Below are 142,587 nucleotides of genomic sequence, written 5' to 3' on the forward strand. Positions count from 1 at the left end.
ACACTAGCTGAACAGGATATAGACAATCCCCATGCAGCCTCCCCTCTACAGAAAACACGTCCAGGCTTGGGGAGAAGCCCTTGAGAACTGCTTTGCAGCAGCCTCCATTGTCCCATACACTTATGCTAAAGGAGTTTCAGGTACTGAGAATACAACATTTGCAGACCCGAGCCTTTAGTTATTTTTCCACATGGTTCAGGAATCCATTCTGCACGCCACCCTTGAGACTCCCATCCATCACCCTCGTACCTCCCAATCCTCTGCCTGTACCCACCCACGTCTGAAAAGAGCTGAAACAAGAGGAATCTTGTTCCCTGTAAAATTCTTTTGAGTTCCAGTTTTATAGTGTAGGGATTCCCAGAGACCTCCAATCATGCACAACATCCACAAATCAGAGAAGAAAAATTAAAGCCAAACAAGAATATATACCTGCAAAAGAGCTTTTGGCTTGCTACGTTGCTCAAGCATGCAGTATCTGAAAAGAAGGGAAATCCACCTACACTTGCCTCATGGGAACATGGCAAAGCTCTGGAAGAGGGTTCTTAACCTTGTGGCCTCCAATCCAATCATGACTGGATTTCCATGCCAAATGAAAATGAATCCAGAAGGCCAATGAATCTGGACTACATGCCTTTATCTTATTGGAAGCAAATCTTGATGCACAATCTTGTTTCCATAATGGAGAAAAGCCTTTTTAGATGTTTTTGTCTTGCAAGCATGGACATCTGATCCCTTATGGGAAAGCGAAAACAAGACTAGGTTTCAGAGGGCATTTAAAATGTCCCCAGCTGAAGGAGATGAGGAAGATCCTAGCAGGAGCATTCTTTCCACAGAACACTGCAACCCCTCTCTTCCCAAAAGACAGCAGCTACTACACATCAGTGGGTAGGTCCTGTCCATGGCAGAGGGGTTGGACTTGATGGTCCCTTTCAACCATTCTGTGATTCTGTGGTATCTGCACTAAAAACATTCTTGAACAAGTCTTTACAGTTTCAGCAAACATACTCTTTCTCAGAATCACAGCCTGACTAAACTTTTCCAACAATATCTGCACTGGAAAAATACAGCACATATTTCTTTTCTTTTGTGCAGACCAACACTGACAATCATAGAGATTCTCTTCATTTCCGAGGAAAAAATAACACTTTGGTCTGCCTATGCTGGGGAAAATGTCAGTGCAAGGATGTAAATAGACCCTGATGTTGCAAGCGCAGATCTCCCATGTCCATTTGTTAACATGGTAACCCTCACGCCTTATCCCAGTCATTCCACGGAGCTGGCTGCGCTGCCCAGGGAGCACGGTGTCCCCAGGCTCCAGGACATTCTCTGAGACACAGAGACACTGACCTGGCACAGAAGTGCAGCTCTTCTGCTCATGCACAGGTTCACTACTACTCAGCCTGGGAAAAGCCCATGGTACAAAAGAGGCTCCCAACACTGACTTTACAGCTTGCAACCGTATTTGAGACTGTGCTTTAATGACTGTAGGCTGTCCTACACATACATTTAGTTCTAATAGGCACCATTTTACTCACATTTTCCCTGTTTATTTTTCCTTTCCCTGAGCCATGGCATAGAAATCTTTCCCTGTCAGATTGCTACAGGGGAGGAAAATCAAAGACGAAAGTATTACTTATTTACATTTTTCTAGCTGTAAGCTGCTGATAATCTCTGTATTGGAATTAATTTTTTTTCTTTCCTTTCTTTTCTTTTTCTCTTTTAGAAAAAGTCAAACAGCTTGTTTAAAAGATATGCCAGAGTTGTCTGAACAAGGAACACTGGAAAATCCACCTGGGAAAAATTAGAAGGAAGAGCTTAGACTTTGCCAACGTTGCTCTGCTTTTTATAGCATTTAGAGGCAGGTTATCTGAGTTTGCTTCTCCTTTTAGGCAATTATCAATACAACAGTTAAGGCAAACTAAGCTGAATTTAGGTATTTTGGCTTTCCAGCGAGATCAGAACTCACACTAACTTCATTTGGGCAAGGAGTAAGTTCTTATTTTGTGTATTTCTCATACGATTTCCCTGAAGAACAAAACACACTGTGAGCTTTTTTTTGAAGACAACGAAGAAGAAGCTAGCAGGTACCCAAATCCAGGGAGGTCTCTTTCCTATCACTGTCTCAGAAAAAAAGTGTGGTTTGGACTAAGGAGTACCATAAGCTGCAACAATCCTGGACTTACAGCTTGTTTAGCAATTCTGTACCTCAGTCCACTCCGCTGGCAGTCTGCCATGAAGCTTCTTACCTGTGTTGTGTAAACAAAAGACATCAGGCTTTTCTGGACCTTTTTCCAAGCCTTTCCCTCCCTGCCACACACAGTGGTGCACAGGCCTGTGCTGTTGCACACAGCCTTGCCTCACCACAACACCTCCTACCTCTGTCAAGCAGAGAGATGACTTTCCTTCTCCAGTTCTCCAGGGCTACATTGAACATTTTTCATTGCTGCACACAGTACAGCAGACACAGGCTCTGCCTAGGTGTGAAGTACTCTTCTGTATCTCACATTGAAAATAGGGATAAATATCCCTTCCAACAGCTATGCTTCACTCTTAAACAAGTCTCCCCTCTTGCAATTACAGGATAAGACTTGTCAGTATCTTTAGCTGCCATGGAGTTTGATCACTGAGTGCATACACGATTTGTGCATGTTAATTTTATTAATTTCATGCATATATCAAGTTACTCGTGTCCTTCTGCCCAGTTTCCAGGGTTTACTTCAAAGGAGCCTGTGGAAGGGAACAGTGAGGGAAACAACAGGGCATAAATAACAAAGACCAAATCAAGTAAGAGCATACTAAAAATTCCAAGGAAAACACTAAGGAAGAAAATGGGGAATAATGTCCTTCTTGGTACCCCAGTGGGTCTTTTTCTTTTCAGACAGACATATCACAATCAGCTTAAGCCAATTCAAGTTGCATCTGCAACCAGTTTTCCACATGACCATCTACACATTTCACCAGCCCTCAGTGATGCCTGCCTCACCAAGAGAAGCAATATGAAGAGTTCACCTCACTGAAACCTTTATTTAGGTAGGGGACTGGGTTAGTTTTCAATGGGGCCAGTTCCTGAGCAGCCAAATGAGTGTTAGTGCTGGTGCTTTTTAGGCAGTAGAAGTACAGAGCTGGTGGTGGTGGAAGAGAGGAGGCAGGACAGCTCCTTTGAGCAGCTTAGACTCATCATGAAGATGCCATTTCAAAGTGCTTTTCCCAGTTTCTCCAACCTGATATAAAGAAGGCCAGCTGTTGAGAACAGCACTCTCTCTCCCTCTGCTCACAGCTCTTCCATCTTCACCTTTATAGCAGGGTAAAAGTCCCTGGCTTGGTGTGGGCCAGCTGTGCATCAGCACTTGCCCAAGGGCTGTGGGAGGTGAGCATGGTCAGAGCAGAGCTCCCCTTCCTTCAAAGCAGCTCACCACTGGATCAGCTCAGAAGCATGGCTAAACTTGTTCTCTGCAGCAAGCCTGTCCTGAAAAGTGATGTTACCATTTTTTAAGGGGAAAAAGCAAGTGGATGACTTGTCAGCAGCTCTCCAAAAGAGGATGATGATTTAGAGGCACAGAAACTGAAAGAAGCAGATAAACTTCTCTGTCCCAGAGCCTGAGGTAATGGAATTGAAGAGAACCCAGAGGGCTTGTAAAGAAAGCTTCAGATTTATATAAAAGAAAAGCTCATGAAAGAGTATAACTAATCAGGTATGAGCAATCATGGCAGAAGGAACAAGAGAGAATTTTCTTCCAGTAGAAGATTTTAAATTAGGGTCACTTCTGGTTAAGCCTTATTTCATGTTTAGCACAGTAATTTCAACAAGTTCCTGCTGAAGACAAAGGCTTGGAGGAAAGATGGGAATCTTCTATCTCCACTACTTCAAGAATACCCAAAATTTTCTGTAGTGCAGCTTTGCTTCATAATGTGTTTGTGGCATCAAACAGCAGAGCTCAGTTTCTTAGTAACTGCAGATCAGGGATACTGAGCTCACCTTTCCTTCTTATTTACAGCCTCACAAACACAATTTGGGCTCTGACTGTTTGGCTGGACTCTCTCCAACTCATCCCTCCTCACCAGGATAAAGGGACTGCAGGCCAAATTTCGCTCACAGAGCACCTGTGCCTCCCATATGCTTGAATAGGTGTATCTATACAATAACAGCTTTTCTGGGAAATGTACAGGAGGTTCCAGGTCTCTCTCTCTGGTATTGGATACACACAGGCAGCAGGCCTGTTATGTAAGAAAGGACCAGATTACACAAACAATTTTCCACTTTCAAAGAGATTCAAACTGCCTTTCCAGTTCAGCTCAGGCTGCTCACTCGGGTGGCAAGTGTGAACTGGAAGATCTGCTCTCTCTAGTCAGACTCCTAGCAATTAGCTCTTTTGGACTGTGGAGAGGTATGGAAAATAGCCTTTTTCTTTCTTTCAGGAAAAGGCTGAAGTTTTATTGTTCACAGAATGTTAAGTCATTTATGAAAAAAAAATACAGAATTTAGTAAGCTGGAAGGTTTTTACAGAGAGTGGTGTTCAAACCAGTCTGCATTCACAGAGAATGAGGCTCTCTACAGGTTTCTAAGACAGCAGGTTATGGTACTATAAAGTAGGGTATAATTCTTTATCCCAATTCCACAGAGGCAAGAAGAATCTACAGATTTTCTCTTCTCTTCTGTTGGACTCTACAGAATTTTCTATATGGTCAATTTTTTTCACACTTTTCCTTACGTAGATAACTCCCTGTCACTGCTTTCCATGGAGATAAGGTCTATCTTTTAGACATCAATCAGACATCTTAGTAAATGTACCACACGTCCATCTTAAAGAAAAAGAAGCCCTGGACAAGTTGACCCACTTGTCCCAGTCCTGTAAACAACACAAAGGGATGATCAGAAGCTACTCTGAAAGTTACTGTAAACATCCAGATTGGTCCTGGAGAGGCACATGGGAACAAAATGGTTTGGAGAAAGAAACAAACAAGCCACCCAAATCTCCCACAAAGGTACACACCCAATCATTTTTGTTTCCCTAAAGACCTTTTAAAAGAGAAATAGCTTTAAACTTACTCATTTATTCATCTGCTGAAGTGCTCTTGGCACTTGCCATATCTGCCTTTTCTGGCTAGTGTGATTTCCTAGGCCCTGCTCCACAGCTGGACCCAAGCCAGTTCAGGACAATGAGCTTCCAATGGCCCTGCAAGAACTATAGGAGATCATTTTTATCAAGCCTTGCTGCCCAGGGAGGTTAGTACCTGAATGTGTAAACATCTTTGAAGAGATATTGAAAGCTCATCACTCAGGAGAAGAGTGACCTACCTCCTTAGAAATACAGAAGCAAGACCAAGGAAACACATAAAAAAAGATGGGTCACAAAAACTTTTCTCTCTTACCTACACCAATTTACCAGTGTAACTTAAACATCCCAGAGGTCTTTCCTTTAGAGGTGCAGTGGAGAGGGAAGACAGATCTGCTTGAAGTGGACTTGGCTGGAAAGACCTGGGCATTGAAAAAGGAGTCCCTCTTTTTGCAGCTGCCTGTGTCAGTGGGAAAAAGCTGATCGGGGTAAAGTTCTTCCTGAGAGTCCCATTCCTACTTTTCACAATTCCTGGACATCATTTACTTTGCTTGCCAGGAGCTGTCTAAACTCTGAGACTTGATGATATTCCTCCAGTGACATTTTGTTCGCCTTAGACATTCTTCCCTGAAAATATGCAGGAACTGAACCTGAAGCAGGAAAGAAGCATGTATCACTCTCCTGTCATCCAAAAAACACACCAAGCCTGAAGAGGAGGCAAAGAAGAGAAAAATGTATCATGAATTAAACAGAGCAAATATGAGTCAGAGTAAGTGAGAAAAGAGTTGCTCCTGGAACAGTATGGCAGTGTCCAGGCAAATTCCTTTCTATAGCTCATTGGATCCAGCATCTGATCTACACCCATGCTCTGCTGATGCTTCCTTGCAAGAGGTCTTGCAATTAAAACTCAGCACTTGGGTAATCTCTGCTGGATCTGTTCAGTCCTCCAGCAAAACCAATAACCTTATACAATTTTTGCTTTTGTTGTCCCTGTTTATTTTCTGGTGAGAGCTGAAAGTGAAACAATTTCCTTTCAAAACCTCTCCCTCCCAAAAGGAGGTCTGTGAAAAAATGGCGAGGAATTGCAAGAGACCAAATTCCCCCTAATCAGAGAATCATGTTTTTTTTAAAACAAAAAATATATACCCCGTACAAATACGGGAAACTCCTGAAATCAGCTTTCTCCACACCTAAAAAAGAGATGGGAAGGAAAAACAATCAGACCAAGTATTGAGCATTATTTACACTGCTTGGGGGTAGGAAAACAAAAGAAGAAAACATAGGCAGGAAGAAGAAGAAGACAAATAGGAGGAGAAAATTTCCTCTCACGCCTTTTCATCCAGCTATATTTGGCACTGCAGGAGTGGCAGAAATGGGAGAGATGCAGTATTTCTGTTAAGTCATGACTGGAGTACAGGCCTTTCCCATTACTAACTGCTTTGTTATGAACACTTATCCAGAATATAAAAAGGTTAAAAAAAAGTGCAAAAACTGAAAACTCTAATGTAAACTAGGTATCTGTGATCTCATAGCTGTATGCACTGTCCCTGGACCTGCTGCCTACTCTCTGGGTCTCCCCATTCTGCTGGCAAGGAAAAGACAGAAGGACACAGCAGCAGCACCAAAATGGGCATGTCCTCAAGCCCCCTGCAAGAGTCAGCTTTTTATGACTGTCTCCGTAGCTGAAAATGTCCTTTCCACTGGCTTCCAGTGCCCACTGCCAAAAGGACACACCGCTCTTGCCAGCTCCTGGGAAGGCAGAAATGTCAAAGAGAGAAACAAACAAATGGAAGAGACCGAAGCATGAATATCTGAGAGCAGGGTTAGGTTTGTATCTGCACCCATTTCTCCATGCCACAGCAGAGCTGTGCCCACAGAGCCACTCTGGCAGCACAGCCCAGGCTCTGGGAGCACAGCTTGTACCCATCAACTCTACAGCTTGTACCAAGGTGCTACTGAGGATCTGGTTGCACAGCACATCCTTCATGGCCTGATCCTCTGCATCAGCCACAATCCCAATGCTAGTGCAATCTAGATCTGCAAAGCCACAGCTTCATTTAAAACCAGTTTATATTCATATATTCTATGACATAGAAGGGGGCCGTGTCCACAGAGCAACGTCCATTCTGCCAAGATGAATTCTAGCCACAAAGCTGCTCCCTACACCAAGCCTGTCTCATCAGCCACATCCCCAGTACCAGAAGAGTTTGTATCCACAGCCAAGACTTTGTATTAAAAAGACTTAGAAATTATTTACCAATCCAGATCTCTCCAAGCACATCACATGTTGCCCAGAGCAATGAAAATCCAAAATATGTATCCACGGGGGAGGGGAATAAAAGGTTTTTATGTGTCAATCACTTTGAGATTTTCCTCGTTTAAAAAAATAATTAAATGTCAGGAATGGAAGGTGTGTCTGCTTGGAAATATGGGGAGCTGGAGAGAAGAATCCCTGTCATTGCATTCCTTGCCACCCCTCTCTTTGTTCAGCAATGATGAGTACTTCACAGAAAGCATCAGTTGTTTGTTTCTCCTTCTTCCTCATCAAAGGACTGCACCCCAGAGGAGGTGACATCTGAGACTTTGCGGCTCAGTGCAGCATGTTCCACCTCCTCTCGAGGAGACAAAGATTCCAGGTCCCGGCACACTGCATCATCCTCCTCTGGAGAGGGCTTCTTGTTTAGGAGAGGAGCCTTCTCCAGCCTTGGGTTCCCTTCATCCTCAATGTGGTCCTCCATGTACGTGCTGGACTCAGCTCCACCCCCGCCCTGAGCAGTCTGCAGGGGCCACACGTGGACCAGCCCCGTGCTCTGGATGAAGTTCTGCTCCTGCCGCTGTTGCTGCAGCTGCTGCTGCTGCTGGAGAAAGCTGCTCTGAAGCAAAATGCTTTCCTGAAGGTTTGTCTGGGACTCATCAAAATTCTGGCCTAGGTAGGAGCCAGTGGCTGGGGAGGCGATGAGGGACTGGTCACTGGCCTCCCAGGCGTCGGAGGAGCCCAAGCAGTACATGCCCTGCGAGACGTAGGAGTGAGGCCAGCTGTCATACTGCGTCTGGGCCATGTGCTCTGCAAGCAAAGGAGGCAAACAACACACAGTTAGACACTCTCCCTAGGCCAGGCTGGCTCATCCTGGTAGCCCGTGTGCCCGAGCACGGCACAGGCAGGGTGAATCCACCTTTAGAGGCAAGGAGGGCAAAGAGAAAACACAGTTCTGGGCAGTTGGCAGGAGACCTCAATACCCACAACTGACTGTAGGAGCTGGCAGCTTTCCACAGTTGTGCTCCAAAAAGGCAAAAGAAACTGGGCTCTGGAAACTCTCTGCTAAGATTAGATTCCTTGGACAGCTCCACAAACAGGGGTGACTCTAGCAGATCTGACTGGGGCTACAGAATAAAACAGAGTAGAGCAAAAGAGAGCAACCAGAGCAGGAAGGGGGTGTCTTAAGATTAGCAAGAAGCACTAGAGCTCACCTTGGCTCTCCATCAGCTCCTGATAGTTCTCAGAGTAGTTGCCTGCTGGGTTGTCCTGATTTGAGTTTACACTCATATCCTCACCATCCATGGAGGACCAGGCCATGAGAGTCGCTTCAGAAATAGCGAATTGCTCCATCACCCCTGTGCCAAAGGAGACAGGGAAGGGAAGCAAAGATGCATTAAAGTCTCCACTTCTCGCCATCATCCCTTACCCCATCTTTTGGTCACACTGTCCCACTCTGGTCCTATCTCAGCAACACACATCACCCACAACTGGCCCTCACCCTCTCCACCTTGCATTCCACTGGCAATATCCCAACCACCAAAGTCTCTGTCTACTTCAGCCTCTCCCGTGTGCTTTTCTCAAGCATTCCGCATTTTGGAATCTCTCAGGGGCTCCCCTCTGGGGGCACCCCGCCCGCCCCACGGCAGGTGCCAGGAGGCAGGTGGGGCTACCTGCGAGGAAGCGGGCCTCCTTCTCGCCGTCGCTGAGGTCCGAGTAGGCGTCGGCGTCCTTGCGCGCGCTCTCGTGCGTGTGCTGCTGCTGCTGGCTGTGCGCCTTGCCCCAGCCCTGCCACTCGATCATGTGCGCCACGCGGCCCTGCCCCATGGCTGTCGGCTTCGTCACATGGTCCTTCATGCTGCGGGATATCCCTAAGGGGCCAGACATTGGGAAACAAGGCAGGGCTATTACACAGCTCCGCTTTCCGACGGGGTTTTTACTTCTCCCAGAAGTGGAGCTTCTCCCCTCCTGTCCTGACAGGATGCGTGACTAGGGCTGGGTGTCTCCCACCTCTCACTGCATCACTCTCCAGGAGAGTTTTTCCATCTTCCCCAGGACAAACTCTCAGAAGGGGGAAAAAGGGGAACCCCAAATATGAAAGACCATTTCCTTCCTTGCCTAGAATCCATTTAGGATAGAGCTGGGCATGAAGGATGAAGCCTGGAAGTGAACAAACTAAGAAACAAAAAAGAGGGTTAAACCCAAGACTGAGGGGAAGCAATTGAAGATGTCTGAGCAGGGGTGCACAGTGAGAAGCCAACAGGAGTAAGACAAATCTGTTCTTTAAAAGGGCAACAACTGTGAGATTGCTGCATTTAGAACCATGGTGTTGGAGACTCCTCTAAGGCCATGAAAAGGCGAAAGCCAGAAAGGAGCAGTTGTGAGAGTGACAGAGAGATATGGGAAGAGGCACAAAGGCCTGTGGAGAGAAGCTGCCAAGTATAAAGTCAAATTTTGAGGACCTCACCAGAGAAAGATGATTTAGCCAAAGCCCCAATCCCATAAGCATTGGAGTTGCGTTTCAGCTTGGGAAGGATGGAGGTCGTATCTTCCATGGAGAGCTGAAAAGAGAGAGAATATGAAGAAATGATACACAGGAAGGAGAAAAGGAAGGGAACTGAAATGAGAAAACAGTAGGTAGTTGGAAGATGAGGAGCAGAAGCAAGCAGTAAGAACGAAAGAAGGAAAGGAAAATGAGAGGCTATTTAACCAGGACTGGATATTGCACAGCACTGGGACTGACTGAGGCAAGGCCAGAGGGAGAGGCAGAAAGAGGCTGTGAGAAGCCTCCTGTTGGCAGCTGCCAGCCCTCCACAGACACGCTGCACCATTCCCAACTCTTTGTTAGAGATGCAAGACATGGCTGTTGCACAATTCAGGGATCTTGCAGTGGGGAGCTGTCAGTATAATAGGCAAGCCACAGTAACGTATCATATACGCATAATACTACCAATTTTTTGGTACTTTGGGTTTTTTTCTTCTTATATAGTCTTAATAAAACGATCATGACTACAGCAGTGATGGGTCCTGTTTCAAGCACCTACATCTGTAAAGAAATTTGGTCTACAGCTCTACAGCTCTGCTTAATTTTCTTGACTGCCTTTTCTGTGTTTATCCTCAGTCCCTGAATAACAAGGACAGGGCACTGTTGGGACAGGCAGCCGTCACAAACATCATCACAAAAATAATCTCTCAAGATGAATTCATCAGGCTTCTTCAGAGATGCCAGGCATTGCATATGAGGCTTAACTTTCACAAGGGCTAAATAAACATTGCTTCTGCTCTTCATTTCAACCTCTCTGAAAATCAAGGCCAGAATCTTTCAAACACAAGGATACTCAGAAGTAGTGACTATGACACTGAAAATTTGAAATCCTGACAGAAAACAAGCACTTGGACCTCACAAAAAGTGAATGGAGCAGTAACTGGGCAGTGAAATAACTGGAGGCAAAGGAAGGCATTGTAAAGATCTCACACTGTGTATAACACCAGTCAGTTGCCAAAATATGAGAGGTGAGATTTTCTGGAAACTGAGTGTAAATGCAGCAGCTAAGGCATCTTGTAACTGTGGAGGCAGGAACGTGCTGTGTGTGTAACGTGAGCTGAAGAAATCAGAAAGCAGAGGAAGAACAGCAAAAAGTGAGAGCACAGCCTTTGTTCCATGAAGCATTTCCTTTGGTGATGAAGCTTGCTGGAGAAAGTCCATCTATGCCCCCACTGGTCATTCCTGCCCGGGTGCTCCTGCTCAGTATCCACCACTTCTTCCAGGAGAGCCTGGGGGCTGTGCTGTGAGCTGCCTCATGGAACCCATCAAAAAAAGAAAGTAAATTGCAGAGGGCTCCCACTACTGCAAGGCTGAAGAGCTGTGACATGAAGGCAGGAATGAATGGGAAGGGAAGGGAAGGAAATTCATGAAACAGCTTTGGTATCAAAGAAGATCTATGGAATTACACTGGCTAAGAGCTGCCTCATGAAAGAGCTCCATGGATTCTCTATGGGTTGAAAAATGGGAAACTGCAAGTAAGGAAACTGTCTTCTGCTTTCTTTAAGGAAACACGACCTTGTGTACTTTGCTTTCAGCTAGACATAGGTGCAGTGAGGAAAAAAATAAAAGACAAACTTCTTCTAGACAGTTGCTGTGCACCATTATTTTCCAACATAGTTTGCTCCTGTAATTGATTCTAGGCAAAAGACCTCAAGACCATAAGTGCCCCAATGAAAGAGGTGAGAATTAAAAATTATATTCAGTGTCCCACATGCTTCCAAATCACAGGAAAGAAGAAAGCTACAGGTATTTTAAAAGTTTTGAAAGAATCTAGAATTTGAAAACACTTATACGACTCAAAATGGAGCTGCTAATCCTGGCCTTCCAAGCATATAGAACTATAAAGTTAATTTATGCAAAAATATTTTGTAAGTACCCTTTAAAAAAGTCCAGTAGAACAAATATGCATTATTCCTTTTTCAGGATGCTGTTTCTGCATTAGTGAAAAAGAAATATTTTTTTTCATGGCACAGTATTAAGAGCAAAAGGAACATGTGTAATTAAAATGTTTGTTTCTCATCTGCTTTTTAACTGAAGTTAACTGGTACTCTCCATCTACCCTAGGAGACATAAAGAATTCTGTTACTTCCGCGTGCAACTGAAAATGCAGGAGACATTTCTCCCAAACTTCTCCCTGAAGAAGGTCCAATGATGCTCTAATCTAGGACTACTATTTTTTAAAATATGCTGGACGGACACCTTTCTTATGTAGCAGTGCCCAGAAATCTCAAAAACAGAACATATGAAATGGCACACATTTGTCCCCAAAAGGATGAAAGCTATTCAACAGCCACCCACAGATCAAAATATCTGCCAGACAGCAAAGGACTCAGAAGCAAACAAAAATCTACCACCTCGGAGACAACCACCAGAACTTCAGCAGCATGAAGGACTTTCAGCCATGTTCTCATTCTGGCCTCCACTGTATCCAATGTCAGACAAACCCTGGTCTTCCTATGACTAGAAATTTGGAAAGTGACTCAGTGCATACTCACGTTGATACCATCCCAGGAGAAATCTGTCCGTGTTTGCTAAAGAAAGCGAAGAAAGGCACCACGTCAGTGAAACAAGCAACTTGCAAGCAGCCAAGCAACTCCAGAAGTATGCCACAATCAACAGGCACTACTTTATCTGCTGTGTTCTAAAAACTTGTGTCTTTCAAGATGGTTTCACTCCCTGCTGGTGAATATGGTGCCTGTAAGGGTCATGGTGTTGGAAGGTGAAATAGTGAACAGGGTGACAGAGTAGGAAAGAGCAAAGCACCTTTTCTCAAGACTCTCCTCATAAGTGTGGGTTGCACCACTTTGAGGTTAACACAAGGAGGAGCTACACCACCTATGTATTTTGAGTGTCCTACGGCGAGCTATTCAATTCTGCTGAAATTATTTTCTTCTGCAGTGTTTTGGTTTGTCCATTCTGACTCGCTCGCCCCTGCGAGCCAGAATAATTTCCCACATCAGCCATCACAGCACCAACTCAGAGTGTGCTTCCTTCAGCTGGGAGGACTCATCTCAACGTCCTGGGTTTGGGGATGGAGACTACTCAGGAAAATTTAGATGACTCATGTTACACCTATGGTAGCCATTCATATAAATCAAAATGTTCACTGATGTGGTTTACGCTCGTTGACTTTTAGATCTGATTTGATTTGACTGAATTCTCCATACAAGATTGGGCCAAACAATTTCCTGCCAGGACTCCATGAAACTCTTAAGCGTCTTGAAGGTGCTTCCAAGCCAGCAAGGTACACAAACAAAATAAAAATATGATATATATGTGCATCTATTAACATTTTTCAAGGTTTTGCAAACTGTATATTATTTGTTAAGCTTATTTGTGAACATTATTTGTGATTCTTCAAATATTATGCATTTAATATAGATTTTATCTTTCTATTAATCATCATTGCATACTCTGAACCTTACAAAGCTGAAAATTCAGGTATCCAAGAATGCAGAAACTGCAGTAGTTCAATGAACCAGCCCTTAAAATACTGCATGGTAAGTCGATTGTCTGTGAGTTATTAGTGAATGCATCTCTAAAATTCAAAGTGCAGACAAATGTGTTTCTTCAAAAGATTTCATGGCTGTGCTGCAGAAGCTGGGACGGACACAGTGCTGGACATTCCAATGTGAATCCCTTATTCAAGGAATGCAGACCTACAGGCTTGTCAAAACTGTCACTGTTTTTCTCATGTTGTGTTCCACTCCCATCATGACTGGTTAAAAAGCAGTTTCATTCGCAAATTCTTACTCACTATGGATCTTGTGAAGGGAGTGACTCAATTCTGTTCAGAGCAAGCCACCCTGCCCAGGTATGGTCCTCAGGAGCTCCCTGGCATTCCAGCCCTCCCACAGATGATGCCTCAGTGATGCACAACACCCATTTCTGAACCCAGAATTCAAACTTTCTCATCCCCTTGGCTCATCAGCTCTGGGCCAGGCACTCACCTCAGTGGAAGGTCGATGGAAGCTGCTGCCATGCAGTGAACTCGTGCTGTCCATATTGATTTGGTCCACATCTTTCAGTCCCTTCCAGTCTACTGCAATCACCTCGTTTCCTGTGGGAACACATCTGGTCAGGCTTCTGAATGCCTCTACAATTTGTTCTACCAGTCTTAAGCCAAATCAGCTAAACAAGCAGGAGAATCATTGAGTTTAAGGCCACAACAGACTTAAATCAGACATTCCATTTGTGCTCAGACCACCCATACCTCATCAACTATTACATTTCTCACAGCTTTCTCCATATGAAGACAAGTCACTTGTGTTTTTCTCAAGCATGATGTATGCTTGGCTAAAGTGCAGATTCATCCAGTCATGATGTGTGACTGGGAAAGAATCAATTCCTAAGACATCCCCTTTCAATATTGAACCATCATCCCTGAAAAAGGCATTTCACCCTTATGGCTTGAATTGGTTGCACATCAGCTTAGAGCTGCTGAAGCCTTTGCTTTGCCACCCTCAGCAAGAAAAAAGACCTTTGTAATACCTGCCATTACACTTCAAATTTTAAATATCAATAATACAAAACACACATGATAAAATTTTATCAAGATTTAAAAATTAAATATTAAATGTAAAAAGTGAAACTAAATGCTAAGAAGCATATGTAAGTAGTCAGCCAGCTAACCAGACTGCTCTGTACAGTCAGCAATTTCCTCTGTCTTCAGCCTGCGTGCCATCCTCAAATTCTGCTTGAAGTTATTTGCTCCCATGTCACGGAGGAACCATTGTACTGTCCTTAAACCTGAGCCTCCTATACTCTGTCAAGAAATGTAGCTGTCAAAATGATCATCTATTCCTGGGATCAATTCAGCAAGGTCTAATCTGGTTGGATTGAATGTGAATGGTTCCACTTTCCTGATCTTTTTTTTTTTTTTTACTCTTTATAGCAAATTTCTTCTCCACAGATATATGCAAAGCCCCTTGCTCATTCTAGCAGCTCTGGCACATTTTATAGAGTGCTCATCACTGCACTTCCCCAGTACAAATCCTCTGACAGGTGAGAGATGCTGCAATCCACCCCACACAGGCCTGCAGGGGCCATGGAGGCACTTCAGGGTGGGAAACCTGAGGCATTCATCACCAAGAATTCAAAATGCAAAAAACCCCCAGATTTTGTCCCCTAAAAAGGCTAAACATGGCAATATGAAAAACATCAGAAAGACAACGCTGTTTGCATATGGTGGTGTCCACCACACCTTCACATGTCAAATTTCTGCTGTGCAGGAAGGTCCATTTCTGAGAGGACTAAGGGATATTTTTTCCTTCACATCCAAAGGATGTTTCTGTTCATCAGAACCAAGTGCTTTAATAGCATCCCCCATATGTTCCTAATTAGGCTGAGTAAAGCTGCTGCTCTCCGAGTTGCAGCTCCTTGCAACTCGGGGAACTCAAAAAAAAGAAAAAGGATTCCTGTACTGCATGTTACAAAGGTGAGCACAGAGGTCAGACACAGCCAGACCTCTGGAGAAGGCAGGACATGGCTATGACAAGGATGACAAACACCACCCTTCAGGGCTGTGATCCTCTTAACTGGCTCTCCTGACAAGCACATCCATGTACTGGGCCTCACTGAGCTCTTGCTGACTGCACTGCCACAGACCGGACTGGCAACCTTGAGTCCAGCAAGGCAAGAGAGGGAGATCTGGGGATTTCTGAACTCAAGCAAGAGGAGCAAGGCTTAATGGGCCACTTGTGAGTTGCCTGTTGCCATCATGACCAGGAACTTCTTATATTTGGGGTCCAAGTAAACTGCTAGGGCTAGAAGTCTCTCTTATAGCAAAGGGAAGTCCCAGGCAGAGCTGTGAAAGCCCAGCTGACAGACCCAGGCACCATCAGCTGTGAGGTCTGGCTTAGAATGGAATACATCTGCCCTCAGTCCCCCTGAACAGGGCAGGGGTAGAGGAAGAAGGAGGGAGCACTGCCAGGAAGAGCAAATCTGGAGAGGAAGGATGGAGGGGTGGACTGTGATCAGCGTGGACTGAGGGTCCAACAGGGGTCAGTGGGAGGATGAAACTGGTGCAAAGAGCAGAGCAGGAGCCTGCCCCTGCACACTGGGATCCAGCTGCCTGTTCCTGTCTGTGCTCCTGCTCTCCACCTGCAACCTTGCACACTAGAAGGGGAGAGCTGGGGCATTCCTGCCACAGAGCTGAACAAGACAGGGATGCTGGAGAGGCAGGAGAGATGTGACCTCTCCCCAGCAGCTGTACAGAACCCTTCAGTGCAGATAACAGTGTCACACCTGCTCTATCTCTGTTTACCCCAGGTCTCTTTCCTGCACTGTCAACTCTTCGTGAGCACAGTGCTGTGGCCCTTCTGTGAGCCTGGAGCCACCCTGGCACACACTGCAAGCAGGCTGCAGCTCCATTCTGGGCACACACTGCAAAGACACCTCCGCCCCAGCCAAAGGAAGAGGAGCCTCTTGCTCAGCACATGTCACTTGACAGCCCCAAAGTTCCACAAATGACACTCAGCCTTTGCTCTCAATGCTGCAAGCCCACTGATGGTCTTCTTGAAGTGTTAGAATGTGGAAAATATTCACAGAACCACTCAATGATTTGTGTTGGAAGGGACCTTAAAAATCATCTAGTTTCACCCAGCTGACACAGACAAGGATACCTTTCACTAGATCAGGTTGCTCAGAGCCACATCCAACCTGACCTTGAACACTCCCAGGGATGGGACACCCATGGCTTCTCTGGGCAGCCTGTGCCAGTGTCTCACCACCCTCAGAGAAAAGAACTTCTTATTATCGAATTTAAACCAACCCTCTCCCATTCTGAAGCCACTTCCCCAGCACCATCCCTCTGTGCCCTTGTAAAGTGTCCCTCTCCAGCTCTCAGGCCCCCTTTAGGTCACAGAAGGTGCTATAAGGTCTCCCAGGAGCTTTGTCTTGTCCAGTATTAATACTATTCTGGCAGATGGTAGCATCAAATGGTTGAAGAACATCAAACAATTATTTGTCTCAAAGTCCAAACCTGTTCTGTAATAGTAGAGCTGAAGACCTACAGAATTTATTTACTACTGCTTCTCTCCAGTTGAAACAGCTCATCAACCCAGTTCAGGGAAAAAGAATGAGTAATATGTGATTCTGCATGCTCTACAGAGACTGAATAATTTTTGAAAATAAATTCTTGGTCTAAACAGTTTCACAGGTACTAAGAGAGAAATATATTGAGAGAAAATAACTCTTTAACATCTGCTAAATGGTTTTAAATGCAGTCATATCTGCTGAAAAGCTACAGCATCACACACTGGTTGAAAAGAAATTGTCTAACTGATGTTGGGCCTGGGGCAACATTACTCTCTCTTATTGAAAGTTGGATAAAGGTTAGTGGATTTTTTTTCTCTCCTGCTAGAAATAGCAAGAGCAACATTAACTCATGTTAGATCAAGACATGAAAAAACAAGTTCTGCTCTGGCAAATGGAAGGAAAGAAACATGGAAAATCAGAAAAAAAAAGTATGGAGAGTGAAGTGGGAAAACAGAAACTGAAAAAGCAGTACTTTGTAAATTAGTATTCTTTTTATCCAGTCTCTTTTCAACCTCTTCCTCCTTGCAATTAGTAGAGAGTTCTTTTCTTTTGTAATGGTATGTTTCTTCTCCAGTATAATTTCTCTTATCCATCTCCCATTCCAGTTTCTGCTAATCATCATGACTATTCCATTTGTAATTCCATGATCAATATCCTCTTACAGAATAGTATTTGCTCTTCTCCATATAGAGCTGATAAGAACTTAAAAATTAGTGGATCATAAAGCTAATTTTAAAGTGGAATTTTTACAACCATGCTATCATTCTCATTCAGATGTTCTGAAATGAGGTGATGAAAGTTGAAAGATAACTGAGTTTCTGACCTTGTCATTGTTTCTGTATAGAGAGGATATAGAGGGGATTCATTTTCATTGAACTTGTAAAAGTTGTCTTCATTTTATTTAAAAATTTGTTATTTGGTTTGTGGTTTTCTCACATCACAGATTTCATCCTTGTTTTGGAAGATTCAGTAGATGGCCGAAGAAAAAGTAGGAAGCTGATTACATGAAGCAGAGAGGGAAAATGAAAGCTGTCGAAATACATTAAGCCACATTATTTCAGATCATGGCTGCTTTGTATTTTTTAACACAAATTAGATAAAAACAAAGTCTGCAAAAACACTCATAAGAAAAAGATGTCTCCATCACAACTGGCATAACCTTCCAACTCAAGTCATTTAAGGCTTTGGGGGAAAATATCATCCCTCTTTCTCTTACAGTACTGTTAAGGTAAAAAATCAAGATTTATGTTTAAGTCAAGCCTTTCTAAATAATAAAGATGAAAAACATTTAAAGAGGAAAAAAATGTGAGGGAAAGAAAATATCTTTTTCCCCACTTCTTGCTTTATTTTAGGTTTTTTGAGCACCATAACTTTGGACTCTCAGGAACTAGGGAATTTGTGTAGTAAGCATTCCCAAGAAAAGTGAACATTTGATGAATGCACTGGAAAAATACAAAAATCATCTGGATGACAGCACCTCACCTTGCTGATCTATTACTACTACATTTTTACTATTTCTGTAGTTCATTTTGCCACATACCCTAATTTACCATGAAGACGCTGAATTTCTCAGTTGGTCATATTTTCAGTTTCTGTGCATTCTATGACCATGAGAAATTCACCTTGTTTTGAATTACTCAAAACTTAATCTAAACAAGCCCATTCTCCTTGGGTTTCCTCTTGACATTTTCTGAATTGCTGTTTCCACTGTGCATTAATTGATTCTATATTTGGTACCTGTGCCTGCATTTTGTTCATTTACCAAGGTCCATGTTTAAATCAGGCTTCTGCATCTATGACTTTAATCTGCATCTACAGCCTTTAATAATCTATTGTGCTGTAACTTCTGTGATGGATGTTAAACATCATCTCCAATTTGTCTTCTCTATTTTGTGCCACACCAAATAGATGAACAGAGTTTGAGAGTCTTGAATTTTGTTTTTCCCTTCCGAACATCATGCTGGTGAAGATCTACGCCATAAACCAAATAAGTATTTGTGTTATTTACTTTCTGATGTGTCACGCCAATTAACACAAGAAACAATTTAATTAAGCGATGACTTTCCAGCACTGCTATTATCCCCTGTTAGCACACTTTCTTCTGTTTCTCAAATGTTACTTTCCAGCAGAGAGCAGAAACCTTGTCATTTGATACTGGTAGCTAGTGTTAATGTTGGTAAAGATGAATATTTAGAGTAAATGGTTCAATTATTCCTTTCCATTCCTTTTTTTTTCCCCCGAACAACTAAGAAAACAACAAATGTAATTGCAGTAATTATGATCAGCCTTTAAATTGTTCTTTCCCTGATACCAATTTTCATGATACTCGTGGGAGTGTGTATCTTTGTCAAACACAACATCATCGTGTCTTGTCAAATGTGGTTGAAATTAAAGCAGTTGAAACTGCTGGGAAGGACTGACAGATGGGTGGCTAGAATAACCATAGAAACCTTCTCCCTCCCTACCTGCTTTACACAGAGACAATCAAAGGGTCATCAAGGAAAGGAATAAATCTCTGTCACCGGAGCTGTCCCTGAGGTGAACCTCTGAAGGAAGCACTCAAATTCTCTCAGGTAAAGCTGAGAAATCCATCAACCCAAGTTATTCACCTAACTCTGTAGGAATTCTAGCTTGTACTGCATAGGGAAGCATAAAAATTAGTTATCTGCTGCTGGCACCTACCAACAGGGTCAGTTGTGGAAGAGAAATGGAAAAAAACCTGTTTAGGTGGAGGAGACAGCTGAACAGTTTGGTGCTCATCAAAGCAGAGAAATGTCTTGGTGTCCACAAAACAGATGTCTTTCAAATTTCTGATAAAAAATGGAAACACCTACAGCTCTGACCTGTCTCTAAGATTAGGAATCAGATGGGCAGCTCTCAGGATCTTTGTTTTGAATTTGGATCATTTGAGTACTTTTCCAGACCATTCTACAGCTTCCTGCAGGCAGATCCCTTTTCAGAGCTGTTTAGGAGACAGAATTAATGAACTAAGCCCTAACACCTACATTTTTCTTTTTGGCTGGAAGCACTGTCAAACCAATACTAAAGGCTAGTGCATACCTTTAAGTAAAAGATGAGCAGAGAGCCTAATGCTAGACACAAGGAGCTCTGCTCTGAGAAGCCATCATGCCATGCGGGCTAGGGAGGAACTCCAAAATGAAACACAATTGGAAACACATCCAATTAACACAAACTCCAAAAACACCAAACCTCAGAGCACCGTCTCATTTGCAGAACAAGTGTCAGCCAGCAGGAACAGCAGCGATGGGTTTATCCTCATTCTTCACTGCTTCTCTGAAGTGCAGGGAATGTGTCCCCAGGGCCCTCACTCAGCACAGTAAGTATGAAAACGTCGATATGAACCAAGGTAGCAGCCCCTTCTGCCTGGCCTGCAGCCAGCCTCACAGAAGTAATATGCAGCAGGCAATCACATTCGTTGCTCTCCATAGGTGTTTAAATTTTAATCCCCCTGTAGCCAGCACGTCACGTGGGCGCTGTCCTGGAGCACAGGAATACAATTAGATGTGCCATCTTTGTGCTGTTAGTTTCATCCTCAGCAGTGGGAAGAAGAACCACCCCCAGTGCTCCTCAAGAGTCAACCAGCAGATCACAACACACCTTTCCCACCTCAGGGATGCTCCTGGTCCCTCTTCGTGGGATGGACAAAACCAGAGCCTGCTCCAAACACCAGCACATGAGGGCAGGGGCAGCCTGTGAGCTTCAGATCCACCCTCCTCACCTGCCCTGCCTCAGCTGTGGGTGTCACCCTGGCAGCCCCAGGCTTTACAGCCAGGTGGCTGCACCCTTCTCCACCACAGCCATCACACACCTGGTCACAGTCCCCACAGAGCATCTGGTTTGGGGACAGCAGCAGTGGTCAGAGCCAGACAGGAAGCACTGAGGCTGCTGACTCCCTGCCACCACTCTCCCCCAAAAGCAAAGTGTATACCTCAGCCTTTTTCTCTTTTTTTTTCCACTATATTTTCCTCCATATCCAATAAAGGATGAAAATTCTCCTTAGCCCTCCTTTGGCTGCTTATGCATTTGCAGAAACCTTTTTATTGCCTTTTATGGCAGCAGTCAGACTAAATCCTGGTTGCTCTTTGACCTTTCTAATTTTCTCTCTGCACAACCTCACAACACCCTTGCAGTCTTCCTGAATGATCTGCCTCTTCTTCCAAAGGTGAAACACTCTCCTTATTTCCTGAGTTTCAGACTAAGCTCTGGTCTTTTTCCCCACCAGCTCATCTTTCAGCACATGGGGGATGGCCTGCTTCTGCACCTTTATGATATCCTCTTACAGAATGTCCAGCCTTCCTGGACCCCTCTGCCAAACAGTCTCCTAAAGAAGTTAAAGTCTGACCTTATTAGGTCCAAGGTGGCAGTTCTGCTGACCCCCTCCTTACTGCTCTGAGCATCAAAAAGTCTCTCATTTTGTGATGGCTATGCCCAAGACAGCCTCCAACCACCACATCACCCACAAGTTCTTCCCTGTTCACAAACAACAGGTCCAGCAGGTGCCTTCCCAAGTTGGCACACTCACCAGCTGTGTCAGGAAATTCTTACACACTCTCCAGGAAAACTCCTGGTCTGATTCCTCTCTGCTGTATTGTATTTCCAGCAGATATCTGGTAAGAGAAACTGTTCCCAATCCTAGAAAGCCACCAGCAGGGCTTCAGGTGTCCTCTCCAGAGAGAGCTCCACAGCTCCCGAAGCACCTGGGGGAAATGACCACGAGCTGCTGGCACTGAGAGTGCAGGGGCTGAGCTCACCAGGCAGAGCTGCAGGCACTGAGTGCCCAGCCCTGCACCTGCTCAGGTGAGGCCACATCTCACCATCACAAACACCACCACACCGACCCCTAACCCCACTCCATGATTTCCCCTGCTGTCCCTGAGGGCATCCACACCTACACAGGGGGTACCTACTGTTCCAGAGGCCCCTCTGATCTCCACATCAAGGGAACAGTCATCACTCCGTGCCAGGTATGCACATCATTTGTTCAACCTCCCCCTCAAACCCAAACACTGGGTTAACAACCCCTTAGACCCATGAAAAGTGGTTGTAGGACCACTCATTGTCACAAAAGAATGAAGGACCCCGGTGGCCAGTTTCTACTTTCAGCTAATTCAATGGCTCATTGGGAACATCATTTGGGAAAATCCTTCATCAAGCAGAAGGTTCAAGTTTCTTCAGAGGACTCCCCAAGTCAGGCCTTTTCTGCAGTCAGAGGGAAAACCGGCACACCACACATGCCAATGTTCTGTCTCCTCCAAAACTCATTATTTTGATTCTGGCCACTAAATTATGGGTCCTCTTTATCAACTATCCTGTTTCTCACCAAGCTGGCTATGTCCAGCTCCAGGAGGAGGAAATCCCAAGATCCCAGCAACTAACAGTGCTATTTCTATTCCAGTGCTCTGGGCAAGGCACGACTAGGCAGCACCTACCAGTTCCTGGATATCATGGAAATACAGGGGTGCTCTGCTCATTGTTCCCCCTTGGTTCCCTGTTTTCCAGGTTTTAGCCTGTTAGTCTGTTCTCTTTTCTTATTGCTTTCTTCTTCCCAGCCCTCACTCCTCAGTGATTGGGTTACTTTCCTCTCTGGCTCCTTTTCTTCATTCCCTTCTTTTTTTGGGAAGTGGTGGGAAAGGAGGTATTTAGTATTTGTTTGGGATGGGTATCAGCTTGTCCTTAAAGCGGGAGTGGATGTGTAAGAAAGACAGGGAACGATTCAAACAGGGGAAACAGCAGCGATATTTTCAGAGAATATCTGTCCTAACCTGTCACAATTTACACCTCAAGTAGCTCCCAAGACAGACTCGTCTCTGTATTTAGTCATCTTTAAAGGATTCATCTGTTCACTTCTAAAATCAAAACAAAGGCCTTTTAGTACCCATACCATCCTATGTCAAGTACTTCCACAATTTAATTCTGTGTTACATGAAGAAGTGCTGACTTTTATTTGCTTTAAACTTGCCACTTATTAGTTTTGTCCGATGTTTAGGCTCTGTTTTAAAATCAGTAATTAAATAGTCTTCCCTCATCATTTTCTCCATGCTGCTCCTATCCCAGAGAAAATTCATTATTTTTTAGATTATCTGTCATATCCTTAACCGTCTCATTTCCATACTTGAGAAATCCCTATTTAAATGGCTCCTTTCATATTAGCCACACAATACCTTCAATTGTCTTTCCTATCCTTTTCTGAATCTTTTCCAGTCTTTGATTATGGCCTTTCTGAAATGGGAACAGACCATTAAGGTCAATGCATTATAAAATTTCAAAACAAGGGAACCATATGGATAGATGCATAGCATAATGTAATTTCTCATTTTATTCTCTTATTCTTTTCCTAATTTGATTGGCATTTTTAGTGGCACTAAGCATTAAGCCACACATTATAACCACAAGATCTCGTTCCTGCATGGCAACAGTAAACTCAGAACCTCCATCATTGCAAATGTAACTCTAGAATTGCTTTGCCTGTGTGCATCGTTTTACATTTATCCACATCAAATTTCACCCATCATTTATGTCATTTGATATTGTGAAATCAAATGACCTAGTAATTTGATATTGTGAAATCCTTTCCCAAATCATTCCATGCAGTTTTCTGTCTGCTCCTCCAAATGATTGATTACTTTATTACCATAGTTTGTTACCTCATTATATAGCCCTTCCCCTTTTTAATGTCATTTACAGATATGCACGTATCTGAAAAAATATTCATATCATTTATGGATATGCACAAATCTGAAAAAAAAATCCCTGTGAAAAATGGACATTTCCCGCTAATCCTTGTTTCCTATCTTTACCCAGACACTTAAGAAAATTCTCTGATTCAACAGCAGATTTATGTCTTTTAACAGCCTGGGGTGAGTGACCTTTACAAATGTGCTTTGCAAATCCAAGTGGACTACTGCCACTGGACCTCCTCTGTCAATATTGCTTGTTGACCCCTTCTAAGACTTATAAATTGTGATATCAACTAACAACTGTAGGGTTAACTCTTTCTCAGTACATCTTATCTCTCCATGCTTACACTAATTCTGTTCTTCAGAGTAATGTTTATTAGCTTGCCTCCTAGGCATATCTTGTTTACTAGCTTGCAGTTCTCCAGGTCTCAAAATCATTTCAAAAACTGGCATGACATCATCTACTTTCCAATTGTCTTGCACCAAAGCAACTGGAAAGCTTTTCAGATAACAATCTGCAGTTCAGACCCTCCAGCCTCAAACTTCTCCAGAAGTCTCACATGAACATCACCTGACCACTTTTTTGTCTACCTGCTCTACAGCCTCACTGAGGCTTTGATCTGAAGCTGATGTGATGCATCTCAAACAAGAAAAGGCTTCACAGGATAAAATTCCACAACTTCTTCCACAATGAACAGACACAAAATTGTTGGGGTTTTGAGGCTGGGGGCGGAGGGCAGTGATGTTCTGCTATGGTCTTAATCTCTCTGAGTCACCTGAAGCCTCTTTAGTAGTAACACCACACACTAAGTCCTCCTAATCATTGCAAAAGGCAAGTTATTTGCCTTTTACAGCCTCTTTGAATAGCTCCTGAAGTAAACATTTAATCTGCAGCCTGCCGAGCTTCCTGCCTCCACAGCCTCTTTGATCCTCCTCTGCCTGTCACAGCTTTCTGTCACCATCCTGGCCAGTGAGCATAAATGGCCAGCAGTATAAACCCTAAAACTCTTTCCCATGTGGAATGTCAATCCCTATGCTCACCATTAGGGTCACCAAACTGTTTTCTCCAGCGCATATTAGAAATTTTGAACTGAAACTTTCCCCATGAGCCACGCCTGATCAGCATCTGCAAATACAACCCCATTCGTTTCAGGATATAAAAATTATATTTCATTTAAAAGTCTGGTATACTCCTGGACCTGGGAATGTGTAGCTTAAACTCATGGAGAAACACACTGATCATCTAGTCTGACCTCCTTAAAATAAGAGAGGCTAAATGTACTCCCTTTGTTAATTATACTTTCTGTTGCTGTGCTTGAACGAGGGCATTTTTAAAAATCTTGATTTTATTGTGTTCATGTGACAGAGGGCTCAGTACAACTCTCAGTAAATTATGCCAATAGTTCAGTATTTTTACTGTTTGATTTTTGCCTCATTTCCAATCTGAATGTATCTGCCATCCTTCTCTCACATCTTAACAGCTTTCTACTAGGTTGAAGAGTCAGATGACTTCGAGGTCGTTTTTTTCTTCAATCAAACACTTAAAGACTGTCATCAAGTCACTTCTGTAAGTTTTTATTCACGGTTCTGTTTATTTTCTTGTCATACTTCAGTTTTGCAGTATTTCTCAAAGTGATAATAATAGAATTAGACAAAGTAGATGAAAAATAATTTTTTCACAAGTGCCAAATGCAGAGAAAATATGCTTTTCTCTCCTCCTATTCAATATTCAAGATCAAAGAAGCACATCAGCTTCCTTGGCTGCAGCATCTCAGTAGCAGCTGTTGACCTACTGATTACCAGTTCCAATATCTATAAGCTTATTTAGTGTGACTGCTCACAAAATAGATTTCTGGTCCTGTAAATAGCATTCACACTCTGCCATTAGATATTTAGATTAACTCATATTTGGTTAGATTGAAACACACACTGTCTGTCAGTACTTAAAATGAATCAAACTGTTCCCTATCAGTGATTTATCCCATCCATTTGTTACTTTCATTTTTAGCAGTTCTTCTAGTCATTGCAAATACTATCAAGTTTATCAGTATTTTAGATCTCCCTCAGGATTTTGAGCATTATGTAAAAATCTCACGGTACTTGGCAAAATTAGAGCCACAGGTTTTTCAACAATGACTCTTGTTACTATTTTGCTATCTATTGAATTTAGATGCACTTAGAATGTACTGTACTCATATATTAACTAACTAAGAATCATGTGGTTCTAAGCTGATTGCTAGCTTATTAGAGGTTGTATCTTTTAACAATCTTATATTTTACCTCCATCACCATGACTGTAGGTAAAGTACTCCTATCAGAGAAGTACTTGGCTGCAGGGAGTCCCATAAAGTCATGAAATTAAGTTAGCTTGACAGGCTCTGTTTTGTATAAGCCCATTCTCACTGATATATTTGCCTTCTAATATTTTATTGGAAATTTTAACTAATCGATAAAATTAAATAGATAGGTCATCTCACAAAACCTTTAAAGTTGTGCTAACATCCCAGCTTTTCACTTGAGACCTTCTTCACTATTTTAAGACCTTATAAAATAAAGCTTTGACTTTTTATCAAAGTGCTTAAAAACTCATGAGTGTGAATTATCTTCAATTGGTTAAGTATCAGTCTAAAATCCCAGCTGTTTGCTGTTGGAGAACACAACCTTATTAAATGACCTGAAAACTACTTTTTCTATGTCCCCCCAAGAAAGTAGGCCTAAAACACTTACTGATTAGTTCACTACTTCTGCTTCAATACACATCAGTCTATAGAATTAAGACTCCCAGCTTTATCATGCCGATGAATTCATTACTTGCATTTTTCCATCAGCTCCTTGGTAATTTCTCTCATAATTCTTGCAATATTACTGTCCATAGGAGTTCACAAAGTGAGTATGCTCTTCCTCAGTTCTGTTCCTCAAATCACATCTGTTGCATTGTACACACACGGAGGTCTTACATCAATCAGCAACATGCCAAAGACTGTTTTCTGTTACTAATGACTGTTTCTGACACACGCTTACCTTGCACGTGTATTTTTTAGGACTGTTTCCTTATAAAGCCAGGCTTATGCAATCATGCTCTTTGCCAGCCTCTCCCCACCACAACTTTGAAACCACCCACCTGTATTTCAGAAGCCCTGACGAGAGAGGGAGGTCTCAGAGATCACCTGTGCATACAGCCTTCAGGACAACCGGCTGCTAGGGCTGGGAGATGCTCTCTGCTCAGAATCTTACTGGGACAAACAAGTTCTCATCCCTGAGCCCTCTACTTCAGCTTCTAAAAGTGATCAGATTGAGAACTGCTTGAAAGAGGAAAAGCCAGATTGGGAAGAAATACAAGCAGTGAAGTGAGACCAACCACAAAGCAGTCTGGTCTGGAAGGTGTCCCTTTGTCCCTCTGTTCTGTTTGTCTCTATCCCAGGTAAGGGAGGAACAAGATACCCAGATGCCCCTTTTCATGTATTCCCACTCTTTTACTCACATGACCTACAGTTTCTACACGGAGCTCTGTGCTCCTTCCCCTTCCACCTCTGTGCATGCAACTAAATGAAATTATTCCTACTTCCATGACTCAGTTTCCGTCTGCATTACCATCTCCTTTCTGAAGCTTCTCCTCTCTTTATTCCTTTTCACTGACTCACTCAGATGTTGAAGGTGAAGGAGGTGAGAACTGGACACCTTGACACACACTTGCTATGTGTGAGGTGTGCATGTGGAATAGATGTCTCACTTTTTCACACTCCAAGTGTGTAGACCACACTTGCCATTCCAGATCTCACGTCACACACCTACAGATCTGTGGGGGGGAATAAGTAAGGAGAAAAATGCAGGGGATGTTCACTGCTCGCTCCAGCTGCTTTACCCCTCTCCTGTCAGCCTCCCACTCTGCTCCCACTCTGCTGAATCTAAAGTGGCTGGATTAGGAGTGGGTGCTCTTTGGCTCCATCTCTCCTGCTGCGGGCGCTATGAGCCACTCATTTACACCTAGCAGGGATCATCCAGCGGGAAAGCAACAGACAAAGTACATACTCCTGCCTCTGACAGGACCTGACCATTGCCAGGGAAGGGGAGCCCAGCAAGCCAGGTACCTGGCTTTGGCAGGTCACACCTGACCCAGAGCCTGAACAATTCATTAACAATGGAGAGCTCTGCCTTCTCCAGCCTGATGCTCCGCGCACCAGCCCAGCTGTCACTTGGGCTGCTCCTTGCAAAACTGCCACACCAACAACACTCAGAGAGGCAGGGCTGCAGCTGGCAGCTGGGGCTGTCATGGGGAGGAATGTGACACATGGCACTCCTAAGAGTTAAGGAAAGTGGTGATGGGGGCAACATGTAGGAGTGTACTGATGGCATGTGGAAGACCTGGGGACCTCTGGCAGAGCAAGACTGAGGCAGTGAGTCCAACCTGACTCAGAGAGGCAACCACTCCAGGGTTTAGACCATAAGCATAGGAACACAGGATGACTGGGTTGGAAGGTGCCTCCTGAGGTGAAAGCTCCAGTTCAAAGAGAGTCAGCTATGAGGTTAGACCAGATTACTCACAGCGTTATCCAGTCTGGTCCTGAAAACCTCAAAGAACGGATACTGAACAATCTCTCCGGGAAACCCGTTACAGCGCTTGACACTTCTCACAGTCAAAAAGTTTTCCCTGACCCTCAGCGTGAGTAACTCTAGTTTCTCTTCTCCCACACCCCAAAAGCACTATTAGTTTGTAATGTCTTGGAATATTTTCCCACCATTTTACATCACATTCACAAAACAGGTTTGCTGCAGGCTTCTGTGCAAAGACGTGAGAGAAATCAGAGAAATCACTGGAAAAAAAAGAGACAGCAATCTTGAGCTTAACATGCTTGAGCTTTCTATTAATTTAAATCCATTCAAGGACCTAAGAGAAACCCTGCCACGCTAATCAGAACAGCCAGTGTTAGGAGATGTCTAAGCTGTAGTCAAAGGTACACTTGAAATGCATTCAGACACCCATGCAGACCTGAAACCCTAAACTTGGCTCAGTTACTGACAACAACCAAGCTAATCTTTGGCATTTAGCTGGTTGGCACTCAAATATCCACAAGTTCCTAGGTGGATTTTACAGCCTTAACTGTTGAGCAACCTCAGTGAAAATTCTCCTCTACATCCCAGAAACTGAGACCCAGCTATGATGAGAGTTGCTAGGCAGCTCCCTAGGAACTACGATGGGGTATCCCCAATACACAGACACAACCTGCAGCCATTCCCAGAGGAAGAAGCCACCTCCAGTTCTCATTGAGTAATTGCTATATGCCATGTTACACAAAGCACATGTATGACTTTGAGGTGAGACTGTGGGGAAGGTGACTGGATATCAGGTTAGCCTTTTAAGATCACTTTTCAGCTTTTTCCATACCTTAGGAAATCATAATGTGATCACTGCCATTCTGGTGTCCTCTGTAAAATTTAAATATACTCTATGACTCCATTTCAAATTATCACATATGGAGCTGCTCTGTTATGACCCACTCAATTACTTTTCCCCAGGGAGAAATAACCAGAAAACTCATATTTAGGAAAGAAAATGTAAAGTTGCACATCACTAAACATGTGCAAACTATGACATCTAACTAGATCATAGTAAAACATCCCTGCGGGAGATGAAGAAATCATGTGGCTTGCTTAAAATTGGAATGGAAAAAGGCCCGGAGCAAGCTCGGGGCACAATCCTGCACTGGCCCTTGTGTGGTGAATAAACCAAATGTGACTGATTATGAGCTTTCTATCACTAATTAAAACCTCTTGAATTCTGAGTTCAAAATCTGCTTCATGTAAATTTCAAGGTAAAACAAATACAAGCATAGCACTCCCTTCTCTGGGACCTACCTGGTCTTGGGAAGCCAATACAGAGGCTGTATACTGAACTAATTCTGCAAAAATCGAACCAGATAGACTTGGAAGAGAGAACACAAAGCTCTGCTCACGCTAGGATGTTAGTTTCCAACCACATCCTAGAGCTCAGACCTAGTACTTCAAAGCATTGATTTCCAGCTCGAAGAAAACATGTCTGAAGAATCCTCTCAATAACTCCAGGAAGGCTGGAGTCAAAAATCTAGGCTGCCAAGTAAGAATCGTTCTAAACAAAATTCCTTAGGAGGAGTAGTCCAACTAAAATTCAAGGATCCCACCTTCACTAAATCCAGCCTCTAGGACTGACAGGAGAATTAGCCCCTTCTAAAGCACAGCAGTGTAAAAGTTTCACACAAAGCAGGCATCAGACAGTATTACTACATTCATATCTGACTCCCACAGAGACCAGAATCATAGCTGTGCAATCCCCCTTAGCACACGCCTTCATAACACCAGGGCAAGAAAAGCTCCTCAGTTAACTGTATAAATAGGTCCCTAAAGTCCACTGAGCTAGCACCATCAAGAATGAACGTGTATCACACTAACCAAAAATTGCTATCATATGAGAAGTCAAACATCTGTACCATTAAGGTCTGTATTGGAGGACTGCAATTTGCAAAGTGACTTTTCAGCTATCATTATCCCATCGACACAGCATAGATGCTATTTTCTGTTTCCATCTATGCCCACACAACTGTATGACACTTATAAATATATATACAAACACATATATATAACCTCATATGAGCATGATACTTGCAACAGCTCAGCTATACCAGGGGTTATTTGTCACATAAAAACGCTGCCATGCACAGGAGCAAACACCTGTAGTTTGTACAACAGCTTAACCACATTTTGCAGTGGAGAGTGGATGTTAGCAAATGCATGTTTGTTCTTTATTTCAACAGCACTGTGGGAAGAGAGACCAAGAATTAACGCTGCCTGTTCAGACAGACATCGATAAAAGGCGTACCAGTAAATTACCCAGCTAACAGAATAATAATGTCCTCGGCAATGTGGGTGTGTGGAGGGTAGGGGCAAGGCAGGAGATGGAGGCAACACATGTCCTGATATGCTATAGAGACACCGATCCAGGTGAGCTTGAAGAATCTCAAGGGAAATATTGCAGTGATCTTTGCCATGTAGACACGTAAGAGATTTCGGTAGGTCATAAGGACATTTGAGACTGCTGAGAGACATAGGCTAGGTACAGGAATTAATTCCCAAAGTAGAAACTGGATTCTGTAGTTTAAAGTTTGCTGCTGCAGAAGTAGATGGTTCCCTGCAAGTGCTCACAAAGGGCTTTCCCACTGAGACGAGAAGTGTCACAGCATCAGGCTTTGACATAGCCCCTCAGATTTACTCTGGGGTGACACAGTCCCTCCATCTGGGGCGGTGGTGCAATTCTCATGTCCTCAGAGGTCTCCTTTTCCCACAGATGCCCGCGTGCTCTTGGGAGAGACAGAGCGGACGGCTTGGGCGAGCGAGATGTACTGCCAAATGAACTCTGGTTTGCTCTCAGAGATTCTTTTGGCATATTGAATTATATATCCCCATGTAACTGATAGAGCTGTACCTGTGGTTTGCACAGAAAACAAAAATCCTGAAGGCAAGAAAGTGTGCCCAGAATGCTGTGTTTACCTGTAGATACCCCTGCTTAAAGATCAAGGGACCTCTTGGTATCTGCATGTGTGTAGGAGGGGAGAGATGGGTCACACAGCCTGAAGGCTTGGGATCCTTTGGTTAAAAATGTGCATGGCGTGGCCCAGCGGAAGGATGCGGTCCCTCCCCGTGTCCCCTCGCAATAGCACCGCGAGAGGGAAGGGATTCAGCTTTCTTTGCTCTTCTCCATTGAAGTCTACGCAGGGGCAAGGGGGAGACAAGCAGACGTGCCGATCATGCAACGTTATGTATCCTCGGATAACAATAAACCCTTACCGAGCAAAGGAGCCAGCCGCCGGCCGCCTGATCCCGCTTCGGGAGGCACGGCACGGCACGGCACGGCACGGCACGCCCCGCACCCACCCCCTTCTCCGGAGGCGCCGCACTGACCCACATGTTCGGCGACCTTTCGTCACGGGTGACACGGGCAGGCGACCCCCGGCCCCGGGCACGTCCCGCCGCCCCGCTGCCAGCACCTAGGCCAGCGGCTCCGCGCAGCCCCGCCACGCCACGGGAGACCGCGGTGGGGAAGGGTCGCACGCAGCTAATGGCGCTGCACGGGCGGCAGAGAGGGGGCTGCGAGGGGCGACCTGCTGGGGGCTGCCGTGCGGGTACCCGGGCGGGGGCCGCGGCTGCCCGGGCATCCTCTGGCGCCGTCCCCGCCAACGCCTTACCCACGGTGCGGGATCCGATGCAGCCCATCACTCCGGCGGGGCTCCGGGGAGAGGCGGCAGCCTCAGCAGCGAGTAGGCGGAGAAGGCGGGGAGCGGCGGAGGTCGGAAAGGAGCCGGTCCCTTCAGCGGGAAACGCCGGGGTGGCCCAGCGGGGACCGGCGCGGGGTCATGGTCAGGTAGGAGCGCGGGGTGCCCCCGCCGGGGCGAGGCGGGCGGGCGGGCGCGGAGCCCGCGGGGCAGGCTGGCATCTGCCCCCGCCGCGCCTCCGCGCTCTGCGCCGCGCCCCGCGAGGCTCCCCGTGCGCTGCCGCGTCCCCGCCGGTGCCGCCGCCGAGCCCCCGCTGCCCGCCCGCCCCCCGCTCCCGGCTCCCCGACGGGGGGCGGGCTGAGATTGGGTAAACAGCTCGGCCCGGCAGCGCCGCGCCGATTGGCTGCCGCCCTCCGCGGCCCGGGGAGGGGAGGCAGCGCCGGCCGGGCCGGGCCGCCCCTCTGCCCGCGGGGAGCGCGGGACGGGCCGGCGGCGGGGCGGAGGCGAGGGAGCCCGGCGGGCGGGCGGGCAGGACGGGACGGGACAGGTGCGGGCGGCGCGGGATGCGCACGGAGCGGGGGGCGGCGCGGGGCCCCTCCCGCCCGCCGGGGGAGCGGGGCGGGCACAGGTGAGCGGCGGGCGGTGCCGCAGGCCGGGAGCGGAGGGGGGAGCGGGCAGCGGGCTTGTCCCTGTAAGAGTAAAGCAAGTGGGGACGGGGGGAGGTGGGTGAGCAGCTGGCGTGTCCCCATAAGAAGAAGCAGTAGCAGCGAGGGGCTGGGGATGGATGGTTGCATGGATGAATGGTTGCATGGATGGAGGCGGGGCGGGCGCGGTTTCCCGGTAACTACACTTGCGGACCCGACTCAGTTACCGGCAGCCCCCCAGCGGCCGCGCCGCGCCTCCCCCGGGGCGCTCCCGCGCGGCTGAGCCGGCCCGGCGCCGTGCCGGTGTCGGTGCCGCCGCAGCCCGGCCCGCAGGCACTGCGGGAGCTGCCGAGGGGCAGGCGGCCCGCGGAGCCGCCCCAGCCGCCATCCGGCGGGAGGACGGCCGTTCCCCGCGGTCCGGTCTGCCCCCGGAGCCGGCCGCGGGGCTCGGGCGTGCGGCGCCGCCCGGCCTCTGCCCCTGGCCCCGCACGACCGCGAAGGAAGCGAGCCCAGCTGTGAGGATGCTCGCTGAGGCCTTTCCCAGGTCCTCCCCGCTAACACGGCAGTGAGGAGGGATCTCTGCAGATGGAGAAGGTGTGGTTAGGTCAGTTCCCTTCACAGCCCAAATTCTTCTCACCTGATGGCACCATCAACAGGCAGTGTCCTCCTGGCCCGCTTCCCCAGCACCACGGACTCTCTCCAGTCTGGTCCGTCCACCTTCACACTCTGAAATGCTCACTATTTCTCCCTGGTCCTTTGCGTCTCCTTCGCCCAAAAAGCCTCTCTGATCTCACCAGCATCCTTCCACCCATCTCTAGTAATGGCAAGTTGAATTTTGCTGATCCCATATGATCCATTTTGATCTCATCCTCGTGCTTGGAGAATTCAGTTTTTGTCAGCATTGCTGAGAAGTCACTCAAGACAGCTGATCATTCTTCGTTAACAGCAGTTCCAAAGAATAGGTAAGTTCATTCATTTTTCGATTCACACCTTACAGTTAGCCTAAGGAAGGAAAAAAATAAGGAAAAAAAGGGCTTCAGACAGAACATATTTTGCCTGACCCTCTGAAACAATAAGCAGGAAGTCTACTCAGATAAAGTCAATTTACAAAACAAAATCTACGCAGGAAAGATAAAGGCAGAGAAAAAACCCAAATCACCATCTGAATATAGGCAGCTATTTTATCTTTTTCCTTCTTCATGATATTGAAGGTATTACTATGTATGGTGAACATGACGCTGCTGAAGTGTAAGAGATCAGAGTCCCCTCCTCTCTGGTGCCCGAGGCCAGTCTGCTCTGCTGCTACAATGCTTATCACTGGGTACAATGCATTAGATCCCTGGTGAGGCTGAAGTTTTTCCACAGTTAGAGTTCTTTCCCTATTTCACTCCTTCCACCTCCCCCATATATTTCCAAACCTATCAGTTTTCATCTCATTTTTCTGAATGACTTACTAAAGATACTTTTCCTGACATGTCTACACTCTTCTAGCCTGGGTTGTAAAAGCACTGGGAAACAATGGGCCTGGCAGTATGTTAACTAGAGGTGTTTCACCATCTCTAAAAAGCAGATCTAAAAATGCGAAGAAAAGGGAAGCAAAAGCAGATTGCAATGGGAAGAATGGTATATTAAGATAAAAGTCCTGTTTTGGGTAAATGTTTTTTAAGCTGGTGGCTGCCCAGCCAGCTGCTGTCACCCACAGTCTCCTGTGGACTGATCGATCAGGACAGCTGTCCTCAGCAGTTTCACCAAACCCCACCAAACAGCATTTGCACCTCACCCTGGCCTGAGAAGATGTATTACTGACACAGCTGTGGGCAATTTCTTTTCCTCTGTTCAGAGAGTCTAGTTTCATTTTAATCCCCTTCTCCCTCTCACCCACCCACCAAATCTAAATCTGTTCCTCTGTGAACCCTTTTTGTGCACTGAGTGAACTCTGCTGTGGTTTCCTTTTCAGTGAAGATTTCAGACAAGTCACATTGACTCTTCTTTCTTTATTCCCCCTGAGCTTGTCTATCGCTTTATCTCAAGCTCAAAGTCATATCCCAAGTCCTAGAAAATGCACATTTGGCTTTCCTTTCATTAAGCTACAGTATCATCTACATCAACCTGCTCTGACTTCTGCCCCAGGGTGTGATTCCACAGGCAGGTGAGCAAGTCCTAGCACTTACCCTGCCTGAAAAGCTGCTTTCCAGTTCTTCATGGGTTTGTCTGCTGCTGCTTTAGTGAGGTGGTAGTTTACACAGAATCTGGCAAGTACCCATGCTGCTGCCAGACATGCACAGCAGAAAAAAAAAAGAACTGGAAAGAAGGATTATACCCAAGTGTCCATTCATTCACTCCACAGAACTATTGGTGTGTCTTGTGGCTGTCTCACATGTCCTGAATGCCACCAGCTCCCTCATTTTTTTAATTTGAAATCAATATCACTTAGCTGCTGGAAGCAATACCTGTCTTGGCACCTAGAGCTATGCTTCATCTCTCATTTCTAATATAGTCAGCTTAATGAAAGGATAAACTCTTCACCATCTTTTGGTTCTTAATCACACCTTTATTTATCATGTTTACATAACATTATGTGTTATTTATATTTGCATAAATCTCCATATTAAAAGTCAATTTCATTCTCATTAGAAGTTGAGAAGATTTCGTTAAGACTCAGCTTTCACCCAGTTGTTCAGCTCTTCTGTGCAGTGGGTTCTATGCAATAGGGAATTCATCATCAGTGAACAGTTTCTAGTTTATATCAAGACAATAACAGACTTTTTAAAATCAGTAAAAATGTTTATCATATAGCACCAAAAGAAAAGTAGGTATTTTACATTTTGAAGAAATACATGGTTTAATAAGAATGTGATTTCATAAGAATTATCTCGTAGGAGGGAAGTGACAAGACTGAATCTCTGAACAAGGGACTGAAACAGAACATAAATCTAACTGTGCCCCACAGTTTTTGTCCTTGCACTTTCATGAGCAACAGCATTCCCACTGCTGCTTCAAGGAACTGGAGGTAAATGACAGAACATAAACAGTTTTGTTTTCTTTGAAATACACTTTCTGACAGGCTGTGGATATTTTCTCTGAGCATTGTGGGTTGGTTCTTAAACAATGAGGCTGCAATTTTGTGTAGGAAATTGTGTACAAAATTTTTTTGATAAGTGCTGATTTAAATGCTGGTCTGAAAGATCTTCACAAATCTAAGTTTTTGTACAGGTTTGGGAGAGGAAATATTTAAATATCTAGAGAGAAACATGGATAGATCTTTTTACAAAGCTGGGTACCTCAGAAGAAAGGAGGAGTAGGAAACAGCCCCTTGAAACTTCCTAATTTATTTTTATGATAGATGAAATTATGTGCCCCTCTGTTTATTGCAGATCTGAAAATCTCCCCTTCCACAGCCGCTGTTGTGAAGGGCTGTGCTGGCAAAAGGGAAGGAATGTTTGACCTGTTGTGTTCTGTAGGTCACTGCCATTAGCAACTTCTGTTTGCAAAACAGAGCTTCAGTGCTGCCCAAACTAGGTCAAGGATGCTGCTGGAGGAAGTGCCACATAAAGATCCCTTGACTTCCTTCTTCCTCTGTTCCTGCAGTTTTGCAACAAATTCAACAGAGAAATTGAGAAACCATAAGCAATAAGCATGTGCTCCTAGGGGAGGGACCACCTATTTCTGGGGTTGTATGCCAAGGTGAATTGGGAACAGACAAGGATCCATGCCTCTCTTCCCTCATGCCCTGCACACAGAGTGGTCACTGTAAGTCTGGGCAGGGATGGGTGGGGAGGAAAACACAATTCCAGAAAATCTAAAAATAGTCGCCTTGTGACTGATAGTCACTAGCCTGATAGAGGGGCTGATAACAGCACAGAGCAAAGCAGTTTTAGAACTAGTCTAGTTCTTAACAACTTGTTCTAAACTACCCTGAGGCTTCCATCATGTCCCTGAAGACCAGCTTATGCTGTAAATTAACTGTTTGTTTGTGTTTTAAGAGACAGCTGTTCACATTTTCTATAAGCCATTGATGAATCTATTAAATCTGTTCTACCAGATGTTCCCTATATCTCTATATAAATATAAAGATCTTATAAATTATAAATACTGGAACAGCATGTTCCAAAGAAACACTGCTTATAAAATACAAAGCTATTGTCACTGTCTTACCTGCTGAGTAAATATATTCTTTTCATCAATTAATTATCACGGATGCAGATTATATCACAGTAGGTAATGTGCCCCTGTTATCTTCCTTAGCTACCACTAAAACCAGCTAAAATGAAAAGAAAAAACAATATATATCTTGCCAACTAATGTCCCACTTTCAAGTAAACATCACCAAGCACCAAATAATGCAAAATGTCTTCCTTTTGCCTATTCCTCAGAGGTATCACTGGCAACCATGTCTATCATCCCATGAAAAGACTCTGGAGAATGAATGTCCACCTTCTCCTTCTCTGATCCTTTTTAAAATCCTTATGTAATACCTTGTGACCAGTTACCATCACAGAAGACATGGAGAAACTTCCTACATGCTTCTTGCACGATGTGTCTTCAGCTGTGGAAAATATGCAGAGGCCTGTGAAGTTCATGAGTAGGAGATGTTTACAAAAATAGAATCTGTATCAGATCCATAGAGGCAGGAATCGTCCTGCAGGGGCTGTTGCTCCAGTGTGCTTCAGCGCTGGCCTCCTGCCACTGGCAGTTTGGATTCCCCAGTAAAAGCTACTTCTGGCAGAGATCTCAGTAATTGCTTCATGGAGGTAATGTAGTAGATGCCATAAGAGTTAATTCTACATCAAGCTGTATTAGCTACTGATAGGATTTTCGTGTGGACCGAAAAGGAAATGAGATAGCAAAATGACTCATGCAGTTCTTCTTTCTTCAGAGCTCCTTTGCTGCAGAAGACAAACAGAAAGGTTTTTTTTATGAGGTTTTAAAGAAGGAAAAAAAGCAGTGCCAATGTAGTTCAGATCCTGAAAGTGGTGCAACTTACCTCACGTAAGTGAAAGGCTGGGTCCTTTCAAGCTGGGAAAATATTTGAGGCTGTGTGAATCAACTGAAGGGATAACAGGTGGAGAGAGGTAGGTTGTGTTTGCATTACATATTGTGATAAAAGCTCATGCTTACCTACACTCACACCCCAGCAAGTTTGATCTTGTTCTTCCTGCACCCAGAGGCCATAACAAACTTTAGGGGAGCATATTAGTTCAGTGCTGAGATAGAACTAATCAGTCCACACCCTCAATAGTGCATTTATCAAAAACTCCTCCTGGGTATTTTATCCCATATGGCTGAAGAGATGTAATGATGAGCACCATTATTTTCTCCTCTTTCACCATAAAATATTTTCTCCTCTTCTCTTCATGGTGAATTCTCAAATTAGCCCATGCTGCCACAGTAGAGACACATGCCTGGGACATCCTGGCGTCCTCTATTGGAAACTGAACATTTGGCAGAGCATTCCAAATTAAGGACAATCTTACCCAGAGGAATGAAATACTTAGATGTTCGTAAGATACCTTAGAAACACATTTATTTCAACACAAGGTGAAATTAAAAAAAAAAAAATTCTGAAACAAATTAGAATTTCTGCAGTGGGGAGATCTTCCCAGCACATAAAGCCCTGGCAAGGAGTGGGCCACCTGTGACTTAACAACAGACAGGACTCACATGCGTGCTTTGCTGAAAAGATCCTGCTGTGTGACCTTGCTTAGTTTGGCAGTATTTCATTAAAATGCAATCAGCTTTCTGTATAACACCTGGATTTGAAGTATTGCTACAGAAATAAATTTTCAATACTCAAGTGTTTACAATTCTTTTCTCACCTTACATTGATATTTGCCTTCCATTTGTTTTTCTTAAGAATTTGTAGCTTCATGGTTTTTCAGAACAACAGTCCTGGCTTGCAGGTTTTTAGGAAGTATAATATTCTCTCAGCATCTTCATCCCTTTTTGGTTTTTATGCAGAGTCATGCAGAAGTGTCATGCTGAGTTCTAGATATATTAAGAACTCATTTTTGTACAGTTCCCATTTCAAGGCTTTATGGAAGACATAGGACAGGAACTTACCATCTGGAGCTGTGGTGGTGCAGCTTGCTCTGGTAGCATCTCCCCCACGCCTTCGTAGCACAGTGACCTAGTGCATGTGACCATGCATCACCTGCCACTCCAGCAGGAGACCCAGCACTCTCTGGAACTGCAGCTCAGCACCAAAGAACTAGCAAGTCTAGGCTGCCTCATCTGTCACAAACTTCACCCACTCAGCAACCCCCTCCTGGCAAGTGTCTTTCATAAATCCATTCTGCATCCTCCCGTGTCCTTACTTTGTGTCTGAGCCAGCTAAATGCCTGCTCACACAGAGTGAGACCAGGTAGGCTGGGCCAGGCTCTGAAATTCCAGTTTCTTCTGCCATGGCCTGGGGCTTTTCCAGCAGCAAGGGAAATGGGGAGATATTGAGTTCAGATAAGGGACTCTTTCCCACTCCCTGGCTGCCAGGAAGGGCTCAGCAGATGCCAGTGAGTGAGGAGAAGAAAAGAAAGAAACTTCCAGGAGTGTAAAAAAGGAATTTGCTGAACCTCTGACAGTGACGCTGAGACTGTGAAGGCTCCTCATCATCAGGTAGGTAGTGACAAGAGGGGAGGTCTGAGGAGGTTTCTTTGGAAGGTCAAAAAGGCTACTTGATATGCATTCAGAAAAGAGACACCCCCAATGACATAAATGTGAGATGTCTATTAGGGTGAGAATATCTTTGGTGCAGTCTGAGTCTTATTTTGCCTTTTTTAAACATTTACTTCATCCTCTACTGAATGTCTCATTTCCCAGCAGTGAAGCTCCTTCTCCTAAATGTCAGTTGAATCTATACTAGTGGTGTTGCTCAAACTGCATTTTTAAAAATAATCTGCAAGCAGTTAATGTGCTTTTTAAATTCCCAGCCTTATGTAAAAAGGCACAATATTTTTAGCCTTACAAAATATCAGTTGTCATCTCCTCACTCTCTCCCTTTGATATATTGGAGATGGGGGCCTAGAAGCTCAGCAAAACTGTGGATACTAACTGCTTTAAAAATAAGGTGGGGAGTTTCTTTCTGCAATGTGGTTTTGTAATTTTACAGATCTTAATAAAAACATACAAAAATACCCCAAACTGTAAAAGCAAGCCTGAACAAAGAAAAGTTCTTATTTTAAAAGCTACTGATTCTGTCCTCTCTGCCAAATTTTCATGTCTGGAATAATGACAGTATTATGTATCCTGAAGCAAAATACTGACTTAAAACTGTTCACTCATGCACTGGCAGAATGGCCCTCCTATTTTAAAAAAATCTCCAGAAATTACTCTCTAGCACAGAGCACACAGCTGTTGTGAGTAGGCTCTGGCAAATCAACATTGACTCAAACTATTTTTGGAATCAAGTCAGGCCTGCTGCTTTTTCTGGAAGATGTGAATACATCTACCTGCTCTGCTCTGCTGTGCTGCAGTCCATAAGGAATATGGTGGCATCCAGGATGCTTCCCTCTGTGCTTATTTGGAGGTGACCTTTCCATTCCCATCTGTTTACAAGTCTTCTGAGGTCTGATGTTTTTACCTGCTGGCAAGCACCTTGATAAGCACATTGGGACCTTGCTGCTCTCTGTGTTCTCCTCTGAAATTTGAGGAACAGGCTCTCAGAAGGGGCTGCCTCACTGCTTTTTCTTCTTACTGTCTTGTAACACTTGACATCCTGATGGCGCTGCTGGCAAGGAGGCATCACCTATCAGAAGCAGCTCAGGAAAGAGCACCCCATCCTCAGACTTGCTGGGATCATAGCTGATTCTTGAAAGAAATCCACCAATGCAATTCAAGAGATGGCTACTAGAAAATCTTGAAATGATAATGTTTGTTGTTGTGCCACATGGTCTGTGCAGGTGCTATGTCTCGCTACATGGCTAAGGCCAAGCCTCTTAGCTTTTATCTGCTCTCACTGAAGGCTGCTTATCCTTTCTATCTCCCCAAAATTCATCTTAATCTGCAATAAGTAAGATAACATTTATAATTTTTTATATTTACCACTTCTTCCTCAGTTTACTGTCAGCTGGGAGAAAGAGTTGAAATGATTGTAGATGAGGAGAGTTCTGTTCTCATGGTCCCTGGAGTCACATAAATAATTGCTATGTTTAGGAGAGTGGAATTCTTCAGGCACCAACTATGTAACTTGAAATTCCATTCCTTGCTTGGAGGTGCAGGGGATTTGGAGAACAACAATTTCTGAGTCAAAAGCAAACACAAGTGGAGACTCTTGGACTCTGGTATAATGTGCTAAGACAGCAAAGCAGGATGCAGCATACTGTAGGCTTCTCATCAGTGTAGACTGAAAGACAAAATGAATTCTGAGTCTAACGAGGGAGTCATTCCAGCCTCAAAACCAAGCCAGGGGCCTGAGAATATGCAACATTAACGAGTAAAAAAGTCTACAATTTAGTGTCCCTCTAATCTTGCCCGCAAGCTAAGGTCATTAGGTTGAATTTAGGCTTTTGGCACCAAAGGGCTGATATCTGTCTGCAGTGATATCATCTAAGAATTTAGAGGCAATGAACAGTATCAACCAGATTTTTATCATATTCTTCACAGATGAACTGTACCCTCTACCTTTCCCAGTCTCCTTCCTCAAGAAGACTGGCAGTGTGTAGTCTAGCCCCTTCAGAAGGAATGCCTCCTCCTGAAACTTCAGAACGAGACAGTATCCCATATGTGCATTTAAATTTGGACTTCTCTGCAGATTTCCTCTTTCTTGGATCAGGAGAAAATAGGAGCTGTTTTACTGCATTGGAGAAATGCAGGCTGTCCAATGTGTCCAGAGCAAGTGACAAGTGGAACTAAGGCAGCTCCTTCCCTTTCAGGGTGTTATATCTGAAGTTGCAGTGCCTGTCTGTACATTGACTGGAAGTAATATGTGGCTCTTGCACTGCTTCAAATTTGACACACTCTTACACAAATACACAATATTTTCTCATTTACTTCCAAACAAAATATAGCCCTCCTTTTACCAGATCTCTCTTTTTTTAATATTCTTAAAGATAGAGGCTTGATGACCACCTTGGGAGGACAGAGTTTTTGGAAAGCATGGCCACAAAGGCTAAATAAACAGGAAGCAAAAGGATTAGTGCTGGTGGGACTCAGTAATTCTTCTCATGGCATTGAACACTATGTACCAAGGTGTTGGAAAGAAAGCTGTTGGTGGGAAGCCCAGGAAAAGCAACACTGAAATAGCTTTGTAAACATCCCGTTCATTTCCTCTGGCAGCAGCAAGTCTAACACTGTCTCTGAAACCATCAGTCATTGCAGAAAATGTTTGATAGGGCTCTCCTCATAACCCGAGCCTGTTTTCATTAGCACCTTGGTGAGATTCTGCTGGCTTAGTTTCCAGGCTTCTTTCAGTACTTGCTGCTCCCAACTTTTAGCCAGCACTGTCACAAACATTACCTGGGACTCAAGAATCCCAAGGAAAAAGTATATTTGCAGATGAAGCCTAACTGCAATGACCTTCATGTAAATTGCATCTAAATGCAATACCTAAAGTGGCTTGTAGGGAAACGGAAGTCTTTTGGGTAACGCTGAAGGTTCCAAATGACTTTTTTTAATGAGCTATGAAAGCAAAGGGTCAGGTTTGCCCAGTAATATTATCATATCATATAATGTAATATTATTATATCATCATATTGTAATATTATTATATCATATTATATCAATATTGTAATATTATTATATTATCATGTTGACCTTCATCAAGGCAGCTGAAGAATGCCTTCATTGAAGGAAATGCACCTCCAGCAGAGTACAGAGTGCAGATGGTCAATGACTCAGTAATTCAAGATGAAATGTATTTTGGTCCTCCTTTTTGTGGACTTCTCCTGCCTTTTGAGCAATAGCTGTGGCTGCTGATTTCTCAATATCACTTGGATTAGCTACTGTCCACTGGCACTGCTACTACCCTCTCCTCACTGGCTTTCATACCATGCTCGATCACTTTGCTGCAAAGACTTTCAGAAGGAACTTAGCACAGATCTTTAGAAAGGCCTCTTACGGTTTATATTTTCAACCTACTGAAAATCATACTCTGCTTGAAAAAAAACAGCTCTCTCCCATAAGCTGTCACTTGTCACAGACTCCTAGCTGCCACTGGAAGGACTATAACTCTACTGCAAGGCTCTGCTGATTTTCCTGAAAACCCCATGAAACAGTCAAAGATTTTTGCCTGGTCATCCTTCTATTCATACTGTCAGTAAATTAACTAGCAAAGGCACTAGTAGCCACGTGCACTAAACCTGGGAACTGCAAGAAATTTCATATAGCCCCACACTTTTCTTTTGAATAACTGTAAGGCAAGGGCTTGAGGGGCTACACCTCTTAAAGCTGTACTCAAATGGTGTTTTACTGTGCAGCTCATGGATAACATTTGGCTTTTTAAATTTTTATTTTTTTTTTTGCAAGCAGACTGTTGGACCATATGCCTCTATTGTCTGTTTGGTTGGTCTGTTGCTTTGCTCAAGGGCCTTGGTTCCGTGATCATCTACACTGTGTACATACTAGATTTTGCCAGGACTGCAGTCTGGAGTGAAATAATTACTTGGTTTTATGAGAGGCTGGTTTGCTGCAGGATCCACACCCTGTAGATACTGCAGGCAGGGACTATATCAAGCTTCATTCTTCCTCACCAGAGCGATCTGCTTGTGTCTTCCTAATGTGCTCTCAGGTCCAGCATGCCCTGGCCAATGCATGGCACATCTTTGTGGGCACACTTCAAAGCACAGAGTTAGCAGTCTTCAGAGCCTGTCCCTGCTTATTTGGCTCAGTTCTTATGCAAAAAAATAGTAGCACTGGGACAGACTGGAGTGACCAGGATCTTGTCCCAGGTTAATGTTACTGGGACTGTAGCTTGGCATCTCTCTCCCTCCAGTACCAAGCAGCTGCATCAGGTGCTGCCCTGGAAAGCCACAACAGAACTATTGCACCATATGCGAGGAGGCTCAGTATGAGATCAAGAGAGCTGAGCACCTGCTTTTGTGTCTCAGCTATGTCACAGGGAGGATGGGGTGAAGAACCCTTTTCCTAGGAAACAGCACCCTTCCCCTGACACAGACACACTCTGGCATTACTCCTGGGAATTTCTTTCTAAATCCACCAGGTTGCAACATCCAGGAGTACCTGCATCTAATGAAACTCGTTTGTAGGAAGGAGCATGGGTTGTTTGTGCCATGCTTACAGCTCTACATAAGTGAAGAAAGGAGACTTCTACCATGGGAGCGTGGTACTTGGGTGGAAAGAGGCTTGCAGCACACACAGGAACTCTTTAATTAGCAGGCTGACAGATGTGTTTCTTTGACAGTTCTGACAAGCAGCAATATTTGCCACAGAACAGCCAAATACGTCACTGCTTGTCTTGCTGGTGGCAAGGGCTGGGGCATACAGCTGAGGAAATGGCAAGGGTGCCTTGGAATGTGGAAATGGCAGCTTTCCGAGCAGAATGGGTTCTGGCGGCCATCCACACTCAGCCACACACATGGGCATGCCCCAGGAGCCATCTCACAGCTCCCCAGAGTTGCAGAACAGGTCATGCAGCACCTGAGGGAAGAGATATCCACTGGGACAACCTGCTTGCATCTCTTTCTTTGGGCACAGAGCCCAGCAGCAGAGAGCAGGAGGTGTGGGAGGGCTGTGTGAGGGGAAGGAAGCCTGCTAGTGAGCCAGCCCCAGGAGCCACGGAATTGCAGGCCACTGCCTGCTGAGAAGCAGCAGGAAATTTTGGTGGAAGGAGATAAGGAAACAGCAGTGGTAACTCATCTGGGAGCTGCCCCAGAGCCCCTGTCATGGCTCTGTCTAGGAAAGACCTGCCAGTTTTGCTGGAAATTGAGCTTGTTCCCTGGACAGGCAGACATCACCCCAGTCCCCTGTTCTCCTGGCTGCTCTGATGGCCAGTCATATCCTGGCATGACCAAGGTCATACCACAGGGATACTTTGCTTCCTTTTATGTGTATATGGCTGATTTGCCCCACTAAAGAAGTGTTTCATGACACAGCAAGTGTTTGAGGGTTTTTTTTCTGTTTACAGCTTTTGGCCTATTCTGGTGTTTCAGTCAGGACAATCTAACTGTATGTGTGGGTGGGATGCCTTTTGAAGTGTGTACATGTACATGTGCACCATGCAACACCTTCATAGTGGGATTTGAGCACCGGCAGTGGCCCTTCTGAGAGATCACGGAGGCTCTCTGTGGCTGCTGAGCAGCTCCCCTTCTTGGGGACTCACACTTCTGATGTGTGCTTTGCACAGCAGACCCGGTTCTGAAGAGAACCAGCAGAGAGACACTCCAGCTGTATGTCCTGGCTCACTGGTCAGCTAGGGACATCTCCAGACCTCATGACCTTTGCAAACAGTGTTCCTGAGTGTGTGCCAGTTGCACAGAGCAGGGAGATGACGAGGCTTGTGAGGACTGCTGTCTCACGAGGCTCTGGTGTCCCCAGCACAGCTCTCTGTGTGTGCCACCCAGCTGTCAACACGCAGCCCACAGCGGCACTGGGGCATTCCAACTTGAAACTGCTGTTTGGTCAGAAAAAAGACAGCTCTGCACACATCATGGCCTCCACAAGGGGTGTGAGCAGCAGCCTGGCAGGGGACAATCGGGGGCAGACATTGTCTTTCACACAGAGAACACCCTGCTCAAGCGAGGAGCACACCAGGAGAGGCTGTGCTGTGGAAGCACAGCAGATCCCAGGAGACCTCCTGCCAGGGTGAATTACAGAGAATCACAGAATTGTTCAGCTCAGAAGAGAACTCTAAGATGACCCAGCTGTAACATCTGTTGGCCCATGTGGATGCAGGCAGTTTGCTGCAGGTGGCCCTGCCCTGGACAGTGCAGGCCCAACTACTTGGCCTGGAGACCAAAGCAGATCCATTATATATTCCCAACCCTTCCAGTTGGCCCAGACATAGCATTTAATACAGCATGGGGAAAGCTGATTAAGTAGCAATTTAACATTAATCAATAAAACGTGGTTAGACTAAACAGAAGTTATGTGATTAAAGAAGCATCAGAGATTCAACACAGACATGAGTCAGAACTTTTTGTTGCTTGGGAAGAGCATGGGCTCCTGCGTGGCGTCACTAACTGCTAACTAACTCATGCTGAGATAAAATGGCACTAATTGATCTGTTGATATGGATGGAAATTATACAGATGCAGACATTTTGCATTTTTAACAGAAGTAAAGCACTCTGTCCAGATTCCAGATTGCTTTCCTCTGACCTTGAACACGTATTTAACACAGATTCCCATCTGCAGCTACCTAAGCCATACCTGGCTATCAAAAAAGATTTTCTGCCCAATAAGTTTAATTCCCCAGTAGTGTTCTTGCAAATAATTCTTCATTTTCTATTCAAGGACTTTTTTTTTTTCTTTTTTCTTTTTTATTTTCATTTTATAGGCACCTAACCAGTGCTAGCACATACCTCATCCCAGTGCAGTACATGAATTTGCCACACCACTCCTTTGTGGTCTTATTCTTTATTTACTCATTGTGTTACAGGACTGAATTGCCAGCAAAGATTCTCTGTAGCTGTCTCTATTAAAACTTAGTCTTCCTGAGATGGCTGAACTCTCAGCATTTCTAAGCTTTGATTTGATGGCCAGTAGCAGGACTTGCTTCCTGTCACTTGCCTCAAAAGAAGCACCCAGCTAGAACTGTGTGTCCTAAATCCCTCCAACACCTGCTTTGTAGTGGGCTGTCACTTCACTCACGGTGACAGTAGCATTCACACCACAATAAACTCCAAAAGACCAGATCACTTTTATTCACGGCATGGAAGAGCCGAAGTGACTTATGCAGAGGACAGCTGCTAATTCCAGAAATAACATGGTCTGGCACAAGCCAAGTATACCTGCTGATCCATCTCTGTACCCAGGTAGCTAAATGCCTCTTCAGGACTAAGATTTTGCTTCAGCTAATGAGTGTCAGTACAACTTTGTGTCTCTCAAGGCTCTAATTTTCATTTGCAGCAGAAAAATGCCTACTTTTTCAAGCCAATAATTGCATGAAGGAAGACTGCTAGCATAAGGAGATTGTTATTTTCTTTCTGGAGGGATCAGAACTAACAGGGAAGTCAGTTAATTTTCATTTCCAATTACAAAAGCATAAACTTTAAATTCACTATGTGGCAAGCACAAAATCAGTTTCCTCGTGTATTCTATGTATTCTGATTTGAGAATTCTAGCTTTCACACATGCAACCTGGAAAACATGTGTTTTGCATTTGTTTCCTGTAGTGAGGAATTCATACAAAATGTCTAAGAGGGCAGCTTTTCTTTTTCTTATTCCCACTTTCCTTGATCTGCCTTCATGAGCTTTTAACATCAACACACTGGTAAGAAAATGCAAGCATCTGGATTTATGGGGACGTGACCAGAAAGTATGAAAGCATAGATTTTTTTTTTTTTTCATATTCACTCAGCACTTTTTTAATCTCAGTCTGAGACATTCTTTGTTTTCTCTGAAGTCAGAGCTAGCCCAGGGAACAGTGGCAGAGTTCTCTGACGTCAGGCTCATTGTGTAGGGTGTGCTGTGATGTTCCAGAATTTGGTTCGCAATTACGCAGTGAATTCTTTTTAGCTCTGCACTGACATCTTTACCTGAACAAGAGGGAAGGTTGTCTGCAGTAGAAAAGTGACAGTGCTGGAAGACCCATCACAGAGATACATTCTTTATCCTACATAATTACTTTGTGCATTAATCATGGGAGATAAAAGAACTGATGCCATGCCTACAAAAGCAGCAGTAAACAGGATTATTTAGCAGCCACAGAAGACCTATATTTCTCTAGGAAATTCAGAGCTATAGATCAGTGGTTCAGTGGTTGCAGCTGTGTAAGGAGTGAGATGCTCAGTGCTGGGCGCTGCTATGGGTGGCATTTTCAAATGGTATGTAACACTGAAAATGCCTCAGAGAGACTTCCCAATTGTATCACCTGGTTAAATAAAAGATACGACCTCTTTGTACAAACTTTATGCGTAAAATTAAAGATTTGTTTACTCTGGATTTAAACCTTGGACGAATCTCTTTCCATAGCTCTCTAATGTGAGAGTTCTGCAGCAGTGCAGACTGGGAGTGTCACTGGTGTGGTTTGTGGCTTACTCCCTCAACCTGCAAGTAAATTAGCAGTACTGAAAGGTACCTGTGTTGATAGATAAGTCTTGGGAGCAGACAAGCCCCAAGTCCCCTGAGCATTACCAAATACAGTAATTCTCCAGGGAACTTGCAACAGTAGGTGTATTGACCCCGAAAGTAAGGCCAGATTCCAAAGTCAATTGCAATGATTGCACAAAGCACAGGAAATATCTTTATTGGTGTTCCTCCTTCGTGAGAGGCTCTGAAGCAGGGAGAAGCAGCAAAGGCTGGGGTTGAAAGTTACGTTCTGTTGGGCTGGGTCAGGCTGTCCCTGTTCTACAGCGGGTTGAGCCCCCAGCGAGCACTGGGATAAAAATAAAAGCGATGTGCCGCGCTGGCAATCCAACAAAGCAATTCATGTGCATAGTGTTTGATATAAACCAGCTAATAGTGTTTGCCTTGCAGCCAGTACGAGGAGAACAAGTCGCTTTTCTGCACGGTGGAGTCATCTGATGTTTGCTTTAATTTCTGGCAGATCGGGGCAGCGTGAGTCAGATGCTCTCACAGCTGGCTCGGGCGGGGAGGAGGCCAGCAGGGACCCTGACTCACCAGAGCCGCCGCATTCCTTCCCAAAATCCAGCTCAGCGACTGGAAGTGAAATCGCGGCCCAGGGGCAGCTCCAAGGTTAGGCGAGGCGGGAGGAGCGGGGCTCTCCTTGCGGGGGGCAGGCAGCGGGCCCGGGCCGGGGTGGGCGCCGGGGCAAACCCCGACAGACGGGTCTGGCCGGCGGCTGCCGGCGGGCACAGCGCTCGCCCTCTCCCCGCCGGCGGCAGGGCCCAGGGCCGCTGCCCCGGCAAGCCCCGGCCCCCGTTACCTCATTGCCACATTCCCCAGCGAGTGAGCTCAGCTGTGCCGCGGCCTCGCGCCTTTTATGGTCAAACAACTTTGCCTGGGCGAGGCTTTTTTCGCGAGTTGGGAGGAAGCGCCGGGGCTTGGCAGCTCCTCCGCCTCTCGCTGCTGCTGCTCCCGGCGGGCGGGCCGGGGCAGCCGAGCAGCCCGGCCCCGACAGCCGCAGCTACTGCCACTGCCGGGGCGGCACTTCCCGCTCCCCCTGAGGTGAGTCCCTTCGCTCGGCTTGGCACAAAGCCTTTGCCCTCTCCCCTGGTGTGGCGCGGAGGGTGCGGGTTTCCTGCTGCTCCCTCCCGCACGGCTCTGCGCCTCGGACACAGCCCTTCGCTCCTGGTGCTGGCTCGGGGTGGGGCGGTGGTGCTTGGCCCTCCACAAAAAAAATCAGGTTCGTGTGTATGTGTGCGTGTGTGTGTGTATGTATGTATGTATGTGTGTGTGGTGACTTTTCTTCCCTGCCGGTGGAATGGAGGTGGACTCGGCGCTCCCGCACAGCCCCAGCAGCGGGGGGGAAGGAGGGGGTGCTGCTGCCGGGCTCTGCTCGGGACAAGCTCTCTTTTGTGTGAGCTTGGATGACCGAGACACCTCGCGAGCCTTTTTCCAGATGTGCTCGAGAGAGGAATCTGGGGCCCTTTGTGCATGAAATTTGCCTAATTTATGAGTTTCTGGCTCCCTGGGAGTAGCCTGAGAAAGAGTTTGCAAAGTCGTGGAACTTTCTAACGTTTTAAATATGTTTGCATAGCTTTTTGGAATTTTCCTTCCCGGTTTTTCTTCCCTCCCTTGCATAGGGAGGAGGCAAGCCCAGCATCTGTGAGAGAAGTTAGTAGCTCCGAATAACCCCCTCCCCCAGCCCGGTTGCTCCGAGGCTTTACCTTGCAGCTTGCATAGCTGATAGACTTTGCTCTCTTTGAAGCTTTGTAACTTCGGGGCAGGCTGGGAGAACTCTCCGGATGAAAAGCAGCATAACTCGTGAATCCGTTTAATCTGTTCTTAATATTCTTGTTTGTTTGTGGGGATTTTTTGTTTTGGTGGGGGCTTTTTGTTTTGGGGTTTTTTTCTCCCCTCTGACTCCCCTCAGTTGGGAGGAAGTTGGCCGATGGAGAAGTGCAGATGTGATGTGTGCAGCTGTAGGGGCTTCCAGCGTGGCTGCAGCCAAACTGCTCTTACCAACAGAAGTGAAAAATGTCACTTGACTGTCTGCTTCTTCAGGTTCCTCCTGCTTTTGCTACCCCAGGAAAGGAGCAGAGCTGTTGAGAGTGGTGTCATGGCATCAAAGTGAAAGCTGTCTAGACGTATAACAGGTGGCAGACCCACCATGAGTCCTGGGAATTGACCCTCTTGCTTAAGGAGGTGTCCCTTGGTTCTCCTACTTCTTCCTGCTGTCAGAAAGAAAAGGTGTATGAGTCAACTTAGGTATCCTGACTTTGGCCTTTGGGGGCATCTTTCTTCATAGCTCCACTTGAGTCATCCTAAATGCTGTTAGAGCAGGTAGAAAAATCTCTCCCCTCCGGGTAAATGTGAGGATGAGAAAGATTTGAGATTACTTCTGTTGGCGTGACACTCCCTCTCCCACAGCTCTCCCACACTGCGCCACAGGACCTGTGTGAGCTGTGTGTTTCTGGTAAGGCTTAGATGGCATTGGCAGCACCCCAGGGCTGGAGGGGGTGACTCTCTGCAAGGCCAAGCTTTCTCAGCCGGGTTGGTCTGTGTGGGTGGACTGATAGCCAGCAGTGAGGATGAGCAGGGGCAGCTGCTGGGTGGAGACAGCCCTGAGCAGCAAGTGCCCTAAGTGCGACGCAGCGTACCGGGAAATGGGCTGCTTTGGGTTCAGGGACATGGCAGCTGCTGGTTGCAAAGCCAGTGGGTTGTTTTGTGAAGCAGCCACTGTCCTCAGACTGTGTTGACTAACCCCGTGATGAGAAGTGACATTGTCACTGTAGTGTTCTGCTCATAATCCTGTCTAATCTGGTAGAGCTACTGCCAAGTGGTTCATTACACCCTAGTGAAATAATGGAGTAGGAGGCAAAAGTCTCTAAAGAAAGGCTGGAGGTGTTTTTAACAGCTTCTGAACTGCAGAATGGAAGGGAGTTGGTCAATCCCTTCTGACTGGCAAGTCTGATGACCCCTAAAAGTTTGGAGGAATGAGGACAGACCTTGCTAATTACTCTTCTGCCTTGGCCCTTTCCAATTCTGAATCCAGGGGGAATGCTCAGCACAGCTTTTTGGCTCCTGCTTATTGTTGGGGCCTCATTCTCCTTTCGAAACTCCCAGAAGAGTTGTCCAAGTATGCATCTTATCAGCACCGCACAAAGGGAAGGAAAGGTTCAGCAGCATGGACTTTGTTTGTCTGTGTTGCCACACGCTTGTGACCTGGGGAGGCTGGGACAGGTTGCTGCTGTATTGTGCCACACTGCACCGAGCCGTGGGAGCGCTTAGGACGGGGCAGGCAGTTCTTAGCAGCAGCCAGGGGTTATCGGGGCCGGGCGGATGTTTGTGGCACCAGGGCTGTCTGTGGCAGCAGCTGTTATTGTCCGAGGCAGAGGCCGGCAGCGCGGAGGGGCGCTGATTCGGACATGCCAACGCGGAAAGCTGGCACGGAGCCCCTGTGCTGACGGCAGCCCTATTGTGCTGGGGTGTTAGGAGGGCTGTGGGCATGCCAGGCTTTACAACAAAGCGTCTGGCTCCGTGGGGGCTTCTAGCACGGGTGAGCTTGCTGGCCTGGATCGCGGGACCGGGGCAGCCCTAGGGATGCGCCTGTCTTCGGACAGCCCCGTTCCCCTCACAGCCGGCCCGGCCGGGCACCCTGCCCTCGCTGGGTCCGGGGCTCGGCCCCGCGGGCGGGGGGCGGCGGCATCCGGGGAGCGCTTCCTGGCGGGGGCGGGGCGAGCGGGCGGCGGAGCCCGGCCGGGGCGGGAGGAGACACAGGCTGGCATCGCCCAGCTCCGGAGAGCCTCTCCCGCCCGGCCGTGCGGCTCCGGCGGCATGGAGGGGCCTGGAGGTAAAGGTGCGGGGTGCCGGGGGAGAGGGGCATTGCTGCCGCTGCCACAGGCTGAGCTCGAGAGGAGCCGGCTGGCGTTATCGGGTAAAGGGGGACAGGAAAGGCTGATTCCTCTTCTGGGGGCATCCTTTGGGGTGCGGGGGATCACCCTCCTTCGGGTCACCACAGGTGCAGGGCTGCAGTGCAGTGGAAATCTGGGTTTTCTCTGTTGCAAGAACCCATTTGTGGTTAATGCCATCCTGAGTTGAAATGGTGAAGTGTGATGGCTCATTCGAGCTGTCTGCAGTTTCTGTTCTTCCTTTTTCCTGTGCTGGTCTTGTAAGTGCGCTGCTCAGGCACCTCAGCCTCTGGCCTGAGTTAAATTCCTCTATCCCTTTGTTTCACGTACTCTTCTCGATTAATTTCCACTCTGGCCCAAGGATGATTTCATGTAGGTTTCCTCCCTCTTTTCTCCTGCCAGGTGCAGAGAAGATGGCCTCCCCAGGTGCCCCAGGGACCCGCATGACGTCCACAGTCAGCATCAACATTTCTACGCCTTCCTTCTACAACCCACAGAAGAAGTTTGCACCTGTGGTTGCCCCTAAGCCCAAGGTGAACCCCTTCAAGGCTGGAGGTGCATCAGAGTCGTCGCCGCCTCCACCTCCTGGTCCTGGTGCCCAGCGTGCTCAGATAGGGAAGGTGGGGGAGATTCCATTGCCACCCGTGTCCATGCTGGCAGAAGGTAGGTCAAGGCTGGCATGGCAGATGTGTATATGCATTTCTGACTTCTCAGGGTGGGAGGTTTGTAGGGCTGGGCTGAATATGAGAACAGAGGCCATAACTGCTGTAAGGGATGGATATTCTTGCTGTGGAGGCTAGGAGGTTCCATAAGGAGACAAATGGATTGGAAAGAGGTCTCAAAGTACATAGTGTCTCCATTAGGAAAGGAGGGGGCAGGCTGTCCTGCACTGCACTGGTGCTGGAGGAGGGATGCAGTGGATTTTTCACAGTATTCCCTGGGTGCACAGTTGTGTAATTGCAGTCAGTTTTTGGCCAGCGTGTCTGAGAGCAAGTATGTTGCAGAGAAGTTGACCCTGATAGTGATGAATCACTCTGTTCTCCTTGTTGTTGATTGGTCCCAGCTCTTAACTTAACCAATAAGTTGGTTATCTCTGACTGTCCTTCTTGTGGACTCTGCAATTGTCACCTTGGATGCTGGAAAAGAGAGGGAGAAATAATTGCGTGAAAAAATAGTGGCAGGGATGATAAACAGGAAGCGAGACTCAGAGTTTAGTTTGTATGGCTTGTACAGTTGGTACTTTTTCCTAGTGGTTTGGGTTGGGTTTTCCTGTGTAGAGGGACTTCTTGTTTCACTGTGGTTTTCTTACTTCTTTCTTTCTTTTTTTGTGTGGCCTTTTTTTGTTTCCTGCAGTGGTACAGTGGGGTTTTTTTGTTCCTTGTTTTGTTGCTTGGTTGGTTTTGTGTCCTTTTAGATGCAGTTTAGAGGCTGGTGGTGTTACTCTGTAGTTTGAACGTTTGATCAACATGGGGCCACTAGAAATTTCTGTAGGGACTGTTTGCTAATGCTTGATACTGTCTATTTCCCCAAGGCTCTGTCAAGTAAAGGGTGTGCCTCAGTCAGGATACACATGTTCAGAGAATGCTAGCTGCTGGTTTAAATTTCTTTTCTTTCACTGTTTAGCAGGGACTTGCAACACTGATATTTTCCAGGTTAGTGTGCTAAGTTGGTGGGCAGCTGACCTGATGGTAGGAAGACTGGTCCTGTGCTTGCAGGAGAAGAGTGATTAAGCCATTTTTCCCATTTCTGAAGTCACAAGGACATGCTGATGCTTCTGCCTCCTAAAATTGTAACAGCAAGGTGTATTTCTTGTATGTTCTTGGCTGGAATTTTCTGTCTGTGGAAACCAAGGTCCCGTTTTAGGACTTATCATTTTCTGCTGTAGTTGTCTGGATTAGGGATGTGTCTGTCAGAAGGTCTCAAACTGACACAAATACTGCCTGAAGTAGATGGATGGATGTTAAAATTTACTTTTCAATATACAGTATGAGTGGAGTGTTAGGTGTTACTTGCTCTGCTTCTCCTGTTGTTAAAGTGGGCATTATGGAGTAACTGGACAGAAAATGTAGCAGAAGAACCATTTGTCATAACCTGCTGTGTCATCATTCGGTAAGGACTGCCAGCAAGACAGCTGAAGTACAGATGAGCCACCAAAACTCAGTCATGAGAGAAATGCATCTGATTTGGTCCTTCTCTGGTGCATATCTTCAGTCCTTCTGTGCCTTTCTTACACATTCCCCAAACAAATGTAGTATGATACAGAGCTGTAGCAGTTGGACTGTCTTAAATGATAGGATGGCTGAGTTAGTATTGCTGTAGGAATATTTAGTATTGATTACTCTGTAAATCTGGTGTAACAACTTCATGGGGAACTTTCTTATCCTGTGAATAATTCATAAAACAGGCTTTTAGTGCATCTGGAACAATGTGACAGCAGATCAGGGTTTTGTTTCTTATGGTTTCGATAAACCAAAAGGCAAGCACGTACAAGCTTGATCCCAAACTGTAATTTCAAAGAAAAAAACCCAACATAGTATTACTCCCTCCCCCAGCAGAATTTCTGCAGCACAAGAAGGCTTGCTTGGAGGAGGTGTTGCATACCAGGGCAGTTTATGCATTCCACAGGCTAATAAGATTTTGCCTTTCGTTTTCTAAAAGCGCAGTATCGTCTCCCTTAGGTTACAGATGAGAAGTCCTTATAAAGCCTGTTGACAACAGCTGGATATAAAGATGAGACTATTTGGTTACTGCTGGTAAAAGCTGCACTTGGAGTAGCTGCAGTGAAAAGTTTGGTCTTTCACCCTACTGCTCATTGGGGCTAGCTGGGAAGAGAGGTGGGTGTCTGGAAGAAGGCATGTGGAAGTTCCACCTCCTCATCTTCAATGTTCTTTGCTGTGTGGTTGATAAGAGGATGCTTTCTTCCCTACATGGTGAAGGGAAGAGGATTCATGTTTATTTGTCCGTGTTGTAGTAGAAAATGGTTGGTTTTGCCTGTTACGCATCTTTGGCAAATAGGAATAGGTAGAAGCAGTGGGCTTTTTTAGAAAACTGAGGTGCTCTGGTGCCTTTCAGCCTGCTTAAAAGGGTTTTGGAAAATTTCTCGTGTCATAATGTTTGTTGAGTGTGAAGACATACTAGCTTCAAAAATCAAAGCTGGTTTTACCCCCCAGAAAAACAAAGGAATTTCAAAGATTGTTCATACACATAAGGCGTAGTTGGCCCAGCTTGCTTTTTTTCCCCCCACTTGTTTCTTGTAGTGCTTACTATGCTGCTGGGAGATGCCAGCTTATTTTTGTGTGAAAACAAAGTAAGGGTGTCCTGGGTTGTCCACTGGCATTCCATGTTTGCTACCCTGTGTTCAGTAACCTGAGCCAGTTACTGGCAAGAGAAGGGTGTGCTGAGGACCAAGGAGCGAGACAAGGAGCAAATGAGACAAATGAGGAAGGAATGAGACAAAGAGCATAGCAAGATATGTTTCCCAAATATACAACAACTCTGCCCAGTGACTAGTAACAGCAGCTACTGAGGACAGATTAAATGATTATGAAAATCATTTTTACCTTTGGACAAGGTGAAAAACAGCCAGTGGAGTTCAGCTGTCCTTGATGGGTGCCATGATCCCATTGGTACAGGGGAACCAATGTGCACTCCCTGCCCAGAAGGCTGATGGAGTCCTGAGCTGCATCGAAAAGGGTGTGACCAGCAGATGGGAGAGGGATTCTGCCTCTCTGCTCCACTCTTGTGAGACCCCACCTGGAATGCTGCTTCTGGCCCTGGGGTCCTCAGCCCAAGAAAGACGTGGACTTGTTGGAGAGAATACAGAGGAGACCACAAAGCTGATCCAAGGATGGGAGCGCCTCTTTTAGGAAGGTAGCCTGAGAGAGCTGAGGTTTGTCAGCCTACAGAAGAGAAAGCTCTGGGGAGAACATATTGTGTCCTTCTACTATCTTAGGGACAGGTGAGGGGAGATGAAGATTTTATGTGCACAGATAGTAAAACGACAGGAGTTTTAAACTGAAAGAGGGCTGGTTTAGATTAGATGTCAGGAAGAAATTCTTTACTCAGAGGGTGGTGAGGCACTGGAGCAGGTTGCCCAGAGAGGTGGATGCTCCATTTCTGGAAGTGTTCAAGCTCACACTGAATGGGTGAGCATCCTGATCTAGTGAGTGGTGTCCTTGCTCATAGGAGTCAGGCCAGAACTAGATATTCTTTAAGGTCTCTTCCATCCCAAGCCATTCTGTGATTCTATGGTCCTGCTTGCTGCAATACCTTCAGGAACCCTCCTGTCTAGGAGTAAGATGATCTGAAGTCGCTTTTATTCTCATTCTTCCTCACAGACCTGCCACTGCCACCTCCTCCTCCACCTGGAGAGGATGCAAGCTTCTCCTCAAACTGTGCATTTCCACCACCCCCACCACCCTTTGAAGAGCCTTTTCCACCAGCCCCAGATGAAGCTTTTCCTTCTCCTCCTTCTCCACCTCCTCCTCCTCCACCAATGTTTGATGAAGGACCTCTGAGCAAGGTTCCTGCCCCACAGGTGAGTGAGGTCCAAGGAAGTGTGGTGTGTGTGTGTGATGCTCTGTGAGGTGAGACAGCTTCTCGCTACTGTCTGAGCTCAGCAGCAGGAAGCCCTGAGAACCTGGGAAAGCAGGAAATGCTACCAGCCACTGGATCAGCACAGGTTAGGGTCAGCTGGCTGGGCCACAGCTCTGAGGGGAAGGACCTGGGGTTCCCTGTGGACAGAGAGTTGAATGCAAGCCAGCAATGCTCCCTTGTGGCAGTGAAGGCCAGCCACACGCTGGGCTGCACCTGGGAGAGAAGGACAAGGATGGTGAATACTCCTCCCTTCTGTGCTGGTGGGGCTGCATCTTGGAGGACTGCATCCGGTCGGGCTCTTCCGTGTATTAACCCCTCTGGAATACTGATTGAGATGCAATCCAGTGAAAGGTCACAGCAGCCTTTGGGGTTGGAGCAGAAGAGGCTGCCAAGGCAGAGGTCTGGCTGGAGTCTGCAATACCTAAAGGAGGGCTGGAGAGAAGACAGATTCTTCTTACTCAAGCACAACAAGGGACAATGGACAGAAGTGGCAAGGGAAGTTCCCCTTGGACAGAAGAAAACAGTGTTCCACTCCAAGGGTGGCTCATTGCTGGCACATGTGCTAGAAAGACTGGGGAACCTGCATCATTGACAGTGCTGTGAAATCATCTGTGTGAGGCCTTGAGCAGCCTGGTGTTGCTTTGGAATTAGCCTTGCTGTGAGCAGAGTGTTGGGCTACAGATGTCCGGATGTCTTTTCCCACCTAAATCTGAGAGCTTCCTTGGGCTGTGCATTTTCCCACTGTTGGTAGACCTTTGAGACTGTGTCCTCTTCGTCCTCGCCAGCTTTTTATCCATTCAAAGCAAGGAGCAGATCTGTACCAAAGTCCAAAGTATCAAAATATGCTATTGGAAAGAAATAATACACCCATTTCTGTGGCTGGTCCTGTAACATGCTCTGCTCCCTTTTTCCTCACGGATGGCTGTGTAGGTACGTGGCAAGATGAGCAGCGTTGATCTTGAGATTGAATCACTGTCTGTAATGTTGGATGACATGGAGAAGAATGACCCCTTCAAATCCCGGGTGAGCTGTCCAGAGTGTTGCAGGTAGAAGAGGAGGTGCCTGGTTTGCTGAGCAGAGGTAGTGAGAAAGATGCTACTGAAGATTAAAATATGTGGATAAACCATAGCATGGAGGTGTTGGTGAAGGACTGGAAAATGTGGATCTTGCAACTTGTCAGTATTGCTAAACATGTCAGTGTGGAAACCCCTCACGTTCTGGGCCTGGGATAGCTGCTGGCTGATTCACTGCTATAGATGGCATATTTTCTCTTCCACCTTGCTGATACCTGCCTGTTTTCTCTCTGCTGCTTCTCTTTACAGATAACTCCGGGATCCACAGGTTCTCTGGAGAAACCATTGGCCCCAAAAGCCCCTGTGGAAATACCATCTGCACCCAAAGATGCTCCTCCTTCCTTTCCTTCCAAATTCACGCCAAAGCCAAGTGGAAGCTCACCTTTCAAGCCCCCTGGGGTGGATTTGAACCCCACCCCAACCCCATGGGCAGCCCCACAGCAACGCAAGGAGCCCCAGGCACCAGTCCCTCCACCCTCTTCTCTCCCTTCTGCTCAGCCTGCCCCTAAATTCACCCCATCTTCTGTTGCTGGCTCTCCTAAGTCTGTGTCCAAATCAGGTGACAATGTTCCAATGGCTCCCTCAAATTCTACAAGATACCCTACCTCCCTTCAGACTCAGTTCACAGCCCCTTCACCTTCAGGCCCCTCCTCTCGACCACAGCCCCCCAATTTCACCTATGCCCAGCAGAGGGAAAAACCCCAAGTGCAGGAGAAGCCACGCCCAACAGAACAGCCTGCTGCTGCAAGAGACACGGTGAGGGAAAGAGCCCTGGGACTGGTGTCTTTGGGCAGGCACACTGGGAGTGAAACTGGGAGGATGAGGGTGGATCTGCCCAGGCTGTGGGAGGCTGTTACCCCTCTGAAGGAGAGATGTAACTATGGAGGTTGTAGTGCAGAGGGGTAGGACATGTGAAGGTGGGAAGAATCAAGCACATTGGATGGCAGATTGTTCCTAGAGATGAACAGGGAGGACCTGTACAGGCTGGGGAAATAGGTTAATTAGGGACAAGGTGGGAGGGAGTCTGTCTTTTGGGATTTAATGTTTCCTCTTCCTGCAGCATAGACCCACAGGTTCCAGTGCAGACCCACCTAGGGGGAATTCCTGTCTGACAATGAAGGAGGTAGAAGAGCTGGAGAAGTTGACCCAGAGACTAATGAAGGATATGGAGCATCCACCCCCAGCAGAGGCTGCAACTTCTGGTGTGTGCTTTGAATGGACAGCAGTAGGATCAAGACTGTGATGGGTTTTCATCTCTCCTGATCCCTTTCCTCTTCCATTGACAGAGCTCTGTGGCTTCTGCCGGAAGCCCCTGTCACGAACCCAGCCAGCTGTGAGGGCCCTGGACCGCCTCTTCCACGTGGAATGCTTCACCTGCTTCAAGTGTGAGAAGCAGCTGCAGGGGCAGCAGTTCTACAATGTGGATGAGAAGCCCTTCTGCGAGGACTGCTATGCTGTGAGTCACTGGGGTGAAAGCTGCTGGAGGGAACTGAGCTCACTATGGTTGTTCTGTCTTGCTTTCCCTTCCTCCTTCCATCTTTGCTTTCTGTGGTGTCGCCTCACAGGGGTGGCAGATTGGATTCATGTGTCTTACTTGTTTTCTTTGGGCTCAGAGCACCTTGGAGAAGTGCAGTGTCTGCAAGCAGACCATCACAGACCGGATGCTGAAGGCCACTGGAAACTCATACCATCCCCAGTGCTTTACCTGCGTGATGTGCCATACCCCCCTGGAGGGGACCTCTTTCATTGTGGACCAGTCCAACCAGCCTCACTGTGTGGATGACTACCACAGGTATGGAGAGAGCATGTGCATGTTGTGTATGAGAGAGGGCAGATTCCCTCACACCTGCTTCTCTTTGCTGCAGCGTGGGGGTGGGTTGCCCATGTCATCTGTCAGACATGAAGTTAAAAATGAGTCAGCAAAGTATGAAGATGTCTTTCCACCTAAACATTTATTATTCCTCTGCTGCTAATGCCGCTGAACTGCACTGAGAATCCTCCCTTGAATGTCACCATGGTGGTCATGGTCTCCTCCATGGTTCTGTGTTGCAGGAAGTATGCTCCACGCTGCTCAGTCTGTAGTGAACCTATCATGCCAGAGCCTGGAAAGGATGAGACAGTGCGTGTTGTTGCACTGGAGAAAAATTTCCACATGAAATGTTACAAGTGTGAGGTAAGCCTGGTGGCCCCATTCCTCCCATGTTTCCTGTGCCCATCACCAGCAACTGGACACCTTTGTTGTCTAGGCTGACCCAACACTGAAGTTGTTTTGAAGGAATCTGGAATGTTTTTGAAGCATGTTCAGAAAAAGATTAGACATTCACAGGAATGAATACAGGGACTGTGCAGGGTTGTTGCATTCCCTAACACCCCAATACATCAGCTGTTTTATCGGGGGGGAACCTGCTGGGATTGCTCTCCCCTCAAAACAGCATCTTCCATTAGCACCACCAGGGACAGAGCAGTGGGCTGCGAGCGATCCTGACCCTGTGGGGGCATTTCTTATGTCCTTGAATGCCTTCACCCTGTTCTTGGCTGTCACTGAGCTTCCTCTTCTTTACCTGTTTAGGACTGTGGGAAGCCCTTGTCCATTGAGGCAGACGAGAATGGGTGCTTTCCTCTGGATGGGCACGTGCTGTGTATCAAGTGTCACACCGTCCGTGCCAAAACAGCGCGCTGAGGAGCTCGGAGGGGGCATTCCCTCGAGACCCCCGCACTCAGTACTCCTCCCCTCCCTGCAATTGTCCTACCCCTCTGCCTGACAAGGCAGACTGCTACCAATGGAGACTGTACCAGCACAGTTTTTCACTCATGTAGGATTCACTGCTCCTAGACTTCACTCTGCACACCCACCAAGAAAGGACCTCTTCTGCCACCGCTTCCTGGCCACAGCGTATCCCAGGCTGGGGGCTGTCATCAAGGTGAGTGCACAATCGCTGTTCCCTCAAGACTCTGGAGGAGAAAGATCAGCCCTCCACCACCTCCTGGTGGAAGAAGCAAGAAGGGCCTGGTGGCAGGTGCTGGGAAGGGCTGAGAGCATTCTTCAGTTCCATGGAGCCAAGAACGATGATTTGACTTGAGAAGGTGGAAGCCTGCATCTTGGCACCACTTCTGTCTTTCATTTTATATCTTGTGACACCTCATTATCAGGATGTCTTCCTCTGCCTGCTCCCTCACCTGGGTTAGAGTGTGGAGGCATAAAGTAGTGGGAATCTGTTACTGTTGCTGGAAAAAGCTAACCTGCTATAGCTTTTTTGTCTCTAATGGATTTTACTGGGTAACTGTCTTGTCTTTTTTTCCCTTAGCCAGATTAAACTGGCAGTGTTTGAAATACTACTCTGTTTCTGAGTTTGGAAGCTTTTTAAAAAAAAAAATCTTCTTCCCCTTCCCAAAATGAATTGTTTCCCAGTGTGGTTTCTGGACAGCCAGGCTGGGAACCAGAGTAGCAAAGCAGTCCAAAGAATGCATGTTTACAAATAGAGGCCGTCAGAAGGACGGGCAGCACATGGTGAGGAGGCGTCTCAGTGCGTGGATGAGGATTCAGCAGACTGAGGAATGTCTTCTGTTCCAGTAGGGTTTCTTTCACTGCTGTCAGTGAAAGCCGCAGTGTAATTTGTAATTGCAATGTACTGTCTGGCTCTGAGCGTTACTGCACCGAGCCCCATTTCCTGAACTAGAAACTGTCTCAAACTGAACAAACATTTTGAATAACAGCACTGTCCAACCACTGTTTGCGTTCAATAAAATGTGTGGGTTTTTTCCATTAACCTGTGTCTGCTGTGTTTGTTCAGCCACCCATGGGAGTTTGCTGTCTTTGGCAGTAGAACTGCCATTGCACAGCTTTTTTATACATTGCCAAATGTATATAAGGCTATTCCACCCAGCCTCCCAGAGAGCAGGAGTCTGAACGTGGCCTTTCTCTCTCCACCTCTTGGTCTCCTTTCCAGACTTCTATTTTCTGTACCTGAAGAGTAGCTCTTGTTTAAAACAGTGCAAGACTGCAGTTCAGTACAGCAATATTGTAGTCTGCTTTACATATCACTCAGAGATGGGTATTCCAGTGAGATGGAAGTGGATTGTAATAAAAGTGCACTTTGTTTGCTTTGTCCCTAACTATTGCCCCTCAGAAAGTGTTTGTGGTTTATGGTTCTAAGCATGGTATTGTGATGGTCCCTGCAGATGAAACTTCTCTTTGTGGTAAGCACCAATGTTTCTACACTTCAGAGACCTGAAACCTACTCTTGATCTCTTGCCAGTTTGGGGAAGATCTTTAATGACTCCTTGTAAATTGATCCAGTAAATGTCTTGATGTTTTCTGTAGAATGAGTAGAGAATAAATCATCCATTTATTTTTCTTACTGTAGTTGTTGCTAGTTTGTAGGCATTTCTGTGAGAGGCTGTTTCTAGACCATGTTATCAAAAGTTTGTGCCCACAAACACCAAGGAGTGCAGGGAAGAACAGTGCTGGGATAGAGAAGCAGTAATTCTGCTCCTCCCAGAACTATCAGAGCACCATAGCCTTGGTGTCCGGGTAGGAGACCTATCCAGTGGAGTCAATAGGATGGGATTACCTTGTGGGTTAAAGGGAAGTTTCCCCTCTGAGGGGCATGGGTTGTGTAGGGGGGAGATCAAAGGCAGGAAACAGGAGTGATCAAGGATGGGAAGTGCCATGGGGAAAAACTGACAGGAAGAAGGCACAGGGGGAGGTGGCTGCACGTACACAGTACACTTGTCTGGCCATGCCCTGTGTGTCATCAGTGCAATCTGTCCTGCCTTCATAGTAGCATTTTTGTTGTACTCTGTATGGGATCTGTTCAGTGCAAGTGGATCTGAATGCCAACAACTGGACAGACCTGAGTGCATGTATCCTGTGTGGGTGTGTATGTCCTTGTGTTGCTGCCAGCCAAGTCAGAGTAGCTAGTGTGTAAGGTAAGAGATTTGAGAGCCAGGACGTGGTATGGCTGTGGGTCTGGCTAAATGCTGTGAAGACGTGTGGGAGTGAGCTGCTCAAGCTCTTGGGAGCCACTCGTGGGTCTGGAGACCAGCTGAAAGAGAATTTGCACCTGAGTGTGAGGACACTGGGAGACCAGGGAGTCCTGGAGCCAGCTGCTGGGTAGAGCCAATGCCTAAGGCTAACTCCTGGAGGGCTCGGTGTGTGTGTGTGTGCATGTCTGCATGGGCTGCAGGCCTTGAGGATTTGCTTATCCTGGTGCTAGCAACTGAGGAGAGCAGCTCAGGCTCCAGGGCTTGGATCCAGCTGCAGGATGGTTGGTCTTGGGCACTAGAGGGATCCATTGTGTACTTGTATGTGTTTCCCTCTAACAGGTTCATCCTGATCAGCCAGAGCTGGGAAGAGGATTAGGCTGTGCTGTGCTTGCATGTCTGCTATGTTCTCTGCCTCCGGCCAGTCATGCACGGTGTGTGTGTTTATAGACGTGCACCCATTATAGACTTGGGGATTTTCTGTGCATGACTGCCTATTGGGAATACATGCTCAGGCTTGCTACTGGCTGTACCCTGAGGACATGGAACTGAACAGCCTTTTCACTACCAGGCCAGCTGATTCAGCAGCTTCTAACACTTGAAGTTGGAAGGGACCTCCCTGCCTAGAGCAGGGTCAACCACAGCAGGTTGCTTTTTAATACCTTAAAGGACGAGATCTGGATAATCTGTTCCAGTGTTAACAACTCTCACAGTAAGTTTTTCTCACCTTCAAACAGAATGTACTGCATTTTGGTGTGTTCTCACAGCTGCTTCTTTTGCTGGATACCACTCAGGAGTGTCTGGCTCCTTTTTTACTCCCATCAGGTATTTATACACAATGATAAAAGCACCCAAACATTCTTCTTTTGAGGCTGAACAGCTTCCAGCTCTCTCAGCCTCTCCCTGTTTGTCAGATGCTCTAATCCCTTCAAAACCACAGTAGCTTTTCACTGGACTAGCTCCATTAAGTTTATATCCTTTTTTGTACTGGGAACCCCAAAATTGGACACATCACTTCAGGTGTCTGACCAATGCTTAAATGAAGAGGAATAATTGCCTCCTTCCAGTTACTGGTGATGCATTAGTTGAAATGCAGCCCAGGTGCTGTTGTCTTTTTTTGCTAAAGGGCTCAGGTGCAACTTGCTGTTCACAATAACCAGCGAGTCCTTTCTTCCAAAGTTGCCTTCCAGTCCCCAGCTTGTACTGGCGCCCGTGACTATTTCTCCCCAGTCGTGAGGCTCTGCCTTTCCCTTGGTTCAACTTCCTGAATCTCCTCTCTTCCTCTCTTCTCATTTCTCCCCTCTGTTAAGGTGCCTCTGTGTGGCAGCACAGGTACCTGATGGATCAACCACTCCCACTTCCCTATCACCTGCAGTGACAAGCCAAAGTTTACATGTGCGTGACACAAGCTCATAATCTTGTGTCAGCCTCATCAGGGCTTATCTGCTAGCCTGGGTATCTGCCAGGTAGCAACTTTACTGACTACCTGTACTTGATGTTAAAGACATCTATTGCTAAGACTGATACTAAAAACTAGAGCTGAGTAAAAACTAATACTAAAAACTACTAAAAACTCAGAGCTTTGCTTTTCAGCTCTCTCTCTTGCTATAGTTACAGTGACTTGAGTAGCCATGGTCTGTGTTGAATGGAAACCAGCTTTCTTGCATCAGGTTGCAGTTCTTTGGATCTCTGCTTCCTAGCCCTCCTGTCACCTATGGTTAAGCAAGGCCTTCCCAGAAGCAGCACTGTTAATTTATAGCCTTAAGAATTTAGAGCACTATACAGTTATGGAAACACTGTTATCTCTAGCAAGTCACATTGCTGAATGTGTAGCACTCACCTTCACCAACCTAGACTTGAAAAAGAAATCTTGAGGTAGCTACTCTTCCCGAGTGGGAGAAAGAAAAATTCTCACTGATGTTCCTGAGATTTTCTCCTGGACAGTCTAATCTGCAGGAGAAAGAAGTACTACTCACATGTATTTCATCAAGCACAGCAGTAGTTGCTAATATTTATGATTTAGGAATAATCACAGGATCTGTAAAACAATGGACTCAGAAAGATATGCCTGCAAATGGGTTGAAAAACAAATCTGAAGTGATCAGCTGCAAAGGTATCCTTTAATCCTAATGCAATTGCACTTCCATGTTACATCTGCAGTTAAATGGACAAAGACCATTGGCTCAAACAACTAAACATGTATGTAAGGACCCTGCTGGGACTCATGATATGTATGCTAAAGGTCTCAATCACATTTGAAATAAGCCAAAGAATTCCAACACACCCTGCTCTGCCACAGGTTTATTTACAAAATATTATTTACAGACTATAACTGTCTTGAGATCTGATAAATAATAACATTTCCTCCACAGAGAAGGAGTAAGACAGACCACCTACACATTTTTCTGTTACAAATACCCTATTCCAGCCAAACAAGACTAGTGTCTCTTTCAAAAAGGGGCAGAGAAAAATGGAAATGTATAGGGTTTTCTGTCCACGGCATAAGAAAAGGTATTAAGCAGATTGGAGAGATGTAAATGTCCCCACTGAAGTGTGCGTGTGCAAAACAGCAACATGCTGAGGTGATGTGATCACACAAGTTACTGCGGGGTGTGCTTCTACTCCCAGTTTCTCCTCCAAAGAAAAAAGTACACCACAGGATGGTGTTCAGGCAAGAACAACTGCATTAAAAAAATATATGCCTTACCAGCAGCCTTGTGAAGACTGAATAGTTTGTTCCTGATGCAAAATAAGAAAGACAGAAAGGTGCTGAAGTGAGAAGGAATGTATGCCAAGGAGTGCATGAGCCCTGTTTCTACCTGTCTGTATTCTTGTGCCTGCTCCCTGAATGTCCCAGTCTATCTTGAGCCCTCATCTCCAATTTAAAACATTATCCACCACCCTCCACCCACTTTGTATTCCATGTGATGTACTGAGGGTCTGAAACTCCAGTATGAGGACTACAGGGCCCACTTAGTCCTGCACAAAGTGGACTGCAGAAAACAGAATATTTTCTAAGACCAGTGCTCTGAAACATACTGATGGCTGCTGTAGAGCTAAAGCAAGGGGGAACAGAAATGAGAGCAGGTGGTGTTGCCTCACGAGCTTTTTCAGTTCTGGCTGTTTTGCTTTGCTTGTCCAGTCACTCATTTGGAAGCAATTGCCATAGGAATGATTCCAAGTGATATCTGGTAAGGATGGGCATTTTTCAAGCTTAAGAATGCAACGACTGATCACTCCTTAAAGCCTTGGATGCTGCACAAGATCCTCTTCTGGTGGCCTGGAAGTGACACTCCCATCTGTTTCAAGTCCCTGAAGGAAATGGGAAAAGAAAGGAAAAAATGAATAGCTATTCTTGTTCCTTAGGGACAAGGGTGGGGGTAAGGGCAGAAACAGTTACCAAGCATTAGTTCAGACAGCTTCCTTTTCCTCAGTGCCTCCTAGTGCACCTACCTTTTCTCTAGAGGGAAGAAACTTCTAGATATTCCTGCCCTCCCCTGACTATCTCTGCCCACCCAGTCAACTGACCTCTTCTACCTCATGGCTAGGCCTGTGCTCCCAGTAAATCAGGACTTGTGACAGGGGCCATGTCTCAACCATTCAGCAGGTCTGTGCCTGCTCATTTGTTTCATGCAACTGTCCTGGTTGGAGATGGCTGAACATCCCTGACAAAATAACACAGCTGTGTTCTGAGTCCTTCTGAGGAGCCCAGAAAAGACTTGCTGTATGACACAACAGCGCCTGGCTGATGGAGTGAGGGGGTATTACTAGTCTATATGGAGTTTGTGGCAAGGAAGTTAACCTACAAAGTCCTGTGAGAGTGGGGAGATGATCAAGTTAGACATCTGTTTGTGTCTCACATGAGTTCAGAGCAGCTGAAGACCCCTGAAGAGCCTCAAGCATGGACATAGATAATTGGGGAATTTGTCTCATAGTTTGTGCTGCTCCCAGTTCTGTGTTGATTCTTCCCTTTTAGGTCAAGAAGCCAGTCCACTCCCATTTAACTGCATGGAGAAGGAAGGAGAGAAGCCTTCCAAGTAAATATGAGTGCCTGTTGAGATCGCACAGGGATGAGCACAGCAACTTGTACGCAGCCTGAGGTGCTCTGTGGGAGCCTGGCGTGCACTTACTCAGCAGTGAGCTCCAGAATGGACTCCATGGTGTCCAGGCCAGCAGTGCGGAAGTTGGAGATGTAGCGCTTCATGCGAATGGATTCCAGCCACTCGGGGATGGACCGATAGGGGATCCCATCAGATCCACTGCAGCTGGGGAGACGGAGCGTTACCCTAGGGACACAGAAACCCTTCGTTAGCCAGGCAACCACCTGAAATGGACAGCACTAGGAGACAGTAACCAAAGGGGGAGCAAGCACCCTCCTGCCAGGGCTGAGCCAGTTAATCTGCTCTCTGCGCAGTGAGGCTCTGCCCTCTGTCACCAGGAGACAAAGATGACCACTATCTGCTAAACACAGAGCACTCAAGGTGCATCTTTCCAGTCTGCATGGCCCTCACTGCCTCTCCTCCTGCTGGGGACAGGGAGGTGAAGTGTCCCAGTTAACCCCTCCTCCTCTGGTGACAGCCTCCTTACCTGGGATCAAAGTCTGCAACAGGCCGGAGCAGCTGGGGACTTGAGATGAAATGTTGCAGCTGTGCCCGGATTTCCTGGAAATGAGGCCGCCTCATCCGATCGTGTGACCAGCAACTCTTCATGAGTTCATAGAGGATAGATGGGCAATCCACAGGCGGGGGGAGCCGGTACCCATCCTCTAAGCTTTTCATCACCTGCACAGAGGACACAGAGAAATCTGGCCAAGAGCAGAGAGTGCAGAAGAGGAGCCAGAGGAAGAGGAGCCAGAGACCTCTGGGAGCAGCCATTCCCCACTTCACAATGCGCAGCCAGGGAGGGTTTGGTGTAGATTACACACATATGACACAGGGTTTGGGCAGCACGGCACAGGTTCAAAACACTTAAGGGATGCCAAAAATTTAAGTGGCATATACATGTGTTTTCAGTCCTTTACTAGTTGAGCTCCCATTTGCTTCTCAGGACATGTTCATGAGAAGTGAGGAAAAGTGAGGACCAAATGATCCTGGCACAGTGAGAGAAGGGGAACCAGGCTCTGAGGAATAATTTAAACAGCATGTGCTGAGCCTAGAATAAGACCAGATATAATGCACCAGAGCCAGAAGAAGGAGAAAACAAAAGCAATAGAAAGTATCCCCAGATCCAAATGCCATGGCTGATTTAAACTCTCTTTAATCTAGCTTCTTGCTGTTGTTGACACCTCAATACTTATTGCCCTTGACTTGGTTGCACTGATTTTAAGCAGGGAGGGAAACACAGTAGTTATGTGTTCAAAAGAAAGTCAAGACTGCAGGCTGAGGTAGATCTACAAGAGTTTTTCCCACATGCCTCATTTATCTTTTAAATCAGCTCTTGAACTCAATGTCTTTTACCTCTTGATTGGTCATGTGCCCATATGGCTTGTCACCAAATGACAGCACCTCCCACATGACGATTCCAAAGCTCCAGACATCACTGGCTGAGGTGAAAATGCGATGAGCAATGGCCTCTGGGGCTGTCCATCGGATAGGAATCTTACCACCCTGTAAAACAGCAGAAACATAGTGTATCCAGCATATATCACTGTGTTGTATTTCTCCAGTGTTTTCATGCAAGGACCTTACAAAGTGGTTCAGAGATTGAGCCCACTTCATTTGAAGTGACATGTAACCACCCCAGGGAAATTTCTCAAAAGGAGAGAAATATTCTTGGAAAGTATATGAGTTTAAGCCCTCTGTTCAGTTGAACGCTACACAAAACCTCTGCTGTGGGAGTAAGAGCCTGACACCAGTCACAGCCCTGCTTTGAAGGACACCATGCATTAGAATTACTGGAACTTTCATTGAAAGAGACATGGAGATGACTCTAGTCCAAAACTCTGATCACAGTGAGGCTATCTTCAAAGCTAGATTTAGTAACTGAGCCAAAGAGATCAGACCTCTTATTTTGCTTCTGAACCATCCACACCATGACTTGCAATTTTACTACAGATTTTCCTCAGAGCCTACAGTTTATTTACAAGGCTGAAAGACTGGGTTTGCATTACCTTGGTTTCATAGGTTCCCTCTGCATCATTCTCCAAAATTCGGGAGAGACCGAAGTCAGACACCTTGCACTGGAGACTGCGTGTTACCAGGATGTTGCGAGCAGCCAGATCCCGGTGCACGTAATTGTGTTCTGAAAGGTAGGTCATGCCAGAGGCTATTCCCTGCAGCATGCTCACAAGCTGCACAGGGCTAAATTTTTCCTCATTCTCCTGCATGGAAGAAGAAGAAGTGAGAGAAGTGACATTGATCCGCTTGGTTTCTAGTCTCTGACCTTATCAACATACAAAAGTGGGCAGTGGTGAACAAGCAAAAAGGCAATGCTGCAGCCCAAAGGCCCCAACAGGTTCTCACTAAGGGACTGGTGATGGTCTCCAGTCATCATTAAGCAGTCGTATTTCAATTACCAAGGACGCCACTCTTGGTAATTGGACGTCACTGAACAAACTGGATGGCATTAAGCTTCTGCTGCTGACAGTGGAATTGTCAGTAAGCAGAAAGGAAGTGGATGTCAGGATCTTCTAGTTTTATTTTAGGGCCCTAAATCCAGGTCAAGTGCAAGTTCTGGCAGTACACAAGCCTATTAGAGATTGGACTTTCTCACCCGGAGGAAGGTATCCAGTGCTCCATTTTCCATATATTCAGTGATGATCATCATCGGCCTCCCTTGAGGAAGACAAGAAGGTTTCAGCCTTTTTCTAATTCTCCTACTCATGCCTTTCAATGCTATCCATATTCCCCAAAACAGAGAATGATGTCCAACCCCAGTTAACACCCCCACTCCATTGCCACAGCTGGCTGTCCTTCTCCTTACACATCTCCCAATGATCTTGTACTCCTCCTTGTATTGCATGTATGACCCTGCAGCATCCCTCCCTATCCAGACTTCTCATCTACTCACTGGCCCTGAAAGACCTCTCCTAACACTGCCGCAGGACTCTGTTGGAAATCCATACCTCTCCTCCTTTCCTCATTCTCTGACATGACAATGCCTGTCTTCTCCCAGAACAGCCTCTCTGACAGCAAATTCTCTAAGGCCTGAGAAATGTGCCAGTTTCTGCTCTCATCCCAGGACTCTCTCCCACACACTCTTACTTACTTTTGGTGACAACTCCCTCCAGGCGCACAATGTTCGGGTGATTGAACTGCCCCATAATCGTCGCCTCACGCAGAAAGTTCCACCACTGTGAGTCTGAGTATGTTGACTTCAGAGTCTTGATGGCAACCACAATACGTTCTTTCCCTGGGAGTCGCAGGGACCCACGATAGACCTCCCCAAACTCCCCTGAAGACAACCAGAGGTAAAATGTCACAGATGAACTCAAAGATAGGCAGCAAAACAACAGTGTGGGGAAACTGAAAGACAGGGAGAGCAGTAACTCACCCTCTCCAATCACATTCTCCATAGTGACGCAAGAGACATCCAGTTCCTTCGTGAATTCCAGCACGCCTCTGCTGGGGTCATCATATGGTTGCAGGTCTACATAGGGTTTCAACCAGACCTTCTCTGTGGTAAAGGAAAACAAACAAGCAAATTAATCTGTCACCTCTTTGGACAACCTTTTTAAAGCACAACTACAAAGGCAGAAGTGAATCTATGGACTTCTGACAATGGCAGTAAAAAAATTTACCAAACCAAGGCTGAAGATCAGAACTGTTGTAGGAAGAGGCACATTACATCAGAAAAGCCATGCCAGTGTCTGGTTTCAAACTAATGTTTCTTTTCATTCCTTCCAACACATTCCCCCGGTTTTATTACCCCTTTGAACCTCACCTCTCTCAAAGCCCGAAGTACTGTATTCCGGCCGTGCGTGTCTCCGACGAGCCCTCCTGGAACATCAAAAACAGTCGTGAAAATAAAATGGTCAGCAGATAGCAAAGGGAAAAGCAAGACTTCCAAGGTGTCTGCCCTAGCTGATTAGGAACAGAGTTCAGGGTAGCACAGAGCAAAGTGGGACCAGACACTGCACCTACTTGGAACAGTACAGCTGCCAATAAAACGTGATGCTTCATTAAGAAATAGAGCTTTGTTTTCATGAAGGGAGTTTTATGCTGAGTTACAGATAAATTTCTGATTATATCATGTTTTCTGTACACTTTCAGTAGTATATCTGATCTTCTTAAAACCAAGCAACAGCAGCCTTATGGACATTGAGGAGGAAAGTAGAATTCTGTATATGGGTAAAGGACCCCAACAGTAATGATATATGGAAAATGGTTTGAAATTACTGGATACATGGATTATCACTCAACTGGTCAGCAGCTATAGAAATGATTGTACCATAACAATGTTTTTATTCCTCTGTCATGATAACAATATGATACTGCTGGATTATAACAAAACTGAGAAATCACAACATACTCCTCTGTTCCCAACAGCAAACATTATCTTACAATATCAATCCCTCCAATCCTGCTAATCTAAATTATTTACTGAGACCCTTTCCATCTTGCTGCAGCATGCTGGTGTTTTTCTTCTCTAACCAACCTCTACCTATACAATATCCTGTGAGAAATCCAGGCCTCCCTTTCTCAAGCTCCCATAGCTCATCTATTCCTACATCTGTACCTTTTTCAATACCAAAATTCAATACTTACTTTCGCCGAAACATGAGAAATCCCGCAATTAGACCAATAAATAGGAGAACTCCAAAGATAATAGAGACTATGACTCCACCAGACAGAGCTCCAGTGTCTGCAGAAAAGAAAGAGAGAGGCCATATCACTTAAAAGACCACTATGTATTAGTCTGGAACATACCACCCAGCTTCTACCAGCTAATGGCATTAGGCAAGTTACAGCCCCTTGTCTTCCAGGCAGCAGAGCCACCAGACAGGAGTCCTATCACACTGTTATTCATGTGCATGGAGCACCTTCTGGTGGTTATCTGGTTCACTCTTATCTACAATCTTGGTCTTCCAGTTGAGTGATTTATTCATATATCTGATTTCTTACTTAAATTCCTTGACACTTTCAAAAGTGAAGAACAGATGTTCCTTCCCCATCCCCACTCCTCTCCAACAATCCTTTCAGATCAGGCCCTTCTTCCAGCTCAGTAGCTGATTTAAACTATGGCAAAGCAAAGACATGATTTTCCCCAACAGTCTAAAGTGACTCTCCTCTTGTTTATGAAATTAATTATACGCTCCCCTCCCATCAATATCTGGGGCTGGTTCCTTGCCTAACTACCCTAACAAAAGCCCCTCACTGCTTAGGACTCCTGAAACAAGTACTGACTTACAAACTTGCAGTCTATCATATTCCTATGTTCTCAAAACTGAGCATCAGGTGGTTTCATTCTGTGATTGGATAGCTTTGGGAGAGTGTTCACATAACACAGGCTGTCACCTTCCATTTAGGTTCTCAAGCTAAAGCTAGGCATTTCCACAAAGTACATTTGAAATCACCAGAGAAAATGCTATATTACCTCTGCTGGTCTTTTTAATACTTATTTCTCATAATTAAAAAAAACCTCAACAAAATTAAAAACTTAAAATGCATTGATGGAGAAGCAATGAGAATCTACATATTTTTAATATTTTCCCAAAAGAGATTTAGGAAAACATCCAGAAGAAAGAAAATTCTCAAATAATTTTTAAATAAATTAGAAAATTTTATAGCAAGGAACAAATGATACACAGACTTGTGTGGGGAAGTGTTTCCTAACATCTAGTCAAATGGCCAGCATCCATAAAGCCTAATTAACACTAGTTATTCTTCCTCTGACTCATCCCACTAAAATTATTAAAAATCATCAGCATACTTAAGCAGAAATCAAGAGACAGAGCTAATGTCCTTGTTTTGTTAAAATCAAGAAGCTAAGATTTGGAAGGTGAAATAGTAGCCTTATTAATAAAATGGAGAAGCATTTAGATGCACAGGACTTCTGCAGGAATTTAAGGCATCTAAATTATCAAATTCAGATTTAAATACAAAATTGCCACTTCTTGCAAATCCTGCTACACTAATATTCCTAGACTATAATAGCTAAAAAATGCTCCCAGTATCATTAAACAAGAACTCTCATCAAATGAAACCTTGCTGGCACTTCTTTTTAATCCTTTTCATATTCAAAATACCTTTGTCTTGACATGATAAGGTGATCAATTTTCATTTGAAATAAAGCATAATATTGATGAAAGTATTTTCTAACTTATTCTGTCTTAATCAAAACAATTTTGCATGATAATTTCCAGCTTTTTCACAGGGCCTGTGTAGTATATTATTTAATTGGTTAAACATCATTTTTGTTATCATCATTTGTCACTGTGACTTCATGAAGATTTTACCAAAAGCCCCTGGTGCCAAAAAGGGTCCAACCTTTACATTCCAGTAATGATATCCCAACTCCTTATCAGCTTTTACACTGTTAATTTAACTATTTAGTTACATTAAGGTATGTCTTAGCTTTCTTCCTTGTGTCCTTATTTTATTATAATAAAATTAGTCTTTCAAAGGCAGTGCTTCACTACACATATTTCTAAAGCTATCCATAGGGTCAGTAGGAGTCTGTGGAATGAAGAGAGAGCAAATTCCATTACAGAAAACTTTAGATTAAGGGGAAGCTTCTGGGTGACCCAGGGAAAGAGGTAATTGGGTGACAGGCCTATATAAGATGTTCTTTGACACAGGAGAGAGGTCTTCTTGTGGCCCTGACAGCTTGGCCTTCTACACATTGTACTTTGGTGAAGAAATTTTTTCAGTGGCACATGCCATCTCTTTGAGCAGAGCTATATTCAGGAGCTGGACTACATACAGTGGAACTGAAAGCTGGAAAAAATAGTGCTGAGGTCCTCTGAGTTCTCATTCTCACTAGTAACTGGCACACAAAAGGAGGCATATGGTAATTATTTGACCAACACTCACACTTAGAAACATTAGCCAAAATTAAAACGTCATTCAAGAACTAAATGAAGGTCTGGTTAAATATTGTGCCAGTACAACACAATAAACTGAGACTGATCAGGTCTAAAGGGGAAAGTGCAAGCAAATTTTGTAAGATGACAAGGAAGCAAGAAAAATGTCTTTTGTCTTTACAAAGCAACAGGCTTAGCTCTGGTGACAAGGAACTCAGGAGAGTGGTGTCTTGCCTTACAGCCTGCAGAACACAAAAAGAGATCCATGTACCATGAGAATACACCATCTGATGGGGAAGTGAGTTTCTCCCAGATGAGATATCAGTGCTTGCCCTTTACCTGGTGGAAGGGTGCGAAATTCCTGCTCTGGGGAGTAGGGCCCAGGCCCCAGGGGTGTGATGGATCTCACACGGAGCAGGTAGGCTGTGTCTGGCTGCAGGTCTCGCAGAGTGACATTCGGCTCAAGAAGGTGCTTCACTGTGTAACGTGCCTCCTCCCCCTGCAGGAACCAAACAGGATCAAGTAACAAATGCATGCTGAACAAGAGGACACTTCCAGCCCTTTGGGTGAAAGGGGGATGAGCAAATCAGGCAGGCCTTACCTTCTCAAAGAACATGACCTCATACTCCACTGAGGTCCGGCTGCGTTGCCGTGGGGCAAGCCAAGAAACAGAAAGACTGCTGTCATCTCTCTGTGTCAGAATAAACTGGGATACTGTCACTGGAGCTGCAGTGGGAGAGAATAGAGAACATGAGGGGGAAATACAAACAAAATGCAAACTATGTCCTCTCTCTACCAGAAGCTCTGGTCATACCATTCAACTGGAACTGAGTCTCATTGCCACTGTCATTTTTCTCTTGTGTGGTGGAAGGGAAAGGAGGTCTCTGGTTGTAATTAATTGTGTTCTGTGAATAGTGTGCTTCTGCCCAAACAGTGGAAGCATAACTGTGTTTGGCCCTCAAAATAAAATCCACTTTCCAAGAAATTACATTTATTCCAGGACTGCACTGAAAGTGTCCAATTTGAAATAAAAAATGTAAGGATTTTATGCTCCTACAGCAGCAGTAGCACAGCTCTCCTATGTAATGATTTATGAATGCAGCTGCATTGCATAAGGGTACAGTGAAACTCAATGCTCAAAATCTCTCAGCTGACTGCAAATGCATGCTGTTCATGAATAAAAAGATAATTCTCAAGCCTGCAAGGAAGGAGTTAAGCCTGGTTGTCTCCTTGTCCTTCATCATCATCAGGAAGTGATGAGGCTCTGCTTTTCTAGCTCAGAGTTGTGCTGCCCCCGCATAGCATCAGGAAGAAAAGTCATATTTTGTTACTAAATTAGAATCCAGGGAATGCACCAAGGGCTGTTGAGCGCTGTGATGTCACCTTTCTATAATCACATTTCATGGTGCTCTGGAAAGTATTTACAGGACAGCCAAACTAGCCAGATTGAAGCTAACCTACAGAAATGTGTCAAGATTTAACATCCTCACCCCTCCATGCTTTCAAAACCTTTTATTTTCCAGTTACACCAGGGTTTCTGTTGTGTTTGGTGTTTTGCAATATCTGAGTCACGGGAAATATTTCATGACACAGCCCTCATTCTTCCTGTCACACAGGTAATAATACTTAGGCTGTGTGATAGGGAGGGCTTCATCCTCCTCATCTCTGTTAAGTTCTGGTGGATTCATAGCTCTTAATGGATAACCATTACTGCTACATTGATTTGCGAGGAATATGACTAAAGGACTTTACATGTCAGAGGCAGAGGGACTTTAGAATCCTTATCATACCATACCAACACATATGTCAGGCAGAAGGAAAAGATGGAGAAAGCTTAAATATTCACAGAGATTCCTCTTCCTTTTCATGATGAGCAGGAAGAAATTCTCTCTGCTTCTGCTAACCTGCATGTCCAACTGAGACCCAGACAGCTGGAGCAGTTCTCTGTGGAGCAGGTCCCATTCCTGAGACACCATTATGGGCTTCCACAGTGAATGTGTAATTGGTGTAAGCTTCCAGGCCATCCACGTCCACTGCCGGTTTCGTGAGACCAGAGGCACTGGGGGAGAACACCACGGCAGCCTCACAGGGCTCACAGGACAGGAAATGGCAGCGCTGGCAGAAGACTGTGTAAGTCAGGTCCTTCCTCCCGCCATGGTCACTGGGCGGCTGCCACCACAGGCTCAGCTGGGTGCCAAGCAGGGAGAAGCTGACATTGCGGGGAGCCGAGGGTGGGCCTACAGGGAGCACAGAAGGAAGTGTTAGATCCAGCTGCTGGTGCCCAAAGTTCTGTGACAGCTTCCCATCTGCAGATGCATTTCAAATGGAGCCCTCTCTCTGGCCCAGCCTCTCCCTCTCTGATCTCTCATCCTCATTTTCCAACCTTTTGTTTTCTCCCCCGTATTATTGTTCATGGAGCCACAGAATGGTTTGGGTTGGATGAGGCCTTAAAGACCTTCTAGTTCCAACCCTCCCACCTTGGGCAGGGACACCTTTCACTAGAGCAGGCTCTTCCAAGCCCCATCCAACTTGGCCTTGAACACTTCCAGGGATAGGGCACCCACAACCTGTTCCAGGGTCTCATCACCCTCTTCATAAAAAATTTCTTTCATGTGTCTCATCTAAATCCACCCTCTTTCAGTTTAAAACCATTGTCCTCAGTGCTGTCTACAGGCCTTAGTACAAAAACCCATTCTTCATCTTTCTTGCAGGCCCCACTAAGTATTGAAAGGCCACAAGAGTATCTCCCCAAAGCTTTCTCTTCTCAGGCTGAATAACCCAAACTCTCTCAACTTTTCCTCATTAGAGAGGTGTTCCATCCCTACAATAATTTTTAGGGCCCTTCTCTGGACATGATCCAATAGGTCCCAGTCTCTCTTGGCTTTCTGGGCTGCAAGTTCATGCTACCAGCTCATGCCCAATTTTTCACCCAGCAGTACCCCCAAGTTCCTCTCTGTGGTGATGCTCTCAGTAAGTTTACCCCTCACACTGTTTGGATATTGTTCTTCCTTTCTGTGTGCAACTCACGGGTACAAGCAATGTTCTGGCCCTCTGAAGGTGCTCGGTAGAAGCCTGCATTGCAGGGGCAAGATGTAGCCCCTGACTCGTTGGACAAGCTGTTGGGGGGACACTTCAGGCAGCGTTTAGCATCCAGGGAGTGGCGGTAGAACCCTCGCTGGCAGGCTGTGGAAGGACAAACATAAGTCAGCATAACATAACCAATAAACCCAGATCAACAAAAAAGCTTCTTGAACACTCCTTTATATGCCTCCATTTTTTTAGTTCAAAGAAATATTTAGGTTGGAAGGAACACCTGGACACCTGGCAGTCACCTAGATCAATCGTCTCAGAGCAGACAGAGAAAAGATGCAATTCAAGGTAGCATCAGTATTATGACAGGACTTGCAGACTGAAGAAGGAGGATCTAATCCTCAAAGAGGCTGCATGAATACAGAATCCAGTCAACCTTAGAATCTTCCTCCAATGTAAACCCAGACTGGTCCTCACCTTGTCCTTCAAGCTTTCCACACCACAAATAAGAACCATAAAGAGTAGCTACAAATCCTTGCACTTCTCACAGTCTTCTGCTTGCTGACTCCATAGAGAGAGCCAGTAGGCTTTTTGGCAGAAGCATCTTTGCTGATTTCAAGTATTCTACCAGAGCATCACCTGGTAGGGCCCTGGGGAATATCTAGGAAGCCATCAGTTCACCTCACAGCATTGAGTGGAACTGGCTATGGAGCCAACACAGACTGCAAGAGAATAGGTGTCACTGTTTTCTACTTCCAGTCCTACAAAAAGGAGCAGCCACACTCTCTCAGTATAACATCTGACCACCTGTTTTTGCTGTGTTACTATTAGTTCAATGCACAGAAGCACTGGTCAGCTTACCAGCTGTCTCAAGGTAAATGCTTCATTCCTACAGTTGTGTAGCAGGGAGGACAAAATCAGTGACAGAGCTCAAGGCAACCTGTGAATTTAATGGTTTGCCAGCCTGTGCTAAATTAATCAAAAGTTCTAGCAGCTAAAGAAACAACCAACCTATTTCTAATCAGATGGTAGAGAATTGCATACACTAATTTTCTGCCAGAGCTACCACTTTGCATTTAACGTGCGCATTGAGGGAATGACCCTTTTTATATTGCACTATAAAAGCAACAATATCCTGTGTAATCCTCAGGAGATCCCAATGGAGAAAACCATCTGTTCAGCAGCTTCATACAAATGGCTTGCTGTGGTGGAGCATAGTATAGGAAAGGATTCTTTATCCAGAAGACAAAAAAATAAACAACCCAGCCATTCCTACTATGTGACAAAGAGGAATATCTGAGGGACCTTGAAAACTTTCCACTAACACAGGCCAAACAAGACTACTCATCATTAGTCTGCAGAAGGGATGCTTGAGGAGCCCAGAAAAAAAGAAATAATCACAAGTAGGAGAAACCAGCACCTTCTGATTCCATGAAATGACAGAACCACTCAGGAAAATCTATCATTCTGAGATACAATCATGCAACTATGCGTTTAATGATAGCAAAGGCCATTGAAAATAATTACAAGGCTCAAGTATTGATTGTCACAGCCCAAAGAGATTCCATTTATGCTCCACATCAAATCATCCCTTTGAGAAACAGGCAGTAAAAGTTACTTTGATCTTCAGGCTGCTCACAACTGAGAGTACTTCTACACGCAGGACTGAAGATGAAAGTTTTGAGGCCTCCTGCCACTTTGCTCCAGCATAAGATTTGAGAGCTCCTGACATTGGATCAGTTTGGGCCAGGAGAGCTTTGACATGAAAAACAAAGGAAGCACATGGCCACATTCTTGTATAACACAGAGGTTCTGATGTTGCCTGTATAATACTACCTGCCACAGATATGACACAACATACATACACTCTTATCAGGCTGAGACCGTCTGCAAGTAAATGATAGAAATTTGGGGTTGGGAACCTTTGCAAGAATCACGGAATCAATTAGGCTAGAAAAGATTCCTGAGATCATCGAGCCCAAGTTGTGACTGAACACTACCATGTCAACTAGACCATAGCACCAAGTGCCACGCTCAGTCTTTTCATAACTACAGGGATGGTGACTCCACCACCTCCATGGGCAGCCCATTCCAATGTCTAATCACCCCTCCTGTGAAGAAATTCCTCCTGATGTCCAACCTAAACCAGCTAAAGACTATGTCCTCTTGTCCTGTCACTACTTGCCTGGGAGGAGACTGATCCCCGCCTGGCTACACCCTCCTTTCAGGTGTTTGTAGAGAGGGATAAGGTGTCCCCTGAGCCTCCATGCTCAACGCCCCCATCTCCTCCAGCCGCTCCTCATAAGGCTTGTGCTCCAGAACAAGTAACTCTGACCCCAGGAGCGCCTCTATTCCTCCAGCTCTGAGCGACACTCCAGCCCACCGGCCACACCTGCTGTGCCGAGCCCCTCCAGGCAGGAGATGCCTTGCAGGGAGCCCACAGCCCGGCAGAGAGGCCGCAGGGCGGCAGCGGCACGGGGTGCTCGGCTCGAAGGGACACCCTCAGGAGGCGAGGGCAGCAGCGGCGACACGAGCTGGCGGCGGCGGCCGGCAGGGGGCGGGAGCGGCCCGCGGAGCCCGACCCGGCCCCGCCCCGGGACGGCGCGGAGCGGCCCCGGCCCGGCCTGGCGCTGGGGCCGGCGGTGCGGAGGGCCCTGCCGGTGTTCCCGGCTCCTCCCGCTGGCCCCGGGGGTGCGGAGGTGGAGGGGCGGCTGCCCGCGGCCGGCCCGGGGGCGCGGGAGGCGGGCGCACAGCCAGCAGCCTCGGCCCCCGCCCAGCCCCGCTGGCCTCCGGTTTGCCCGGGCCTTGGGCACCCGCTCCGGGCGGCACGATGGGAAAAACGAGTCTGGGAAAGGGCCTGCTCACCAAGCACCAGAGGGCAGAGAGGATGGCTGGGGCGCTTCCTTCATTCCTTTTTCCTTCATTCCTTATTCCTGCAGGTGCCCCCCGTGAGCTGCCAGCCAGGCCGGGAAGGCTGCGGACACTAGAGCGGGGCTGGCGGGGATTTCGGCTCACCTGCCGCCCTGCAGAGCCCAGCAAGGAGCCAGAGCACAGGCCGGGGCACAGCAAATTACACAGTTGAGGAAGTTAATCATGAGCTCTGCGTTTATGGGCAGCAAAGTCTGAATGCTCTGGGGCAGGCACAGCTTTTCTGGGACACTGAGGTGGCTGAGCCATTCTGCACCCAGCAGAGCACTATACAGCAGGGAATTCACTGAGAGATTGAGGGAACTAGGTAAGGACCTGATCCTCTGGCTGTCTGTTGTCTCCTGTCCTGTAACAGAGGTCAGGTTCTTTTCCCTGTTAAAAGGCAAAGGTGCAGCTTTCCCTTTTTTTTTTGCTCCCTACTTCAGGCAAAACTCAGAATCAAAATGACATTGCCAGGTCTTCCATCCTGTCACACTTTACTTGTCTGAAGAAGTCCTCCTCTGTTCTGAGGACAAAGTAAAATCTGTGATTTCAGTCTTTATCCTGAGCTGGATTACTCCCAGTTCATTGCACAGTCTGGTCTTTTCTGCTGAGGGAGCAGATCCTAAGATATCCCCTCCTGCATTCACCTTCTCCCCTGATGCTCCAATAAGACACTATTCTGGTTGTGAAGTACCTCTCCCTACTCCTGCTAGGTTCTCCCCTCTTCCCTTCCTCTCCTGGGAGACCTCCCCGGTCCCTACTAATCCTGCAAAACATACTTCTGGCTGCAGCTGTACTTGGGCGGAGTGGGATGAAAGCACAGATGTAGAATGAACCTGTGCTGCGATAGCAGTCGAGGCTTGTCCAGACATGACAGCTTCCCTGCCCCTTCCCAGAGGAGTGCTCTCAGGAGGGCGGGGAGAGCTCTGTAGCACCTAAGTGGAAAAACTGGCTGGGCTGTGCGAGGAGAGGGGATTGCTGGAGGAGGCCAAGGATCTTGTGCTTCAACCTTCTCCAGCTCCCCAAGCAAAACGAGCAGCAAGCAGTAGGGGTTCATAGACACCAGCTCTCTGTAGCAGAGCAAAGCAGAGACACGGGGCACCTGCGGAATCTGAGAGCACTGCGTGGATCCCTATGGCCTTAGCCTTGTGCCACGCAGCTTTGGCAACGAGAGCAGAGATCTGCTGTCTTTAACCTGTCTCCCTGCAGTAATACATATCCCCCAAAACAACATGCGTGTCAAACTAAGTTGCCTTAAGAAGCTGAATCTTGTCCCCTCTGCAGCCAAGGGAGAGCCCTGCACTTCTTACTCCAACAACCCTTGCTTGCTGTGACTCCAGCACCCTGGTGACTCTTTTGCTTGCTAATTGCTCTTCTTCAAAAGAGCAGGCACCACGCTACTATGCAATATGCTTTACATGGTTTCCCATGGCAGAAGAGCCATCCCAGTCCAAGAAGAATGAGGGACAGAGGAGAAACCTGTCCCCTCTGCCTCTCAGCTTTCTAGTCACGGGACAAATACCCTGCTCTGTGTGTCTGACCCGTCTGCCCTGGGAGAACAAGGCTGCTGTTCAAGGGTTGAGAACCAGTTGTTGAGTGAGTCAGTGTCAATCACAGTTACAGCTCGCAGAAACTAGCTCCAGAGCTGAAAGGTCCTGGATGAAGCCCAAGAGGGAGTGGAGAGGTGTGTGCAGGTCTTACACCTGACACATAAGGAGAAAAATCCCAACTGAAAAAGAGAAGCCAAGGAGAAGGAAAGGAGAAGGAAAGATATAAGATACAGAGGGTAGGCAAGAGAGAGGTGGACCACACTAAATCTCCTGGTTCCACTTTCTGCTTACAGATACTCTGATCTCTAGCTCTCTGGAACCTCTCCCATGGCCTACAGCTAGTGTCTGCATACTCACCTACGCAGCTCCCATCGACTTCCTCAAACCCCACAGCACAAAGGCATCGGCCCACCGGTACCAGCCACTCCCCGTCAGTGCTGCAGTGCATCCTGGGGGGAGAGCCCACTTCTTCAGCCGCGTCCTCCACGCAGACCCCAGGCACTTCTGTCAGCCCCTCTGACCCTGCCAGCGTCTCTGGGAAGCGGGCCAGGCCCCGCACCGCCTCCGGGCAAATCTTGTAATACACTCGGACAGACACCATGGCTACACAAGCCCCAGAGTTCTGGAAAGCCAGGTAGAAGCCCCGGCGAGAGAGCTTCCCAATGGGGCACACTTCTGTGTTCAGCTGCATGGCCCCCGACTCGATGTCTCTGCTTGTGAAACTCCGATCTGCTGCCACAGTGTTGAGCTACGTGAAAAAGAGAAAGACAACAGCTTTACCATCTGAACAGGCCACAGCAGCTGAGATACCTGTTCCTCTCAGGCCTTTTTTATACTAAGGCCTTTTAGAGGCTGTGTAGTCAACTACTTTAATTCCACTGCACTGCATGCTTTCTTTGCACTTGAAAGATGTGTTAAAAATGGGGTGGGCATATTTTCCTGCCTCTCTACTTTCCATCCATCATCTCCTTCAACTGCTTTGTAGTCATTCACTGGTCTTCTACAGTACCCTGTGTTCAGAGTCTCTGACTTCAGAGGTCTTCAGGAACTGCCCCTTTTCTGTCATAATATTCTTTGTTTGCAAATTGCATGCAGTAAATCCACAACACCACTCAAGAGCTGTGCTTTGAAACCAACCAGGGAATTACAGCCACGTATTTTTAGGCTGTAGTTGCTGCTGTTCAGATAACCTGCTGTAAGGTGCTCCTTGAGCAGCACTCAACATATTTCAGCACTGTAAGTACTTGGGTGAAAAATGCTCCCATGCTTTTGCATTCCCACTGCCTCTGCAAACAAAGGGTAAGAGTGAATGTGTGAGTGAGAGTATTTTCCATGCTTGAGCAAGTGGGAAAGGCCTCTGTGACACCCTGTGACATGGAAGAGCTGGACTGCAGGTGGGGTGCCTTTCTTCTTGGTGGGAGAGCCTGATAACTGATCCTCTCCTCCGCAGGCCCCTTCCCATTGTACACCACCCACTCCTTGTAGTTGGATTGGAGATGAAAGGCTCTGTAGAGCAGCTGCATTTGGCAGGGATCATAAGGCATGTTTAGGAGTTGTGGAGGTATCGCACAAATTCATGTTGTAGGCTGCAGGGGAGGCAGAGGAGCACTGGGGAGGGAGGGGAATCAGTTACCAGAGTTCTGCTCTGCCTGTGGTAGCCTTTACTACTCTTTGTTTCCATCACATCCCATTTAAACTGCAAAGGAAAGGGCAGTCAAATAATTCAGGTCTTTGGCTTCTATTAGAACAGAATTGGCTTAGAGAATTTCCTCTGAAAAAAAACCCAAAAAACAGAGGTTCTCTATTCTGCAATTCTAATGTTTCCATGGCAAGAGAGCACAACATTGAGGAAAACAGCAGGTAAAATACAGCAGTGCTAAATAGCTTCACACCTGGGAGAACTTCACTGTAGCAAGCCATCACCTCCAGTGATGAAACAAGACCCTATACCTCATGGCAATCAGAGTAAATAATCAGGACCACTGAGACCTGAACTGGGTTCTGTTCTCTGCTTGGTCTAATCTTGTTTTATTCCCTAAAGCAAGAAAAATACCTTTGGTCTCTGCTTTACTATTTCTAAATATTGGTGTAACCATCCAGTCCTGTCACAACCCTTTAGAATCCTTACCTACATGGTGTCTGGTTAAATAAGAGGTTATGCAGAACACAGGTCTGATCTCATTTGAAACCTCCTATGCCTCCTGTGGCAAAGACTGCTCTGAGCATCACAGAGGGCACCAGGGGTAAAGTTTACTCTAAGGACAACACTTACTATCCATGCCCTTCCCCACATGCTGGTTCTCCTGGCCTGTCCCAGCCAGCAAGACACACCTAGCTTAAGCTGAAAGATATGACAAGTTTAAGCTGAAAGATATGACTCAGTTTTCACCCCCAGCAATACAGACCTTGGTGAACAGTGGGCGGCGAAACTGGATCCCAACATCTTGTTCAGACTCCATGTAATAGAGATTGAAGGTCTCTTTGCAGGTCACCACTTCACCTTTGAAGCTCTTGCAGTCCCTCACAGTAAACTTTAGCTCCACATAAACGCGGGAGGCTGCCTCACCCCGGTAAATCCAGTTGGTGCGAAGCCAGTGATCGGTGTCACCCTCGGCAAGCACACTGCAGTCCTGGTACATGTAGATTGGGGTACCATTTATCATCTGCTGCACTTCACTCCACTGCTCCCAGGGGAGAAGAAAACACATATTGTTAGATAGCTGAGGGAAATAAGTTTCACTTCAAATATGACAAAAATCTTGCCTAAAAATCAGTTCCTACACAGAGTTCGGCGCTCAAAGCCTCACCAGCTAAAAAGTCTCTTACACTCAGCAAGAGCTGCATCTGGTCTAGAGCCCCTTGGCTGCCTAAACCCTGTACATAGGGAGGAAAGAGGATCCTGCAATTAGGGTTGACTTACATAGAACTTTTTACATCCCTTTCATCCTATCTTGTTTCCAGTTTATTCTTTCATGCACTGCGTATCTTAGAGATTGAGAAAAAGACCCACTACTTCCGTGTGTTGGCCACTTCTCTCTGCCACAGTTTACATCCAGGGTGTCCAGTAGGACCTACCACACCAGGACTATTATCTGTCCCTGGAAATAATGCACAGCATTTGGGAGTAAGAGAAAAGAAGGTCTGGCATAATGGAAAGGTAAATTGCAGACAGACTCTTCTAGAGCAAGCACTCGTTACCTTGGAGTTCACGCTTCTTCAAGTGGGATATTTTGCAAAACCTAATTTAACTATTAAAACTCAGTTGATTTTCCTGACTTCATATTGCATTAAGGTTCTGCATCTTCCCCAGGCAAATAATGGCTGAGAGGAGGACACGGGCCCAGCTGGTTATATGGCCTTACTAATACTATTTGCATGAATCTAATAAAGTTTGATACTGATTTTAACATATGGTTTTGTCAAATTTTAGGTGGCTCTAGTTTTTCTTTCCTTACCACAGGTCAGATACAAAATGCAAAGAACATTCTCTTTTGAGTAATTCATATATGAGAACTGAAAATTTGGAAAGCAAGGTCTTGTCCACAGGGAAAATAACTTACATCCTTTTTCCTCCAATGCTAAAACTGCCTTTCTCATTATGCTTTAAATGTTTAATCAAATTAAATTGAAACAAGTGCCCACATAAGTACTGGCACAAGTTTAAGCATCTTGGTTTTAAATCACACCCCAGGTTAAGATGCAATTTAAACAAGGCCTCAGTCTCTGTGTTACTGCAGACTTGTCAAATCTCATGGGCTGAGCATGAGATTCACATATTTCTTCAGCACCACCACCTCCTGTGCTCACAGCACAACAGCTTTTCTCCCCACAGACCAGGTCACTCTGTTAGTGGAATACAGAGATGGACCCACAGAGTGCCAAAGAGGCTCTGCTTTTACGCCATGACTTAGAGTATACCTCCTACCCAGTCCCAGTCTGAAAAGTATTGGAGAGCCTTTTCCAAACTAGCAAGTCCTGCTGATAGCACAAGCTCCTCTCTGCATAATTTCAGCCTTTTACCTAAGTGCATACTAGCAGTCTCCTCCCAAGAAGTTCTGGGGATGGTATCTATGTGTCCCTTCTTGTTCCCTTTTTTCTCCACATAATTAATCCCCAGTGTTACCCCACCCTCTTAATCTGATCCAGCTGGCATAGACCTGCAGCACACAGGATTTACACTTATTTCACTCACTGGAGGTGAAAAGATTTGTGATAGCAAAACAAAGAAAGAGACTGATGGATCAATCACAATTGATCAAGCAGAAGGGACAATCACTTAATGACCTCTTGCAGTCTTTAACTGAAAACCTTCCAGAAAATGTTACAAATTGAATTTACAATGCATCCTGAAATAGACTGAAGTAGAAGAAAAGAAGTTAGGAAGGAGAATAAGAGCAAACTGGCTTTCATACACTGCCAAAGTTAGGACTGGCTTTTAGAAGCATTTTTCAATGCGCGTCTGCCTGGGGAAAGCATAATTGCATTTGGAGGCTGAGAGTTAGACTACTTTCCATTAGCAGTTTATCCTAAGGCAGTACCACAGACAAGTGACACCAGAAAGTGGTTTTTGCATGTCTCACCGAAAGACATGAGCTGTTGTGGTGCCTGTCAAGAAAATACATTTTCAAAACTTACATGATAGAGGACCAAAGTTTTATTTTCAGTGGTGGCAACTGTAGCAACAACAACAACAAAAATTCCTTTAAACTATACTGCTGGAAAAAAAATCCAATTGCTAACTCCTGTATTTCTTAGCTCATCTCAGCCCAGCTTCTCCCAGACTCAGTTCTTCAGGGCAGCGATGCTTGGCACTGACAATTGCACAGTTTCATATGCAGTGTGGTGCAAAGAAATAACAAGGGAGTCAGACATGTTTTTTCTAGACTCTACTGCTGATGGGTAAAGGAAGTAAAATGAGGATATTATTTATGCTAACAATACAGAACTATTGTTAAATATGCTTCTGACTTCTTTTCATTATTCAGTCAAGCTTTTAAATTCAAAGTAGTAGAGGAAAACTGTTACATACAACATTTAATGAAAGGGTGATGAGACCAGAAGTTGCCAGGCAACTGTCTCCCATCCTCAAAGAATCTGCTGTAAAATCAAAATGTGTGCCTCTGACTTTTAATGTAATGTTCTTAATAAACATGTGTGGTAAACTCTGGCTCAATCAATATTAATTACTTGCCTCTGCAGTTTGTCTGCCAATGACATTGAATCAACCTCCTTTGATAATATAACTTTTTACCCACTTCATTCCAGACTCTGTTGCCTTACTCCAGTCAGCCACAGAATAGGTAACATTCTTCTAGAAGTGGAGAACAGAGTTAGTCAGACTTCCTTATTTTAGCAGTGAGTCAATTTGTGGTTTTTTGATGCGAGAGAAAACTTTCTCATGAGATTCAGAATCATAGAAAGATTTAGGCTGGAAAGGACCCTTGAAAATCATCTAGTCCAATTCCCTGCTCCAAGCAAGCTAAAGAGTTCTTGAAGTCTTTGCATGTTATTCTTTAAAATGTCTTTTAAACTCTCTTATTTTTTAAGTTAGAGTGTAAACCGTCCTTAAACTAGTCTTCAAACTCTTAAAATCTTTCAGAATTCTTTAAAAGTCACTAAGAAAACAAATGCTAATGCATTCAGGAGAGTGCCATAGGTTAGTAGCTTGGCTTCCTAAGAAGTCTAAGTACATAGCCATTGAATTTGAGAGCAAACGGGTTTCCTGTGCTTCTCAGAAACCCATATACTAACACAGGCACCTTGTTCCAAATGTTTGTTCTTGAAAATCTTGGTGTGGTGGTGCAATACAAAGCAAAATTATTCCAGCACAGCAATTAGAGTCAAGTGAAAAACAACCTCAAAGCAAAGGTATATGTCAGTAACCTCAAAACACTGCAAGTTCAGAAAAAAGCAAAGAAGAAAAGCAACTTTCCTTGTATTGGTTTGATTCCATATAAAGAAAGTTGTCTTTATAAAGGCCATTCAGAATTACTTCAATGACAACCTGAAAGGGCACCAATAGATATTTGTAGTAAACAGTATTGGTTTGGTCTCCCATGTGAGTAAAAATCCAAAGATAAGATGTGCCTTTTAATATCTGCCTTTATTGACTCTGAAATGATTATACAGTTTGAAGATCTGGAGCCTATGGAATACTTGCTCTGCTTTTTCTGTATAATAAGCCTTCTCTAGATTAGGTTTGTGTCAAGGATCTTATCTAGGACAAGCTGTGATTCCTTCATCACAGGAAGAGTACCTGTGGGTTACTCTTCCTAGGATTTACCATCATGTATAAGAAACAGTTTGCACACCTTGGAGCCATTGTCTCAGGCTTTGCAGGCATCAATGAAGTGGTCTCTTTTGGTTTTAGCCTTTTTTAGTAGGGAAAAAAAGGAAGGAAACAAGCTTTTAACATTGACAAATACAAATTTCATCCCTGCTAATGGAGAGGTAGGCTACCAGTGGCAGAGGCAGCAGACTGTGACAGTATTGCAAATTGTGGGCTGAGACTGGAGTCGTAAGAGCTTGTGACTCGTAATAAGAATACTGTCTCCATCTCCAGCTTGCCAGGGACTTGCCCTGTCTCCTTTCAAAAAAGGGCCTGCCTGCCTGCTGTGACCTCTATCTCATTTGCTTTCACATTACCTCAGCACAGTGACTTCCAATCTGTGGTCTGCAGCCCCCCAAGGAAAGGCACAGTGATACTTTTAAAAGACTTACAGAAGCAAAAGCTAGGCAAGGCTAGCCAGTAGGCTTAAAGTTACTAAACTAAGATGCATGTTTCCACTGGAAAAGTTAATAAGAATTCCTACTGGAAAAGTCTAAGAGTTCATATGCTGAAATCTAATGACTTGTTTAACTTTGGGTTAGAAAATTTCACTAAGACGAAAAGAGCACCTATGTTAATAAAGCCAGCTACAGTGTACTCGTGCATAGTAAGTGTGTCTCAATCTCATTTAATTTTCAACAGAATTGAGAGGTCATTAAATCTCTTTCTGAAGAAAAATTGCAAGGCCCCAAAACAGCAACCTTTTTCAGCAACAATACATCACTGGTGTGGCAAGCCTAGAACTGCCTAGGAAAACATGTGCCGCTGAACATTCTTTAACCCCTTTCTCTGGCTGCAATCTTGCCTGTGGAGTGACTTGACTTTTGTATAGTATAGCATTTGCGTGCTACCATGACCAAAAAATCTTCCTGGAACAGATTCAGCATTGAAGGTAATTACAGCTGTGCTACAATCATAGTGTGGTTTCCTCAGAGCAAAGCCGGTGACAAGAGAGGCACCTTGCTGGCACCTGTTTTAATACATGAAGATCTTCTCTTCAGTTGAAATACATCTGACAAAAATTTGTCAGGAGGCAAGCCGGACCAGCCAACCAAAAATAGCATCACCACAGTGGTGTATTCTAGAATTGAAGCTTCTATGACCCTTTACTGAAAGTTTCTCAATACTCTTTGAAGTTCTTTTGCTGGTGTGGAAGACAATTTAGATGACGATGATGAAAGAAGCGTGGTGACATCTAGACACTTCATGAGTCCTGTAACTTTAAATCTGAGAACAGCTGAGGCTGCTCTTATTTCTTTGATCATTTGGCTATGGTCAGGCAATTTAAATTTCATCACATCATCATGGAGCCTTTGACACAACTGAACACAGAAGAGATGTTTGCTTATCTACAGTATCTTTATGGGTGGGATGATATGTTTTTTCCCTACAATGATCCATTGGTTATTTTCAGGGAGGAGCAACTCCATTATGTAATTACTCGTTCTTTAGGGCACTGGCACACAGGTCTCCATCCCACCCATATCATTTCTATTTAACTGGTACTCATGCTCTTAAGGGAAGATAAGGTGTTCATGTGGGACACCGAGCGCCAGTGCATCGATTACAGAACCTGTTTATCAAACCCAGGTTCTGCTGTCTGCTCATTCTCTGAACTGCCTGACCACATTAAGGTCTTGCATGAAAACAGTTCTGGTCATAACAGATGGTGCTAGATGAGTGATAATGATACTCTGGTCCAACATTTCACCTAGCTGGTTTGGAACACTTCTTTCTGCTACCACTCACTAACAGTACCAATAACTACAAAAAGGACAGGAGTGAAAAATCAGATTGTGCATCTTAAGAGTTCAGAATTTATGGCTAAAGGCACATTACCAATAAAGCAAATGTTAGCTCTTTTGTTATTTCTGCATTACATTGCATAGGATCCATTGTAAATGGAAGAGATTTTTTTTTTTCATTTTTTCAAGGTAAAGAGCTTTGTATTGTGAGCTGTGGTTTTGTATGGTGTGTCAAGTCTACTTCTAGTGTTTACAGAGAAGCTGGAAATTAGTCTGATGGTGATGGGCAATACTTGCTCTGTTTGCATAAGTTCCTTTAAAGATGGATCAGGTGGAATCCCACACAGGGATGGGGTAATTATGCCTTGATGATGATGATCAAACCTGCCTGGAGAAAAGAAGCTGCAGGAGATGGCAGTCTGAAAGTCATCTGAAAGTGAGGAGCTGGCAATATTCAGATCAAACAAAGAGAAGCCAGAAACTAGGCCTTGGAAACAATGGAAATAGCCTTTTGAGAAATAAATCATGGGAATATTTTTCTGCAGATCTGCCTCTGAGATAGTGAGAATCACAGTTCAAAGCATAGGTTCATCCTTCGAGGACACAACAGATGTAAACAGAGGCAACAAAAGATGTAAAGCCTTTTCTTTCTAATTGCTTGCCTGCAAACTCACCAGTATTTTAGTTAGAATTATAATAGAAGTTGTTTTGTTTGGGTTTTCTGTTTGTTTGGTTGGTTGGGTTTTAATACTATTATTATTTTAAATAGCCTGTTAGTCTTCTTGGAGGACCATGCAATAGGCAGGTTAATCTCCAAGCTCCAGCTGACTTGTGCTGCTTTTGTGTTGACATGAGGAAGTTCAGTGAACCTTGTCCACTCATTCAACAGCTATAAAAGAGTGAAGCAGCTTTCTGAAGCTGCCAGGCAACGGGGCTGTCACCACCCCAGTGCCCGAGCAGCCGTGGTGATGAATGTCATGGCTGTACAGCATCTTCAGCTCACAATGTGCTCTTTTCTGCCCTTCAGGTCACAACACTGAGTGCACTGGCCAAGACTGTTACTTGGGTCTCTGGCAGTGACTCCTTCCTAGGCTGCCTAGTTGGTGGCTCATGCAATCTGGCCTTCCCTACAGCTATTAATTTACACTTCACTCCTTCTCATCTCACTGGTTTGTATTCCCTCTTCTCACACTTCTGAGTAAAACATATCTGGATATGCATAACATTTTTTTTTCGTCCTCTCCCAAACTGACACAAAATAATTAATTTTCAATTAACAGGACATCATTAACAAATATCTCTCCACCAGTCCACAGATCAACAGCAGCAGGTCATGTCAGGATACAACTCTGAAGCCAGAGCTGTTCCCATTTCCAGGTAGTTGTTGACTTTACTAAGCATATTTCCCTTATTTCTATACAGATCCTGTTTACTCAGGGGAGCTAATCCCCTGTGCCTGATACTTAACTGAGAGCAGTGAGGTGTGCACTGCTACTCTACTCCAGCTTCAGAGGTGATGGCACTCCTCTGAGTTAGCTCCTAAAGGACATGCATGAACAACGGTTGTGGGAAGACGTGCACAGAACAGCTTTTCTGATGGCTGTTTTTCACACCACCTTTGGATGCTACAAAAAGCTGACTGGCTGAGACTCTTCCAAGTAAGACTATCTGAGTAAGAGATCATCAAGTCTGACTAAGTGATCATTGAGTCTGACTCAGTGAACTGCCCAGGTTTAACGAGATAGGAGTGCTGTGCTGGAATTGCTTGCAGGTTGAAGGCTGTGTGCCCCATAGCACCATTTCCTTCGTGACCAGGACTATCTGCCTGACCAAGAAGTGGTGGAACAGAAAGCAACCATCAGCTGATACTGAAATCTGGGACCGCTGAGTCTGGTGGAACACAACCTCACCTTGCTAGAACCTGAAGGCATGCAAATGTTATGGGGTGGTCAGTGATATAGAAGTTGCTGACAGGTCACAGGTACTTGATCTAGTCTGTTGCCTAAAAATTTATCAGTGTAGAATTTGAACTATGCCTGGACTTTAACAGGACAACAACAGCATTAAAAAAAAAAAACAACAACAACAACAACAACAAAACAGATTTTTTTTGGCTTAATCAATTTGTATTCACATAGCTTTGGCAGGGCAGGTCATAATTAAACTTTCCATGGAACATGAGGTGCAGAACTCAGAACTCTTTTTCCTGAACAAGAATCACCAAAGTAATTTCCAAAGTTTTCAAGTGATTTTGGAGCCCTAATAGTTGTAGTTAGTGGCTATTCATTGATAGCCTTTGGTATATTAATGCCAGTTAGGCCACTGGCGTTACTGTCCTTAATCTTGTTTGAAAGTAGGCTTTGGGAAAGCTGAGCAGATCAAGGGCCATGCACACTAGGAAACTGGTAGAAAGCTTGAAACTTATAGCAATGCTTTGAAGTATGTGTGGAAGCAAGCAAGAGTGTGGAATAGGCAGGAAAATAATTATGTCCTCCTCCTCCTCCTCACTGTGAATAAAAGGCTGAGAACAATAGCAGCCTGGAAAGGAGACTAAGAAAGTCATTGGGAAGCTTTAATAATGCTATGATCCAAGCAGGAATATAAGTTGGGAAAAATAGGCTCCACAAAGCAGCTACCAGCTGAGAACTGAGCCTTGCCAAACATTTTAATATGTAATAAATATGGCACAGTTTGGCAGCAGTGGAGTTCATGTGATTCCTGAAATAACATACATCCAAGTTAAAAATGAAGTCACCATGAAAAAGGACCCTTTTACAAGTAAAGACTGGTGAAAGCACATATCCCAAGAAAATGTAGTAGCTAAAAAAAATGAAGTGTGTTTAATTTACAATTCATTCAACAGTATATAAAGTCATATTGAGAAGCCCAGTGTGCAGCATTCTCTAGCACAAATGGCTTGGAACTTAAGTAGTCACACATACTCATGGGAGCATGACAGGATTATGCAAATACTCTTCACATACACAAAAATTGGAAATTGTGGATAAAAGGAAAATTTCAAGATAGGCCCGCAAGCTGGGAGTGAGATAATCACAGCATTAAAGACAAATATTGGATCGCTCAGTATGTTGTATTGTAGGTGCATATAAACTGATACAGAAAATCTATAGGAATAGATAGTACATAAAATCATGAAAAATAATCAAAACATAAAATCATGAGCACCTTTTGTGCCTCACTAAAAATTCAAACTCAGAATTCTAATGAACAAACAATTCTAAATTATAACACAAACCCAAAGATTTAGGTGGGAAAGGACCTTTGGTTCTCTACTCCAATCCCCTGCTCAGAACAAGGCTGACTTCAAAGCCAGGCTGGGGAGACTTAGGGCCTTGTCCATTACAAGCAAAATGCAAGAGGAAAGCATAATTCCTTATCACAATCTGTTCACAGCTGATGCAATTATCTTTGAAAGCAAATTAGTGATTAATAAGTTTTTATAATGTCATTTTGCAAACTGCCAAGAAGCAGTGCCACTATGCCTGATAAGTGAATTTGTTCATGATTGGATTTGAGAGGTCCTTTTTGAAGTTTCAGTGGTATCTGAAACCAGTTAAGGTAGCTAGGCTGTTTGTGCAGCATGAGGAGTCTTTAAGAAATGTGAGAGCAAGCAATTTCTGTACTTCTGACACCTTCAAAGTGGCCATCATTGGCTCTCTAATGTATGTTAAAAGGTGGAAATCTTCCACTAGTACTGCAACACACCTCTCTATGCCCACCTGGTGTTGCTGTGGCAGAACTTCAAAGCCAAAAAAGAATTATCAAGGAATATGTCAGAGGAGGGGAGTGGTGGGTGGTAAGGTAGATAAAAGGGGGTTGTAGGAGCTACAGTGTGCCTCTTTAAAAGCCTAGTTTCCAATAGTAGCCTAAAGTAATGAAACCCTTTCTAAATAACTACTGCAAAGCAAGCTAGCACAAACCTTTTAGCAAACAAAACTCTACAGACACTTTACTTAAAGTACAGAGATCTTCGCTCAAAGACTACCCTTAAGCTTAGGCGAGATGCCGGCTAATGTGGTGCAGAAGTTCTGAACTACGGAAGCACAGCCCAAAACTGAGCGGTGTTCTCAGGCTGAGCCCGTGTGTTAATGGGAGCATTGTCTGCCCTGGATACAGCCATGGTCTGACCATGGAACAACCACACCTGGCAAGCCACTTCATCCTCTGTCATTGAGTACAAGTGAGGAGAAAACAAAGGTGTAGTTCTGCCTCCACAGTGTTAGCCAGCCTCTTCTGGGCTATGCCTCCGGGGCCTTGTCCATATAAAGCACGAAAATTCCCCACAGCAAATTCCTCCTCTCTGCGATAAGTATATTGACACAAATCCAGCTCACTGAAGGGAGATCTCCGGCATCTGAGGTTAGCTACAAGTAGCAGTGTTACATGAAGTACACCCTTCAGCTCTGTGCACAACACAGCTCAGACGTTTCCAGCCTGTTACTAATCAACCTAGTCAGATTATTCAGTACTAATCTTGGCCCTTTTTTGTCAAAAAATGTTCTGAATTCATTTCCGTTCTTTTTTGAACATACTTAATTCTTCATTTTGAAGGAATGGTTTCAGAAACACCTGTTCAAAGCTCTCACTACAAGAGAATCAGCCATTGTTCCCTTTTTGCTTGTGGCAATTTGTTGGACTTCCACCTAACAGTTATTGGGAAATTATGTAATTAGACAAATCTCCTCAAAAGACTTGCTCATGAGAAGTCAATGGATCTATTCTTCATCCTCTGTTGTTTTATCAGTCATCCATATCCTGATCTGTTATTTTGATTTCTCTCAGGCCATGTTCCCCTTAATTTCCAACAATTCTCAGTTACAATTACATTGTGAATATACATATTTTGAAAAGCAAATGTAGCACAAGCAGAAGGATTTGCCAACTCTGAACTTCCTGTGCAACACTCAAATGTTTTGTAATAAAGGTTTTATTTTCTATCAGATTTTGGTACTTCATCCTGAACATGCCTGGAGCCTAGAATTGGGGTAAAATTACCACACAGAGAGTTGATGAGACAACAAAGGGAACAATGAGCAAAACATGATCTACATGTATGTCTCACTAGGGCACCTGTTTTGAGCAGGGTATAATAATACTACTAATAATAACCAAAACAGCTTTACTAATGAAAGAAATGCAGCTATGCCAGTACAGGAGAACCTCACTGTCTGCCTCTACTTCACCCAGCAATGCTGCCGGGAAGGAGGAGGAGGCTGGGGTGGATTTAAACCAGCCACAGCACATTACAGAGGAAAGTCACGGAAATTAGTTAGGAACAGGCTCTACTCCACCAGGTCTGCTTTAGAGCAGGAAGGGTGAAGACTCCATTAGAAAGCTTGGGACTTGCTACAAACACAAGAGCACGGATGAGGAACTGAAACTGCGTATTAACATACGTGCTAACTACCACAGCATAGTCCCTAAATTCCCTTTTCTTTGTGCCTTCCTACACCACTCCCACAGCACTGCTGCTACAAAGGGAACACCTTCACTGATGTAGGTTGTGACACCAGAGGGACTGCCCAATTATGCTTCATACAAAATAGCTGTACTTGCACAAAAACAGCTGAGAGTTCAGCTCTCTTTTGGGGTCCATTGTTGCAGTGGTTTCAGGAGTATGTTTTGAAGCACTTCCATCAACTCAATTTTACAGTCACAAAACAAAGCGAAATTCCTCTCTCATTGTCAGCTGTGTGGACCAAACACCACAGCTTGGTGTAAAGTCTTGCAGCCCACCCACGCAGGCAGATTGCTGCCCTATGAGTTAACAGTTATTTCTTCAGTCAGCTGCTGAATTAAAAAACCTATAATGTGTTTCTAATTTCTTGAGAGACTGAGACAGAAATACTTTTGTTCTGCCTATTTTCCTGGGGAAAAAAGAGACATTGGATTTGTATGCAGCATGACAGAATGAAAAACTGGGGGGTGATTTGATTTTTTTCATTTTTCTTCATTGCTTTATTACTTCATGAAAACAGTATATTTCAAGGTTACGTTTAACCATACTGGAAGTCAATAGGCATCAGTCCTTAAAAAGCTGGCTAGGGGTGAGGCTTCACAGGTGAAGGGAGAGAGACTTATAAAGCCTAAAATGTCCAGGAGGGGATGGGCCTCAGAAGCTCAGTTTCCAGAGGGAGGTTGAAATTTCAACATGGATTATATTTTCCCATCATTTAGTACTGCCAGTGGCTCCCCTTCCTTGAATGCGGGTACTCACCCCTACTTCCGGAGGGTCGGGAAGCCAGCCCAGTTCACCCTGTGCAGTGCTTGTGTCAAGTAGATCCACTGAAAACCAGAAGAGAGGGAAAAGATAAATCGGTGTCCCAACTCATGCAGCCCACGGAATGGTTTCATCCTTGTTTTGTCAAAGAAGGTAAAGCCTGCATTTCCTCTCTCAACCCCCCCATCCTTTGAAATCCTTCACGTTCAAAAAGCATGACTAGAGGAGGGAAGGAAACATACGAGACAGGGCAGTTAGTCAGGAGTTAAAAGTTTTTACTAATATATGAGGCCCCCTCCTATACACATCCAAAAACCTCAACCCTGACAAATTTTATCACTTCCTAAAACGGTCCTAAAAAGGAAGAAGGAGGCTGAAGCCTATTCAAATGGGCACCCGGCATTAGCAGCTGAACACATATCTTTCCTTGAAATAGGAAGGCAGCAAACTAAACGACTGAAGAGGAAGGCAATCAAATAAATTACCAACACAAAAGATCAATCAGTGTCGCCTGGAGGGACTATTCAGTACTTGAAACACAGTGGGAAAGTACAGAGGCAGTGTGAAGTTGTAGAAGGGACTTTCCATTGTCACGGTACCCAAAAGCCCGGAGATGCACCACTTGTGCAAATTGTGAGCCCCCTACTTCTAACTCAGACTGTCCACCAGCTGACGATGGCCTAGAAATCGTTTAACCCTCTCCCAGGCTTCCGAGTTTTTTGGCCGGGACGTCAAGAGAGAGTAGTGGCTCCGGCCAAAGCATGGCCACGTCCTGCGGAATTGCACGGCTGCTTTAAGCCTCCTCGCTCCTGGAGTCGTGTGACAAAGGAGAAAATCATTGGTATGTTCATTTTTAGCCCTCAAAGGAATCTGAAAACGCGATCACAGTTTGGCCTAAAGTCTTGATCTGAAGACACGTTTAAAAATGTGTCACTTTGTAGGCAAACATTGAGAAAGCAGAGGAGTTGACATAAGACACACTGTGGGATGTGCAGCTTCGTGCCTGCTTTTGGGTCTGCCGGTGCTGCCAGAACAGACTACTGGTTTCTGTGCACCTCTCGAAGTCCCAGCTTGGGAACATAGGAAACAGGAAAAGTTCTTTGGATTCCCTTTTAGATTCCTGTGGGTGTATTCAGAGGGGTCGTTTCTGAACAATCTCAGAGAAGAATCTGGGGGTGAAAGGCAGGAGTGGGGAGATTTTTAAATGGCATTTAAATAACCAGGTTTCCTCCCCTTCATCTGACTGTTTTACAAATACTCCCTGCCAACTATAAGTAATAGTGTAAAGTGCAGATCAGCAAGAGTCCCCTGGAATGAGGAAGCAGGCTGTGGGCCCAGAATGAGAGATAAGAGGGATTGCGCTGCTGTTCTCACCTCTGAAACACCCTTTCAGGATTGGGAGAAGGGAAAAGCAGGAATCCAGGTTTTGCAAGTTCCAAGTGCTCACAGTATGGTCATATGGCAAAACTTTCCTAGCCACAGACTCCCTGTCCAGACAAGGCTCCTCATTCACTTCCCCTCTACTCTCAATCTCTTTATTTGAGATAATATTCTTTTGTGGTTAGTTCCAGAAGCTCAGAGGGTGAGGTAGCCTGTCTTGCCAGAACCATCACCCAAATAACATCTATGCCATCCCATCCTCTTCAGGACTGAAGCAGCAATGTGGAAGTGAGAGGGGCTGCATGGCAAGCTCTAGCAGAGCAAGGGGAAAGGAACTTGGAAGTGGCCAGGACAGGAACCTGGCAGAACCCTTGTGCCATGCTCTGCACTGCCAGCAATGGCAGCTCCTTCAACTGCTGAGTGCCCACTGGAGGGACAAAGCCCATTGCCAAGAAGTACTTCTCAAAGTGAATCCCACAACAGGGATTCTCCACGGAAAGGATGATTGAGTCAGTAAGACTACAGAAGCAGAGGAATAAAGTCCTCAGGGGCTACTAACTCTCTGGTCCACAGCTTTGCTGCTAGGAGTCTCACGTGGCTGTCCAGCCACAGGGGAGGAGGAGGTGTCCCCAAAAAGAAGAAAGGCTTCAGATAAGAGAGGACGCCTGGAAATGAGCTGTTTCCCTGACAGACAAGTTAAGGAAGAGTGGATCACAGACACAGCCCAAATGAGATGGCTGAGATAGGGGAGAAGCGGGCAGACAGGTCCCTGACTGTTACTGCCAACTACTGGTCACACGCTTCTGGAAGCCGAAGCCTGCGCGGTGCCACCCGGTGATGCCTCTCACCCAGGCTGGCCCTCTCCACTGCGTCTGCCAGCTGCATCCATCCCGTAGCTGGATCCTTAGTGGAAACGTGCTTGTCAAGGACCCTTTAAAAGATCACTGAGCACTCGCAGAATCAGAGCCGAGCCCGTGGCTGAACTTCCAGTTATGACAAAATCCCCTCAATCCAGAGCCTTGAGAAGCGAAGGAGGACTGTCCTTGGGATGGAAAAGCCCTAACAGCTCTAGCTGTGCAAAACAGAAGTCCCTAGCAGGAATTGACTGCAGGAGGAGGTAGGAAACAGAGCCGAGATTTACACCTCCCTTACCTCTCTATTAAAAGTTACTATTCTCCCACGTTTCATAACCACTGTGCAACTACCAAGATGGAAGGAGAAAAAAAAATCACTACATTTAATAATGTAAGGGAGTAAGTGGTACAGGGAAGGGAAACATGGAAACCTATAAAGGTGGAAGAGGAAATTTTAAAGCCCAACTCCGTCTTTCAGCAGTAGGATAGATAAAAGACTCTGATAAAATTACCGTCTGCTTGCTCATAAGGGTTAACTCCTAGGAGGGCTTCCTGAGGAAACTGCGGGGGTGTTGCCAGAGGAGGGGAGAAACTTTCTGAGTTTGTGTTTAAACTTGTTATCTGCAAGGCCCTTGTTTGAGGGGAACAGGGGCAGAATTCTCTTGGATCACTGGATATGCCGAGACATTTGTGTTTCAACTAGGAGGAGGTGAAGGAGGACGAGAACATACCTGGGCTCGTTCGCTGAGCCACCGAGATTCGGATGGCATCTGCCAGGCCGTGGTCCCCACACCCGGCTGCCCTTCCCTGACCCCCCGGTCCCTCGGAGGTGTCCTGGAGCCCCAGACGCGTGGGCCAGATCCCGTTCCCTGCCCCTTAGCGCGGTCGCTGTCGCTGCGCGCCCCAGCCCAGCCCTGCAGGCAGAGGGACCGGCGGCGGGTCCCACGCTTACCTTCCTTGCCGTGCGCCTCGGGAGGAAGGAGAGCCCAGAGGAGCAGGAGCCCGAGGGAGGGCTCCATGCCGCCGCTGCAGGTGCTCAGCCCCAGGCTGGCCGGGGAGGGGGCCCGGCTCGCAGCCCCCGCCGGCTCCGGCCTCCGTGCCCGGGCAGCTGCGGGCAGCGCATGGGCCTCTCCCGCAGCCTCCGAGCGCGGCGCGCGCGTTGCACAAGCGCCCGCCTGGCCCACGGTGGTGATGAAAGATCAAGGCGAGTGGGTGGAGAAGCCTTACTGCCTTTACCTGTTCTAAGGGGCTGGTCACAGACTTCCCATCTGGCAGGCAAATAAACCCACCTTAAAGGCAGCCACCTCTTTCCTGGGAGCCTCCCTCCACCTTTGCTCCACTCCCGTAAGAGGCTCCCGATTGCCACCTCCTGGGCGGCCCTCGCCATCCTTCCCGGTCCCGCCGGCCCCGGCAATGGCTTTAAACTGAAATTTTAGGAAGAAATTCTTCAGGGTGGTGGAGTACTGGAACAGGTTACCCACGGAGGTTGTTGCTATTCCATCCCTGGAAGTGTTCAAGGCCAGGTTGGATGGGACCCTGGAGCAAGCTGGTCTAGTGGAAGGTCTCGTTCCAACCCCCATGGCAGGGCAGTTGGAAATAAATTATCTTCCAGGTCTCAGCCAAGCCATTCTGTGATCAATGATAATGGGGCTAAAACCACTCAGCCATCCTCACTGAATATGTTTAGGAAATCCATCTGTACACCGGGACAGCAGCCCATTTCATTCCCAAGTATGTCACAGAGCGACAGCGATACCACTTTGTCTGGCAGAATTACTGTTTTTCATTTAGTATGCTCCTCTGCATTGATGGACAGTGCCTGCTTTTCAGCAAAAAAGAAATCATGGGAGAGGAAGCAAACTAGAAGGATTCTTTCTCTGTGTAAGAAGACCTCATGGGACTTTTTGTTTTCTTCCTGAGGGACATAAATATGAAAGAACTTGCCTTTGTTCTGTCTCTTCTGGCATTCATCAAGGATGTAACTCCCACCCATACACAGCTATTACGCCCCTCCCTGTAAAAAACAGATGGTATTATTGCACTTACACTTGCTGTACGGCTGCATTCCTCCTGCTCTCTTCCTCCTCCTCCCCAAGGAAGGCTAAAGAAAGGACCTTGTCAGGTTGCTTAGAGAGGCTGGGGGATCTCCACCCTTGGAGATGTTCCAGATTTGCCAGGACGCAGCCATGAACAACATAACCACCTCTGGAGTCAGCCCTGCTCTGGGCAGCATTTGGGACTGTGGACTCTCTGAGGGCCCTTGCATCCAATCTTTCAGTGAATCCTGTGGTTCTCATACATCTTGAGAAAGTAAGATCTATCCCAAGATGTCTGAACATAGGCAAGAGAAATTTCAGAACAAATGGTTACAATGCTAAGCTTTAAATTTTACGTAGCACATGAAGTAAAATATAGCTGCAAATAATTCAAATGTAAATGGCATTCAGAGTAGTTGTACCTTAAATTTGTTACAGTTTAATCCTGTCTAAAGTTCTCTTTATCAGTCCACAGTGCTAAGTCCCAAACTTTTATGCCTGTGTTTCCCCCACAATTGAAAGACTCCCATTTCAGGAGTCATGTAAGATTTTTTGGTCTGCAACACATACCTTGAGTTTGTGGTGGGAGAATGTGTCCATTTAGGGCTTCATTTGGACCGTTCTGTGCCTTCTTCAGTCTGTGATGTAGCAGTGGGGCAGACAGACCCACAGCTAACTTCTCTGTGATGGGATGACATAGGCAAGGCCTAAATAGACGTGAAATGGGAAAGAACCATTTGCAACTGGAGGATAAGGCTCTAGGGCAGGCCAGGAGCTCATGTCCTTCCTCAGGGAAAAAAAAAAATCAGTGTTGAGGTCTGACATTGGTCTTCTCAGGGCTAACAGAGTTTGCATCTGTAAAATCCCAGAAGTAACAAGTTCTGGAGTGAAGATCCTTGGGAGGCTCTATCTCCATTTCATTGGTGTGCAGATACTCAGAACATTTGATCTAAGGAGTGGGCAGGAAGCAATTTACTAGGACTTACTGGAGAATGTGGCCTAAAAAAAAATCCTTTCGTTTTCTCCCCCTCATAGTGTGGCCAGATGGGGATCAGCAAGTGGGGTTTCTGACCATCATTTTCCAGATAATGGTGGTCAGAATCGTATTTATTGCTTTGTGTTTTTTCAGATTGGAGATCACCTAGTGTAGCTCACAGTCAGAATGTGTATATAAAATACAGTGTAATGTTTCAGCAGGATCAGGACCTGAAGAAAATTTATAAACAAGTGGGAGCAGACAGAAGTAAAAACACAAAATGCATAGAACTTTGCTGATACCTGTAAAAGCTCTGCAAGATTGCTTTCCCTTGCCCCAAAATGCAGATCCAAAGGGAAAAAGAGGGAATATGCACAGAGGCTGTAGCCAGAAGAGTGAGTACCACACGTGCATTTTCATACTCAGTATTTCATTGACATTGTTATTCTGTTTATGCATCACAAGCTTGGATTTTGTCTTTGGAAATCGTTGGGCAAAATTAATTCTCTGACTGTAAAAAAAACACAAACAAAACCACCACCAACAAACAACTAAAACAAACAAATCCCAAACAAACAACAAATAAGCAAAACTGAAAGAGCTTAATTTAAAAAGTCTTTTTATGTCTTGTTTACAATCATATTCTATGATTCTGTAATTTACATCTCCACAGCCTCTCACTCTCATGGCTTCCCAGTGAGCATCCCATCTCTGGCATGCATCTTGTGTTAAGAAGGTAACTGTGTCTTTTCAGCTCACTCTCGGCATGTCTTTGGGCTGATTCTCATCCTCTCTTTCTTGGCCCTCTGAGTATTTCTGAATTGCAGGGCACATTTTTTCCTTCCATTCCCCAGAATCTTGTTTTGAGTATCGCTGTGATTAGGTATCCAGCTGGAAAATATCACCACACAACACACCTGGGCTTTCCTCCTACAGCTATGTGGGCTTGTGGTGAGGGAAGTGAGGAGGAAGGCTGTGCACCAGGTCTTGTTTTGATGTGCTGTTGGAAAGACAAAGGGCACTCCCAAGGCTGAATTGGGACGTGCTTCTTTTGAACTGCAGTTCAGACAGAACTGTCTCATATGATTCTTACAAATTGTTTACTGTGTTTGCTGCTCCTCATGTTTTAGAATGAGTTTCACCATTGTGCTGTTAAATGTCCTTACAGATGATGAATGAAAGAGAACCTAGAAATAATCTTTGGAGTTTCTCACTTGATATGACTTCCCTAATTATCAAAGCATCCCTTTGGTACTGATAACTTGAATCTCTGCATTCTGAATGGGCTTTCAGTAAGGTATCATAGTAACATAGATGTATAGGTCCCCCAGAGGCCTCAAATCCATTTTGCAACAAGGCCACTTCATTCTGAAGGGGGAACTTGTTCTTGTACTGTGGTCTCTAATTCACTCCTTTTATCCACTATTTCTACAACTCTAGAAATAATCTATGACAGCTCTATAGACCCTAAGATATGCTCTGTATGAATGTCTAATTCCCTGTATAAAAAATCGTGCTTTCTGTCCCTTATTCTCACCTGCATGACCACAGTTAAATATTCTAGTGTTTTCATGTTTATCTTAGAAGGTTTTCTGGCTCTACTCCACCAGCAATTATCTTGGAATATTTCAAACAGCTGACTTCAGACTGTTTTTCTGCAGAAAACAGACTCCTACCATTTAGTGGTTTAAGCTGTTAAATTAGTTTTGTATACAGACATTTTGCATTCAGAAACTCAGATTTTGTTTTAAATAGATATTTTAAACTCCTATGAGGAAGCACAAGTAGCTCCTCTGGATCACAGAGCAGCCACCCCTGTGTTACAGACCTGAGGATCTGACTGCACAAGTAGTCAAGCTGGTTATCTTTCTCCCTTGCGAAGAAGAACAAGGGCAAGGATATGAATGAAGCTGATAGAGACAAGGCGTAGATCTTTCATACACACAAGAAGCAGGGGACACTCCCTTGTTCTTCCTCACATATGTGAGATAAACACCCTTGGAGATGTACAAGCTTTGCCTGAAAGGCCCTGAACAACCTGGCATAGTTTTGGTGTTAACCCTGCAGTGAGCCGGTATTTGGGCTAAAGACCTCCAGTCATCCCTCCCCACATCAATCTTTTGCTTGTTCAGTTCATCATTGGTGGATGAGCAATCACATCTTCTTCCACCAGGAATGTAGACAGTTCCTTACTTGGGCTGCAGTCAAAACAGGAGAGTAGCTTCCCAAATATATATTCCACCTGACTGAAATGTCATACAGTAGATGAACTAGAAGAAGCCCAGTATTCCTGAATAAAATTCCACTTACTTGATCATCAGCTACACACTAATAGGTGTTTCTCTACCTGCTGATGCCCTGGCTGGACGCCTGATCAGGCAGGGAAGCGTGTTTGCACTGCTGCCTGAACTGCAGGCTTGCTGGCTTTTGTCTCTGGATAAGCTTATCCTGCCATGGTCTGCCATGCTCTTATTTGGCTTGCAAAACAGGGCTCAGTTAAATTATTACACCATCCTGCAAATGAGGGGGAGGACCTTGCTTCTCCGCAGCAATCACCTGAGTTAACTCTCTTGCCGTGCTAGCCCAGCTCTGCTCCCCCTCGTGGTCCAGCGGCTGTGGAGCCCCAGTTGTGTCCGGGAGAGCGGCCAAACGGGGCTTCGCCTGGGCTGAGGTGTGACTTTTTGTATAGACAGGAGGAAACCAAGGAAAACCAAGTCATAATACAATCTGATTCATTCTCCTAATCATAAAACTTCCATAAGTGGTACAAATCTGGGTCACAAGAGTTAGTTACTTTCTATTATACTGTTGCAGCACATTATATAATTAGAAATCCAAAAAGTGCAGTTCTACACTTAACACTTCTCTTTGAGAGCACATTCTTCTTGGGCACCTTTAAAGATATTTATTAATCTTGGTGGCATTAAGATTTCATGAGAGGATTCAGTTTCTCTTTGAGCATTACTAACACAACAGAATATGTGTGAAAAACATAAAATCTGACCCAGATAAATTTGATTTCTGGTAGAGAAATGACTGATTACTTATTTCTAGTAGAGAAATGCTGATGACTTATTCCACTACATTATAGAAAAGTAAGATTATAATATTTTTAGTAGCTGAATCAAAGCTCAAAATACAGCAATGGTAACCTCTGCATGGCAAACACATACCTCTCTGTAATTTGTAATTTCTTCATATTTTCCAGCTGTTCTTCTCCACTCTTGGATTAATTATGTTCAAACATGGAAATATCTCACTGACACTGAAAACGCTTTACTAATATACAATAAAAAGCCAAACCACTAGTCACTTAGATAGTGTGATTTAAAATTTTTTTTTCTGCTCTTACAGGTGAATGTGTGAGTTAATAAATCTTTTCTTTTTCTGGGAGTTTGCAACAAATATTTTAAAGCTTTTATGTCTATTTCTAATATGTTTTTTCAAGATATTTTTATAGTCCTCTTCTTAACAAATTACAGTTGCCTCCACAATCTAAACACAAGAAGCTTGCCCATATTTGTTGCTGTTGTAGCTCGATCCTGATGTGGAAGAGTTGCTGTCCAGTGCAGAAATGAAATAGTTTCCACTGTTCACTGTGTTAGCAAGCAGCATTCTCCCTGAGAGGTCTCAAGGTGGACACCAGAAGAAGGTATTTGAAGCAGACACCTTGCAGGTGGAAAGAGGGCATTGAAAGTGTTAACATCTTCCCGACTCACTGCCAACTCTATTCTCAGTTCAGCCTCCCACTTGATTTTTTGAAACTTGAACTCATTAATTAAATCAAAACATGAAAACTGAAATGAATGCTGAGAGCAACTGTAGAGCAAAACCACAATGAAACACTACGGAGATTTTAGGAGACCTGATTTTCAGCAGTGACTAGGCTAGAGGCCATGTGCTGCTGAGCCATCAGGTCTTCCCTCAACTTTACATGCCAATTTGTAGAACCAGACGGTCTTACATCTTTGCATATCAATTTGTAAAACCAGACTGTCTCATACTCTTGCACTTATGCAGGTAAAGCCAAAGGTACACACTGGGTGGGTATCGACCTTCCCATTCTCTTTTCCCTGGACTTGCTTGGAACACAACTGAGCACAATAGGACCTTTAGAGCCAAGAGCTTTAGGTTAGGGATACACTGCTGGAATTATTAATAACACCTTCAGTCAGCTTTTTGATGTGGAGGTACTTGTAGGGCAAGGTGAAACTAATTCTGAAACCAACCAGCTGGCAGGAGCTTCACCTCATTCTTCAGCTCCACTTTGGTCTCCTGATTAGTTTTTGTCCTATGTTCCTGGTTGCTTCCTGAAACAATCCATTAAAGGAAACTGAAGGCTTGTGCAACAGCCAAGTTGATAAATAAAAAGCTTGTAGAAATGTTTAATTCTGTGGAGAAATGGCAGATTATTGAAGTATATTTAATTCCCATTAGTTGGTTTATGGGGGTGTGGACTATATTTGTTTTATATCATATAGAACCTATCAGATTTTATATGCTGAATACATAATTTCATATAATAGTAAAAAACAATCTCAGGAAGGGCTCATCTCTCTTCTTTTGTAAATCTTCTATCTATAAATATCTGCAAGAGAAATTCCTATAGCATTCTAGCCTTTATAATAGTAAAATATGCTAATAGTAAAGTAATAACACTAAATATTGCTCCTTTGGCATGTTCATAATAAACTTCAAAAACAGAAGCTTTTTCTTAATAAAGAAAATCTTTGACAACTTTTCACCCTCATGATATTAACATCTATTTTCTAGGTTTGATACTAAGCCCATACCCATTTCATTTTACAACTCCATTATCATAAATAGCTGTATTAATTTCACCTTCCTGCTTCAGATCAAAGGATAAAAAACATCTATTTGGGTAAATATAGGATTATTTGCAGGTTTTCTAAGCTTTTAAGGAATGGGAAAGAAAGAAAGAAAGAAAGAAAGAAAGAAAGGCTGGCGGACTCACTTTCCATGTAAGCCAAAACAGACAGAATGTTATAACATGTCTTTGTCAAGGGAAAATAAATACACTGAAATGTCTTCCTAGCTCTTAAAACTGGACTTTTGCCAAGTTTTCAACTTTCCTTACCCATAACAGAAACAAATCCCCTAGATAAACTTTTTGTATTTATACTCCTAGGAAAATAAGGATATTCTTTTAATGCAAGTACATTTATTTCTTTTAGGAGATTGATTATTTATAGGAACAACTTTTAGGAAACGCCTTACCTGGCTTGCCAGCAAAGCATAATGTGTGCAAAAAAAACCCCATAATGAAACAAAAAACCCCCAACCAAACAAAAACAAACAAACAAAAAACACCAAAGCATTTTTGTCTGGCTTCTCTCTATACTGAAAGGGAAGTTTCACTTGTACCCTCCCACTATGTCTGGTACTGGCAGTAGCTCACAAGGAACCACCTTGAAGTATCCCCTTAAGAGGAGAAACCTTTCAGTGGCATGTACCATTCAAGGTGCTGGATCTTGAGCATCCTGAATGCTGCCCAAATCTGGGCCATCATCCTCCAAACTCTCTTCATTTTTGAGAATGTGGACAGCTGATCACTGATATGATCTTACAGGTTGAACTCTTACAGGCTGGGCTCTGATGCTGCACCACTGATAAGATCTGTGTTCTTACACAGTGCTTGCTCAGGGCCGCCTTTATGAAATTAATTGCAAGGGTGAATACTCTGTTTGTATGGCTGTGTAAACCATAAAGTGATTCTTAGTGATGTCCTAATTGGTTTCACTGGAAAACTTCATGGCATCTATGTTCGCCAGATCTTAGGTCTCGGCAAATTTGGGAATGCAAACATTCCTCTACCAAGAATGGACAAGACCATTTGTGAAATGCAGGTACCCAGCTGTACTCATTCACTGGGGACTCTTGAATCTCTACCCAACCCAAAAAACTACAGCACCCATGGAAAAATCTTTTCCATACCCATCTTTGTTTGGAGGTGGAATGTGCATTTGTCATAATCTGCTCTGCCTAGCTGAATCCTGCTGTTCCCTATGAAGGTCTGAAAATAGCTTAGAAATTACCTTTTAAAAATTATTATTCTGTGCTCACGCCTGCATCAGGGATGGTGCCGCCTTACTTCACTTGGGCACTCTCCAGCTCTCAGCACACAGTGTGCTGAGTCAACAGGACTGAAACAGCCACTTGTTGAGTGGAAAGGGACCTCAGGCAGGTCCAGTCAATTAAAAGATAACATTTTAGAAAGGAAATGGTTGTGATATCTCTGATACATTGCTGCTGCTCTTACCTCATACTCTCTACATATCTGTACAGTGCACAACACAGCTGGCAAGGGTTGGGGAGAAAGGGTGCTGTGAATGAGTGTGGGAATACTGATGGGGCTAGTTTTGGACTAGTGGGTGTGGGAACACTGGTGAAGATGGTCTTGGGCTCTGGGATATCTCCTCACTCTGTTCATCCGCAAGAACATTGAGTAGAGAAAGCATTTTCTCAGAGAGCCTCCACTGCTTGCCGTACTTCCCACATGTATCTCAGGCTGGGAGTCTAACCTGACTGCTGTTTAGGTCATTTCATCCCTTCCAAAGGTATCATCTGTATCCTTGGGGTGAGGAAAGGTCTGTCCAGGTACCTCTGTTCTGCAGTGGTTGGTGAGGAACATCCTGCTTCAGGGGACAGCCCTGCTATCTTCCCACAGCAGATCACAGTTATCTCTCTGCTATCCCACACCCACAGCTGCCAGAAATATGCGAGGGCCTCTACCAAGGCTTTGAACAGTGTCATAAACCTCAGTGTCTGTCTGTCCTTCAGTTTTATTGCCAGGCATTTGGACAGAAGGCAGGTTAGAAACCTCTGATGCAAAGTCCTGCTAATCTCAGGAAGGACCTCTGGCCGCCTCAAGTCCAGCCAACTGCTTGCAGCAGGATTGACTTCAAAGCTTGATTTGACTTGACAGGATTTAGAATTGATGCTTCCTATTCTGCTTGTGCTCATTACAGTTACTTAATAGTATTTGATTCAAAGTACTTCTCTAATGTAATTCTGAAGTACTTCTCTATTAGTACATAGTGTTCTCTCATTGAGACCCTCTCCTTCTCACTTTTTGGAAGAGCTGGCAGGTGATTAAAATGTTCACTGCAACTTTGATAATTTTAAATAATGCAGCTAAGTGTTTGCCCACAGAGTAATTAGGTATTCATTGACTTGAGAGCCAATATTCTGTGTTAATGTTTTAGGCAGGCTAGACTCTGATCTTGAAGACAGCTTTTAATGTCAGTTTTAAATTCCACATTTCTCTTTTGTCAGAAGGCTCCAAGTTAATTTCCTTAGTTACAGTGCCAATTTCTTACATTTGTCAAATCCACTTACCATAATTTTTAATGATTGTAGCCCAGAGAAAACAAATACCACTCTGCTTTCTCAGTGAGAGAGTTGAGGGCAGCTGGGGTGCTGAAATTCCTTTGGATGAGACAGAGGAACAGAAGCAAACATTTTAATTTTTTTCTCAACTATTTTCTGTGTAAGAGGTGGGTTCTGAATCATGGTGTCTCTACAGCCTTTAAAGAGACATGGGGAAGGGAAGTATTAAATAAAATAATTAAGTTGGTTCTTTCCCCCCTCTTCCTGGCCAAAATTGATCTTCTCTAATTTGTCTGAATCATCCTGTTCGTCCTACACATAGGAAACTCATAAAATAGCACTGCTTTGCAACTTTCAGATTCTTATGTCTGCTGCAGTATCCAGCCTGTAGCTCTCACTGGTTTTGCTGAAGAAATTGCAGTAACTGTGGCAGCAGTATTATTACTTTTACAATTGCAGATCTCAACACTCCCCAGGCATTCATATTTATATGATGCAGTCCTTGGTGGTGAAAGTCACATGATAAAACAAGTATCTTAGCCTTTGTGTTGCCATAGGAACAATCCAAACCTAAAGCATGTCCCAATACAAGGAAATAGGTTTTGCTTCCTGCAAAACTGGCATAGCAAAGTCATACTCTTGTTAGACTGTTGGCATTTTAACTTTCCATATGTAGAATAATTCAAGGTTAGATGAGTTTACACTAACAATCTTTCCATTTGTCGTGGGATGCCAGAGTGCAGACTTCCACTAAATTTGGAGAAAACCACAGCTATTTTACCCTTTTTTCTAGCCATGGTCTTTCTTCTTCTAACCTTCCTTTAAGCCCTACACATTTATTGTGCTGGTAAACTTACCAGGCTAAAATTTGTACTGACTACCCAATTCCTGCTGTCATCTTGATAGAAAAATAACAAGACCAATACTGTAATATTGGTTTATTAGCTTTAAAAACTTTTGTGTTGATCTTCTAATTGTGCTGGCATGACTATGAATGTAAGCCTGAATATGTATGTGATATGTATGTGATCAGAGAAGCGAGACCAGTGATTGATCAAAGCTCTTCATCCTCACAACTCACTAAAGCATTTTCCTTTAGATCAAATGTTATGTTGGGAATTTTTTTGAGCAGAGATATCTTTTTCTCATAAATGTAGTGACGCATGTAGAATTCTGCCTGGATATTTGCCTTAGTGAAGTCTATGGTGATCTGGTTATGGGGCTTTTTCCCAACAACAATGTGTTTGCTCTACTAAAATTTACCACACACACACATCACAACTCTGATAGTATCCCAGTTCACCTATTTTCTTCCTCCTCAGCATTTTCCTGAGAATCCCTCTGATTTCCTTGTTCCTCAGGCTATAAATGAGGGGATACATTAAAGGAGTAAAGTTCGTGTAGACCAGAGACACCACTTTGTCCCGAGCCGGTGTGTAACTGGACTTGGGACGAATATAGATGAAGGTGGCACAGCCATAGTGCAGTAAGGTGATGGCCAGGTGTGAAATGCAGGTGGAAAAGGCCTTGCCCCTTCCCACAGGGGAGGTGACACCTAACAGAGCCACAGCAATGCAGAGGTACGAGGCCAGGATCAGGAGGAAGGGGAGCAGCAGGAGGAGCACGCAGGCCGCCAGCAGGGCCAGCTCTGCAGCGTAGCCCTGCGCGCAGGCCAGGCGCAGCACGGCGGGCACGTCGCAGAAGAAGTGGTCGATGCAGCGGGGCTGACAGAAGGGCAGGCGGAACACGGCCACCGTCAGGCCCAGGGCCACAGCGAAGGCTCCCAGGCTGCAGGCCAGAGCCAGGCGCAGGCACAGCCCCTCGCCCATGAGGGCAGTGTAGCGCAGGGGCTGGCAGACGGCCACATAGCGGTCGTAGGCCATGGCTGCCAGCAGGAAGCACTCGGCACCACCAAAGGCCACGAAGAAGTGCATCTGTGCGGCACAGCCCAGCATGGAGATGGGGCTGCCGCCCACTGCCAGGCTGAGCAGCGCCTTGGGCACGATGACTAAAGTGTAGCACAGCTCCACAGCAGAGAGTTGGCCGAGGAAGAAAAGCATGGGGGGACGTGAGGGCTCCATCACCACCGCTATGAAGATCATCATATTCCCTGCCAGTGTGACCAAATGAACAATGAGGAAGGTAAAGAAGAGCAGGACCCGCAGATGGAGCAGCTCAGAGAAGCCGAGCAGGATGAACTCCATGGTTGCGCCACTGCTCACATTGTCCCTCTCCATGCAGCCTTCACATGGCATCTGCAGGAGGGAAACAGAAGGGAAACAGCTGAATTCGATGCCTGGCAATCAATTCCAGATAGGAAATAATGCTGCATTACTGTAGAACCAGCGTAGTGTGAAAAATGCGTATTTTATGATTGGCTTTTCACAAATATTAAAATGTGTTGTGTTAGAAAGTTATGCTGTATTAATTCTCTTAAGTAGTGTGCTAAATATAGTTTTAGATTATAGCAAAATGTTAAAATAGAAACTATGCAATGTAAGATACTTTTTTAAAGAAAGGACTCACAGCAAGATAGCAGTCACAGGACACCTAAATCTTTCAGAGAAAAAGAATTTATTGCTATCTTATCAGAAGAAATGAACTTCTTCTCACCTTGCTCAGGCTTGAAAGCACCATTAGGATTATGAGGAACGAGTTGAGGATGACCAGACAGAATCCTGTGTTTGAATGGAATTTATGCATCATGTATGAGGTGTATGAATATGCAACAGGCTGTTGTTTTTAAGGGTTAATCCTCTGTTAACAAGTGTCCTTTTTCGGGCCCATAACTCTTTGTCTCTGTTGTCTCATATTATCCTAATTTAAATTGTCCAAATTATTATTACTCTAATTGTATTACTACTTTTATAACCATTTTATTACTTATTAAACTTTTAAAATTTTAAAAACAAGTGATTGGCGTTTTTCACAGTAGTAAAGCTTATTGGGTGGGGGGGGGCAATTTCATTTAAAAACAAAAACCCAAACTTCAAACCTGATTTCACTCAGCCACATTCAGCACAATCTCAGACCATATTCTCACAACTACCAAGGTTCTTGTGCCCAAACAATCAGCCTAGGATTCTTTGTCATGACATTGGTGACAAAGACTGTCAGTTGTTGGGTCTTCATCACTTCTTCTGAATTATTCTGAGATTTGTGACCAAGTGCAGGTTTTGAACATGCATTAGGTATCCTTTAGAAGTTGGCACTGATTAGTCTGACTGAGCTGTCCTGCTTTTGAGAGTCTTCATTGGACTCTCCCTCCTGATCTGCGTGTCCTAAGAAGCTGCAGACAGAGGTGTTTGGGTCTTAACAATCATCAGCTCCTAGGTCTCACAGAAGCTGCTGCTGTTCCTTGTGCTTCTACTCCTAGGCAGACCTGTTAATTCTCTATTCACAGCACTTCTGCAGTCCCCTACACCTGTGTCAGAGATGTGCAAGGACAACTAGACAGTGAACTGGAGCTTCTGTGCTACAGCCTGACTCCCATTAGTGGGAATTTGAGGTGTTCTCTGACTGGCTTTTCCCTTCTCCGCAGTGGGTCTGCCATAAGGTTCATACAGAAGGACGGTTTCATGATTAGACATGAGGATTCCAAAGTTAGGGCTGACATTTTGGCTGCTCACATCTTTATGTCTGGCTCAGCCCTGTGGCATCAGAGTTAAAGTAAACAAACTTCCACTCTCCAAACCAAAGATGTCCATGGCAACATACATACTCTGTAACAGTTTTTTAAGGAAAACACAATGCTAATATCCTGGACTTTGAGACTGAGATCTTGCTTTTCACAGGAAGAACAGAAATTTCCTAGGAAAGTGGAGTGATACAAAGCTCTTAAAGCTGGAAAATTTAGGAAAGATAAGAAGGTAGAGAGACAAACAAAAATAAATTGTATATACTGGTCATGGTTGAACAGAGTTCATTGCTCATATGTTCATCAATACAGTATTAACTACAAGAAATAATTTCAACTCTTTCTACACTTTGCCATAAAACAGACATAAAATCGGAGATTCCTTGAAGACTTCTGCTCATATAAAAATCCCAGCAATATTTAAGTGTAAAACAAACTGGAAAACTACATGAAATATCATCAAAGACTAATAGAAGGAATGTGAAATTGGTGGAAAAGCTATTAGTGGGGATGAGATTTTCCTGGAAATAGATGTTTCAAAAAACTCCAGAAAAAATAATCAGTACAATTGAGGAGGTGAATCTGCTTAAAGCCTACAGGCCTTTGCCTTTTTATTTTTTTTTTGCCCCAAGGTTTCCTTGTGATTCAGTATCTCAGCAGCATTCAAAACATCTGGGGACTCAGGTAAACACATCCACAAAGTACCCACAATTATATTACCTCAGGTGCACAACTAGGAATTTAATCAGTCTGCCTCAGAGCACAAGTCAGCAAAATTAACAAGCTAGGAAGAAACTACCATAAACTCCAAGACCAAAAAATGGTGGATAGTCAGTGAAGACCAAGGAGCTCTTTAGAGAACACAGAGAGAGCAGCAATCCTGCAAAAGCAAGTAAATATACTCCTGCTGGACACAGTTTCCAGCAGTTATAAACCCATAGTTATCTCCTACATCTACGTTTTGCTGCTGCAAGACCTCTCCAAAAGCAGTTCTAAGCAGTCTGGCTGTAAATCTTTCACACTCTATGCAAGTAGAAGGTTTTCACTGAAAACAGCAGTAATGGGTTGGTACATGGCTGTGGACTGAGTCACTGAGGACCAGCTGGGGCTCCCCTCACTCCAAGTGCTGAGACTTTAAGAGGATTCTACTAAACACAACAGGGCTTAGAAGTGGGGAAGAAACAGGAGATTCCCTTCCTTTAGTTTGGAGCTGTTTGCTTCAGTGGCAACATACCTTCTCTGGGTTAAAAGGTAAGAAAATAGAGACTACTTCCTCTTGATGATGTGTGCTGTTCAGTCTGGGCTGAGGTTCATTTTCTTTTTCAGTCTGGGCTCCCTCTGGCTGTGGGTGCCCCTAGAGCCAACGTTTCCTTTCAGCATCTCATGGCCATCCTCGCTTCCCTGCAGGACCCAGCTCCTTATATGCCATATGACACAGAATTCTGTCCTGTTCCCTGCTGCCTCCTCCCTGCACCAAGGGCAGGCAGTTCCATTCCTCCCAAGAAAGGGGTGTTTCAGTTTTTCTGTAAATGAGCAGTAGGATGTAATTACATCTTCAGAGGATGGCAGAGCTGCGGCACCCTCCTCCCTTGTTCTCTTCACTGAAGCAATTAAAAGTAGCTGATTATTGATGGGGCTGCTTTGTATCTGGCATGGCAAAATTTAAGTAACAAAATGCATTGCTTCTCTTCTTAAACAAACACTTAGAGGCAAAGCAAAACAGATATAAAGACTTTAAACACATTTGTGTATGGAGTTTTCACCAGTTCAGGTGACCCGCTATTTCTTACTGACTCAGATGAAATCATCATTCAGCAGTTGGTAGGACTGAGACTATTTGAGCCCAATTTATTTTTATTACCATGGTTACATTCATTCGTGGCCACTTACACTGAGATAATGAAAGAGATCTGTAGCCTTATGTGAGTAGAAAAGAGAAGAAAAGTCAAGATTTTTGACTGCTAAAATGGATCTGTTTGGTAGAAACATGTAAATATGCTACCTCAAGATTTTTCACAGCACCTGGGTTAGAAGGAATCCTTTCAAAATGTTCTTGTCTCATATTTTATCTATGTGGCATAGTCATTTTGGAACAAAACTGCCTCATACATCAATCCAGTCTGAGAGTAATTGTGCTGGGAAAAGAACCTGGGCTTCCAGTGGACAGCCAGAAACAGGAGCCAGGAAAAGGCAACAAAGACCAACCACTTATTGGGCTGCAATAGTAAGAATATGTCCAACGGGTGGAGGAAAGTGATTATGCCTCTTTATCTGCCACACATCTGGAACTGGCGAAGTTGTACTTAAGTACTTTTTCTCTATTTTAAACCTGTCATTTAACTTATTGGAATTACAGCTATGACAGTGAAGTCTATCCTCTTTAGTTTCTTGAGTCACTTCCTTAACTTTAAAATTTTTCTTTCTTCATTTCAACTCTTTCCTTACACTTCTTATTGTTTAAAGTTCCGCAAATAATTCAGGGCACAGAATGTTTTTAGAGCATTTACAAAACTGAATTCTGAATCTGTCTTTAATTCTAGGTACTGTTCTACAATACTGAACAAAACGGCCACCCTGAAGCCTCTCTCGGTGACACGTTGTCTGTGCAGCTGTAACAGGAGCAAAATTGAGGTGCTGGTTATTTTCTAATTACACCTAGCAAGTTGGGTGGATTATAAATGGAAGGAAATCTTTACAGTGAAGTCTATTTTAGTCAAATGCTTTGCAGAGTAAGACTGCTCCCTCTAGTAAACTCTGTCAGAATTTCAGGACACCAGCTGACTAACTCATGTAGAGTTTATCTTTGTGTTACAAAATAAAATTCAGGGGCTCTGGTGCTATTTCTTACTTTGTCCTCTTCTCTGACCCAAACTGCAGGAGAAAGTCTGCTGCCTCAGTAACAATGCAAAAATAATTATCAGGAACTACTTTGACAAGTCTATTCCAGCTTTCTCATCTTCAGATGGCCCTTTCCTCCTGCTGGACTGGAGGTGAACTGAGGTGAGTCAGCACGTACCCAGTAACCAATACCACACAGTCAGCAGTTATATGCACTGATTTTTTTTTTTACCATAGTGCCCAGCCTTACACTGAAATAAATCAGGCAAATTACTGTTTCAGTCTGTGTGTGTGCAGATAAGCCGTCATTTATTAACATGCAACTTACACCTCCCCGCAACATTTCGACACACTCCCACACCTTACCTCCAAAACACGGCTCCCCAAGAGGGGAGTGCTAGCTGGAGTGAGCAGTGCAGCCCAGTGCCAGAACACACAGCAACCAGACAAACAACAAGCAGCAGAGGATGAGAATATGCATGTCAAAGCGACTCTGTACTTCCTCCTCTAGCCCACACCTTTCAGGTTCCCAGCACTTCCATTGCATCAGCTTACAGCCAAATTCATAACAGATTATTAAAAGCTGCACGTTGGCATTAGTGTTTGCATGTCTTGAGTCTGCAGCATGTTACAGAGCTGTACTTTCTGCCTTGCTGCAGAGTTCAGCCCTGCTCTCCTCCCCCGCACTCTTGACTGTGTGATTTTTTTTTCAGTACGTGCCTGCAAGGCTTTGGGACTGGCCTGCCTTAGCCCGAATTTGTATAAAGGGTTTCTTGGAATCCAGCTACGGTTAGTGAATCACATGGTATCAGCTTCTATCAGCAATTGCAACATACTCCAGAGGATATTCCCCTTGGTCTTCAGAAAAAGGGCCAGTACTGGGCTTGCCTCTCCACACCCCTGAATTGCTGGCCTTCTCCAAAGAAAGCAAGAGAAACTGGGAAGCTCAGTGTAATGTGGAGCAATCTGGGCAAAATGGAAACAACTGAGAGAGGTACCAGGAAACCTGGAGGAGAGGGACAGCCAGTCCCAGCAATGGCCAGGGAAATGGTGCTCTGCAGCAGGCTGCAAGCAATGTTCAAGCAACACGGACTACCTAGCCAGTGGTAAAAGAGAATAAAGAGGATAAGAAAAATTGCAGATCTTTGCATGCAAAAGCGCACCGATACTGATCCTCTGGGGGTATTTTAGCGCTGTAGAAAGCAAAGATTTTGGCTGTCATAGCTGCACTGATTTTTCACAACTGATGTTCTGCTGCAGGAATGTTCAGTTTCGGAAGCTTATTCAGAAACGTCACAGTGACTTATCTGATTGAGAACTTAAGGCAGTTTTAAGGTGGATTGCTTGAATTGGTTTTGGTGGTTGATGAAATGTAAGATTCGCTCAAATGAAAATGTTAAGAGTAGCAATATAAAAATAAATGCCAATATCTTTTGAGAAAGTGTATTTTTGGATCCAGTATGGCTGATTATGATGATAACATAGCAGGGCCAAGGGCTGAAAATTACAGCATCTTGACAGAGACTTTCTAACTGGTAGGGATCCCTATTCTGTAGTAAACAGGAGTCAAGAAATGTTGTCTCCCACAGAGGCAAGACATTGAAACAATTGGGCATGGCCTTTAGGAGGAGCAGTGTTTCCTTATTCCCACATTGTTCAGAGCTTTCTGGAAACTGGGAACTGAAACTGGCTGGGGTGGTAACAGCAGGATGGCTGGCATCACTTTGCCTTGGTGAGAAAATCATCACGCTGCCCTCCTCGAGTTTCTGTTGTTTGGCTTGATAAACCGCGCCTGGGAACTCAGTCTGGGAAAGATGCTGAACCATAAACCAACCAAAACAGAGTTTTGCAAAAAAAGGGCAGGCAACCTGGCAGCTAACTATTCCTCATGATTTGTTAAGGGTGGGGCAGTTCTTTCACCTGGTTGTACTTACTCATAGTCTAACCCAGCCAAAGGCATTGTCCTGTGTCTCTGCTAAATAAAAAAAGTTTGTACGGATCAGTTAATAGTATCATAAACATGCAAGCTTTTCTCATTTGGAATAAAATGGAGTTACTAGAAGAAAGCTCATTTAGAACTAGAGAGGGAAAGGACAAATCTAAAATAGGAATTCATGAATAAAAGGATGAAAATATTTTACCTGAGAACAGCAAGTGAAAATGAAAAAGACAGACTGAAAATGAGGGCTACAGGCCCTGGAAAAGATTAACTAAAACTCCAGTAGTTAAGACAAGAAGGAAGATGAGGGTAGTAGGAAAGACTGATATTCTGAAGACAGGTCTAAGTTTTCTTCTTGTATCTGAAGTTATTTTCAGATTCATTTGGACAACTTTGTGGATGTCTCTGTGGATCCAATTAAAAGTTTGGGGTTTAACTACCTTCAGCCTGAAGGGCTCATCTGGAAAGAAACAAAGTAGCTGCATCTCCCATGGTCTCTGAAGGAGATCAGCAGTGTTCAGAGCCCTTTTTGGGGCAGGGATGATAGCACTCTGGGGCCTTGCTGAGAATCACTGGTGTTGTCTTCCAAAAACCATGTATTTATTGTTCCCTGTGCAGTGGTAAATGAGGCATTGTCTCACCTGAGCTCTTCCTTGGGGTGGCAGTGACTGAGACACTCCACCTGGGGACATAATTTATTTTTGTTTAATTTGTTCTGATGCACCTACAGCCATTGGGAGAAAAGCCAGAAAAACTCATTGTCTTATGAAGTTCTCCACAGGAGACACCATCCCAAGCTCATGCTGCACACACTTCATCCCCAGTGTACTCAGCTACTACTCATTTCATCCTCCTCCTCCCATCACATGTTTGGTCATCTAGAATAACATTTTACATCTGTGTCACTTAGAAACCCAAAGCTCATTTTCAGAGTAGTGAGGTAAATAACTCTTAAGCCAACATGCTTTTCTGAAGAAGCTTATTTCAGAAAATAAACTCTGGAAACCAGCATCATCCCAGACTGAATATACAAACTCCAGGTGAACTGGAGCTTGTTTAGACAGAAGAGCTGTGGTATACAGTCAATATGTGTGGTCAGAGACTGCAGATGGGATGTAGGATCCATTCTAGCACTGAACTCTCAAGTTTGTTCCAAGCTGTGTTTCAAGAAAGTCAGTGGAGGTGAAAGAAAAGAGCAATCTGTCCCTAACTGTGGAAAGAATCTATGTTTTAGAAAACATGTATACAGCGGCTTGCTGGACTGGATGGCAGGGGAGCAGGTGCTCAGTCAAAGAGCCATCCAGCTGTTGCCTTCAGCATTCTTTAGCGTCATTTCCACTTATTGTCTCACACAATGATGTACATATTATCTACTTCTATTATTTTTTTCTTGTGTTCACAACATCTCTAAATTCTTACATAACCTAAAAGCAAACGCTGAAACAACTCAGTGAGAATTCAGCAAACTATTCTTGGTACAAAGCCCAGCATTGCATCACCACTGCAGAATACAGCATGAGATGCAGTAAAATGTTACTAGTCCAGATGTCCAGGAACACATATTTATAGGAAATAGTTTCAAGACAAGTGAATGCAAGAGAGAAAAACTTTAAACAGCTTTTCTGCATGAGGACCTGCTAGAGATAGGGGAGAGACTTATCAGCCTGCAGGGATCCCTGTCCACAGATATGTCATATATTTAATTTTTTCATTGTGCTTCTTGGGTGACTACTGCCCTTATCTGAAAGGACACATCACATGGCACAACAGAATCATGAGCTGCTTGGAGGAACTGGAGAAAGAGGAGGACAATAGGTGACAAAGAACAAAAAGCTTAGGCCCTTATCTACTTCTGTGAGTCTCAGTGAAGATGAGGCAGAGAAGACTCATACTTGGCTGAGGTGTCTGGAAATCCCAGAAGTTGCACTTGATCTTTGTGGGGGTCCCTTCCAACTCAGGATGTTCTGTTCTATTCTATTCTATTCTATTCTATTCTATTCTATTCTATTCTATTCTATTCCATTCCATTCCATTCCATTCCATTCTTGTGTGGCACCCTGTATTTTACTGCAGGCAAATGCCCTTCAGCTGTCAGAGTCCTGAACCCTGTCCTGGGCTGGGGAACTGTGGGCACACCTAGAGTTATCAAGAGATCACACTCATATTTACATGTTGGTTGACCAGTGCAACAAATGTGGGTCTTGGATGGCTGATCTAAAGCTTGATACCTCTGATGCCCCTATTGATTTCCAGTCTCATGGATCTATTTGGTGCAAAGGCTTTTATTCTGAAATAAGCTGCTTGTTAGAGCACATGCTAGCTGATCTGTATATTTATGCCTTTTCCTTTATATTCAGACACTGAGAAGAGCTTCCTCCATATTCATTTTAGCAACTTTCTTTTATTAGCACAACCTAATTTTCCCTGATTAGAGAACACAGGCTGAAGACCCTGTGACAGCCTGAGCAACAAACCAAGCTAAGTACTGTGCAGTTCTTTCGGGCTGATGAATGGGAAATGTAATGGAACTGCATCAAGTGGATGTGATTCTTTAACACTCTCCAGTGCTACAAAAGGTATTCACTGAGTCACAGAAACATAAGAAACCAGCCTGGAACACCCAGCATCCTGCTCAGAGCCAGAGTACCACTAACACTGCATCCCATTATGATGGATTTTTCTTACTGGGAGCCTCCAAGGCTGGAGACTCCTTCACCTCTCTACATGTCATTTCCACTGCTGGGCTGCCTGTTGGTGAAAAATTTTCTGCATTTCCAACCAGAATCCCTTGAGATGTGATTTACAGCTACTGACCATTACTGTTGGTTTAATGGAGCTGTAATAAACCCCTGGTATTTGGGACTGGAAGTAGGGTGGCAAAGGGAAACAGGACTGCAAGGAGGAAAAACAAGATCGGTGCATCAAGAGAATGTTGGAAAAAGCCTCTTAGCACAGCATAAAGGAAGAGTAGCTTCACAGAGGTTACTAGATGTAACTTCACAGAGGTTACATCTTCAGAGTACCAGAGCAGACAGTTCAAATGGGCTGCAGATATGAAAATTCATCAATGTTTTAAATGCCAGCTGGAAATATTAGATTAAACTCTTCAATATTTGCATGTTCTTAAAAACTTATTTTATTTGTTCTAGACATTGATGAGAAGAGGAGCCTTTTGCTGCCCAAAATTTGGAACAATATTAATGTTGCATAAGGTAGCTTACTGAGATAGGAATCTTGACATGTGTTTCTCAACACTACCACTGGACACTAAAATCAGAAGAACAACTTAATTGGAATTAAGTGATGCATATTGTTGTGTCTAAGAATTAAATTTTTTTTTCAAGATACTCCAAACTAAGGTTTTACTCAGCTTTTACACAAGATAGAGAAAAAAAAATCCATATTTTCTGAAACCATTACTATGGCTTGGAGAACCACAAATCTCATTTTGGAAGCTCTATGACTATTCCCAGAAGCACAGTTGCTTTCCCAGACAACAACCATCTTACAGATTTTACCTTTCAGGCGTTCATATTAGACTTCGTAATATCCACTTTGTGCACAAAAATTGAGGACTGTGGAGCAATGGAAATGCCTGTATGGCAGGTGGAATGCAAGATGGAAAATATAGCTCTGCTTGTCAATTAGTTGCACATGCCAGCAAAGTAAAAAGGGCACAAGGCCATCCTGAAAAGAGTGAAGTCACTGGTAATAGAGATTTTTCATTGTCCCAGAACATTAGGCTCTAGTAAAAAGTGGGAGCAGACCAAGCCTGCTACATGACTCTTGGAGTATTTCTTTAGAGGAGAAAAATTGTGGAAAAACATTCATTTTGACAACCCTGTTGTGGTGGAAGGTCAATAGTCTCGACAGTGTGCTGACATCCAGGCACATAAATGGGATAGAAGCACTTTCCACTACACTGAGGAAGAAAACATAAGTCTGAAAATTCAGATAATAAGACAAAACCAGAATTACTTCCTTGTAGTCAACTGTGTCTGTGATGTTTGATGTACTGACAACATTAGGCCAGCATTTACATCTCTACCCAGTAACAGTCTCCTCTGTTGTGCTGAAGTTTTTGAGATTCACTTCAGTCCAGGAATGGCTTTGAAAGAATATCTTACTTAAAACTCCAAACACCAGCTTTTTCTCCCCAGTAAAACTCAAAACCAAACTGAGGATGGCAATAGAACTGTTAAGTATCTCAGCCACCACTACAGAATACCCATACACTGTCCTTGATGTCCCTGCAGTGCTGTAATTACATTGCATTCAGATGAGGACCCTGGCTGTCTCTCCTTGTTTTGTGGGAGTGCTGGTGGTGTCAGCTGTGGGTGGCTGAGGGCAGCCCCTGGTGTGTGCCAGCCGGTGCCGTGGCCGTGGCCGTGTCCTTTCCGTGCCCAGGTGCCCGTCCCTGGGTCACACAGCTGAGCCCAGCACAGGCTGTCCCTGCAGCCTGGCCAGTGGCACTGGGAAGAGCAGCCCTGGACAGAGAGCCTGCAGCCTGGGCTCCAGCAGCTGAACAGGAGGAGCTCATGGGGCTGAACCCTGCTCATCCTGAGCTCTCCCTACACTAGCTACAGCACTTGAAAAGTGACTTGGCCAAAACAGAGCTCTGAAACTGGGGCTTTCCCCACAGAAAAAAGAGCTTGTGTAATTTTACTGTTCTTTCCTTTTACTTTCTGTCCTTCTTCTATGATACATTTTTACCCTTTGGTTTGGGTTGGAAGAGAGGTTTAAAGACTATCTAGTTCCAACCCTCTGCCATAGGCAGGGACATCTTACACTAGAACAGGTTGCTCAAAGCTCCGTCCAACATGGGCTTGTTGGAGCACTTCCAGGGATGGGGCATCCAGAGCTTCTCTGGGCAGCATGATCCCATGCTTCACCACCTCCATTGTAAAAGATATGTCTTCTGTATATCCCATCTAAATGTATTCTCTGTCTGTGTAAAACCACTGCCCCTTGTCCTGACACTACAGGTCATGGTAAAAATGTGTCTTTCTATCTTTCTTATAAACCCTTTTCATATATTGAAAGGTCCCAGTAAGATTTCTCCAGAGTCTTCACTCCTCCAGGCAGAACCACCACAAGTCCCTCAGATTGTCTTCATAGCAGAAGTGTTCCAGACCTCTAACCATTTTTGTGGCCCTCCTCTGGACTCGTTGCAACAGGTACATATTTTTCCTGTGCTGGACTCCAGAGCTGGACACAGAACTCCATGTGGAGTCTCTCTCGAGCCAAGTACAGGGGCAGAGTCACCCCCACGACCTGCTGGCCTCGCTGCTTTGGATGCAGCCCAGGACACAGTTGGCTTCTGGGCTGCAAGTGCTCATTGTCAACTCATGACTAGCCTTTCATCCACCAGTACTCCCAATTCCTTCTCAGCCATGCCACTTTCAGGTTCCTCACTGGGTCTTTATCCTGATTTTTTCTGATGATGGGAGAGACTTCATTCCCCCAGTACTGTCTTGAGGCACACTGTCTTGAGTTTCAGGGGCTTTGGAGATGTGGGAAGAGGGAACTGAGGCAAAAAAAATTGCTGAGTACCTCAGCCTTCTCCCTATCAGTTGTCATGATTTCTCCTGTCTTATTTATTGGGGGGAGAGGGGCACGACATTTTGTTTAATCTTCCTTTTCTGGTCAATGTACTTATGAAAGTCCTTATTATTATTCTTTCTAAATTAAGTTCCAGCTGTGCCTTGACTTTCCTGATCACATCCCATTCTATTTAGAGCACAGTTACATCAGTTAGGAACATGAAAAAACTCAGGGGACTCCTGTCTCCCTGAGCTGCTGAAGTAGATATCTTTTTTACACTTTGTACCTCTCTTAGGAGGAGCCAAAAAGCTACAGCAACTTAGTCATTAGTACTGTAGAAAGTCCTTAACTAAAATAATGCATTACTGTCATGTGGACAACCCACTGACACAAAGTCAGTGTTTACTCACAGGCTTCCACCAACGTGCTCACCATAACCTCAGTAAATACTCAGTGTCACTCAGCAATCTCACCCTTTTGGTGTTTGCACCTCTTCATCCATCTTCATCCATCTTCATAACTGTCCGGACACAAACTGTGATTTGGGAGATTTGGACATGGCATTGAGAGGAACTTTTCCACTAGGAGTCAGTGCAGCATCAAACCATGTGTGAGACGGTGACTTCTACATCAACATTTTCAGCACTTGGCCAGATAAAGTCACAGTGACCTGATGTGGTGTTCAGGATAGTCCCACGTGAAGCAGAATTTCTGGACAATGCATCACCCACTCGATGACATGAATATCCATGAACAACTGATAAATAATAAGTGAACTTGTGCTTACAGCTCTGGCTTCTCACACAGACGGTATCTTCACGTGCTTCCCTTCCCAGTTTGACTGGGAGCTATTTCCATCATCAATCCTTTCTATTCCTGTCATATTCATTCACTGTCAGGTGAGAGCCCTGTCCAATGGTAGATTGAAGTTCTGACCATGTCATCTTTGCTTAGTCTCAGTCCTTGACAACTTGTTAATTGTAATGACAGTGCAATAGAGTGTTCTGATTAAATTCCAGGCAAGTATAGCAGTTTTCTTCAAATACTGCAAGGATGGATAAAAAAAATCCAACATTCCCTCTCCTTCCTATTCTTTTTAGGCTATCCAGGAGCACAGTGAAAAAAACAAAAAACAACAAAAAAACCCCAAACAAACAAACAAACAAACAAAAACCACATCAAAACCATTATGTTAGTGATTGCTATAATTTATTTTTCTAGGAAGCAGATATTCAGGCTATAGTGACCACAATCTCATAACGGCCACTGTATTCTGCAAGTAATAGTCCAGCTAAGGATTAATTACATCAGCCATGCATATAACTATATTCTTGATGTGTTTGGTTAGCATTTTAACTTCTCTAGCAAGGACTATGAGTGAAAGGAGTTTCTAGTTTTAAAGTCTTTCTCTAAAACCCTCCCGCTGCTGGCACGGCTGCCCCAGGGCCAAAGGCACAAGGCTGTTGCACGATGGCAAACAGCGCCTCAGGCACACTGGTCCCAGCTTTGTTGCCCACATCTTTCCAGTCACAGCCACCATACTACAGTGTTCCTTTCCCTCCTCATGGCACAAATTAAGGCCAAGTTTTGTTACTAGCAGCAAACCCACCCAGCCATAGAGAGGAAGCCCGTTTAGGGTCAGCTCACTAGCGCTGCACCCTGTCCCTCTCCAGAGGATGGCAGCAGAGCTCAAGCAACCCTGAAGGACCTTTTATCCCACCCTGGCTTAGAGAACCACAGAATGGTTTGAGTTGAAAGGGATCTTAAAAATCATCTAGTTCCAACCCCCAAGTGTTCAGACTCTGCTGAGCTCCCTGCTATTTTCAGGCTTGACCTAAGCAAGTTTTCCGAGGGATCCAGACATGACCAGATGAGGTAGTACTGACAAGTACAAAAAATCTGGATGGGAGTTCCAGGTAACATCAGCAGACATTAAAGCAAGCAGCACTAGAGAAGCAGAACCTCCTCCAGCCAAATGGCTGTGCCAGTGGGTGCCCAGGGTAGGGGAGGTCCTACCTGGTTCCCATCTGGTGTGCCCCACCCTGCAACTCCCCAGGCTCTGCAAGGAGAGCTGCTTTCCCACTTTTCTCATTTTAAAAAAAGGGATTTCAAGGGTTTGGAAAGGCTCACCTGCCACACCACAAAACTGCCTGCTGAAAATGCAATGTATTTATTTCAACAAGCTATGGAAAGTGTATTATGGATGATTAGACCAGCATGAAACAGGGGCTGGGAAAATTTGTGAGGTAAGGAATTTTCAGTATTAAATAAAGGTGCCTTGTACTACCTGTAGATTGTTTGCCCTAAAGTTATCCCTTTTATGGTAAACTATTTCCAGAGTAAAATGAAAATGCTATGTTTATAAATAAATATGTCTATATCAACAAAAAATATGTCTGCATCAACAGAAAAAATGTCTACAACAGGGTTGCAGCATTGATGGATGGGGAAGACTGTTTGACATTATCTACTTTGCTTATGGAAAGCATTTGAAGCTTGACAGCATGACATCCTTATCTCTAAACTGGGGAGACTTGAATTTGGTGGATGGACTGCTCCAACGGATAAGGATCTGGCTGGATGGTCACACTCAAAGAGTTGGGGACAATGACTCAATGTCCAAATAGAGACCAGTGATGAGCAGTGTTTTTCAGGGGCTGGTATTGGGACTGGACTGTTTAACATCTTTGTTGGCAACGTGGACAGTGGGATTGGGTGCACCCTCAGTCAGTTTGCTGATGACACCAGATCTGCAGTGCTGTCAAGGTGATGGAGGGAAGGGATGCTACCCAGAGGAGTCTTGCCAGGCTGGAGTGGTGAGCCAAGTTCAACAAGGCCAAGTGCAGCATCAGCCTGTGAACTGGGACAATCCCAAGCACAAATATAGGCTGGGCAAAGAATGGACTGAGAGCAGCCGTGCAGGGAAAGACTTGGGGGCTTGGCTGACAAGAAGCTGTGACAGTGGTCACAAGGGTTCTTGGATGAGGGAAGAGACGAGAATGTTGGCTCCATGTTCAGAATGCTTGATTTATTATTTTAAGATATATATATATATTACATTATAACTATACTAGAAAGAAATAGAAGGAAAGGTTTCTTCAGAAGGCTAGCTAAGCTAAGAATAGAATGGAATGAAAAAGAGAGATCTGTGGTTTGGACAGAGAGTCTAAGCTATCTGGTCTGTGGTTGGCCATTAATTGTAAACACTCGAGATGGCCCAATCACAGACAAACCTGATGCATTCCACAGCAGCAGATAACCATTGTTTACATTTTGTTTTTGAGGCCTCAGCTTCTCAGAAGAGAAAAAAATATTAAGAAGATATTTTGACAAAAAGATGTCTGCGACAAGAAGCTGAATGTGAGTTGGCAGTGAGCACTCACATCCCAGAAAGCCAAATGTGTCCTGGCTGTATCACAAGCAGCATGGCCAGCAGGGCAAGGGAGATTCTGCCCCTCTATTCCACTCTGGTGAAACCCCACCTGGAGTGGAGTGCTGCATCCAGCTCTGGAACCCCCAACCTGTTGGAGAGGGTCCAGAGGAGGCCATGAAGATGGTCAGAGAGTTGGAGCACCTCCACCATGAATATAAGCCAAGACAGCTGGGGCTCTTCAGCCTGGAGAAGAGGCAGCTTTGGGGAGACCTTATAGCAATTTCCAGTACCTAGAGGGACTACAAGAAAGCTGAAGAAGGAATTTTTAAAAGGACATGCAATGATGACACAAGGTGTAATGGCTTTAAACTGAAAGAGGGTAGGTTTAGATATTAGTAAGAAATTCTTTACTGTGAGGAGGTGACACACTGGAATATGTTGCCCAGAGAAGCTGTGGATGCCCTTTTCTTGGAAGTATTCAAGCCAATGTTAGATGGGACACTGAACAACATGATTTAGTGAAAGATATTCCTGTCCATGGACTACAGGATCCTTAAAGGTGTCTTGCAACCCAAACCATTCTGTGAGTATGATTCTATTGGTTACTTGCTTATTTAGCCAAGGTACCCTCTCCTTTGTCTTCCTCAGTCATCTTAATCTCCTAAGGCAGCAGTTTTACTTCCCATATTCAACAATCAGCACTTCTCCCCAGGCAACAGTGATTTTCCAGTGTGTTCCTGTCACTCACACCTCCTGAAAGATGATATTGGAGATGTTTGCAAGGCTCTGAGTTCATCTGAAGTGTCATGGGCATTTCCAAGGAAAGATGTGCCGAGTACAGGATTCCCAGCAGGATTCTCACCACCTGCTGTGTACACTTGGTGATCACTGATTCTATTAATATCTCCTGCCTGGGTTCCTGAGTGACCACAGGAAGAGGGGGAGCTTAAAGTGACAATTAGACACCTGCCTTGCTGTCACTAGTCATCTCCTAAACATGCTGAAGATTTTTCTGTGGTATATACGTTTGCTGTGGTTTCTGTGGGGAAAAGCCTGGCTGGTAGGCTCTGGCTTGACTGATACCAATAGACAGTTTGTTCCCAGCCTTTTCAAAAACATTTGACTGGGTTTTGCTGCCTTGTTTGTCACTCTGTCAGATTTGTGAGGTCTGGAAGTGCACATGAGCAGCAGCTCACTCCATCTTGTGCTGCTGCTAAGGACACCTCAAGCTGGGTTCTCCTTGAGCCTGGGTATCACTGCACTGGGAACTTCCCTAGATCAATAAGCTGCTGTATTCCCCTGTGTGTGGTTTTGCATGGCCTGGTTTTTGGTAGTGAGAGGACCACGTTCTGTGAGAAGCTGCTGGAAGTTTCCACCATGTCCGGCAGAGTCAATCCCTGATGGCTCTGAACATGGACATGCTGCTGGTCACGGCTGAGCCAATGAGAGATGGTGGTAACACCTCTGTGATAATGTACTTAAGAAGAAACCAAAACAAAGGCGGGGGCACAGTTTTCATTCCAGATGGAAAAGAGGAGCAGGTGAGAACATGTGAGGGAAACAACATGGGGGCACCAAGTCAGTGGAGAAGGAGGGGAGGAGCTGCTCCAGGCACTGGAGCCAAAATTCCTCTGCAGCCAAAATTCCAAGGCAGCATGGTGAGGCAGCTGTGCCCCTGCTGCCTGTGGGGATCCATGGGGAATGCAGAGATCCTCCTGCAGCCTGTGGGGGAAGTGCCCATGCCAGAGAAGGCACTCAGGAAGTGTGGAAGAGGCTGTGATCCAGTGGGTGGCTTGGTGGAGGGAAAGGGCCCCTACATCCAGGCTGGAGCAGCCTGTCCTTGGAGGACTGCACCCCAAGGAATAGTGACCCACGCTGCAGCAGTTTTGGGAGGGCTGCTGCTCGTGAGATTGGAACCACACTGGAGAAGTTCACCGAGAATTTTCTCCTGTGAGAAGGACCCCACAGTCTCACAGGGAAACAACCTGTCTCCCTGCACAGGGGAAGAAAACCTTGGATGACAAACTGACCAAAACCTCCACCCCCTGTCTCCCTGTGCTGTCAGTGGAATGGAGGGGCTGGGGGGGAAAAGGTGTTTTTGAGGGCTTATTTTACTTCTTATTATCCTGCTGTGATGCTGATAGCAATAAACTCGCTTTGTACCTCCAAGCTGAGCCTGTTTTGCCCTTGGAGTGTTTCCTCCTGGTTCTTATCTTAGCTAGTGAGCCCTTTGTTAAATTTTTCTTTCCTCTGTCCAGCTGTAGCAGGGGAGGTTGAGTGAGTGGCTTTCGTGTGCACCTGGTGTTTGGCCAGTGTCAAACCACGACATCCCCACAGGTGACATTGCCCTGGGAAGGTGTCTCACAGCACCAGGTCCAGTTTGAGTGCACTTGCCTCTGGGGCACAGAGAGCATGAACAGGCCAGGGGCCTGGGGGAGCCGCGCTGAGTCTGTGCTGAGCTCTGGGGCTGATGGTGTTTACCTAAGGTGAACTGCACTCTGCCAATCCGTGGGACTGTGTGAACAGGGCTTTGGGACCTCACAAATGACAAAGGCAAGTTTGCTCCAAGGAGGAGAATTCCTTATAGGGACAATCTGCTGCAGCTGCACACATTTGACCATGTCACATTTATTTTCCTGATGACCTCTATAGATCTCTGAAAGAACGTCCCTCATTACTGCTTTTGTCAGCAATATGCTTCACAGTTTTTGAGATTTGATTTACCAGGATAGAGAATCTCATTTAAGTTTTGCCATAGTATTGCTCTGTTGAATTCAAAGGTCAAATAAGGCACTGCCAAGAAAACACAGCAGCATAAGGGAGAGGAATACTATGACAAAGAAAACCAAGAAAAAATTAAATTCTTAATCAATAACTTAATTGAAAGTGAGGCAGCTGTTTAAAAAAATCATACAAGTTTTACCATTGGGACCAAGCATTCAGTCAATTCAAATTTGTGAGAACAGTCTGTTTGATTACGTAATTTGGGCAGTAAAAGACTATATCATCAGTGTGATCAATGTCTTAAAACACAATCAAATATGTGATACTTAGGTACAGGCTGCAGGTGAGAGTTTGGCCAGGATCACAGCAATTATCACTATGCTCACCAAGACTTTAGCACTAGTTGAGTTAAGCCTGAACCCACTGTTACTGAACAGTGAAACTAGAAGGAGATAAAATCTTGCAGGAGATATCCATGAAAAGGGCTCAAAATGACTGCACAAAGCATTCTCTGGATACACAGAGACATCATGAAAGGGCAATATTTATCGACACTAAACAGTACATAAAACAGGCTCACTGTTGCTTGCAAGAGTTTCTTTAATGGCATCAACACAAAATGGATTAGAGACAATAGCAGAAGCCATGGTATCGCAGGGGCATTTTAAAACAAATCACAAAGAATGTGATAAAAGCAGAGGCAGAGATCTAGGTCTTAAATTTCTTGCTGGGACTGCATCTTTCCTCAGCTTTGGAGGATTTGCATTCTAATAAGAACGGCCAGCACGAAGGGGACGCAGGAAGGAAAGCTTGTCATTGAAATTGATTGCCTTGTAATTTGGAAGGTTTTCACGTTCTCGAGCAAGGTATTGAATTCCACTTCCATCACTGTTTTCACACAGCAGCCAGGCACCTCTCTGGACTTTGTGGGAAGACATGATGTCATTGTCGTGTCCCGCAGCCAGGTTGGTCGCTTCTCGTACTACCCTGCTTTTCCCTTGGTAGTTGGCATCCTCATAGAGAGTGATCTCCGGATTGCTCAGATCTTCAGTGATCATCTGCAGAGAACTGACCTTATTATTCATCTTTGAACTAAAAAGGCTATGGTCTCCCTCCTCAAGTACCAGAAATTTGCCTCCGTAGTTTGAATGCTCATAAAGCACCCAAGGCTGGCCAATTACTTTTGCCGAGGAGGCAAGATCATTCCAATCTACATCTCTTAAATTGGCAATATCAGAGGTGAATTCTTTGGACATGCCCTGGAAATTGGCACGCTCATAAAGGATGATTCTTCCCATCTCTGTAGGAATTCTAGAGTTTGAATTTCTTCCTCTAAGAGCTGGATGACAGCCTGTACAAAAGGAAGACAGAAAACAAGCAGAGCTTGTAAGAAGCCTTTTGGACCTTGAAACAAAATGTTGGACGCCCAGAAGGGAAAAGGGGGAACAGGAAAAATAAAACATTTTGAACAAAGAATAGACATGAAAGTAACTGGAAAAGAGTGGGCTCATGACATGTGTGTGTTGGTTTAGTTACATACCCAAGATTAAGCTGTAAATGCTCTCCCAGTCACCCCTCACAACTGTGTATCAGTGGCCCCCTCCAGGCTGTCCCTGGGTGAGGTTTGTCTCTCCTGCAGCAGCCATCCATCTCCTCATGCCCTGAGAGATGGCTTCAGTCTCTGCACACGCACACAGCAGAGCCTCACGGCTGTGCTGCAGCTCTCAGCCCAGCACTAAAGCCTCCTTCCCTTGCCCTGCACTTCACAGCAGCTGCCCAAGAAGCCCTTCCAGCTCTCCTGTGCCAAGGGTGCCTCTTACCTTGCTGTCAGCTGCAGGGCTGCCAGAGCTGAGGGCAATTCCTCCAGTGCAGGGCTGAGGTTTGAGCAGGGTCTTTCACCTCCCTGCATTTATACTTGAACAGAAGCTTCACAAAGCATGCCGGTCAACGGAACTGAAAATGTCCAATATTACCCCCCGGGATCAAAACTCATTATCCATTATATTTTGCTTTCTATTTTCCTACAATCAGACATCTTCTTCCTCTTGTACAAAAGTCCATTGAAGCATGAGTGACTTGATGAAATGGGGGAAGTTCAGTTCTTGTTTGTTCTTCTCCTCCAGAAGAATCTGGAATCTCAGTAAAAAAATGTATCAAAGCATTTTGTGACACATGTGCTGTAGAATGTTTCTGACTGTTGGAGTTTGCATTTTTGCTTTTCTGGGACGAATATTGAATACACAGCCTTAGTCTTACTAAAATGTTTTTTTGGGGAAATATCCGGGTAGCAGAGAGGACATTTAGGTATTTTTTTTCTTTTTTCAGTTGTGTTTTGTCCTTAGTATCACAGTATTATTATATGTTGGAAAAGGCCTCCAAGATCCAACCTTTGACTGGATGCCACCATGCCCACTAAACCATGTTGCAAATGTCACTTCTACTTGTGTTATGAACACTTCCAATGATGATGACCCCACCACTTCCCTGGGCAGCCCATTCCCAATTTTAACAATCTTTCAATGAAAAAATGTTTCCAATATCCAGCCCAAACTTCTCCATGCACAACTAAAGGCCATTTCCCCTTGTTCCTGCCTTGTCTGGGACAAGGGCCAAACCCTCACCTTGCCAAAAGCTACTCTCAGGTACTGTCAAAAGTAAACATATCTGCCCTGAGCCTCCTTTTCCCCAGAATAAAAACCCCCAGTGGCTCCTCATCAGACCTGGCTCCAGACCCTTCACCAGCCTTGCTGCCCTGGACTCCCTCCAGCACCTCAATGTCTGTCTGCCAGTGAGGGGCCCAAAATGAACGCAGGATTCCAGGAGTGGCCTCAGCAGTGCTGAGCACAGGGGAACAATCCCTGTCCTGCTCCTGCTGGCCACACCATTGCTGATCCAGACCAGGTGCCACGGGCCTGCCTGGCCACCTGGGAACACTGATGGCTCATGCTCAGCTCTCTGAAGGTGTGGATGCACCATCCCTCGAAGGGTTCTTTAGGGTCCCTTGCAGCCCAAATCATTCTCTGATTCTGTGATATATGTATTAATGCATATATTTATGTATAGTAATAGATGGGCATGGTACTCTCATCAATAAAACTCAAAATTATCATAACTGCTGTCTCAAAAGCAGAAAGAAGGTCACAGTGTAGAACCCAGAAACAGGATATAAATAGAGACTTTCTGGCATGGTATAAAACCAGCTTCAAAGTCAGAATTTTAAGGCAGAATCGTGCCAAAAGAAACATAGATATTTGCAGACATTTAATTTACATTCAACACCATTTTATTTTAAATAGTGCTTTATACTTTCAGTTTTGAAATTAAACATTTGAATCTGGTTAGACATGGTGTTTTTTCACAAACATGTCAAGTAGCTAAATATGACCCTAAGCATTTTTCCAATCAGGCTGAAGTAAGTGCTTCAGATAATACTTCTTTGTAATGTTTTTCCTCTATCAAGTTTTTCCATTCCTGTCCATGGACCAGCAATATTGTTTCTCCTCATTTCCCCATCCTCCTTTATTTTCTTCTCCAGATGGGTACAAATTATCTCCTACATCAAGTTATTGGTTCTCCCAGATACCACACTGTGCCTTCAATGACTCCTACTGGAACTCTGCTATGCAGAAAACAGCATCCCATAAACTCCTGTGCTGGGAATTCAGCAGTGAGTGTCCCCAGGACTCAGCCCATCCTGTCTCTGGTCACTGGTCTTTCAAGGTGCTCTGATCTGACTTGTTCTCCTCTGGGGCTCCTGACCAACTTCTAAGCAACAGAAACACCATCTAATGAGTTACTGAATTGAATTCAACTAACAATAGATTGTAAAATCAGCTCTATTTCTGCATTTTTAAATAACTGCCTTCGGTCACTTATCAGTAGGAACTTACTTTACAGGATCAGCCTGTTGGATGTTGTGCTTCCTCGTTGCTGGTTTTGGAATTAACTCACAAGCACTCTGGACAACGTTAAAAAGTCATTGCTAGAACACTTCCCAGAATCAACTCTGAACCCTTGTTGCTTTGTTAGTTGTTTAAAATATTTCTGGTTTATATTTTCACAAAATGTTTTATGTCGTCACTTCAAATTCTCATAAAAATCTACATTAGCATAAAATTAATTTTAGTGCAAAACTAACAGGACGTGAAGATAGATTCTCTGTTTCTTTGATTGGTTCTTAATTTCTGCTTGCATTTGTGCTGAAAGAAACTATGATGTCCGCTCAAAGGAAACTGTCTGCAGCAGTCCAATCACTATCACAAACAGAAGGTAGGGAAAAGTTAGAGAGTATTCTGAGACCTGGGTCACTGGGTGGTCATGTTGGGTCTAAGAGTGTCTTCCCCAAGCTTTGAGCACTGTGTGGCACAGAGCAGGGTGTGGTGCTTTGCCAGGGAAGCCATGGCTGGACGTGCCTTAACACCTCAGCTACAACAGAGGCAGTGACACAGGACAGAGAGGCTGCTGCAGGGCATGGGGTCTGTAAGACCAGACTGAAGAGGCAATCTGCACTGGCCTAAACCTCAATGGATTGCTCTGTTCAGCCTTGGTGTCTCTTCTCCTTCAATTACCAGCTCTTAAAGTGTCTCCTTCTGCTGGGATACATCTTACTCCACAGTCTTCCACCCCTTGTGATATTTAAAGTGTGGGAAGACAAGCTTGTAAGGGTATGTGGAACATGACAGCCTCTGTTTCATGAACTTTATCAAATTAAGACATTTTCTGTTCAAGAGAAGTTATAATGGTGAGCTGGAGCAGCCAGCAAGCAGGGCATGGATATAGACAGGGATTTCAGTCCAGCAGGAGACTCGTGCTGGGATTCAAGGCACCCACGACTGCCAGAACACCAATGAGAACAGTGTGTGCTGTGTGTGGGCTGGCTCAAGCACCAAGCTGCACTAGCCAGGGACTAGGAGCCACCAAAGGATGTCCTGGTCAGAGAGCCCAGAGCCAGGTGTGAGTCTGGACAGGCTGGGGGCTCTCAGTCCCATTGGGAGCAGCTGGGCAGTGCTTGTGGCTGTGGAGAGTGAGGGTGGGCAGGCCTTCACTAGAGGGCTTCCATGTGGGTGGGCTGCAGAGGAGGAAGGAGATGGGGCTGTCTGTCTTCCATTGCATTCAGTGGGAGTGCTGGTGGTGTCAGCTGTGGGTGGCTGAGGGCAGCCCCTGGTGTGTGCCAGCCGGTGCCGTGGCCGTGGCCGTGTCCTTTCCGTGCCCAGGTGCCCGTCCCTGGGTCACACAGCCGAGCCCAGCACAGGCTGTCCCTGCAGCCTGGCCAGTGGCACTGGGCAGAGCAGCCCTGGACAGAGAGCCTGCAGCCTGGGCTCCAGCAGCTGAACAGGAGGAGCTCATGGGGCTGAACCCTGCTCATTCTGAGCTCTCCCTATGCACTCAAAAAGTGACTTGGCCAGACAGAAACCCTGGAACTGGGGCTTTTCCACAAAAAACCCAAACATCCTGGTGTAACTTTAGTGTTCTTTCCTTTTACTTTCAATCTTGATCAGCTGTTTGTAGAAACTATCATGGCCTTTCTCAGACGAGTATATTGTGTGTTGAAATCCTACAGATCTGCAGATGCTCTCTCAGTTCTCTTTCTCTTGCACTTGTAGTTGGATGTGATTGTACTTGTACTCCCTGGCAAGCAGGAGAGCCGCATCATGAAAAATTCCCTTCTACAAAACTAAATTCACCAAGAAAGCCCCAAACACCAAATTGAGGAGAGACAAATTGCAGGGACACATTAATTGCTGAGTGCAAGGACAATGCAAAGGAGCTCATTAGACCCACTGGGTCAATGTCAGTGCTCAGAAATCCCCAGTGATCAGAAATCCCCAAGGACAGCCTTGGTCTGACAAGGCTGAATGGTTGGACACAGGACATGGATCATCTTTATTTACAGCAGGATTCCTCAGGAGCAATATGGCTCAGGAAATACTGGGATTTGCCTGTCTTGGTCCTTATGTGATGAGCTTGAATGATCCAGGGAGCCAGGAGGATGGTAGGATTGGTGAGTAATTGAATTTCAAGGTGACTTTTGATTGCCATTGGATCCAGTCAGCTGCTTAACACAGGGACAGCTGTGAGGTGAATTATGGCTGCTGGTGGCTTTATCCAGTCAGGTCTAGAAAACCTCAGAGTATGCAGACTACATAACATTGCCCTATGAGGGACACAAGCCCTGTGAGGAATAACTGAGGGAGCTGGGGTTGTTTAGCTTGGAGAAAAGAAGACTCAGAGGTGACCTTATCACTCTACAACTTCCTGAAAGGTGGCTTTAGTCAGGTGGGGGTTGTTTTTTTCTTCCAGACAGCAACTGGCAGAACAAGAGAACACAGCTGCACCAAGGGAAATTTAGGTTGGGTGTTAGGAAAAAGTTTTTTATGGAAAGAGTGATAAAGCACTAGAATGGTCTGCCCAGGGAGGTGGTGGACTCACCATCCCTGAATGTGTTTAAAAACAGACTGGATGTGGCACTTGGTGCCATGGTTTAGCTGAGGTGCCTGGGCACGGGTTGGACTCAATGATCTTAAAGTTCTCTTCCAACCTAGTGATCATGTGATTGTGTGATTCTGTGATCTCTAGTGGCGCAATTTAAAATTGGCTGACCTCATTCAGAAAATGTTTCTCAGCCATGGAAGAGAAAAGGCTAAGGGAGGTGCACACAAAAGGACACCTGGGAAAGAGTCCTTTCTGGGAGCAAGGAAGCTTTGATGGAAAGTAAGGAAAAAAAAAAAGACCCTAAGGGGTTCTCAGGACTGACAGGAGAGCCAGAGACCCTGAGGAATCTCCACCCTTGCAGCTGTTCAGAAATCACTTGAAGATGGCCATGAGCAACCTGATCATGTTTGAACGTAGGTCTGCTGTAAAAAAGGCCTTGGACTAGGGAGGTCCCTTCTACACTAAATCTTTCTGTCAGTAATTCTAAGGAAGATTTAAAAGCCATGGTCATTCTCTTCCTGATTTCATCTGTTGTTCAATTTCAATGAAAAAAATGTCATCATCAAGTCATGCATAAAATAACTTAGATTACTTCTTGTGCCTTTATAAATACCATTTCCCAACATCACACTTTCCTCCCAATTCCTCTACAGGCTCTCAATCATTACAAATGTTTCTACTACCAAGAAAAGACAAAAGATTACCTGAGTGCACATACATTACACCTTAAAGTGAGACATTGCAGGAACCTGCAGGTCATAGTGCAGAAACAAGGAAAGAACACCAACAAGGATGTTCTTACATCTTTATTTGTTTCCATTGTATGAATCCACTCCAGAATCTCAATTTTGTTCCCTATATGTGTTGTTTGACATCGTGCTTCACAACATTCAGGCGTCATCCACTGCACGCCTGAGAAGCAGCTAGAAAGGCACTGTTCTTCTACCCTTCCATGCCACAATCATAAACCATCCAGCATGAGCTGTAAACATGCTAATGCTTTAGCAGAGACTTCTGCCTACACAACCCTGCACAGTAGGATAGGGTAGATTTCCTCCTCAGCCAGCCTTGCAAGGCACAGCATTTTGCTGGGACTTGGAGCCATACAGAGTCATTGTGCTGATATTCAAAATTTGTAAGTGCTGCTGGAAAAAGAGGTACTGTAGATGTAAAAGGAGGAACATGAAACTGAGAGACTGGGACCTGAAACCACAGCAAGATTGACTGTATTGCTGAATTTGCACATCCTAGAATCACAAAATGACAGAATGATTTTGGCTGGGAGAGCTCTTAAACACCATCTAGTCACAACCTCCTGCCATGAGCAGGGAGATTTTCCACTAGACCAGGTTGCTCAAAGCTGCATCCAGCCAGGCCTTTGGTGGAGCATCCACAGCTTCTCTGGGCAATCTGTGCTAGTTTCTCACACCCCCACAATAAAAATACTCTTCCAAATGTCCAATTGAAATCTCCCCTCTCTAGGTTTCAAAGGCCTCAATAAAAACCTGCAGAGCTGCACGCAGTACTCCAGGTGGGATCTCACCATAGGGGATCACAGGGTAGGAACCCCCTGCCTTGACCTGCTGAGCACACTTTGGCAGCCCAGGATAGGCTGGGCTTTCCAGGCTGCAAGCTCAGCGTGCTGGGCCACGTCCAGTTTGTCATCCAGCACAGTCCCCAGTTCCTGGCCTGCTCCCAGTGCACTCAGTCCCAGACTGAGCTGATCCCACAGATCAGGAGGTGAAGGCTTTGCTGAAGTTGTGCTGGCTCCCTCCAATCACCCCCTGTCCTCCATGTGCCTGCAAATCCCAGCACAGAAGTGGAAATGCAGGAAGCAGTTGGAGCTATGGAATTGTTAGGCACACACACATGAAGGGCCTTCTCAGGGTCAATGGAAGCCAGTCACAAATGGGGCCCTGAGGGTCCCTGCTGGCACCAGGAGTGCTCCCTGTGTTCATCCATGGCACAGGCAGTGGATGGAGGCACCCTGAGCAGGTTTGCAGACGGCTCTGAGCTGAGGGGGCGTTTGATAGAGCTGAGGGAAGGGACCACGCCCAGGGATCTTGGCAAGCTCCAGCACCATGTGCACCTCATGAGGTTCAAAGAGGCCAAGTGCAGCTCCTGTCTGTGATCAGGGCAAGGAAATCAGGGCACACAGCAGGCCAGCACAGAGGGAGAGGAACCCTGCAGGGCAGAGCTGCCATGGGACAGCTGCCACAGTGCCCAGCTCAGGGCTGCAGCTCTCATCAGGCACTGCTGCAGGAGGGCTGGACTCTGCTCATCCAGCTGAACTTGTACATGGCAAAACCGATCATGGAACACCTTGTCATCCCTCCTCCCTTATCAAGATACTGCAGGTTTAAGTTGTTTCCACTGGGATCAAACAACCAATCAATTAAAAGTTATGAGAACTTACTCTTTGATTATGTGATTTGGGCAGTGGAAGACTGTATCACCAGTGTGATTCATTTGTATGATTGATTGTACACAATACCATCAAAAATGTGCTATCTATCTACACTTGACGGGAGAGGTTGGCCAGGATCACAGCAATAATCAACATGCTTACCAAGATTTTAGCACTGGTTGAGTCAAATCCAAACCCACTGTTAGAGACCAGTGAAACTGGAAGGAGACAATGCTCCAGGAGATGTCCAGAAAAAATATGAAATTACTCTATCAGCCATACTCAGGATACACAGAGACATTCCACCATGAAAGAGCAATATTTATTTATTGTAAAGATGCTAAACAGACTCAGTGCTAATTGCAAAAGATTCTTTAATGGCACCAAAGCAAAATGGATTACAGACAATGGCAGAAGCCATGGTACCTTTGTAAAGCAAATTCTAAAGAAGGCAATGCTGGCCCTACACTTACATTTTCTGTTTCACTTAGCAACAAAGACAACATGCAATGTTTCAGCATTCCAGAGCCCAGGACTCTGGAATGCCAGCTGAGGGTGTATTAGGTTACACATCCCTGGCACATTTCTTAGCTTGGACAATCTTTCATATGAGCAAGCGTGATAATACATTCATTTATGGGGCTGGAGAAGCATGCAAGGCAGGATAGAGAAGTACAGATCTGCAGTGCAGCACAGCAGAGAGTTCCCAGGGAAAAAAGGCTACACAAGCAGAAGGAGAAATCTAGATCTCAAATTTCTTGCTGGCGCTGCATATTTTCTCAGCTTTGGAGGATTTGCATTCTAATACGAGCGGCCAGGGCGAAGGGGACGCAGGAAGGAAAGCCTGTCATTGAGGTAGATTGCTGAGTAATGTGGAAGGTTATCTTTTTCTCGTGCAATGTATTGAATCCCACTTCCATCACTGTGCTCACACAGCAGCCAGGCACCTCTCTGGACTTTGTGGGAAGACATGATGTCATTGTCGAATCCCGCAGCCAGGTTGGTTGCTTGCCTTATTACTCTGCTCCTCCCATGATAGTTGGGATGCTCATAGAGAGTGATCTGGGGATCATGCAGATCTTCAGTGATCATCTGCAGAGAACTGATCGTGTCATTCATGCTTCTACCAACATAGTCATGCTCCCCCTCCTCTAGTACCATTAGCCTGCCTGTATAATTTATGTGCTCATAAGCCACCCAAGGCTGGCCAACTACTTTCACTGAGGAGATAATATCATTAAAGTCCAAATGTCCCAGATTGGAAATGTCAGAAGTTATTTCTCTAGACACCCCCCTGAAGTTGGCATGCTCATAAATGATGATTTTGCCCATCTCAAGACTCCTGAGGATGAAAGACCTTGCTGTTGGCCTTGGATGACAGCCTGCACGGAAGGAAGATGAAAACAAGAATGCTTGTAAGAAGACTTTATACAAAATGATAGAGAGCATGTGGAAATAAAGAAAATGTAAAACATTTTGAACAATGAATAAATGTAACAACAGCTGGAAAAGAGTGAAGGCTTTACATAGTAGTTTGTATTTGGAGGGAAAAAGGAAAATGAAATATGTGCCCACAACTGCCCACTTTTAAATAGTTATGTGTTGGGTTAGATATACATCCAAGATGAAGTATTAAATACTCTCCCAGTCACCCTCCACAACTGTGTATCAGTGGCCCCCTCCAGGCTGTCCCTGGGTGAGGTTTGTCTCTCCTGCAGCAGCCATCCATCTCCTCATGCCCTGAGAGATGGCTTCAGTCGCTGCACACGCACACAGCAGAGCCTCACGGCTGTGCTGCAGCTCTCAGCCCAGCACTAAAGCCTCCTGCCCTTGCCCTGCACTTCACAGCAGCTGCCCAAGAAGCCCTTCCAGCTCTCCTGTGCCAAGGGTGCCTCTTACCTTGCTGTCAGCTGCAGGGCTGCGAGAGCTGAGGGCAATTCCTCCAGTGCAGGGCTGTGGTTTGGGAAGGGCATCTCACCAGCCTCCCTTTATAGCTGGCTCAGAAGTCTTGTGAAACAGCCAACTGCACAGAACTGGGAAGTGGTACCATGCCCCCAGGCATCAAAAATCATTAACTATCCTGTCCTAGATTACATGTTCCTATGATCAGACATCTTCTTTGTCTCTTTCAAAAGTCCCATGAAGTGCAAGTGACTTGATGAAACCTGGGAAGTTCAATTCCTGTTTGTCCTTCTCCTCTAGAAGAAAATGGAACCAGAGTAATAAAAATGTATCAAAGCATTCTCAGACACACAGGCTACAGAATGTTTCTGCCTGTTGGAGTTTGCATTTTTGCTTTTCTGGGAATAATATTGCATACACAACCTTAGTCTTACTAACAGTTTTGATGGAAGATTTCCGAGTCACAGTGGGGACATTCACGTAATATTTTTCTTTTGCTTTTCCCTTTTCTCCTTACAATCGCAGTATCATTGATGTTGGAAAAGGCCACTAAGATCATCTAATCCAGCCTTGAACCAAATGCCATCATACGCCCTAAACCATATTGCAAAGGATCCTTTCCACTTGTGTTTTGAATATTTTCAGGTATGGTGACCCTACCACTTCCCTGGGCAGCCCATTCCAAACCTCCCTTAACAATCTTCCAATGAAGAAATGTTTCCTAAAATCCAGCCGGAACCTCCCCATACACAACTGAAAGCCATTTCCCCTTGTCCCACCACTGACTGCCTGGAGAAGGGACAAACCCCCACCTTGCCAAAAGCTCCTCTCAGGTACTGTCAAAAGTAAACATATCTGCCCTGAGCCTCCTTTCCCCAGGATAAAAACTCCCAGTTGCACCAGTGGCTCCTCATCAGACCTGGCTCCAGACCCTTCACCAGCCTTGCTGCCCTGGACTCCCTCCAGCACCTCAGTGTCTGTCTGCCAGTGAGGGGCCCAAAATGAGCACAGGATTCCAGGAGTGGCCTCAGCAGTGCTGAGCACAGGGGAACAATCCCTGTCCTGCTCCTGCTGGCCACACCATTGCTGATCCAGACCAGGTGCCACGGGCCTGCCTGGCCACCTGAGAACACTGATGGCTCATGTTCAGCCCTCTCAAGGTGTGGATACCCCATCCTCAAAGAGTTCTTTAGAGTCCCTTGCAGCCCAAACCATTCTCTGTTTCTGTGATATATGTATTAATGTATATATTTATGTATAGTAATAGATGACCATGGTACTATTGTAGATGATAAACAAAAGCACCAATGTTGTTATCTCAAAACCAGACAGAAGAACACAGTTTGGAACCCAGAAAAGAAGTGTAAATAGAGAGGTACTGGTATGGTGAAAAAACAGCTTCAAAGTCAGAATTTCAAGCAGAGACATGGCAAAAGACCGCCAGAGATCTTTGCAGATACTTATTTTGTACAAAATACTGAATATTGAAAATGGTGCTTTATACTGTCAGTTTTGAATTTAAACACTTGAATCTGATTAGACATGGTGTTTCTTTCCATTTCATTGTGCTAAATATGACTCCAAACATTTTCCCAATTCAGTCTGAAGTAAATGCTTCAGATAATACTTCTGCAGCCTGGGCTCCAGCAGCTGAGCTGAGGAGCTCCTGGGGCTGAACTCTGCTCATCCTGAGCTCTCCCTACACACGGCACTCGAAAAGTGACTTGGCCAGACAGACACCCTGGAACTGGGGCTTTCCCACAAAAAAAATAAACACTCTTAAAATTAACTATAGTGTTCTTTCCTTTTACTTTCAATCTTGATCAGCTGTTTGCAGGAACTATCATGGGCTTTCTCAGAAGAGCATCTTGTGTTACGAAATCCTACAGATCCACAGATGCTCTCTCAGTTCTCTTTTTCTTGCACTTGTGCTTGGATGCGATTCTACTTCTACTCCCTTGAAAGCAGGAGAGCCACATCTTGAAAAATTTCCATTCCAAAAAACCAAATTCACCAAGGAAGCCCCAAACATTAAACTGTGGAGAGACAAATTGCAGGGACACATTAATTGCTGAGTGCAAGGACAATGCAAAGGAGCTCATTAGACCCACTGAGGCAATGTCAGTGCACAGAAATCCCCATCAGGACAGCCTTGGTCTGACAAAGCTGAATGGTTGGACAAGGGACATTGATCATCTTTATTTACAGCAGGATTCCTCAGGAGCAATATAGCTAGGAAATAGTGGGATTTGCCTGTCTTGGTCCTTATGTGATGAGCTTGAATGATCCAGGGAGCCAGGAGGATGGTAGGATTGGTGAGTAATTGAATTTCAAGGTGACTTTTGATTGCCATTGGATCCAGTCAGCTGCTTAACACAGGGACAGCTGTGAGGTGAATTATGGCTGCTGGTGGCTTTATCCAGTCAGGTCTGGAAAACCTCAGAGTATGCAGACTATCCAACTTCTTTGGGTGGTGTGATTTAACATTTTCTGACATCATCATGAAAATTTTTCTCATTATGGCCAGTTGAATACTCTCTTGATTTAGTTGTTTCTCACATTTTCATCCTCCTACTATATGCACTCTGAAAAGGTTAGCTTCATCTTCTCCGTAACTTGCTCATAAGTATTGGGAAGCTGCTATTATGTCTCACCAAAACATTTTCTCCCATCTGAACAATTCCAGTTCCCCAGCTTCTCCTCCCAGGGCTAGTACTGCAGCCCCCTGACCTTCTCCATGGCCCCCCCATTGAACTCTCCCAGTTTACCAACACCTTCTTATGCTACATCACCCAGAACTGGATGCAGTGTTCTAAATGCTGCCAAAGAAGCAATGACCCTTAATCTGCTGACTTAGGCTCCTGTAAGTGCAGCCCAGGATGCTGTTGGTCATTTTTGCTGCCAGGGCAAATTTGGTTCATGGTCAGCTTGTGCCTACAAAAACCACAAGGTCTTTTTCAGCAGAGCTGCTCCCCAGAGAGTCAGTGCCCAGCACCTGTCATTGCAGGGGTTCTTCCTTCCCAGATGCAGGACTTTGTCCACTTCCAGTTTCATAGGAGTCCTTGTCAGTCCGTTCCACCTGCCTTCAAGACCCTTTTGCATGGCAGCTCTGTTGTCAAGGGGTGTCACAGGCAAATTTGTTAAACAAGCACCCCCTCACCTCCTGCAGCATATGTGTCTCAGTCATAAATATATTGGGACTGCAAGTCTCCATCTCAGAGGCACAAGGAGAAGTGTCCTGGTGAAAAAGGAACCAAAAAAGTGATATCTATGGAGCTGGAAAAGAGCAGTCCCAAAAGGGTAATGATCCTGGACGCCAAGAGAGGGAGATAATCTGCAAGAAATTGTGTCAGTGCTCTGTTGTTTCAGCCCATGGGTGACCAATCCTTTTTATGTTAAAGACTGAATAACTAAAGTGTCTGAGCTATTTTAGAAGCAGAGGAGATCCTGCTGATTTATGAAGTAACAAACATGAAGATCCAGGTGGGAATGCAGTAGCCTGGTGGAAGAGCATCGCTTTTTATTTTGACAAACCTGACACTCATCCATAGTTATTAGGGTCATTAGGGAGTTTCTCAACTGACAGAATTATCAGCAATAAGACCACAGAAGAATGATATTTCATCCATGAAATTCAGAAAGAGATTTTTTTTCCAGATGTTTTCTCTCAACACCTTCTTTAAGGATAAAGGTTCTTAAAGAACTTCCCTCTCTTACACGGCAGAAGTGAAGAACATTCAAAATTTTGACACTAATGCTAATGAAAAATAAGATTTATTAAGACTAGCATTTGAAAAACCCAATTGTTGAAAAGTGGCAACATTGTACAAATAAAACCCTCTGTGACTTGGGTCTACACCCAAATGAGGTTAAGAGGACTGTGACAAGCTTTAGGGGCACTCTATTGCCTCAGTCCAGACAAGAGTTGACACGTCAGTCACCTTGTTCCCCTGCCCACCCAAAGAGTGTTCACACAGCCTCTGTGCACATTCTTGTGTTCATCTGATGTGAAAAATGCGTATTGTATGATTGGCTTTTCGCAAATATTAACATGAATATTACATGTGTTGTGTTAGAAAGTTATGCTGTAATAATTTTCTTAAGTAGTGTGTTAAATATAGTTTTGGGTTATAACAAAATGTTAAAACAGAAACTATGCTATGCAAGATTCTTTTTTAGAAAGGTCTCCCAGCAAGATAGCAGCCACAGGACACCTAAATCT

At 45.1% G+C, this 142,587-nt stretch overlaps 6 protein-coding genes across 10 annotated transcripts; 1 reads left to right on the top strand and 5 right to left on the bottom strand.

Annotated features, from left to right (window-relative positions):
• Positions 1–2,870: 2,870 nt before the first annotated feature.
• Positions 2,871–31,887, bottom strand: FAM131B (family with sequence similarity 131 member B). Its single transcript, XM_054270090.1, has 7 exons — positions 31,803–31,887; positions 13,804–13,913; positions 12,349–12,384; positions 9,776–9,869; positions 8,982–9,179; positions 8,523–8,666; positions 2,871–8,118 (listed from the first exon to the last, which is right to left on the bottom strand). The coding sequence occupies exons 1-7, from the start codon at positions 31,828–31,830 to the stop codon at positions 7,571–7,573; spliced, it is 1,158 nt and encodes a 385-aa protein (XP_054126065.1). The 5' UTR covers positions 31,831–31,887; the 3' UTR covers positions 2,871–7,570.
• Positions 31,888–31,911: 24 nt separating this feature from the next.
• ZYX (zyxin) lies at positions 31,912–60,990 on the top strand. 5 transcript variants are annotated; one of them, XM_054270087.1, is made up of 9 exons: positions 31,912–31,978; positions 51,957–52,217; positions 55,892–56,091; positions 57,473–57,979; positions 58,284–58,425; positions 58,510–58,679; positions 58,837–59,015; positions 59,276–59,396; positions 59,793–60,990. In XM_054270087.1, the coding sequence occupies exons 2-9, from the start codon at positions 51,968–51,970 to the stop codon at positions 59,901–59,903; spliced, it is 1,680 nt and encodes a 559-aa protein (XP_054126062.1). In that variant the 5' UTR covers positions 31,912–31,978; positions 51,957–51,967; the 3' UTR covers positions 59,904–60,990. The 5 variants fall into 5 exon arrangements, with proteins under 5 accessions (XP_054126062.1, XP_054126063.1, XP_054126064.1 ...); XM_054270088.1 differs by lacking the exon at positions 31,912–31,978 and adding an exon at positions 33,045–33,435; XM_054270089.1 differs by lacking the exon at positions 31,912–31,978 and adding an exon at positions 48,259–48,276.
• Positions 60,991–64,401: 3,411 nt separating this feature from the next.
• EPHA1 (EPH receptor A1) lies at positions 64,402–98,226 on the bottom strand. Its single transcript, XM_054269684.1, has 18 exons — positions 98,160–98,226; positions 94,971–95,038; positions 83,065–83,340; positions 81,017–81,407; positions 76,197–76,352; positions 75,074–75,406; positions 73,771–73,895; positions 73,509–73,668; positions 70,912–71,008; positions 70,088–70,143; positions 69,698–69,820; positions 69,413–69,598; positions 68,918–68,979; positions 68,316–68,525; positions 67,663–67,812; positions 66,794–66,987; positions 66,337–66,492; positions 64,402–65,518 (listed from the first exon to the last, which is right to left on the bottom strand). Exons 1-18 carry the CDS (start codon positions 98,224–98,226, stop codon positions 65,440–65,442), a joined length of 2,889 nt encoding a protein of 962 aa, XP_054125659.1. The 3' UTR covers positions 64,402–65,439.
• Positions 98,227–108,828: 10,602 nt separating this feature from the next.
• Positions 108,829–109,824, bottom strand: LOC128933137 (olfactory receptor 10AC1-like). The gene has a single exon (XM_054270037.1). It carries the CDS (start codon positions 109,822–109,824, stop codon positions 108,829–108,831), a length of 996 nt encoding a protein of 331 aa, XP_054126012.1.
• Positions 109,825–128,391: 18,567 nt separating this feature from the next.
• LOC128933230 (epidermal differentiation-specific protein-like) lies at positions 128,392–128,922 on the bottom strand. The gene has a single exon (XM_054270154.1). The coding sequence runs from the start codon at positions 128,920–128,922 to the stop codon at positions 128,392–128,394; it is 531 nt and encodes a 176-aa protein (XP_054126129.1).
• Positions 128,923–136,864: 7,942 nt separating this feature from the next.
• On the bottom strand, positions 136,865–138,414 carry LOC128933149 (epidermal differentiation-specific protein-like). The gene is made up of 2 exons (XM_054270051.1): positions 138,363–138,414; positions 136,865–137,845 (listed from the first exon to the last, which is right to left on the bottom strand). Exon 2 carries the CDS (start codon positions 137,793–137,795, stop codon positions 137,265–137,267), a length of 531 nt encoding a protein of 176 aa, XP_054126026.1. The 5' UTR covers positions 137,796–137,845; positions 138,363–138,414; the 3' UTR covers positions 136,865–137,264.
• Positions 138,415–142,587: the final 4,173 nt, after the last annotated feature.

The sequence above is a fragment of the Melozone crissalis genome, unplaced genomic scaffold, assembly GCF_028551555.1.
Source record: "Melozone crissalis strain CALT ecotype California unplaced genomic scaffold, PUWL_Pcris_2 ptg000008l_1, whole genome shotgun sequence".
Classification (NCBI taxonomy): domain Eukaryota; kingdom Metazoa; phylum Chordata; class Aves; order Passeriformes; family Passerellidae; genus Melozone; species Melozone crissalis.

Bases quoted from the DNA above. Each gene is read 5' to 3' on its own strand.
- FAM131B (XM_054270090.1), bottom strand. From the start codon at position 31,830: ATGGGCTGCATCGGATCCCGCACCGTGG. The intron at 13,914-31,802 runs GTAAGGCGTTGG...GTGTTCCCACAG, and splicing joins CATCGGATCCCGCACCGTGG to GAAACGAGGTGATTGCAGTA. The intron at 9,180-9,775 runs GTGAGGTCCTCA...CTGGCCCCTTAG, and splicing joins GGCTAAATCATCTTTCTCTG to GGATATCCCGCAGCATGAAG.
- ZYX (XM_054270085.1), top strand. The intron at 56,092-57,472 runs GTGAGTGAGGTC...TTCTCTTTACAG, and splicing joins GCAAGGTTCCTGCCCCACAG to ATAACTCCGGGATCCACAGG. The intron at 58,680-58,836 runs GTGAGTCACTGG...CTTTGGGCTCAG, and splicing joins TCTGCGAGGACTGCTATGCT to AGCACCTTGGAGAAGTGCAG.
- EPHA1 (XM_054269684.1), bottom strand. From the start codon at position 98,226: ATGGAGCCCTCCCTCGGGCTCCTGCTCCTCTGGGCTCTCCTTCCTCCC. The intron at 68,980-69,412 runs GTAAGTAAGAGT...GTCTTCCTCAAG, and splicing joins GGAGGGAGTTGTCACCAAAA to GGAGGCCGATGATGATCATC. The intron at 68,526-68,917 runs GTGAGAAAGTCC...TCTTCCATGCAG, and splicing joins CACTGGATACCTTCCTCCGG to GAGAATGAGGAAAAATTTAG.
- LOC128933137 (XM_054270037.1), bottom strand. From the start codon at position 109,824: ATGCCATGTGAAGGCTGCATGGAGAGGGACAATGTGAGCAGTGGCGCA.
- LOC128933230 (XM_054270154.1), bottom strand. From the start codon at position 128,922: ATGGGAAGAATCATCCTTTATGAGCGTGCCAATTTCCAGGGCATGTCC.
- LOC128933149 (XM_054270051.1), bottom strand. From the start codon at position 137,795: ATGGGCAAAATCATCATTTATGAGCATGCCAACTTCAGGGGGGTGTCT.